Source organism: Balaenoptera physalus (genome assembly GCF_965194825.1).
Source record: "Balaenoptera physalus genome assembly, chromosome: 16".
Classification (NCBI taxonomy): Eukaryota; Metazoa; Chordata; class Mammalia; order Artiodactyla; family Balaenopteridae; genus Balaenoptera; species Balaenoptera physalus.
The window spans coordinates 15,061,906-15,203,443 of NC_138898.1; the positions used below are offsets into that span (position 1 = coordinate 15,061,906).

At 46.3% G+C, this 141,538-nt stretch overlaps 6 protein-coding genes and 2 pseudogenes across 13 annotated transcripts; 4 read left to right on the plus strand and 4 right to left on the minus strand.

Annotated features, from left to right (window-relative positions):
* The first annotated feature begins 10,847 nt into the window (after positions 1 to 10,847).
* WFDC8 (WAP four-disulfide core domain 8) lies at positions 10,848 to 33,858 on the plus strand. 4 transcript variants are annotated; one of them, XM_082430353.1, is made up of 9 exons: positions 10,848 to 12,297; positions 12,673 to 12,818; positions 20,064 to 20,155; positions 24,030 to 24,139; positions 28,306 to 28,446; positions 30,058 to 30,225; positions 32,320 to 32,460; positions 33,420 to 33,566; positions 33,805 to 33,858. In XM_082430353.1, exons 2-8 carry the CDS (start codon positions 12,753 to 12,755, stop codon positions 33,557 to 33,559), a joined length of 858 nt encoding a protein of 285 aa, XP_082286479.1. In that variant the 5' UTR covers positions 10,848 to 12,297; positions 12,673 to 12,752; the 3' UTR covers positions 33,560 to 33,566; positions 33,805 to 33,858. The 4 variants fall into 4 exon arrangements, with proteins under 4 accessions (XP_082286479.1, XP_082286480.1, XP_082286478.1 ...); XM_082430354.1 differs by having other exon boundaries at positions 33,420 to 33,562; XM_082430352.1 differs by having other exon boundaries at positions 33,420 to 33,858.
* Positions 33,859 to 33,944: 86 nt separating this feature from the next.
* Positions 33,945 to 44,506, plus strand: LOC309645363 (eppin-like). The gene is made up of 4 exons (XM_082430437.1): positions 33,945 to 35,663; positions 37,112 to 37,255; positions 41,519 to 41,687; positions 43,074 to 44,506. Exons 1-4 carry the CDS (start codon positions 35,573 to 35,575, stop codon positions 43,153 to 43,155), a joined length of 486 nt encoding a protein of 161 aa, XP_082286563.1. The 5' UTR covers positions 33,945 to 35,572; the 3' UTR covers positions 43,156 to 44,506.
* A 305-nt stretch (positions 44,507 to 44,811) lies between these two features.
* Positions 44,812 to 51,553, plus strand: LOC309645114 (WAP four-disulfide core domain protein 6A pseudogene; annotated as a pseudogene). Its single transcript has 2 exons — positions 44,812 to 45,992; positions 47,955 to 51,553. The product of its transcript is annotated as a WAP four-disulfide core domain protein 6A pseudogene (transcript).
* Positions 51,554 to 56,019: 4,466 nt separating this feature from the next.
* Positions 56,020 to 58,274, minus strand: LOC309645339 (uncharacterized protein). Of its 2 annotated transcripts, XM_082430394.1 has the most exons (3): positions 57,514 to 58,274; positions 57,248 to 57,301; positions 56,020 to 56,926 (listed from the first exon to the last, which is right to left on the minus strand). In XM_082430394.1, exons 1-3 carry the CDS (start codon positions 57,870 to 57,872, stop codon positions 56,860 to 56,862), a joined length of 480 nt encoding a protein of 159 aa, XP_082286520.1. In that variant the 5' UTR covers positions 57,873 to 58,274; the 3' UTR covers positions 56,020 to 56,859. The 2 variants fall into 2 exon arrangements, with proteins under 2 accessions (XP_082286520.1, XP_082286521.1); XM_082430395.1 differs by having other exon boundaries at positions 56,900 to 57,301.
* An 8,565-nt stretch (positions 58,275 to 66,839) lies between these two features.
* Positions 66,840 to 73,225, minus strand: LOC309645348 (WAP four-disulfide core domain protein 2). The gene is made up of 4 exons (XM_082430408.1): positions 73,074 to 73,225; positions 72,353 to 72,496; positions 69,418 to 69,570; positions 66,840 to 66,991 (listed from the first exon to the last, which is right to left on the minus strand). Exons 1-3 carry the CDS (start codon positions 73,147 to 73,149, stop codon positions 69,419 to 69,421), a joined length of 372 nt encoding a protein of 123 aa, XP_082286534.1. The 5' UTR covers positions 73,150 to 73,225; the 3' UTR covers positions 66,840 to 66,991; position 69,418.
* Positions 73,226 to 87,850: 14,625 nt separating this feature from the next.
* Positions 87,851 to 95,457, minus strand: LOC309645365 (uncharacterized protein; the record flags this gene model as incomplete). Its single annotated transcript, XM_082430439.1, has 3 exons — positions 87,851 to 88,189; positions 88,654 to 88,846; positions 95,037 to 95,457. The coding sequence occupies 3 exons, from the start codon at positions 95,455 to 95,457 to the stop codon at positions 88,156 to 88,158; spliced, it is 648 nt and encodes a 215-aa protein (XP_082286565.1). The 3' UTR covers positions 87,851 to 88,155.
* Positions 95,458 to 98,353: 2,896 nt separating this feature from the next.
* On the minus strand, positions 98,354 to 116,313 carry LOC309646102 (WAP four-disulfide core domain protein 2-like; annotated as a pseudogene). The gene is made up of 5 exons: positions 116,214 to 116,313; positions 102,408 to 102,481; positions 100,818 to 101,266; positions 99,517 to 99,526; positions 98,354 to 98,433 (listed from the first exon to the last, which is right to left on the minus strand). The product of its transcript is annotated as a WAP four-disulfide core domain protein 2-like (transcript).
* Positions 116,314 to 129,681: 13,368 nt separating this feature from the next.
* On the plus strand, positions 129,682 to 140,899 carry SPINT3 (serine peptidase inhibitor, Kunitz type 3). Of its 2 annotated transcripts, none has more exons than XM_082430413.1 (3): positions 129,682 to 133,131; positions 136,475 to 136,670; positions 137,132 to 140,899. In XM_082430413.1, exons 1-3 carry the CDS (start codon positions 133,038 to 133,040, stop codon positions 137,163 to 137,165), a joined length of 324 nt encoding a protein of 107 aa, XP_082286539.1. In that variant the 5' UTR covers positions 129,682 to 133,037; the 3' UTR covers positions 137,166 to 140,899. The 2 variants fall into 2 exon arrangements, with proteins under 2 accessions (XP_082286539.1, XP_082286540.1); XM_082430414.1 differs by having other exon boundaries at positions 136,478 to 136,670.
* The last annotated feature ends 639 nt before the right edge of the window (positions 140,900 to 141,538 follow it).

A 141,538-nucleotide genomic window follows, 5' to 3' on the forward strand; every position in this document is an offset into this window, starting at 1 on the left:
CCCTGGGCCTGCAGCAGCAGAACACAGAGAAGCAGGATAGGCAGCAGAGCCTGGGTTCGCATGACTCTGCCCAGAGTGGGGAGCTCTCTATCTGGCCCAGACTCCCCTGTAGAGCTGAGTGTGGAGAGTGAAGGAAAGAAAGAAGAGGTGATCCTGGGCTCCTCCCTGCCTCTGCTAGCCAAGCCAGGGCAGAGCAAGGAGTCCTTGTTTCCTCCCCTTGCCTGCCCCTCACCATGGCCCATTCATGTGAGACCTGGGCTTCTGCAGCGACGACTCCTCCTCTCACATAGCTAACCCTCTCCTTTTTTATTTTTTTTAAAGGTGTAGGCTTATTTATTTATTTATTTTTGGTTGTGTTGGGTCTTCGTTTCTGTGCGAGGGCTTTCTCTAGTTGTGGCAAGTGGGGGCCACTCTTCTTCGCAGTGCATGGGCCTCTCACTGTCGCGGCCTCTCTTGTTGCAGGGCACAGGCTCCAGACGTGCAGGCTCAGTAGTTGTGGCTCACGGGCCTAGTTGCTCCGCGGCATGTGGGATCTTCCCAGACCAGGGCTCGAGCCCGTGTCCCCTGCATTGGCAGGCAGATTCTCAACCACTGCGCCACCAGGGAAGCCCCCTAACCCTCTCCTTTTGCAAACAGAATTTTTGTTTGCTGAAAGATGTAATCTATTTCTATTTTCTAGTTACAAAATAATTTATAGAAAAGGGAAAAATGAAAAAGAATATTAAAAAAGGTGGTCATCTCACTGCCTAAAATTAACATGAGCCCTGTTGTACTAGCTTTCTAGTTTCTTTGCATATTTACTATACGCGATTTTTTGTTTTCTCACGTTTTGAATCACCCACCTTTTGTGACCCATCTTGTCCACACTCCATGAATCGTATAAATATTTCACAAAATGTGGTTTCTCATAATTGCACTGTCCTCACTTAAAATAAATGCCTGTTCAGTATCAAAATCTATACACACTGTATCTATGAGGAAGGGAAGCAAATTCTGCACACTATTTATAACCAGTATGGTAAATCCTTCAAAAAATTCAAGAGAATTTAAAATATTAATGCTGAATTGTTGTTCATAACTGAAAATAATATATAATTGTTAGTAATCAAAAGTCCTCAAAGATTGTTTTACTTTGTTAAGATTTTAAAAGCATAGTTCTTAATAAAAAATGTATCTTGTTTCTTTAGTGTTAAAAAATGCCTATTGTCAAACATCTGTATTATACTAGTTACTGATTATCTAGACAATATCCTGTTGAACATTTTATTCATGAAACCTTGAGTTTTTTAGAGTAAAGTAATTTGTGGTGGAATCTGTGGGTGAAAAAGTAAGTAGGTAATTTAAGTGTATATTGTGTGTATATATATATATATATATACACACACACACACACACACATACACACACACACACATGCACACACACAGCTATCCCCAGAAACCAAGGGGATATCCCCAGAAATACATATACATATATTTGTATGTATACACACATACACACACACACATAGAGAGACAGCTCAACAGAGCTGTTTTTCTAAATTCTGCACAGCTTTCTGCAAACCCATGTGCATGATCCAGAACCAAGAGTGGCAGGAATCCTGGGCAGAACCTCCCTGGCACTCGTCAGAGACTGTACTCCTTAAACAGGCCATTAAGGATTCCCAATATCCGGGCTAGATACAGAGCATGAGGCTGTGATTCTCCTGCATGAAACATCATTTTCCTGCCATAGAAACCAATGTCTTGGGAACCTGTAACCCAAGCATTTTAGGTTTGGCACCATTTGCAGTCCCCATCGAAGTTCCCTTCAGTTGGCTCCCACACCTTTGTATCCAGGTGCCCAAATTCTGCCTTTTGTCTCTGTACTGGTTCACCCTCAGCAAAATCCCCAGAATCTTGGCATGTATTTACACCACTCAATGCACCCAACAGATCCTGGGAAAAGTCACTCATATATGGACATCTCCTATCACTGTACAGAATATTCCAGTAGACAGGGTTTGGGAGGAGGAGGTCTATTCTTTGGGGGTCCCTGGCCCTTGCCCACTTGACTCTTTTTTCTAATGAACTCCAAATCATATGTACATGTGCTCAATATAATGCACTTCTCTGATATTTGTGAACAAATCTCCCCACTCCTCAACTCACAAACCTGGACCAAGATCTCAGTGCTAGATTTGATCACTTCAAATCTATCTTTTCTAAAGTGGTCATCTATCATTTCTAAAGTGTTTCTTATTCAGTCTCTATTTATCCAATAAAAGCCATAGGCCATTCGGTGGGAGATGATGTTGTGCCTTAATCAGCAAAGGACAATCAATACACAGAAGGATTAAACAGCACCCACAAGTCAAAGGAAAACAGACATACAGACTGTCCTCCACTCACTACCTGTGGATGAACCCAGATGCATCAGATAAAGACTCTAGACTTGAGTCTGTTGGGGGTGGCCAGAGCTGCAATCCAGGTACACAGTGTTCCTCCTGGCTTAGTAGGAGATATTGCTCACATCAAAGAAAATCCAGGACTTCTGGTTGGGTGAGTATCAAAGAGTCTGCGATATGACCACTATGTTCCTGAGTGGGAATGAAAGATTGGCCGCAAAAAAATCACCTTTAAGTTCTCAGCCTTTGAACTTGCTTTTTCTCCTCTCCTGCCCCCTGTTCCAGGCCACAACACCCCCCCCCCCCGCCACAGGCCCCTACCTCCCCCAGTAGGAAGAGGCCAGATAAAAAGGTGTCAGCCTGTTACTACAGACACTCAACTCAGACACTTTCAGAGGTAGGTGGGAGTAAGGGTCTTGAGGCATGAGCTTTTACTTGTGGCTTGCTTGGATGAGTTCCCTGCCCGGGTGGCATCAACACTATTCCTGCGAGGTGAGGATTATTCCCTGTTATTCAAATAAGAAAATTGAGAGAGAGGTGACGGGAACTGTCTGAAGTGCCATAGGAATAAGGGGCAGAGATTAAACAAGATACCAGCATTCCTGACTCAAAATCCACTACTCTCTCCTTTAACATCTGGAAAGCCCAGCATCCTGAATTTGGGGGAGGGGGGCAATAGGTCTGTGTCCTTGTGATGCCTAGCGACCTTTTCATCATCATACACCCTATGTCAGGATGGCCAAAGAATTCACCCAGACCTCTGTATGTGAGTGGTACTCAGCCTGGGCAGGATGATGTTTTTCTACCCTGGGATCATTTAGTGTACCTGAGGTGTGCAAAGAAGGGTATTGGGCATCTCCAGGATCCTGAACACCCTTTAGGGGTAAGTGAGAAACTCAGAAAACCAGACTAAGAGTGATGCCTTTTAAATGAACAGATCTCAAAGCTCTGGAAAACTTGGGTCTCTAATGGGGTTTCTGAATACAAATAAACAGCTTCATAGGACACAGGGCTTTGGATTTATTGTGTGTCTGTCACTGGGTGCCAGACTTCCTCCTTCTGTGTGCAAAAGGCAGGTGTCAGGAATCCAGAGGCCCATCCCAATCCGTGCGCATCTTCACCCAGTTACCTCATACCTCATACCCCTGCCAGTAAGTGGATAACAGAGCATCTGCCTTACACATCTGTCTTGCTATGTGCTGGTGCCTTCAGAGGATCAGAATAACACTCTGAGCCAGGCTCAAGGACTGGGAATTCTACTACTGCTAGCTGGCTTTCCGGTGCAAAAAATGTGAGTGATTTACAGGATTTCTGGAAGCCCAATGTGTTCAAAGATATTTCTCCTTTGGCCTAGAGCTTCATCAATTAAGTTGTATCCTTCGGTATAAACATTGCCCAATGGTCAATGAGTCAGTAGGTGAACTTAGCAATTCTCCTTCACCAAGCCATGCTGAAGCAAGCTGGCAAGAATGTGGGTTCTAAAAGGAGAAGGTTGGAGCGCAGATATAAGCAGCTGAGTGGAAGCCCCCAAACATCTGATCTTTTACCTTTTAAGGGCTGTTCTCCTTTTCTTACTCTTATCTCCTTCTCTTACTCTTGTCTCTCCTTGAATCTCCTAAATCCAATTTGCCTCAAAGACAGGAGGTAGAGACACATACATTTGATGTCTTGTTGGTGGAAATACAACCCAACCCTTAGTGAGAAAACGGGGCAGCAATTATTCAAAGCCTGAAACGGACAACATCTTTTGCCCAGCAATCGTTTTCTATTGATCCACACTAAAAAAAATAATAATCTATGTGACAAAGCTTTAGCTGGAAGGAGGTTCATCAGGACATTTATATAACAAAAATAAATTGGAAATATTTGGGTCTTCATGATATGGGGAATGATCATAATATTTATCATTGGATTGTTGGCATGACTTGTGTAATGTGATCATATTTTTTTTGGTCTCCCTTGTTCTGTTAGACATTATTCAGGATAGCTAGTTATTTCCTTGCTTCTTCAGGAAAACTTAGGTAGGTCCCCACAACTTCTGTGACTTCAGTCACAAAACATCTTCTCAACCTAATAATTAAAATGTGCAGGCCCATGAAATTAGCCACAACTTCATAAATTGTTTAGAACTGTGGACCCTCCTTTTTCTCAGAGGCTCCAGTTATGGAAGAGAATGTGGCCAACATTTTTCTCTTGAGCTCTTTGTGATTCTGTTCCTTCACCTCCAACTGGCTTAAAAAATTTCTGGCTCCTGGGTGGTAGAGGGAGGAAGCACCAATAAGAGAGAGTGGGAGTTCTTACACAATAGATGTGATCACAGGCTGGCGTTTCTTTCCCCCTTCCTCCCTTCCTCTCTTTCTTTCTTCCTCCCTTCCTCTCTTTCTTTCTTTCTTTCTTTCTCTTTCCTCCCTCCCTCCCTCCTTCCCTTCTTTCTTCCTTTAAGAAATGTTTTCCCCATTTTTCTTTTCTTCTTCTTCTTCTTCTAATATTTTATTTTATTTTATTTTATTTGGCCACACCGTGCGGCATGTGGGATCTTAGTTCCCCAACAAGGGATCGAACCCAGGCCCTCTGCAGTGGAAAAGTGGAGTCTTAACCACTGGACCGCCAGGGAAGTCCCCTGGTCCTCTTTCATGGGAGATTTCAAGGGTTCATTGGAGACACAAAATGGCATCAGGCCATTTACAATTCAGTTACTTCCCAAACTGTAGCCCTCTTCTCTGCTACTACAGGTCACGTTAGCCAAATTCCCCACCCTTCAGAGTCTTTAGTCAGGACTCGAACACAAGTCTATGGTGTCCCTGCAAACTTTTGGGGACACACCGTAAGCTCTGAGTAGTATCCACAGAGCATATTCTCCCAACTTGGAATTAGAAGGCAATATCTCTACTTTCCTTGGCAAAGCTTTTGACTAATAACATCTCCTTCAAAATCCTCTCTTATAACTCCTTCAACTTGGGATCATCTATGTAGAGGAAAGTTTATTAAAAATTTTTTTTTAATTTTTACTTTTTAAAAAATTTTATTAAATTTTGTTGGAGTATAGTTGCTTCACAATGTTGTGTGAAAGTTTTGTTTTTAAGTTTAAGTTTGGTTAGCTATTTTTCTCAAGTCCTGCTGAGTAATCTATCTCATCCACTCTGTCTTAAGGTCTCAACTAAAACTTCCATTATATCATCCTGTTACCTATGTTCTTAATTAGCAAATCAGGACACTTCATGTGTTCTACTCTTCCAATTTCATAAAAATAATGACTACAACATGAAAGTATACACGTATACGGTTATCTCTGGGTGGTGGAATTATTAATGCTTATTCATTTCCTCTTTGTATTTAAAAAATGATACAACCTGAAGATTTATTGCTTTTTGATCAGAAAAAAAACCAATGTGTTTTTAAAAGAAATAGCTTTGTAAAGGAAGGGGTACATAATGTGAGATGGGGAAGAAGCCCGGGGAAGCCAATGGCTAGCTTGCTATATAGGTAGGTGCCAGTGGGTGGAAAGGGAAAGTAGGAGAAAGAATAACACAGTATTCACTAGCACTTTCTCTTTCTTTCCTACCCTATTCCCCTTAATTCCTTCTCTACTTTTAGCAGCATCGAGAAAAGACCTGTCTTCTGCCAAAACTTAACCCAAACACACGCAGAAACTACCATGAAGCTCTGGGCTCTCCTCCTCATCATGCTCACCTGTGAGGTTGTGATGCTTCTGCCCGCGCTGGGAGGCCTCAAGCACAAACCTTTCTGTAGGTGATGGGGCAAGGGAGGAAGGTGCTCTGCCCAGGCCTGGGATGTCTGCCACAACCGATTCAGGGCCTACCTTTCTAGGATCACCCTTTAAAGGACCAGAAACTTCTTTTAAGTGGAGACATCCAAGAAAGATTAGGTTGAATGTTCCCAATCTGGCATCGTTTCAAGCTTCCTCTCCCAGTTCTGAAAGCAATAGTGGGTACATCGAGAGGGAATGTAGCTTTTGCCCACATTCCATAAGCTAGCAGGAAACAATATTTGCCAATGTCAGACCACCTTGGGTAGAGGAAACACCAACACAGAACTTCCCTCTGAGCCCATATTTTCAGAATCTCTGTGCCTGATCTGAGTGAGCCTTTGATGAATACCAAAAAGATAATATTTAGCACAGTCGTTTAGTTTGAGGGGAAGAATCTTTTAGAATATAAAAAAATGGAAAAGACAAATAAGGGGTCCTTATGAGTGAAAGTTTGGGGGTCATACGATAAGAAAATGGGATAATGAAGTGACCTCAAGGGAGGATTATGGGCCAGTGAAAGATGTGGCATTTGGGGAGAGGCTGAGTGCTTAGGTGGTATCATCAGGGAAGTGAATAGAAAGAGGAAAAAGTAGGTTCCTATTCTCCCCTGGCTCAGTTTTCCAATCTGAAAATTGGGTATGGCAATTGGAACTAGAAAATATTGCAGACCCTGAAATCTAAAGTTATATGGGAACGGACTTGGTGAGGCGGTGTCATCTGTGATGGGGTTGTCCTAGGTCCCATCTTTAGGGAACTTAGAGAGAACCCAAAGACCTGCAATGCTGTGGGAACATGTGGAAAGAGGGAAGTCATGTCATGTCAGGATGGTCTTCCGTAAAAAAGACACTGGCTAGAATTCACAGAAGGGATTCTCCTCAAAAGCAGAAAAATACTTTGTTGCTTAGAGCTCAGGGCTTTTTAAGCTTGAGAAGGGTCTCTTCTCTAAGTTGTGGGTGGATAGACACTGCCAAATTCTACCGTCTCAATTCCAGCTGAACTAAGAGATATTGACCAGTGCTGGGTACAGCCTTCATCATTAACGTATTGTTTAAAAAGGTGCACTAAAGCAAAGGGATGTTCCTTTCCAAATCATACATGCTGCTGGACCTACTGTGGCGACATCTGCTTGGACAATGAGTGAGTTGTTTGGGGTGGGAAGGTTGGGCCTGGGGATGCTTCCTCACTGCTCCCCACCCTCGTTCAGAAGTTATGGCCTGGAACAGAAGACATAGTCACCTCAATCCTGGTCACAGAAATAGGCAGCATAAGGCAACACCCTCCTGCCTCCACACCTAAGCTGCCACTCACTGTAAATTAAACCAAGATACCAGCATGGGAACCTCCACATTTCTTTTCACTCTCATTCAATTCCCCCCCAAACATCACCCATCAGTTTGTTCATCCCTTCTTTGTCCAAGGTCCCAATTATTGCCTCCTTAGTCTGGCCTCTCCACTGGCCCCTTATCTCAGCCAAGCCCAAGAAGACCCAGTCTCTACCTGTCTGCTCAATTGGCAAATCTCTTGAGAGAAATTGATTAAAAGTGGGTAACTCCTGGGAATTCCCTGGTGGTCTAGTGGTTAGGACTCTGTGCTCTCACTGCTGAGGGCCTGGGTTCAATCCCTGGTCGGGGAACAAAGATTCCACAAGCTGCATTGTGTGGCAAACAAACAAACAAACAAACAAACAAAAAAACAAGTGGGTAACTCCTGATCTTACAGGAAGAATTCCTGTTCCCATTAACTGTGGCTAAGGGTGCTATTAAGTTTGGGAGTGGATGTCCCCCAGGGTTCCCTGACTTTTAACCACTTAACTTTTCTCTTCCAGAGAACCCTTTAAATTCATGCTAAAACCCTAGATTCTAGCTGACCCCCGACTAGTGTGGGCTGGAGGTTGACTGTGTGGTCAAGAAGAGGGCTGCCTTGTTCTCTGTCGGGAAACCCACTCGCTCCAGCTCAGGACCTCTTTGTTCTCTCCTTGACCTCTCTATCCTGAGAAGGCTCAAGTCTTTGCCAAATAAACTGATCCACCAACCTGAGGGCTCTGTATTTTTTGGTACTTCCTCCCTGTAACTTCATTTCTTTCATTATAATCCCCAACAGCCTCCAAAGTGTTTCCCATCCCATCACGGGCACAGGCATCCAACTCTGCCTTCCAGTTAGAACAATGTATTAGTCAGGTACGCTCATGGCTGTAGCAAAAATACAGAGATTTATAAAAATCTCATGGGGTTAACACAGTAAAAGTTTATCCTTATTCACAATACATTTCCCTGAGGGTGATCAGTGAACAGCCACCCATGTCATGATTCAAGGACCCTGGCTCCTCCCATCTATAGCTCCACTGTCTCCTAGGACCTCTTCTGCATCCAGCCAGTAGCTGGGAGAGGAAAGGTAGCACAGAGGCTCAAACAGAAGGGCCAGGCATAGAAGTGGGGTTTACTATTTCTCTCCACATCCTATTTGCCATAATGTAGTCATATGGTCCCACCTATTTGCAAAGAAGACTAAGAAATCTAGTCTAGTTTTATGTCCAATAAGAACAGGAAAGGGGATTTGGTGAACACACGGCAGTCTCTGACCTGCCTATTTATGCAAAGCCAGACTCCTTAAGTAAGACCCAGGACCCTGGCCTCCACATCACTCTGTCCCATGGAACAAGCACGCGCTGGTAAGAAGCTAGCATCTACTGTCATTATGGAAAGAGTTCCTGACCTCAAGGCGGGTACTCAGAGCTTCCAGAATGATTCCTCCTTCTGCCAAACCTAGTATCCTCTTATTTCTGCCGGGTCAGTTTTGTCTGCCTGTCAGTTTTACCTGGGTAATATTACTCATATCCTGAGATTTCAGGTAATACAAGGCAGGCTTTCCTGCCCATATTGTTTCCCCGAATTATATCTGAATTTCTACCATTTGTCATCAGTATCTTGAAGATCATTTAAAAAATACAACTTCTCCTGGATGAGGGGTACCTACTATATATCCAGGCTTGTGCCTCTTCCTGGTCCAGATGACAAGATATTCTCACTTAGATGGATGAGTCAGTCTAAGTTGATAGCTGAGTCATGCCTATCAATTTACAGCCTGAAGAAAGGCTCAGGAATGTGATATAGCAAAGCCCAAGGCCAGGCAAGAGACTAAGTCCTAGTAGAACACTGGTTAGTGCCTTAGAGCTCAGAATAATGAAAAGGGACAATGGCTCAGGGGCTCAGGTAAACATCCTTCAGGAGTGGGGCTCCAGGCTCCCCACTATGGAGTGCCACTGGGGATTTCCCTTCACCATTATAGTAGTATTTTACTTTCTCCTGGATTAAAGATCCTGTTTCCAAACCCCACCTCTCTCTCTTTCTTAACAACCTCATTTTGGTAATATATACCCTACAGGGGCTTCCTGAGAGAGGGTACTTGAGAACTAACTAAATAAAGTAAATTTTAAAAATTTGACATTTTATGCCTTCATTCTACCCTTATCTTAATGTATAGTTCGGCTGGTATATCAGTTTGGATTAGTTTCAACTACATGTAACAGCGACAACAAAGAAAATGGTGGCTTAAATAAGAGAGGTTAATTGCTTTTCATGCACGAGATTCAGGATTAGGTATCCAGAACAAGTTTGATAGCACCACAAAGCCATAGCATATCCAGGCTCTTTCTGTCCTTGACGTGAGGCTTCCATTTTCAAGGTCACCTCATGACCCACAAGGACTGAGCAAGATATCAGATATTCCCCTCAACTAAGTATAAAATTCAGGCAGATTAAAAAGTTAAATCAGAGTAGGAAAACTCAAAGCATAGTAAAACTAGAGGAAAATGGAATAGACTATGCCTTAAAATTTGAGAAAGAAAGACTCCAAGGCCTTAATAATAAAAATGGCATTTGGTGTCACATTTTTGAAATATTAGTCATTATTTCAGTTGTTTCAATCATTATTTCTGCAATTCCTTTTTTTTTCATCAAGCCCTCTCACCATGAAACTAGAACGTGGTTTTTGTCAGTAAAATATTTATATAATAAATAGGTACAAGTTTTTTTTTGTAATTAATGAACTAAATTTTTAAAAATTGAAGTATAGTTGTTTTACAGTGTTGTGTTAATTACTGCTGTACAGCAAGGCGATTCAGTTATACATATATATATACATTCTTTTTTTAAATATTCTTTTCCATTATGGTTTATCTTTGGATTACAATTTTAAAATTTGGGAGTTTACAGCTCTCTTTTATGAAAGATAAATGACCCTCGTATCTATCTATATCTAGTTAATGGATAACTGATAACACTTCATTACTTTTCTTCGTACTTTTCTGTGTTTTTCAAATGCTAAAATGAAAAATGATAAAGTTACAAAGAATTCATTTCTGCAATGAGAGGAGTATAAAGTATAAGAGAAGGAAAGTACTTCATGAGACGTCAATGCCCAGCCCGGGAGTGGCGGACAAAAAAGGAGAAGAGGTAGAAACAGATGGGGCAGTGAGACCCCAGTCACATGATCTCCCAACTCCCCACTCTGGAACTCTTCTCTACTCCCTGCAGAACCTGGCCAAAATTCTGGGTCTCCTGCCAGACTCACCTTCAGATGTCCAAGATCAACATTATGAAGTGGTTGGGTCTCCAGTTGCTGACGCTCTCCTACATGGCAATACTGCCAGTTTCAGGAAGCTGGAAAGAAAGAGTGGATTCTTCCCTTGAATTTCCATCTTACGGTAGGTATTCTGGCTGGCCTTCAAAATGAAGAGTGAGTAGGGAACAAAAGGACCTTTCTAAGTCCAATTGCAGAGAAGAACCAGGGGCTGGTGTGGATAAAAGCATTGGCTCTTTTTTAAAGCCAAAATACCTGAGGGAAACTGAGTGTTTAGTTCTCAAGCTTGAGGGTCTTCTGTTGCTACAAATAACGCATTTTTTTTTTTTAATGTGTGTAGATGGTGTTTTTGTCGGGAGGACACTTAGCAGTGAAAACCTCCATAAAGTCCAGAGCTTAGCTTGAGCTACCAGGAGTTTATATTCTCAGGAGTTCCGAGGATGAGTGGCACACTGGAAAAGGACTATTAATTATTTCTTGAAATATGCCCTGTTTACAGACCTGAATATTTCAGAACATTGGGTATGGAGAGGAGAAATAAAACACATGCTCGATGAAGAGAAATTTGGAACCGCTAGTGTAAAAAAATTGAAATAGTAAAATTGAGGGGAGAATAGTAGGTAATTAACTAGTGATAAAGGTTTCTAGGGAAGGGGGACTTCCCTGGCAGTTCAGTGATTAGGACTCTGTGCTTCCACTGTAGGGGGTGTAGGTTCCATCCCTGGTCAGATCCCGCATAGCTGTGCAAGACGGCCAAAAAAAAAAAAAAAAAAAAGAAAAAGTGTTTCTGGGAAAGAACTAGGTCTAGGTTTGTGGGCCATTTCCGCCAGAGGTGGAACAGTGGAGCTCCAAGGCAGGTTCCTTCCCTGCTCTGGGTCTCTGCTCCTCCCACTCTGCGAAATGAGAGTGGGGCACTAGAAGATCTCTTGCGACTCTTTGTTCTGAGACTTGGGTTTCAGGACCCAGGCTCTGTGAGTTTATTTTATTTATTTATTTATTTGGTTGCGCCATGTATTAAGTGCGGCAGGCAGGCTTCTTAGTTGCGGCACGTGGGCTCCTTAGTTGTGGCATGCAAACTCTTAGTTGTGACATGCATGTGGGATCTAGTTCCCTGACCAGGGATCGAACCCAGGCCCCCTGCATTGGGAGCGCAGGGTCTTAACCACTGCGCCACCAGGGAAGTCCCTAGGCTCTGTGAGTTTAAATTCCATGGGGGTGACTTCACAGTGGCTGGGTTTGTTGGGGGCGGGGGTGGGAGCAGGATCTTCACACCAGGCACCAAAAAGCCCACCTAGATCCTTGGGCAGGGAGAGGAAGAAGAGAACTCAATGGAGTGGGTCCTGGGTTCTTGGAGGGGCTGCTAAGAGTGAGACAAACTCTTTTTCTGGGAGTCAGTGCTCATGTACTCCTTCTAAGTTGAACCAAAGCTGAAACTGAAGCCCTGCAACAAGATTCCCACTAATGAGCAGTGTGCCACCAACTGTAAGTTTCACACAGTGTCAGACTGGTCGTCACTGCTGCAGGGCCTTCTGTGGAGATGTCTGCATGCTTCTCAAGGAAAACGGTAGGATCTAAGAGGCACCTTTTCCTTGCCATTTGGTTCTCAAAGACTGTGGGCTCCCAAATGGTGGGGGATGGACAGCAGGAGACTCGGCATTCCCAGTTCCAATGTGCAATGCAACCTGGGCACCCCTGCCTCTTCATCCATCTGAGTCCCCACTGTCCACCTATGCGTCTACCTGATTTCAGGAGGTCCGACATTTATGTCTCCTTGCTCATGGTTGACTTAAAATATCCCAGGAGAAGCCTTGTGTGAGCCTTCCCTACACCATAGAACACATCTCTGCCCCTAGGGTTTGGGAGGATCTGTTAACGTTTAATAGAAACATGTTTCTCTGGATTGTGTGACTACTGAGTACCTACCCCTTCTCTCTTCCAGTGAGCAGCAGTCCGGATCACAAAATCAGCAACATCCTGTCCACTGTTGAGCCCACAAAGCACCAGTGAGAGTCGGAGGATATGTGGGAGGCTTTGCAAGAACGTGCCATGACCTCCGGTAGGGTCATCCTCTTGCCTCAGCTCTGGGTAGGAGAGTGGGTCCAGGGCAATGTCTCTGCCAGCGCTCTTCCCTAAGCTATTATGTTATCGGCTTTAATTCCTTGACAAAAAAGCTGTGACAGTAAACCAGACCTCTGTTTCTTCTTCCATAGTCCCCGTTTCGTTCACTGACCACCCCTGCCCCACTTTACCCAAGCCCCCAACTCCTGCCTCCCAGTTTGGATCTCCCTGCCTTCTCACCCCTTAGGGGCTTGATGTCCTTAGCCAAGAATTCTGGATTCTACTCTTCTTTGTCCATTGACTGACATCCCTGGATGTTCTTAAGGCTACAGAAAACACTGTTCCTCTGAGATCCCCATAACTTGGGGCAACCTTTCTCCCATTATCTCAGACCTGTGATTTAACTAATCCAGGGAATTATAAAGATGATAGGACCAATGGTCTAGAATGGAAAGGAAATGCCACTGGCCTCCTTAGTTCTCTTCCCGGACAATATCTAATGTGTTACTATTATTTATTCAATCATTTGGGATCTACAGGGATATTTTCAAATGTAAATACTCCTAGAAAGAATAAGTAACCTTCAGAGGGTTATAGCCTACTATGTGCCCAAGACGGTGGCAAGGGCCAGTCTACATAAATGGGGGTGTCACTAACTCTATCTGTTGGCATATAACACCAAGAAGGGGTTAAGTCTTATGATCCAAACAGGTAGAAACCAGGATGGGACATAACAAGAAGGAGCCAATGGGCAGGCAGTCAGTGCATGAAAGTATAGAAGGCAGAGGAGTTGGTATGTGTTGTGGCATCAGGTTTCCTGGAAGAAGAGATGCTTGTTCCTACCTTGAAGGATAGGGAGGAACTGGAATACCTCAAACGGTAGTTAATTTTCTTTTTTCTTTTTAACATCTTCATTGGAGTATAATTGCTTTACGATGGTGTGTTAGTTTCTGCTGTATCACAAAGTGAATCAGCTATACGTACACATATATCTCCATATCCCCTCCCTCTTGCGTCTCCCTCCCACCCTCCCTATCCCACCCCTCTAGGTGGTCGCAAAGCACCAAGCTGGTCTCCCTGTGCTGTGCGGCTGCTTCCCACTAGCTATCTATTTTACATTTGGTAGTGTATATGTGTCCATGCCACTCTCTCACTTCGTCCCAGCTTACCCTTCCCCCTCCCTGTGTCCTCTGATAGTTATTTTTCCTTCTCGACCAGATTAAATATAGACTTGGGGGGAGAGGAAAGGGAACTTGAAGACATGAAAGCTTTGCTACCCTATCCTCCCTCCGCCTCCAATAGCAACAGATGAATGTGCAGAAAATGTTGGATCATGACTTTGGTATTAAGCTCTATGACCCTAGTATTTCTAATTTGCCAACTTTTCCTTTTTGGTCTGTGTTGTTATACCCATAAAACCTGCAGAGAATAAGTATTGTTTGCCAAAATTAGCAAAGGAGAATGAACAGGCACGGACAGGTGACTGAACCTATTCAAATTCACTCAGCAAGTTGATGATGAATGAATATACAGACCCCATTCTCCAAACACCTCCGTACTTGAGTTTCCTGAAATACATCTATGTCAGGGGCCCAAGATGTGCTTCAAGGAAGGGGTCTGGTGGGCAATAAGGTTGGGGAGAGGCACTGTGCAGAAAGAACATTAAGTGAGATACGTGACGGAGGACAGGTCCTTAGTGTTCTCCTGGGCCAGCAGGGGATGATTGCCTTAGGACAAAAACAATGAACTGTTCCCGGCTGAACAATTAAAAGAAGAAGAGGTTGAGAAAAATCTCTGGAATCACTTGGCAGATAGAATACTCTCATTCACCCCCAGGTGTGCTAGGAACACACTGAACCTTTGTACTTGGTTGTCTAGCTTCAAAGCCTGGAGTTAACCCACTCTGGAAGTAGGTGGTGATTGGTATTCAAAGGTGTGGACTGCGAGTCCCCCAGGGGATCTCATTTTGTCTTTGCTGGAAGGATTGGTCCCTAGTAAACTGGCCTGCCATGGCCAGAAGAGTGAGTGACCAGCTGACAATTTTAACATACTTCTCTCCGTAACTGATAAAATAGGAAGACCCACCTGCTCCCTTACCCCCCAAAATCAGCAAGGATATAGAAGATTTGAACAACATAAATAAAAAAGTGACTAATCAACATATCAAAAAGAATTGAGCATTGCCGTGGAATATACTTTCTTTCCCAGAGCACTTGAACATTAAAAATGTCTCAACGAATGTCAATAAATTGAAATCAAACTGACTACAGTGGAAATTCAAACTGACCACGGTGGAAATAAGCTAGAAATAAATAAACTGAAATAACTGGAAGATTATCCGTATGATTAAAAATTAAGCAAGGCAATTCTAAGGAACCATGGGTCAAAATGAAATCATGATAGGAAATAGAAAATATTTTGAACTGAAGAATGAAAATATGACATATCAAAACATATGGATACAGAATGATGTCAATAAAATGGTGACATAGGACCCCAGTTCCCCCACAAAGAACAATCATTAGACAGCTTTCCATGAACAAAAACAGCTCTGGGAGAGATCTGGAGTCCACTTAAGAAAACTGAGCAATGCAGAAAACCTGAGAAGGACCGCCTGAGAAGAGAAGGGAACCATAGGTTTGTTCTCTATGTCTGTGAGTCTGTTTCTGTTTTGTAAATAAGTTCATTTTGTAGCATATTTTAGATTCCACATATAAGTGATATCTTACATATAAATATAAATATAACTGAATCACTTTGCTGTACACTAGAAACTAACACAACATTGTAAATCAACTATACTTCAATAAAAAAATTAAAAAAATTTTAAAAAAAGGAGAAAGGAGGACGGCCTACATCATCCCATCCCCCAAGCTGGTATTGCTCAGGACCCAGTACTGAGAGGAACTCTCCCAGCTAGAAAGAGTTCCCCTCCCCAGAAAAGGAAGAGCAGGGTGAGTGACCAACTTCCCTAGCCTTCTGGGACACCTCGTAAAAGTCCAGCTTCGGTTTGACCCCGCCCAGACTGGCAAAGCTGAGACACAGAGAAACAGCTAGAAACAAAGAAGAAAGCAGGGGCCGCCAGTAGCAGCGCCACACTAGGAGTGATCTTGGTGAATGGTGACCTGCTCTGCAGACAAACCTAGCAGACTTCACCCACAAAGAAACCAAAGGCCAGCATATCTGCCACAGACCCCTGCAGGTTTCACTAGCTTTTGCCACACAGGTATTGCATACACTGACACCAGCCACTTGAGTCCCTCCCCACTCCTTATCCCCTTTGTCCCCAGTGGAGGCCAGAAACTGCACTAGTATCTAGCCCAGGCCTCTGTAGCTTCACAACTGCAAGATGCCAACCTCGACCCCCGTGGTTGACCCCTCACTGCAGTGCGCATGCTCCGGGCTGGCCCCTCCAGCTGTGCACTTGCATGCCGCTGGTCGGATGCCCATCAAGGGCCTCCACTGCAGTGTGCACAACCCAGGGGACGCAGTGAAGCCATGGGGGAACACACCTGACAGCCAGGGCCCCTGCAGCTGCTAGTGGTCCTAGATCAAGCTCTATCTTCAGTCACTGACCTGCACCACTGCACCCATCTGCAGATGGCCCCTCCAGCTGTGCAACTGCACATCCCCCAGCCCGACCGTTATTACAGGCTCCCACTGCCATGTGCCCATGGCAATACCCAGCAGCTGTGGTAGTGCATGCCAACAGCCACGATCCCTGTAGCTGCCAGTGAGCCCATAGTTGATCCCAGACCTTGCTGCATGCTCTGGCTCCCACCACTATGTGTGTGTCTGCCACCAGCCACTGCCTCTATACAAGCACCTGCACCTGGCCCCTGAAGCCAAGTGTATGCACATCACTGGCTCTGGCCATCACCACTGCTTGCCCTGGTCCCTATCTGCTGGACCTGGAGGTGCTGCTGAGGACTCCAATAGCCTTTGCAGCCACTGCAGCCCCCTGCTGTGCTTGCCAAGGCCCACACTGCAGCCCCCTGCTGTGCTTGCCAAGGCCCACACTGCAGCCCCCTGCTGTGCTTGACAAGGACCACACTGCAACCCCCTGCTGTGCTTGCCAAGGACCACACAGCTGTTGATGTTGTGAACCTTATCAGCTTGAGCCAAAGAAATATCATACCCTCTCTGGACCTGGTGCCATTACATGCCCTTGCATATGGTACCCTGCACCACTAGACCTAGGGTCACAGCACCTTCAGTCATGACCCTACTTGTGGGTGAAAGTCTTCCTTTACTGAAGTCAGTCAATAAAGTCTGGAATTATTGACTGCTTCTTCAAATGCTCAGATACCTAAGCAAGGCTACAGAGAACATGAAGAAACAGGAAACTGTGACTCCACCAAAGGAAGAGAGTGTAACTCCTGTAAATGGCCTCAAAGAAATGGAAATCCAGGAATTGCCCAACAAAGAATTAAAAATTTTGTTCTGAAGATGCTTGGAGAGCTACAAGAGAACATGGATAAAAAATTTAACAAAATCAGGAAAGCAATATAAGAATAAAAGGAGAAGTTCAACAAAGAGATAGAAAAGAAGAAGAAGAAAAAAAAAGGACCGAACAAATTTTGGAGCTGAAGAATACAATGACAGAATTGGAGAAATGAACCGAGAGCTTCAAAAGCAGAGGGGGCCAAGTGGAAGTTAGCTAGAACACAGATCAACTGAAATTATCCAATCAGAGGAACAAAAAGAAAAAAGAATGAAAAAGAATGAAGAACATTTATAGTATTTATGGGACATAATTAAAAGAAAACATCTATGTATTGTTGGAATCCCAGAAGGAAAAGAGAGGGAGAAAGGGTTAGAAAACTTATGTAAAGAAATGTTGGCTGAGAACTTTGGAAACCTGAGGAGAGATTTGGACAGCTAAGTTCATGAAGCTAAGAAGTCATGCAAATTTCCAATCCAAAATGATCTTCTCGATCACATAATTATAAACCGTTAAAGTTAAGGTTCCATTAAATATAAGATCTCACACACACAAAAAAAATTGCACACAGTTTAAGAAAACAAGAAAAATGGGGAGAAAGGTCAAGAGAAACAGCAGAGCACACATAAAACAATGACAACATTTGCTCACACCACACACAAAACTAAACTCAAAATAGATTAAAGACCTAAATGCAAGACTTGAAACCATAAAACTCCTAGAAGAGAACATTGGCAGAACACTCTTTGACATAACTCATAACAATGTTTTTTTGGATCTGTGTCCTATGGCAAAAGAAATAGAAACAAAAATAAACAAATGGGACCTAATTAAATATAAAAGCTTTTGCAGAGCAAAGGAAACTAGAGACAAAACAAAAAGACAACCTATGGACTGGGAGAAAATATTTGCAAGTGGTATGGCCAACAAGACGTTAATATCAAAAATAAACAAACAGCTCATACAACTCAGTATCAAACAAACAAACAAACAACCCAATCAAAAATTAGGTAGAAGGCCTGAATAGACATTTTTCCAGAGAAGACATTCAGATGGCTAAGAGGCACACAAAAAGATGCTCAGCATTGCTAATTGTTAGAGAAGTGCAGATCAAAACAACAATGAGGTATCAGCTCACACCTGTCAGAATGACTATCATCAAAAAGTCTACAAACCACAAATGTTGGTGAGGATGTGGAGAAAAGGGAAACCTGTGCACTGTTGGTGAGAATGTAAATTGGCGCAGCCACTGTGGAAAATGGTATGGAGGTTTCTCAAAAAAACTAAAAATAGAATTACCATATGATCCAGCAATTCCACTCCTGGGTATATATCTGGAAAAAAATGAAAACACTAATTTGAAAAGATACATGCACTTCAAAGTTCATTGCAGTATTATTTACAATTGCCAAGATATGGAAACAACCCATATGTCCATTAACAGATGAATGTATAAAGAAGATGTGGTACATATATACAATGGAATATTACTCAGCCATAAAAAATGAATGAAATTCTGCCATTTGCAGCAATGTGGTTGGACCTAGAGAATATTATACTCAGTGAAATAAGTCAGACAGAGAAAGACAAATACGGTATGATATCACTTATATGTGGAATCTAAAAAAAAAAATCAAACTAGTGAATATAACAAAAAAGAAAAAGACTTACTTGGGGAATTCCCTGGCGATCCAGGGTTTAGGACTTGGCACTTTCACTGTCATGGGCCCGGGCCCAATCCCTGGTCAGGGAACTAAGATCCCGTAAGCTGTTTGGTGCAGCCAAAAAAAAGGATTCACAGATATAAACAACAAACTAGTGGTAACTAATGGGGAGAGGGAAGGGAGGAGGGGCAAGATAGGGGTAGGGGACTAAGAGATACAAACTACTACGTATAAAATAAATAAGCTACAAGAATATATTGTGCAGCACAGGGAATATAGCCAATAACTATAAATGGAGCATAATCTATAAAAATTTGAATCACTATGTTGTACACGTGAAACTAATATAATATTGTAAATCAACTATACCTCAATTAAAAAAAAGACACATAAGTGCCTGGAAAGGTTGAAAGCAAAAAGATAGAAAAAAGTCTAGGTAATTGCAAACAAAAAAAAAATGGTATAGTTTGATTAATATCAGGTAATAGAAAACTCTAAGATGAATATTTATTTTAGGGATAGAGAGGAGGTCACCATATAATGATAAAAGATTCAGTTCACCAGGAATGCATTTGTATTTACCTAAATCAATAGAATCAGGATATATTAAACAATCATTGATGAAATTGCAGGCATAAATTGAGAAATCTATGGCTGTATTGAGAGCCCTCAACACACCTTTTTCAATTATTGATAGGTTAAAGAGACAAAAGAATTAGAAAGATTTAAGATATTTAAACCACACTACGGAGATATACAGTGCTCTGCGCTCCACCCTTAGAGACTGCCCTTCCTCAGTATCAGAACGTAGATCACTGAGTAGGAGTTATTTAAAAGGTTAGGTCTTTGGAAGAGACATCTATTTACTCTGCCTGAACTTAGGGCAAGGTGTACTGAAGAGACCCACAGAGCTAATTGTCCTCCTCACGGTCTTCTGCTCAGGGATCGAGGCTCAAGGAACGTTCCTGGTTGAGTAGCCATGCAGGAGGCACACCACACCATTGGGATGAGGAATATGTGAACAAGGAGCTCTCAGCCATGGAAACAGGGCTGGGTTTGCTCCCAGTAGGGAAGCAATAGCATAGTGGGACGTAGTGGAGTCTTAGTGGGGCCTTTACCTGTAGTTCCAAAGATCGTAACCTGGAAATTCACATGTTCCCCCAGCTCCTGGACATCTGTAGACCTTTTGATTGCAAAATGCTCCTCAGTTTACTGACAAGAGCAATCTCTGCCATGAGGGGAAGCTGGGCAAAGAGGTAGGTTCAATGATGGGGTTCTGGGGAAACTCCTGACCAACCAGGCTCGGGAACCAAGGATTGCACTGGGTTTGAAACTGTCCTAAGGAAAGTTGGGAAATAGCAGAAATCTCCCTGCCATCATTCTGGGTGACTTAGATTCTTAGTGTCTCAGAAATTTAAGCTAATTACTTTAATCTCTTAAAATGTCTTGCAGTCTTACCACTATGCATCTTTAGAATGATTAAAATAAAAACATTTGCATTAACATATATATACTACTATATATAAAATAGATAACAAACAAGGACCTACTATATAGCACAGGGAAGTATACTCAATATTTTGTCTTAACCGATATATATATAACATATATATATATGTATAACTGAATCACTGTGCTGTACACCTGAAACTAACGTGACATTGTAAATCAACTATACTTCAATAAAAAAAAAATTTTACAATACTAAGTGCTAGCAAGTATGTGGAACAAGTGGAACTCTCATCCACTACTAGTGGAAATGCAAAACAGTACAGCCACTTTGGAAAACAGCTTGGCAGTTTCTTAAAAACATATACTTGTCATATAACCCAGCAATCCCACTCACTGGTATTTACCCAAGAGAAACGATAGCTGATGTGCATGCAAAAACCTGTATGCAAATGTTTGTAGGGGGTTTATTCATAATCACCCACACTGGAAAAAACCCAAATGTCCATTAACCAGTGAATGGATAAACAACCTGTGGGACATCCATATAAAGGACTATGACTCAGCAATAAAATGGTACAAACAACACACCACAACACGAGTGACTCTCAAATGCATTACGCAAACATGCTGTAAATATTAATATTTTTAAAAATCTGCTACGTAACTTTAACAAATGAACCAAAACACCATACTTATTTGATACCCACCATCATTCATTTAAAAAATATGTGAAAAGCACTTGAACAGTTGGAAAATTTAAAACACTTTTTCTTCTCCTTGAACTCCTATTTCCATTCCTCTTACCCCACAGGCTTTTAACCTGATGAAATACAATCTTATGCTCAAAAGCCTTTCATTCATGACCTTTTCACACTGCTATGCAATAAGAACATGAGTATAAATTAAAATTTAATTTTTTCATTTACTGTGACCGTAAGACCTTAGGAATAAAATGTTTTCTTCTGGATTGATTTTTCATTCCATTCGTTATTTAAATAACATAATAATAATGAATATATAAATAAATACATTGAAACTACAGATAAATAAAAAAATTTATTGATAAACAAAATTCCTTAGGTAATGCATCCCTTAATGAAACATAAGTACAGGGAAACAAAAGGAGTTTTGTTATAAGTATGTCGCTTGGTGCTTTGAACCTCTAGCAAGTAGCCAAAAATCACATAATACTGCATAATCAAAAATTATTTAATGATCTAATTGAATATTAAGAAACAGTTTGATTAACCCCTCTTTCAATTTTTATTAAGGCATAGAATTTGAAACCTTACACTTGAAAATAATTTGTTTCCTGATAATTAGAATACTGATCACAAACCACAAGTGATTTTCTTAATTTCTGGAAAGTTTACCAGAAAGGCTTTACCAGCATTTACCAAATGATCAAGAATGTTATTGCTTACACCCATTACTCTTTTACTTAGACACCTTATATAATCTTATACATTCTGTAAATGTTGGAAAATTTGAATACTATTAACTTGGTAGACTTTGGTAACATATATTTCATAAAATGCATTGATCTTATTGCATTCTCTAAATATATTTTAAAAAATCTTTGATGTTACAGATTTAACTCACTATATGTATGGAAAAATGTTAACCAAATCATCTAATTGGAAAATCAGTCCTCAATCAGCCAAATCAGATGACTTTCTCCCATAAAAAGACTGAATTCATTTTTCAGTTGGGATAAATGTTCCAATACACATCCCTGTGGCAATCATCACACTTCTGAATTCTAATTCTCTTGCCCAAGCAAATCCCCCTCCAATGGAAATGGATTTATTCTGTTTTAAAGTTGCCAGATTTAACGAATACAAATACATAATGACCAATTAAATTTGAATGTTAGATAAGCAATGAATGATTTTTAGTATAACCACAGTCCTTACACTGCATGGGATATATATGCTAAAAATTATAACTGGACATCTTGTATTATATTTGGCAATCTTATTAATCTACATCCCTCCCTTTACCCCATCCCAGGAGCTCTGCTTCCTACTAAATGACTACAGGCTAATCTGATCAACTGACTTTCAAGAGTGGTTAATAGGTGTTACTAGGTTAAGTGGTAAAATTTCAAACCAAAAGGGTGACTTGATCATAAGAATTTAAGGCATCATAGGGCTTTTTGCCTAATCTTTTAGGGGAACTGAAGTAATGATATACAGTCTTTTTTTTTTTTTAGCTTTTCTTTTTTTTTTTTTGGTATACAGTCTTTGACTAGCAGACTCAAAAGCTAAAAAGGTAATAGGTACCATTTTTTGCATTCACTGTGTTATTTGTTTACTGACTAAAATATATTAAGCACTAATTATATGCCAGTCATCATGCTTTACACAATCGTTCAATTAATTCTCAGGTCTGTGAAGTGGGTGTTATTATTATTTCCTTTAAGAAAAACTGAGGCTCAGTGAGGTTAGGTGACAGAGCCAATGGGACTACATAGCTGGTATGTGAGAGATCCTGGAAGTGAACTCAGGTCCAACTCCAAACATGAAATTTTTGACCATTCCATACCACTTCATAAATAATCTTCACGCCATCTTGTCTAACACTCACAATGAGACAAAGCTTCTAGGTAGACTGTATTATTCCCATTTTCTAGATGAGGAAACTGAAGATCCAAGACATAGCTATAGCTACTAGTGACGAAAATCAAGATCCCTGTGTTTGGGGCCATAATTCCCATTACTGAACAGTCCAGGTAGTATTGTTAAATTTGGGGAGGATACAGGGTTAGAATTCTGAAAAAAAAAGGAGGTGATAAATTACCACAGGTCTTTACTTTTAGGCAGCCATATAGTGTGGATTCAGGAGCTCTGGAAAAAGTTACCTCTTTCTCAGTGTCTGAAGTTCTCCCAATAATACAGATGCATACTGTGGCATAAAGACTCTTTCTCTCTTCTCACCCCCCTTCCTTTATGTCTTCCTCCCTTTCTTCCTTCCTTCCTCTCTTGCTATTTTTGAAATGCATTTACTCCAAGAGAGGTAATGCAGTAAGACATTATCAGTTCTTCACATTACTAAAAAAATATACGTAAAGGCCAGGAAGAGGCATATAGAAAATGGAGGCTTGAGTGAGTGGGGGGAAGATGTCTGTTTATGTGGTTGTCTGAAAGTATCATAAGCTCCTAGGCTTGGATAACACCAGAAGGAATAAGAGGCAGCCCTTTGTTAACCCAAGGTCATCTGGGATCTTTCTGGCACTTGGGGCACTAAAACCTAATGGGATATGCCCAGGTCCTCCTGAAAATCCCATACCATCAGTTTCTTGTTCAGTGGAGCAAAGAAAAATTCTCACTTAGTGCCTGGGGTTGCCTCAGGAGTGACTGTGGGCAAATCAGCCCTGCAACTCTTCCAGAAAAATCCCTGTGATCCTTCATGTGTGGCCTCTCACCCATGAGCAAGATGATGGGCAAGCGTCTGGGTAGATAGCGTACAGCACCCCGGCAGAGTGTGGGGCTACTGGGAGGGTCCTGGGACTGAAGATCCTGCCCTACTTGCCACGTGACCTCACGTGATGCATCTTGGTTTTCTCATCTATGAACTGAGGAAATTGGTGGATCATCCCTAAGCTTCCTCTGCAGATGCTCGTGTCTCTCTCTGGCTTGTGCCTAATCCCTGCCCTCTTCTCACCCCCCTCCACAGGCACCTTCCTCCCCAGAGCTCCACCTTCTCCTGGAGGAATGTCGCTCTCCTGCTGCTTCTCTCCCTCTCTTTGGAGCAGACATCTGCATCGCCAGGCCGCAGAGTCAAACGTGGGTTCATAAAAGCTTCAACTGTTCTTTAGGAGGTGTTCTTGGGGACTGAGGATTAGACATGAAGCAAGGACTCGTGTCAGATGAGGCCACTTCTACTGTGGTTTCAGAGAACTAGCCCTACTCACCCACTCTGAGCCCTTCAAGTCTTCCCTGACCTGCTCCCCCCCCCACCAAATTATTCCCCGAAATTTTCCTGATATGTGTCTTTTCCAGGTTTAATTTTTGAAAATTCATCAGTCACTAGGCAGGAGACTGAGGACAGAGGACCAGTGAGGAGACTGGTACAGTAGTTAAGGAGAGAGATTGGAGGAGGTCAGGAGCTGACCTGAAGAAGTGGTAGCAAAGAGGGAGAGGAGATGGGATTTGGAGAGAGATTTAGGAGGTAGAATTGACCCAAGTCCATGACTGATAGGATGCTGGGGTGATGGCGAGCGAGGGGAATTGAATCTCAGGGTTCTGATAACAGATTAGAACTGGGGATGCCAAATATCAAGATGGGAACAGAGAGAAGGTGCTGCTTGGGCATGGGGAGATGCCAGCTTCGTTTTATTTTATTATTTTTTTAAATTGAAATATAGTCGATTTACAACGTTGTGCCAGTCTCTGATGTACAGCAAAGTGACTCAGTTATACACAGATGTACATTCTTTTTTAATATTCTTTCCCATTATCGTTTATCACGGGATATTGAATATAGTTCCCTCTGCTATACAGTAGGACCTTGTTGTTTATCCATTCTAAATGTAATAGTTTGCATCTACCAACCCCAAACTCCAAGTCCATCCCTCTCCCTCCCCTTCATCCCCTTGGCAACCACAAGTCTGTTCTCTGTGTCTATGAGTCTGTTTCTGTTTTGTAGATAGGTTCATTTGTGCCATATTTTAGATTCCACATATGTGATTAGTTCCATTTTAAACATGTTGGAACAGAGGTGTTTATTAGATGCCCAAATGGTGTTTTCACCAGGCGGTTGGATATAAGGGTCTTTAGCTTGGAAGAGAGGATAGGTCTGGAGGGAGCTATGGGAATCACAGTTGGGATCGTGGGAATGGATATGATCTCCCGGAAAGTATGAGTCGAGGAATGACAGGAGAGTGCTGACACCATCTCCTCTTCTTAGCTTCAGGCCATCTTTGGAGTGTGCATTAAGGGTAGCAAAATATAGTTGGAAAGCACTAAAATTCTTAGTGGCCAGTCCTCACCAAAGAAGTGGAGCTTCTGGAGTGAGCCATGGATTGGAAGTCCCAGACCTGCCCCCAATTCACTATATTATCCTATTTGACCTCTTTTTTTGTTGTTGTTAACCTATGCAAATAGGAAGTTGATACCAATGATAAATATGGTCTTTTTAAGTCTAAACTTCTGTAATTCCAAGGTTCAATAGTATCCAAAAGAATTATGTGTCTCTGGTCAGATTCCACCAGAAAGATGCTAAGTTTAGAGACATGGAGCCACATTAAGCATTGTATCAGCTGTCTGCTGCTGCGTAACAAATTACCTGTAGGTCAGAAGTCTGGCAAGATGTGTTGAGGTTCTCTGCTCAGGTTCTCACCAGGCTGAAATTAAGGTGTCCATCAAAGCTGCCATTCTCATATGGGACTCAGGGTTCTCCTCCCAGCTCACTGGTTGTTAGCAGAATCACTCCTGGCAGCTGTAGGACTGAGGTTTCCTTACTGGCTGTCAACTTTTAGAGGTCACCCTCATTCCTGGGCAATTTGCCTCCTCCATCTTCAAAGCTATGAATAGCAGGTTGGATTCCTCTTATACTTTGAATCTCTCTGACCTCTTCTTCTCTACCAATCAGAAAAAAATCTTCTTTTTAAAGGACTCAACAGACTGGATCAGGACCTCTCAGATAATCTCTGTGTTTTAAGGTCAACAGACTTAGGGCTTTAACTTTATCACAAAATCCCTTCACAGCAGTATCTAAATTAGTGTCTTATTCCATAACCAGAGAATGGGAATCTTGGGGGTACAACTTTAGAATTCTGTCTGCTACCAACACTGAAATCGGGAAGCCATGTCCAGACCTAAAAAGGAAGACAGCAAACCCATATCTGCCAAGCTCTTACCAGGTACTGGGCACTGTGGCAAGTGCATTATGGGTATCATCTTATTTCTTTTATTTTCCTTCTAGTTTTATTGAGATATAATTGACATACAACACTGGATAAGCATAATGATATGACTTACATACATCATGGCTGAGGCCGGGGGTTCCTGGGGTTAGTGCTGGATCACTGGTGGGTGGAGCTGGTCCCCAGGTTCTCTGGCTGCAGAGCCCTGGGTTCTTGGAGTTGTTTTGGCTTGCTGATGGGTGGGGAAGGGACCCAGGTGGTTTTGGAGCTGGTGCCTGCCTACTAGTGGGTGGAACTTCATCCCTGGGTCTCTGGCTGCAGGGTGCTTGGGGTCCCAGGGCTAGTGCTAATTCACTACTGTAGGGGGGGCTGGGCCCAGGGCCGTCTGGTGGACAGGGCCACGTCCTGAGTTGGCTGAGGGCTCTGGGGGTCTTAAGGCATCTGGCCTGCTGGTGGATGAGGCTGTATCCTTGCCTGGCTAGCCACTTGGCCTATGGGGTCCCAGTGCTGGTGCCAAAGGGCTGGTGGGCAGAGCTGGGTCCTTGTGCTAATAAACTAGAGGGAGGATTCCAAAATAGTGCTCTCCAGGACCAGTGTGCTCGTGGTAGAACAAGCTCCTAAAAATGGCTGCCCCCAGTGTCTATGTCCCCAGGGTGAGCTCCAGTTGCCTCCTGCCTCTCTGGGAGGCTTTCCAAGATCAGCAGGTGGTTCTGACCTAGGCTCCTTTCAAACTGCTGCTTCTGCCCTGAGTCCCAGAGCATGTGAGATTTTGTATGAGCCCTTTAACAGTGGAATCTCTATGTCTCACAGCCCTCTGGCTCTCCTGAAAGTTAGCCCCACTGGCCTTCAAAGCCAAACATTCTGGGGCTTTCTTCCTGGTACAGGACTTCTGTGCTGGGGACCCCAATGTGGGGCCCAGACCCCACACTCCTTGGTGATAATCTCTGCAATTACAATTATCCTCCTGTTTGTGGGTTGCCCACCCGGGGGTGTATGTCTTGAGTATATATCTCCACCCCTCCTACCCATCTTATTGTGGTTCCTTCTTTATATCTTTAGTTGTAGAAGATCTTTTCTGCTAGTCTTCTGGTCTTTCCCATCCATAGTTGCTGTGTAAAGAGTTGTAATTTTGGTGTGCCAGTGGGAGGAGGTGAGCTCAGGGCCTTCTTACTCCACCATTTTAATTCTTATAAACGGCCTGTAAGGTAGAGATTATAATTCTCATTTCACAGATGGGAAATTTATAACTCAGACAAAGGAAGAGATTTTCCCCAAGATTTTTTACCTGTTGTGGAGGAGTCAGGCTCCGAAGCCAGAGCTGTCTTATTTATAGTGCTCTTTCCACTCCACCATTTCTTCCCCTTGAGCGATAACTGCAAAGTCATACGGTAGAACTCAGCTTGGTCTTGAGTTCACAAGGAGTCAAGAACAAAAATCAGGCCTCCTGACTCCTATTTCCACCACTCCTCACTATTTAATTTCCCTTATCAACTAAGATACAGGAGGCAGAGGAATTAGGCATTAAAATAATTAGTTTTAAGAGGAGAAAGGAGCTCCTGAATTTAAGGCAAGGGTCTTGGTCCCTATATAACCCCCTGCCCTGGAATCTGAATGGATAAAGAAGATGTGGTGCATATATACAACGGAATATTACTCAGCCATAAAAAGAATGAAATAATGCCGTTTGCGGCAACATGGATGGACCTAGAGATTATCATACTAAGTGAAGTAAGTCAGACAAAGACAAGTATCATATGATATCACTCGTATGTGGAATCTAATTTTTAAAAAGATATTAATGAACTTATTTACAAAACAGAAACACACTGATAGATTTCAAAAACAAACTTATGGTGACCAAGATGCTTCCCCTTTGGTTCTACCTGGGCACAGATTCCTGATTCAGATCTACCTAAATGTGCTAAGAGTGGTGAGGCAGACCTAGTGCCTAAATACAAGCAGAGTGAGAACTGAGAATTGAAGGTAGAGGATAGGGCTGAAAGAATTCCACTATTCACTTTTTTCATGGGAGGAGAAGAGCTGAAACCCTCAAAAGATGTGAATTTGGACATTTCTTTCTTACAGAGAAGCCAGGAGTGTGCCCCCAAGAAAGGCTCACCTGTAGTACTAAAGCCCCAGACTTGTGCAAAACAGATTTCAACTGCGATGAACACCTGAAGTGCTGCTCTTTTGCCTGTGGGAAGAAGTGCATGGATCCGTATGAAGGTAGTGGGATCCAGGCTGAGAGCAGGGGTGCCTTGTGAGGTGTCCTACTTCCTGCTCTGTCCAGAATTGGTGGAACGATTCTCTTGAATGGTAGGACAAAGAGGCCAGGGTTCAAGCTTTTCTCCTTCTCTAATGGGACTCCTAACCCTCAAACACAAACAATGAGTCTAGGCATGGTGGACATCAACTGATACTATTGATGTTAGTCTTCTTTGGTCCAGCGTTCAATCATTCACAGTGATTAATACTTGCTGCACGGTCACTATGTGTCAAGCGAGTATAATTGGCACTGTGGCAAGTATAAACCTCAGTCAGCTCCGAGGCTGGGGGTGCTTTCTGATTCTTTGGCCTTCAAGGAGGTTTTGTGGTAACTCAAAGTATCTAATAATAGGGAACTGTGCATTTTATATAGATTCATTCATTCAACGAATAACTATTATCAATGCCCTTTGGCCAAAGACCACCAGGAACAGACCTGTCGTTGAACAAGTTGATTTTATTACTTGTTGCCATGAGGGAGAATGTTCACCAAAGACAATGTGAGGCATCTCAGGAAGAAGCTGTTAGGAGGAATCTACTACAGGATTGAGGTTTTTTTTTTGTTTTTTTTTTAAATTAATTAATTAATTAATTAATTTTTGGCTGTGTTGGGTCTTCGCCTCTGTGCGAGGGCTTTCTCCAGTTGCGGCGAGCGGGGGCCACTCTTCATCGCGGTGCACGGGCCTCTCACCGTCGCGGCCTCTCCTGTTGCGGAGCACAGGCTCCAGACGCGCAGGCTCAGTAGTTGTGGCGCACGGGCCTAGTCGCTCCGCGGCACGTGGGATCTTCCCAGACCAGGGCTCGAACCCGTGTCCCCCACATTGGCAGGTGGACTCCCAACCACTGCACCACCAGGGAAGCCCCAGGATTGAGGTTTTGATTGGGTAATTTGGGGGAGGATCTAAGGAAGTGGGGGTTTGCCCTAGATTGGGTGCTGTCAGAAAGTGGGGACAATTCTGTGATTGAGAATCCTGGTGAATCTCATCTATAGAGCGGGCAGGCTAGAATGAGGATAAAGCTGTAATTGGTAGAGAAGCACAAATCACTCATAGGTGTTTGGTATTTTGTGGGTTTTACAGTGATCTATTTTGGTCCCACTATATCATCTCAAAGTGACTTTGTGTGATGTAGATGTCCTGTGAGATTGTTTATGTCCAACAGGAGAACAACATGGCTTAGCTGTGAGCATCAGATCAATTTCCAGACATGAGGGACTGCTCTTTTTCTTTCTCAGTATCTCGTTCTTTCCATGTGCCAGGCACTTTGTTAGGCACTTTGGATATAGTTCTTGAACAAGTCTTGTTCTTTCAAAGCTCAGAGCGGTGGAGAAGAAAGATCAGCTCCAAATCATTCTTATATGTTCTTTGTTATGTCCTTTGCAAGGTAGAAATGATGTTCAGAGATGTTATGCAACATACAGTAATCATATGGAGCTAGGGCCAGAACTTTTACTGACCATGGCTCTTTCTATGACTTGGATGATAACACCGTGAACCATACAGAAGCTGGGGACCTGACGCCTTCCTTTTTGGCTACCATTTATGTTCTTCCCTCTCTGCTTCCTGCTCTTAGAACCCTGCATGCTACCCTTGGACCGAGGAAAATGTAAGAATACAGTCAAGCACTGGTATTTTCACACCAAAAGGCGTGTATGCAAAGCCTTTAATTATGGAGGCTGCCTTGGGAATGCCAACAACTTTTCCAACAGGGAAGACTGCATGACGGCTTGCTCATCAATTGGTAAGACTCATACCCTTGGCAATCTGCGGGCCTTGTCTAACGAGAAATAGTATACCAGCCCAGTTGTAGACTCAGGCTTTGAGGTTAAACTGCCTTCATTCAAGTCTCTGCTGTGTCATTCACTGGCTGGGTAGTCTTAGATCATTTGCCTACATTTATGAGTTTCTGTTTTCTTGTCATAAAATGGGGATAATAATAATATTTACCTAATGGAGTTGTCCCAAAAAGTGAGATAGTGCACATCAACTGTTGATAAACCTTGGCCCATGAGACCTGAGAGTCAGGTCTACCCTTTGGAAACAGGTATTTCCTCATTGCATTGGCCTGCTGAGTATTACCTGAGGACTTACCCAAGAATGAAGCATAGACAGGCCAGCTCTGGAATCCCATGGAATAGGGGTAGAGCATGGAGTAGAGTGGGGTAAAGGTAAAGGCTGTGGATTAATTCCTTAGAATATACAATGGCCATCATCACCACTAATGTTGGGTGACAGTGTGCTACAGAGCTTAGGAGCCAAATGACCTGGATAGAAATCCTACTGTTCCCCCTTACTACAAATTTCTTCACCTCTTTGAGTTTCAGTTCCCTTCCCTGTAATATTGGAATAATAGCAAATATCTCACTGAGTTGTTGATAGGATTATATATGGCCAAGGACACAAAGATTTGACATGGTGCTGTATAGTTGTGGGGGCTTACTAAATGGTAACAACTGAGATGGTGACCATTGATCTTCAAAATGCAGCATTGTGCAATTTACAAGGCAGCATTAAAATTTTGACCTCAGATTCTGTGAGGCAGGCTGAAAAGTGTAAAAGGAGAGAGGTAAAGTTAGTTGCCCAAGGATTCACAGTGGGTCAGGAGTAGAGCTGGAATTTTAATTCCATGGGCCCAGTGAGCCTGAATGGCCAAGGAAATCCTGTGGTCTGCAATGAGGACTACAAGCTTCCCTTTGTGGAAGGTGGTAAAGAATCATGACGCTGTGGACAAGACCTTGGCCTTCTCTCAGGAGCCAGAAGGAAAAAGAGGTCAGAGAAAAGAGCCTGGGCTGGTTTGCAGGAAATTTAGGTTTGAAGCAAGAATAAGGAAGAGGAGGGGAAGGAGAGGGTGAGGATGAGGGTGAAGGGAGGAGGAGGAGGCGGGGAAGGAAGAGGAGCAGAAGAAGGAAAAAGAGAAAAGAAACACTTGCCGCTGTCATAGAATTTGCAATCAGATGAGGATAAAAGGAGACAGGTACAGAATCCTGAAGAACTGATTTAAATACCATATATATCCTAGTGACCCACAAAGTTGTATCTCCAGCCCAAATCTGACTCCCACACTCCAGTTGCCTACTCTACACCTCCATCTGGATCTCACGAATACCTCACACTTAGCTTGTCTAAAACTGAACCCCTTGTCTTTGCTCTCCCACCTCTATCCACTCTTCTCCCCATCTTGGTTAGAAAAAACCTGCTCTATCCATTGTTCTCCCCATCTTGGTTAGAAAAAACTTCTGAATTATGCCTCTCTTGCTCAATCAACATCCTTTATTAAGAAGTCATTTTAGATCTACCTGGCAAAGAGATCCAGAATCTGACCAGTTCTTACCACCTCCACAGCTGTCACCCTAACCTGAGGTGCTATCTTCTTACCTGGATTACTGCAACGGCCTCCTAACAGATCTCCTTGCTTCTGTCCTTCCCTTCTTACAGTCTGTTATGAACACAGTGGCCACAATGATTCTTTCAAAATGTGTCAGGTCATGTCATTCATTCAAAGTAAAGCACATGCCCTAAAATAACTTACATTGATTTGTGTGGATTTCACATAATTAATCTTATCTTATAGAGAAGGAAACTGAAATCACTTGTTAAGTGGCAGGATGGGGACTTTACTTTGGGGCTTCAAACGCCAAGCTTAACTCTCTTTCTACTGCATCTCATGATACGGTGAGGCATTTCATTCCTCCACAGCCTACTAGAGATGGCTGTGGACGGGGTGGAATGACCCATGTCACAGAAAGAGGTACTAGTTTTGAAGAGAAGGAAAACCTATTTGAAGGGTGATGGGAGGGGGTGGGGTTTGAAGGAGCTCACATCGTTCTCGTTTCAGTCAAGGATGGGCAGTGCCCACTCTTCCCTTTCAAGAACCGTATGGAGTGTTCAGCTTCGTGTAAGAGTGACTTCGATTGCCCCCCAAATGAAAAATGTTGTGAATCCATGTGTGGCTTTGATTGTGCCATGGCCTGGACAGGTGAGGACTAGGGTTATACCTCGCAAAGTCTACTGGGCATATGTTAGGAATGCCATGCTGTCCCATGGAGTGGGGGATGCCCCTTAGGTTACCCAGAGGTCTCTTGGGAAACTTTCCCCATTTAAAGCCCAACCACTGCGCTCATGTTGCCCTCTTGACTTTGGGAGACTGTTGTGCTATTCTTCCAAGCCAGTCATGCATGGTATCCTCTTCATTTTTCTCAATGAAAACTTATTTATTCCAAGCCTCATTCTTCAACGACCTACAAGGTGACAATATCCACTTATTCATGCAAAAAAATTCATAACCATTAGGTATAATCCTAATAAGTCCTTATGTCTGCATGGAACTTCATGTAAGGTGTGCTGGGGAAAAGATGGGTAGCAAAATGCTGTTGGGGTAGAAGTGAACTCTCCAGCCTCTAGGGATGCTGTTCATTCCCCCATGCAGTGCTAAGATACTATGGTCTTGTCCCAGGAATTGTCGGTGTTTTGAGGAACAGCATGGTATGGTGGAAGGAGTCAAAGGCTTTTCAACTCACTTCAACTTTCCTACTGGTTTTCTGTGTGACCTTAGGCAACTCACTTCCCCCTATATGGTCCTCAATTTCTACAGTTTATAAAACAAGGAAATTCTTAGTGCTCTCTAATACTCTTGCTTCTGGTACTCTGGGATTAGATAACCCAAATCTATCAATTTTATAGGGGCAGTCAGGGATCCTATCAGATTTTATAAATCAGGGATGGCAAGACTTTTTGATGTTCCTCAAATAATTATTAAAATTATTTATCAAATAGAAAGTTGATACTCTGCCTACTCTCCTCTATTGTTACTCTAAGGGGAAGGATAAGAGGCTTAATCAGAAGAAAACCTTGTTTAGGGTTCCCAAGATTCCCCCAATTTGTCTCAAACTGTGGTCAAGTATTTCAAGGTCAAGTGTCTTGTTTTACCCCATAAAGTCAAAGCAGGTTTCTGCCCACGCAAGCCGCCGACATGTTCCAGGATTGAGAAACCCAGGTGCCTGCAGGATGATGATTGCCCATTGACAACGAAGTGCTGTTCACTCTGTGGACTGAAGTGCCTGGAATCCCTAAAATGAATAGTTAGTAAGTTTAAAATGTTATCATTAAAGTAATTAATTATGAGTAGTATAGTAAAAAGCTATCAATTTTGTCTTGCATCCAACTACTTTGCCAAATAGTCTTATTAAGTATAAAAATATTTAATGGGGTTACTTTGATTTTATATATAATCATATCATCTGAAAATGATGATAAATTTGACTCTTCTCCAACCTCATGACTTACTTAAAAAAAATTTTTGTCTTTTTTTTATATTATGTAGAACCTCTGAAATAATGTTGAAAATAAAGGCAATGGCATCTGTCCCTGTCCAGTTCTTTACTTTAAGTCAATGTCTCCTGCTGTATAAAATGACATTTGTTGTTGGGTTTGGGGTAAGTAGGTTTTATCGCCCTTGGTTTGTTTCCTCTTTATCCATTTATAGCTGCCCTGGTGGTGGTGGAAGGAATGTCTGTGGGGTTCTGCATGAGTAAACATGGGCTGTGTGAGTGCCTCAGGCATTCCTAGCTAAGGATATTACTGTCAATAGGATGACACCCACATGATAGATTCCATAGGGACTCTATCTGTGATCCTAAATTTTGTGACCATAGAGTCAGTCACTGATGATAAGGCTGGTTTTTGTCTGGCTTCTCCATCAGGTAAGACAGTTGGAGAATAAAGCTTTGCCCCAAAGTGCAGCATCTATTTAGGGAAGGAAATAGGGACCCTACAGATGACATTTACTCTTTGAAGAATGTCTCTACCTCAACCAGGACTGATTGGCTTGTGTCGTGGGTTCTGTGGCTGAAGGAAAGCTGCAAGTCCTCCAGCACTCTCTCACTCTCTCTTTCCCACAGCCCCTCGTCTAGTCCAGTTAGAAACCAGAATGTCTGCTGTGTTATTGACCTTTATTGAGTTGTAGTCTCTCAGGCAGGTCTCCTCCCTTCAGAGTTCCTCCTCAGACAACAGGGAGTTTGCACCAGATGGTAGACGCCCCCTACAAACTCTGACATTCTCTCCTGCTCTCAGAACAACACAACCTTGACAAACACTATCTGCAAGCTCTGCTATCAGCCTGCTTCCTCCACCCCACCTCACTCTGTGGCAGTATCTTTACTCTTGTGTCTTCGTTAAAGAATATGAGCGACCCAAAGAGAAAAGAGAGGGTGGGAGGCAAGTGTGGGAGAGGGAAAGAGACATAGGGACCATGGGAGACCCACAGAAACAAAGAGATACTAAGATATCAATAGGGGCTTCCCTGGTGACGCACAGTGATTAAGAATCCACCTGCCAGTGGAGGGGACACAGGTTCGATCCCTGGTCCAGGAAGATCTTACATGCCGCGGAGCAACTAAACCCATGCACCACAACTACTGAGCCTGTGCTCTAGAGCCCGTGAGCCACAACTACTGAGCCCATGTGCTACAACTACTGAAGCCCGCGCACCTAGAGCCCGCGCTGCGCAAAAAGAGAAGTCACCACAAGAAGCCCGCGCACCGCAACAAAGAGTAGCTCCTGCTCGCCTCAACTAGAGAAAGCCCTCACGCAGCAACGAAGACCCAACACAACCATAAATAAATAAATAAATAAATTTATTAAAAAAATAAAAGATCAATAGACACACATTGATCAAACAAACAAGAGTGGGTGTACCAGTTAAAATGGAAAATGGAGAATGAGGATACTCTACAACTCTCAAAGTTATCAAGATAAAGACCTCTGATGGTGACATTCACTCCTAAGGTAGCCTGGAAAGTGAGATAAGCTTTGCCCACTTTCCTTGGTTGACCAGAAAGCCCACCCCAGCTGAGGGGGCTAAGGATGAAGAGTCATCCAGTAAGAGACCCTAGCCCAGGGCTGTGGGCTGTAGACGCCAGCTAGTCACATTGATGATCTCAAGAACTCGGTGTTCCCATCAGGAAAGGAGGTGGCTGGCTTGACTCCAGCCCTCATATCCAAGATACTGACTGCTGAAGGACTAGGCTGGACAAAGGCAGCCAGACATTTTTACATTCTGGAACCACCGGACAAGACAGCTTTCCTGCAGAATGGAGTCTTCTGGACTTTTGAGCATCCTGGTGCTATCCATCCTTCTAGTAAACGGCCGGGGACGTGGTCTGACTGACTGGTTCTTTCACAGTAAGTACTGGGGCCTCAGCCCTTGCCCTGGAGCGAAGGAATATTGCTGGGAGGAAGAAACAAGCACCTCAGGCTCGAGTTGCTTTCCACCACCTTAGCCCTGGTCCTGGGTTGGGAGTGGAGGGAGATATTTGGGATATTTCTTCCTATTTCCCTCTCTGTGGAAGATCCCTTCCATGAATGCAAGACTCCAGACCTGGGGCAACCCCTACCTTTAGCACCATTGAAATGCAAGGTCTTTCTTGGTGGAGAGGGGGAAGAATCACAGGATCTAGCATTTTTGGGAGGGGCTATAGGAATCTGGGAAGCCTAAGGGACCTTCCCTTCACCCCACAACAAAAATAGAATCAACTCCTGATTCTTTCAAATGTAGTCCTATAAAGTGTCCCTGCCTCCCCAGGGGTTCCTTGACTTTGGGCTAAAGGACAATATCCAGAAGTTCCTTTGAACTTAAGACAGCAATACTCCATGACTATATAAAAATAATGATAATTGCTACCATTTACTGAACATTCAGAAAGAGGGATTTAAAGAGAGGGATCTGGAGTCATACTTGGTGGGTCCAAATTCCGGTTCCACCACTTAGTAGTCAAGTTACTTAAGTTGCATGTGCTTCAGTTTCCTCATCTGCAAAATGGGGATATTAATAGAATTTACCTCGTTGAACAATTATGGGGATTAAATGAGATAATCCATTTAAAACTTTTAGAAGAGTGCTCGGCTTATGGTAGACACTTAACTATATATATATCTATAATGTTAGTTAATATTACTGCGCATCCGTGACAAAGATTATAGCTTTACACACTTTGTCTTATTTCTTCCTCACCACTCTGTAAGGCTAAAATGATTTTACAAATGAAGAAAACAAAGTTCAGAGAGGGTAAGTGGTAAATCAAGAGTTAGAATTTTAAAACCCAACGGTCTGACTGCTAGGGTGCACAATATTAATCACTGCACAATAGCGCCCCCCAGAGGAACTCCAAAACACTGTCTCCTCAACCAGCCCAAAATGACCCCACTGGCTTAGACCAGTGACTTTCAATGGGCGATTTTGCCTTCCAGGGAGACACTTACAGCGTCTGGAGACCTTTTTGGTTGTTACAAGTGGGGAGTGCTACTGGCATCTAGTGGGTAGAGGCCAGGGAAGCTGCTAAATGTCCTACAATTCACAGGACAGCCTCCACCACCCATCAAATAATTATCCGGCCCAAATGCCTCTAGTGCCTAGGTTGAGAAATCCTGCCTTAGGGGGTGGGACTAGGTAGAGAGTGAGAGGTAATTAGAAGGGAGGATGGTGCAGGCAGTGCTAGGAAATAAATGAAAGTCCCTGAGGAAAAGGACTCCTGGGGATGAGCAAAGTGAAAGCAAACTTCCCTGACTCCCCGGAATCGCCTTGGGTCTGGAGAAGGGTGGGCACTGTGACTTGTAAGACTCATGGTTATAAGTCCCTTCCCTAGAGAGATGCCCCAGAATCCAAGATAACTGTGAATTCAAAGAAAGGGATGAATGTTCGAAGGACAAAAAATGTCCAAGACATGAGAAGTGTTGCTTCTTCAGCTGCGGAAGAAAATGCTTAAACCTCCAACAAGGTAAGGTTGAGAGACTCAGAGTAACCAACCCCTCTCCCCATACCCTCAACTTCTGCCCCTCTGCGCTGGCATTGTCCCTGGTTCACTAAGGGCTGGTCTCTGAGCAAGATTGCTGGACTTGGGAAACTTGAAATTCAGATTGATCGCCGCCCCTAAATATGATGTATGACATTAGGGAGTATCTTCATCTTGTTTGGGCCTCAGTTTCCTTGAACAAAAGATAGGTGTAGGGCTGGGATTGAACCAGATAGCCTCTTGGCTCCTTTTCACTCTTATTATTATTATTTTTTTCTTTTTTTCTTTTTTTTCACTCCTATGATTTTCTTAGTCCCCAGGGGGCCATTGCTGGCCCACCATATATCAACATTGTTGCTGCAAGTGATAATTAAGATATTTGTATTTCTAACAAATGCAAAAAATAGCTTTTTGCTCCAGATTGACTGCCTCTCTGCCTATACAAATCCAACTTAGCACTAGGAAAGCTTCCCTGACCACTCCAGACCAGAGGGTTCGTCCTTTGCTGATGCAATCTTAACTCCATGCCCATCTCCCTGGGCTCCAAAAAGACTATCAAAGATTCTTTTTTTTTTTTTTTAAATTGTAGTTATTTACAATGTTTCAGGTGTATGACAAATTGATATATATATATATATATATATATATATACACACATATATAATCTTCTTCAGTTTCTTTTCTATTATAGGTCATTACAAGATATTGAATATAGTTATATATGTGCTATGCAGTAAGTCCTTGTTGTTTATCTATTTTATATACAGTAGGGTGTATCTGTGAATCCCAAACTCCTAACTTATCCTTCCCCCTCCTTTCCCTTTTGGTGACCATAAGTTTGTATTCAATGTCTGTGAATCTATTAAGACTATCAAAGATTTTTTATTCATTCAGTTAAATATTTGTCGATTGTCTCTGAGACCCATAATAGGATTTGACGAGTGTGGTCAGGGTGGTTGAGGAAATCTTCCTTGAGAAAGCAGACCTGGAGTTGAGTTCAGAAGGATGTAGCAAATTTAGGGAAAAAATGGGTGGAAGGGCTTTCCAGGCACAGGGAACGTACACGTACAAAGGCTCAACGGTAGGGCCTAGGGACGCCAGAGAGCAAGAGCAAGTATGAGCATGGTGCGAGGAAAAATGGTTCTTGGTAGGTAGGGCCTGATGGGCGAGGGTCTCACCTTGACCTTAAGATCAATGGACATTCATTGAGGCAGGTGGGGACATGGTGTGGCTTTTACTATGCCTACAGAGCAGGAATGGAGTGGCTTAAAGGACTTCAGGATGAAAGAAAATGGTAGCTTGGACTAGACAGGTAGCTGAGGGGATGGAGAAGAGTAGGATATGTTTGAGAAGCATTTAGGAGGTGAAGTAAACAGGACTTGACAATGGAGCAGAGTAGACAGGCAGGAGGATAGTAAGTTGTTCATTTGCCTATCATTGAGGAATTCTGAATCCAGACTTCCTGAGTTCAAATCTTAGCTCCAGCTTGTACCAGCCTATTTATCTTGGGCAAATTAACAACTTTCCCTTGCGGTGCCTCATATAACAAAAAGAATAATGTCAAAGGTTATTTGAAAGATCAAATATGTTGATGCACGTGAAGTGCTCAGAGAAATGCCTGGCATGTAACAGCCACGTGATACATATTAGCTCACATTATTCATCGTCCATGACTGGGAACTCCTATATAACAGAGGCCGTGCCTTTTCTTTGTCTCTTTAAGCATCTAGCACATAGTAGGTGCTCAATGAATAACTTATTCAGTTCAGTCAGGATGTATTTTGTTTTATCCTCAACATTTGCAAAATCCTATACTGTGTCCGACCACCTGCTGGGAATGGGGTTCCAAGATGAAATCAAACACAATCCCTGCTCACTAGAAGCTCACAACATCACAGATGAGACCAAAGATGTAAACAAATGACAAACATGCACACAAGACTCAGAAGCACTGTAGAAAAATGCAGGATCGATTTAGGCACTTGTGAGGGTGTGGTGTGTAGAATGGAGTCCGAGACACCACAGTGGAGTTGATGTCTCGGAAAGGTTTTGAAGGGAGAATAAGAGTGTCACTAATGAACAACAGAGGGGTGGCAGAGGGAATGTGGAGCCAATGGTGTGGAGGTGTGGGGTGGCATGGTGGGTTGAAGACTGTGGGAGCTTGTAGCTCAAAAGGGCACTGTGGTAGGGGAGGAGGCCAGAGCCCCAAATAGGAGCCCGATCATGAAGGGTCTGTGGGTTATGGAAGACTTGGTCATGAAGTCAAGGTCTTAGCTGTGTAATAACATGATCAGCTTTGTCTCAGATCTACCAGGTCCTTCTCTCTGGTGGGCGATATGAAGGATTGATTGGAGCAGCCAAGGATTGAGGCAGGAAGATCAGTTTGAAGCTAACTCAACAGCCCAGGCATGAGCCACTGAGACTTAAGTTAAAGAGACGGGCAGACAGGTGAGCTATGAGAAGGTAAAAATCAGCAGGACTTAACTATTTAGCTGCGGGGATTGACCCTTGTGGAACTTATAGTTTAGTTAGCACCTGTATTAGTTTGCTAGTGCTGCTGTAACAAAGCACCACAAACTGGGTGGCTTAAACAACAGAAATATATTGTCTCACAGTTCTGCAGGCTAGAAGTCCAAGGTCAAGTGTTGGTAAGGTTGGTTCTTTGTCGGGTGGTGAGGGAGAATTTTTTCCATGCCTCTCCCCTAACTTCTGGTAGTTTACTGGCAATCTTGGGCGTTCCCTGCCTTGGAGATCTCTCTCTCTCTTTTTTTTTTAAAATTTATTTTATTTTTGGCTTGCGTTGGGTCTTCGTTGCTGCGCGCGGGCTTTCTCTAGGTTCGGCGAGCTGGGGCCACTCTTCTTTCCCGTGCATGGGCTTCTCATTGCGGTGGCTTCTCTTGTTGCAGAGCACGGACTCTAGGCTCGCGGGCTTCAGTAGTTGTGGCTCACGGGCTCTAGAGCTCAGGCTCAGTAGTTGTGATGCACGGGCTTAGCTGCTCTGCGGCATGTGGGATCTTCCAGAAACAGGGCTCAAACCCGTGTCGCCTGCATTGGCAGGCGGATTCTTAATCACTGCACCACCAGGCAAGCCCTGGAGATCTCTTATCTTCACGTTCACATGGTGTCCTCCCTGGGTTTGGGTGTCTGTGTCTGAATTTACCCTTTTTATTTTTTTATTATGTTTTAAAATTTTTACTGGAGTGTAGTTGATTTACAATGTTGTGTTAATTTCTGGTGTACAGTAAAGTGAAACAGTTTTACATATACATATACCCACTATTTTTTAGCTTCTTTTTCCATATAGGTCATTACAGTATAGTGAGTAGACTTCCCTGTGCTATACAGTAGGTCCTTATTAGTTATCTATTTGACTTTACCATTTTTAAAGGACACCAGTCATGTTGGATTAGGGGCCCACCCCATTCCAGTATGACCTCATCTTAACTAATTACATCTGCCACAATTCTATTTCCAAATAGGGTCCCATTCTGAGGCACTGAGGGTTAGGACTTCAACATATGAACTTGAGGGGGAGGGGGACTCAACCCATAACAGAACAGAAGCTAACTGCAGGAAAAAAAGGGGCTTGACCATCTGAAAAACTACCCGCTGCCTTCCCTGCATGGACTTGCCTTTGACTCTGATCCCATATTCTCTTTCCTTGGCATGGTTTGGAGGGCAGAGTAAGTGGCTTATAATTTGGCATTTTCAAGGCACTCCGTATCTTTTATCCATTCAGGATGTATTTATTGAGCAGCTACTCTCCGCCAGGCACTGTGCAAGGAGCTGCACATTCAGATACAATCAAGGAACTCACAACTTAGAGGGCCACAAGGGTGGTCTTACTTGCACCTCAGGACAGCCCTGTGCAACAAGTAGGGTGGGATTTTGCATTCCCATTTTACAGAAGGGAAAGTCAAGGACAAGACAGGTAACGTGGGAGGTTGATGTGCACACACCAAATTAGGAACAGAGCCATGAAACCAGAGGTTCCTCAATCTCAGGGGAGACACTGAGTCCAGTGACCAGAAGGGAAGGGGGAGACTGATGTTCCCTGGGGATGCAGACACCCAAACAGCTCCACTTCGGGGTTTCCCTGCAAATGTGCAAATACATCAGTGGAGCTAGGCTCCCGAGACGTGAAAAGGTGAAAGGAGCTTGTTCAGTTTCATCTGGACAATAAAGGTTGATTTTTTTTTTTTTTTGGCATGGGCACTCTAAATTCTCAACTCTGGGGTCTCCCTGCAGACATATGCAGTATGCCCAAAGAACCTGGCCCCTGCTTGGCTTTTATCCGTCGTTGGTGGTATGATAAGACAAATAATACCTGCTCCAGCTTCATCTATGGCGGCTGCAAAGGAAACAATAACAACTTCCAATCCCAAGCTATATGCCAGAGCACCTGCCCCCCAAAAAGGTGAGTCCCAGGGGCTCCAGTCTCCCATCCTCGCCAGGGCCACACTGAGGGGTCTGGGTGTTGCTTGGTCCATTCTGGGATGGTTATATCCTTGACAGACGAGGTACTGACAGGACCAGCTCTGATCAGGAGGTAAGAATGCACCTTGCAGAGGGTTGGACAGTGGCTTTCCAGGAACCGAGGTTGGGAAGGGACATGGTTGTGAATAAATGCTGGCAAGTATGAGGGGTGGGGGAGGATGCAGACGTGGTGAAATCCCAGAGGCCAGCTTCAGAGAGGTCACAGGACATCCAGCCTAGTGCCAGACAGGCTGACCAAGCACCCCTTCCAGGCCATCAGTTTCCTCTCACAATACTCTTCGCCAGCAGCTCACTCCCATCCACATCCCATTTTTCCTTTAAGGAGATTTAGAGCTTCCCAGAGCAAACCCACTTCCTCTTAATCTCCTGTGAAAAGATGTACAAACATAACTTCAAGATCAGTTCTGAAGATGAGCTGAGCCCAAAATGCTCAGCTGGTCCTGTCCTTCATTCTCAACAGGCTCTAATTTCTGAATGCGTAAGGATACCTTGGAGCCACCACCAGAATTTGGCTCAGGACCCAAGGCTCTCTCTGTGTGCCTGATAAACGCTCCAGGCTGGCTTCCACTCCTCCACTCCCAGTGTTCCAGGGCCTTAGCTCGTCCCCAGACTGAACCCTGGGATCTCGCTCCCCTTTCTCCATCTCAGCCTCTTTTTAGACATGATATCCTTCTGTTTTGATCCCATCTCTATGCTTCCTTCCTTTATGTCCAACTTCTAGAACCCCTTGTTTATACCTGTGTAGCTCCCATTCTCCCCAATAAAGCACTCTGTTTAGTCCTGTGCCTCTGAGACTGAATAATTCACATCTGTTGGCACATCACACTTCGCAGAGAGTAGCGGGTCATTGAGATTTCTGGTGACACCATTAAAGGGAGTGAAGACAATCAGAACCTCGAGAGTTGAGAATTCCATGGATGTTGTTATCTTCCTCTGTTTCTTCAAAACATCGTAAGCCCCTTTTAAGACAAGGGCCCATGGGTGTGGCTTTAGTTTGGATCCCCTAGAAAACAATCCTAGGAGAAGGGCATGGGTGGAAGTATAATAGTTTATTTGGGAGATTTCTTAAGAAACACAAGTTGAGGAGTGGGATAAGTGATACAAGGAGGAGAGGAGTTGATGATGAGTTGGTTACCACGGTGGGAAACTGCAGCTTAATCCCACTGGGGACCTTCTAAAGAACCATGTAAAACATGTCTCCACATTTTCTTCATCCATCTCCAGTGATGGGGAAGCTGAGGTGTTTAGCCATTGATTCCCATCCCTTACTGGATACGTGGGGTTGTTAAATCCCTTGCTCTTCCAGACTGTTCTGCACTCAAGCTGAGCAAGCTTCCCAGGGAGCCAGAGAAAACTCAGAGCAGAGAAGTAGAGACTCCAACACTTGAAGTGGGAAGCTATCAGTGTACACTGGATATTATTCAGCCATAAAAAGGAATGAAGCACTAATACATGCTACACTGTGGATGAACCTAAAAAACATTCCACTAAGTGAAAGAAGCCACACACGAAAGGTCATATGCTATAAGATTCCATTTACATGAAATATCCAGAACAGGTAAATCCATAAAGATAAAAAGTAGAATAGTGGTTGCCAGGGGCTGGAATAGGCTAGGGGGGTGTGTACAGTGACTGCTAATGGTATGGGCTTTTCTTCTGGGGTGATGAAAACATTTTGCAATTAATAAAGTTGGAAGTTGCACAATATTATGAAGGTACTAAAAAGCCACTGAACTGTTCCTTTAAAGTGGTTAATTTTATTTGATGTGAATTCCACCTCGATTTTAAAAAGTGGATTAGGAAAAGAAAATAATGCACTAGAACTGTCTCCTACAGCTGCAGGTAAAATCAGAGATGATCAAAGAGTATGTCCTACTGTTGCTGAAAGCCTTAAATTGGAAAGTTCAGCAGAACAATCCTCAGGCCCCACTGCTGCAGCTAGCTCTGAGGTCATAACTGACATTTACTTTTTCCCTCCTGCATCACCTATTCCAAATTTCACCCGATGATAGAAGCTCTCCATTAGCTGTAACATTCTCTCCTGCTTTCAAATCACTACGATCTTGACAGGTACTCTCTGAAGATTTGGTTCAACCTCGAATCAACCTGTCTCCTCCCCCACTCATGGCAATACCTTTACTCTCTGACCGTGATTAAAGAAAATGGGTGGCCCAAAAAGAAGGAAGAGAAAGACAGAAGGGAGATGAAGGGCAGGGAGAAAGAGACCCAGACAGAGGGAGATGCAAAGAAAAAGAGAGAAAGACAGGCAGAGTAAAAGAAAGGCACTGAGAGAAGAAACAAAAACAAAAACAAAAACAGTGTGAGAAAAATAAGCAGACAGAAAAATAGATAGGTCAGGAAAAGAGTAAGATTGGAATGAGAGAAGAGAACTAGGATCCTTTTGATCTCCAAACTCCCCCTGGAAAACAGAAGACCCTGGAATTGAACGTGCCCTTCTGCTAAGGGGGTCTAGAATCCCCGGACAAGCTTTGCCCTTCTCCCTGGTTGACCAGAAAGCCAGAGAGCCTCAGTGAGCTGAGGATGGGGAGCCCGTCCCCGCAAGGGTGCTGTGGGTGTCAGCTAGTCCCAGTGATGGCCTCTGGGGCTTGGTGTTCCCCAGAAGAGGGAGTGTGGCTGGCTTTTCGTAAGTGATGTGTGGTTCCTGGAGTGGAACCACCAGGACAGCCAAAATTCAGAAGCAGGAGCTGCCGCGCAGGAGTTCCTGGTTTTGGTGCCACCAGCCAGGCCAGTCCCTCCTAATATGGGGTTCTCTGGAGTTCTGCCAATCCTGGTACCGTTCATCCTCCTGGGGTGTGTCCAGGAACGTGGGTTGGTGGAGGCGTTCTTTCACAGTAAGTACTGGGGACTCGGTCTTCCCAGTGGAGAAATGGAATTTGGCTGGGAGGAAGGAACAAAGAATGTTAAAGATGAGGGATGCTTTCCCCACCTCAGTCTGGGATCCTGGGTGGGAAAGAGGGGAGCTATCTGGAGTCCTTCTTTTAGCCCCTTTCCTCCTGATAAGATGCCCTTGGTGAATGCAGGAACCTGAGTCTGTGGCAACTGACTCCCCACCATCATTATGAGAGGAATTCTTCCTGGAAGGGTTTAGACCTGGAGCTCATGAAACAGACTAAGGGAACAGGGAAACTTAAGGGCTTTCCCATAAGAAAGGCCACGCCCCTTAGCACTACCTTCATCAGCTTTCAATTCTTCCCATTGTAGCCCACCAAAGTCTCCCCACACCCACACCCGCACCTACAGGGGATCCTTGTCTTTAGGGTAAAGAATGGTCTTTGAAACTCCCCTGAAATGCTGATATTTGAAGACCCCCATAATTAGCAGCTATGATAAACTGAGCCCTCAGACAGCAGGGAAGCCACACATTGCAAGGCCAAATCTTGCTCCACTCCCTAGCAGCCATGTGAACTTGGCAAGTTCACATAACCTCTCTGTGCTTCAGATGCTGCTGTTCAGAAAATGTGAATGTAGATAGGACCTACCCATAGAGTTGTAATGAGGATTGAGGAGAAAAGAGCAGGTACACCGTAAGCACTTCATCAATATTAGTTATAATGATGATGACGATGATGTCCCAGGCAGCTGGACAATGGCTTTACAAGGTTTGTCATATATATGAATCCTCCAAACAATCCTACAGGCAAATGAAGGAATCGAGGTTCAGAGATGGTTCCTGCCAGACCAAGGGTTGCACAGAATTCGAAAGCCCAGCCGTCTGACTCCAGAAATGGAAATCTCAATCACTGGGAGCTATAGCATCTCTGCCCCCACCCAGGCAACATCCAAATACTGGAAGGCCAAGGGACCAGAATAGTCCTAGGGGAGAGCATCTTTCTCCCTGGAAGCTTATGGGTGGTGGGTTTAGGGATCAGATGCTGAGTTGTTATGGGGCTGGTGGTGGGGACATTATTGTGAAAATCCTGAGCCCCCTGAAGGTCACTACCTTCTGGGGACAATGAAATGAAAACAAGCCTCCGTATTTCTGTGGTGGTGCCCTGGGCCTGAGAAGGGAGGGTTCCAGCCCCTTCAAGGCCCCAGAGGAGTATATCTTTCCATCCCTCGGGGATGTGTCCCCGAGTCAGAGTAAGATGCGAAATAGAAGAAAGAAACCTATGTACGAAGAGCAGACAATGTCCAGAGAAGATGAAGTGTTGCAGGTTTAGCTGTGGCAAAAAATGTGTAAACGTCAGACAAGGTAACTCACAAATCCCCTGAATTATTCCACACGCTCATGCCTCCCCCCACTTCCTGCCACCTGCTCTGGCATTGTTAGGCTCCTCCGCTGGTTTGCTGATGGCTGGTCTCTGACCAAGAGATTGGGTGCATCTTCAACTTGGCACAAATCCTAGCAGTGCTGGGCTGGGGAGGGTGTTCAGAGACATGGGTTTTGTTTCATTTCTGCCTCTGTTTAGGTATGTGATGTAACATAATTTTTCCTTTAAGGGCCTTGGTCTCCCCATCTGCAAGAAAGATGTGAGTATTAGACCATATGGTCTCCCTCTTTTTTTAAAAAAATTAATTAATTAATTTTTTGGCTGCGTCAGGTCTCAGTTGTGGCATGCGGGATCTTCGTTGAGGCATGCGGGATCTTTTTTTTTTTTTTTTTTTTTAAATGCTACAAATGGTTTCTTTTTTTTTTTTTTTAAATTGTTTGTTTTTATTTATTTATTTATGGCTGTGCTGGGTCTTTGTTTCTGTGCGAGGGCTTTCTCTAGTTGCGGCAAGTGGGGACCACTCTTCATCGCGGTGCGCGGGCCTCTCACTATCACGGCCTCTCTTGTGGCGGAGCACAGGCTCCAGACGCGCAGGCTCAGTAATTGTGGCTCACGGGCCTAGTTGCTCTGCGGCACGTGGGATCTTCCCAGACTAGGGCTTGAACCCGTGTCCCCTGCATTGGCAGGCAGACTCTCAACCACTGCGCCACCAGGGAAGCCCCATGCGGGATCTTTTGCTGAGGCATGTGGGCTCTTCGTTGTGGGGCGTGGGCTCTCTCTAGTTGTGGTGTGTGGGTTTTCTCTCTATAGTTGTGGTGCGCAGGCTCCAGGGTGCATGGGCTCTGTAGTTTGAGGCACGCGAGCTCAGTAGTTGTGGCATGGGCTTAGTTGCCCCGCGACATGTGGGATCTTAGTTCCCCGACCAGGGATCGAACCCACGTCCCCTGCATTGGAAGGCGGATTCTCTACCACTGGACCACCAAGGAAGTCCCAACCATATGGTCTCTTGACTACTCTTCCGTGATCCTCTGAAATGCCAAGTAGCCACTGAAGTCTCATCAAATGCCAACATGGTGGCAGGTGGCATGATAGCTATAAAAGACAGGTATATGATTTGTATTTCCTGGCTTTTTTTCAGGCCTCTCTGTCTATAGACATCCGTGACGCCTTCCCTAGCCATCTTTGATCTCCTATGCTCTTTCCTCTCTGCCCATATCATTGAGCTCTAAAGAAGACCATCAAGGGCCATTCATTCATTCATTCAACAAACATTTACTGGTGCCCCTGACACCCATGATGGGCTCCACTTGCTCAGTGTAGCCGGGGAGGACGGGAAAGGCATTCCTGGGAAAGGGATCTATGATTTAAGAACTGAAAGATGGGTAGTAGGTAGGCAAAAATTGGAAGGAAGTGCCTTCCAGGCACAGGTAATAGCATGTGCAAAGGCCCTGTGAGGAGACACCATAATCAGGCTAGAAAGGCCAGAGAACAGAGATGGGCATGAACATAGTGAAAGATGAGAATGATGAAGCTGGAGTAGGTAGAGAAGGTTCTGACAAGGCAGGTCCTTGCCAGTCAGAGTAAAGGGTCTGGTCTTGATCTTAAGAGCAACAGACTATCTACATTCAAGTCCCTTACTATCTATATGTGACCTTAGGGAAGTTACTTAGCCTCTCTGAGCGTCAGTTTACTCATTTGAAAAATGAGGACAATAAGAGAACCTATGTGTTAATATATGAAAAGTACTAAGAACAGTGCCTGACCCTTTAATAATTGTGTCCTTGTTGCGCTTTAGACTATGAGGTTCTAAAGAACTCTATGTGTATCTCATAGCACTATGAACAAAACAGTTGTTCAGTAAAGGCTTCTTTAAGTTCAGGATACATTTGATTTTTTATTGTAAACATTCCTGAAGCATCCACTCAATTAGGAAAAGTTCTGCATCATGCTCTAAGATTCTCATGCCCTTACACACTCTCCTGTGCCTTTGCACATGCCTGGAATGTTCTTTAGGGGAGCGGGCATCCAAACAGCCCTGCCCCTCAATCTCCCTGCAGACATATGCACTTTGCCAAAGGAGTCTGGCCCCTGCATGGCCTACCTTCCACGCTGGTGGTATGATCAGGAAAATGAGGCCTGCTCCAAATTCATCTATGGCGGTTGCCAAGGGAACAATAACAACTTCCAATCTGAAGCTGTCTGCAGGGCTATCTGCCCCAAAAGGAGTAAGTCCCAGGGGCCCCAACCTCCATGCTCATCCAGGCCACTCTGGGAGGCCTGGGTGTTGGCTGGTCCACTCCAGAAACTTGGCAGGCTTGGGGCTGACAGAACCGGTCCAATCAGGAGGTAAGAATGCAGCGCACAGAGGGGTAAGTAGAGGATGTTTTGGGAAAGAGAGGGTGGCGAGGGGAGCAGTGGTCAAAGGGATGTGGGAGAATACGAAGTGAATGTGGGGTACAGAGAGAGTAAGCAGAAGTGGTGGCGTATCTGAGACCAAGGCAGAAGAAGGCCCAGTGGACCAGCCCAGCGCTGGGCACCCTGTACCAGCCAGTCGCTCCAGGCCTTAACTTCTCATCAAACCTCATCACCGATTCTTTTTCTTTTTCAAGATGATTATATTCAGGACAACCACATGTTTTATTTACCAAACCAAGGCACTTTTAAGAGTGAAAGGAGATGCCGTTCATTATTACACTGGGAACAACAGGCATAAACTGGGACTGTACTGGAAAAACCAGAACACATGATCACTCTGAGTCCCTGAAGTCACTCCACTTCTGTTTTCTCTCCTTGTGAAAAGATATAAAAATGATCCCATCTCCTTTTTTCCATTAATTGCAAGGTACGGTCCCTAAGGCGAGCAGAGCCCCAGCAACTCACCAGGACATCATTTTTTTGTCCTGTTGTCTTGCAGAGTCAACTAGCTGGCTGGGATAAAGAAAGCTGGAACAACCTCCAGGATTTGGCTAGTAATCCAGGGATCTTTCCTAGGTGTGGCTGAAAGATGTTCCATATTGGCTTCCACTGGCCAAATCTCAGCTGCCAAGACCTTGGCTGTTCCCCTGAGGACCCCCCATGATTTGCTGACTCCCTTTTCTCCAGCTCAGCTTCTCTTCAAACATAATGCCCTTCGCCCTTTGACCCCTTCTCAGCGTGTGACCCTATCTCTTCAACTTTCAGGGCCCCCATTTACCCTTTGGAAACCTTCAGTTTCCCCTAATAAAATGCTCTGTGAGGTCTGAGATCTCTGAGGCTGAATAATTCACATCTGTTCCCTCTGTGCAGAGAACAAAAAGTCATTGGCTCTCCCAGTGACACCAAGATGGGGCGAGATGAGTATGAAAATCCTGCAAACAGAATGCTGGAGATACCGTTGTCCTGGTAAAATTGTCGTTAAGATGCTTAAGAATGGAACTCGAGCAGATCCAGGTTTTGTATGGGCTAAAGCTTATAAAGTCTGGGGGTTCCTTTAAAAATGAATACAAATTAAATTTAAAAGTGAACATTATTTCAAATGAGAAAGGAAACTGCACCAATTGCAAAATTTAAGAAGCTAACGAATACTACAGATTGCACAAAATCCATTTAGATTCATTATTAATTAATTTTTAAAATTTAGGCCATCAATTCTGTAAAACTCAATTTCTTTTTTTAATGAATTTATTTATTTATATTTTATTTTTGGCTGCGCTGGGTCTTTGTTGCTGCACGCGGGCTTTCTCTAGTTGCGGCGAGCAGGGGCTACTCTTCATTGTGGTGCACGGGCTACTCAGTGCGGTGGCTTCTCTTGTTACAGAGCATGGGCTCTAGGCATGCGGGCTTCAGTAGTTGTGGCACGCTGGCTCAGTAGTTGTGGCTCACAGGCTCTAGAGCGCAGACTAAGTAGTTGTGGCACACTGGCTTAGTTGCTCTGCGGCATGTGGGATCTTCCCAGACCAGGGCTTGAACCCGTGTCCCCTGCATTGGCAGGCGGATTCTTAACCACTGTGCCACCAGGGAAGTCCAAAACTCAATTTTTATAGAAAGATAATTCAGTCTTTTGTTTAACATGGCTGATCAAAAAATGATTACAGTTTGATTTGATTATGGTTGGAGTGCATAAATGCACAGCCATACTTGATATTTGTAGTTCTCCTACAGGGGTGTGCCCTAAAAACTCAGGGATTTAATAAATTCTCTTTTGTATACTTCCATCAAAAAAGAAAAAAATGCATGGTGTGTTTAAAATTGTACATGTTGCATTATCAGGTATATTCTTCCTAGAGAAGAATATCTGTTCTGAACAGACTTCCATAAGAACTGATTTTTTTTCTATTTATAAATTTATATATCTGATATTTGGAAGAACTTGCTGCAGAGTGATTTTTCTGGCTCCATACATTTTAAACCTTGTTTTTCCTCTACTACCCCCATTCTTCTAGGGCTAGGTACATTCTATTACAACACAACCTCTAGCTCCATGTCTTAGTGTCATGATGCCAGAGAGCTGGTCCAGTGGGTGGTAGGAATATTGCTTAGAGCCATTCTTACACCAGGACAGATGGCAGCAACTTATGATACATAGAAATAACTGAGAACTGCCTAAATATACCCCACTAACTCCAAACTCAATGGATTCCCAACTCAACTTCCTTTTAGCTGGAGGCCAAAAATGCTAGCAGCCATTCCAATACCACCTGACCCAGGAGAAGAATGAGAGAGGGAAAGATGGAGTGGAAAGAGGAAGCAGGCTGATTGATTATGGTTAGAAGATCTTGCTTTCACAGATGATACAAATCATTTGACCATGTGAACATATTACCTGGGCCACTCCCAGTGTCTCAAAAGGGGTCTGTTCAAGTGAGGGGTCCTGATGCTTGAGCTCTGTCAATTTTATGGTAGATCCATCTCTGAAAGGGCTCTTGCAGCTGCCACGTGGGAGGACAAACTACTCTGAGACAATCATGCTAAAAAGGCCTGTGTAGATGCTCTAGTCCGCAGCCCCAGAGAAGCTCTGCCTGAGAACCAGCATCAGTTTCCAGCCATGTGAATGAGCTCCCAATCCATCAGAGCCTCCAGAGGACTGTGGCCCCAGCAGACATCTGACTGCAACCCTATGAAGACCCCAAGAGAGGACCACCAAGCTGATTCCTTCCCATTTCCTCACCCACAAAATGGTGAGAAAAATAAAATGGTTGTTTTAAACTGCTAAGTTTGGGGAAATTTTATTTGCAGCAGTAGGTAGGTAATTGGAACAGCTGAGAAGGAAGTGGATAGAAGAGAAGAGGGAAGGAAGGGAGGGGAGGGGGAGAGGAAAGACATGGAGAAGTCTGGGGGAAGGAAAAAAGGAGTCCCCAAAAGACTGGGCAAGATAAGAGGGCACCAGGCTTGAGAAGGGAGCCCTGCAGCAGGAGAAGCCCCATAGCACACCAAAACCTGGACACTGCTTTTGAATAAACTCATTGTTTGCTCTGACTTCAATCAAAAGGTTCTAAAGAGAGTCTGGGATCCACTTACTGGTTGAGTAAGACCTTTCCTCTCCCCATCTCTCAGTTTCTCCCTCGTTAAAAAGGGCTGGTTAAACTGATAACTATTTCTGAAAATGCTGTTAGCAAACACCTACATTAGGGTCACTTAGGGTCACTTAGAGTGGAGAGGGGCTTGTCTAAAATGTGGGTCCTCCAGGTCTAGGATATTGCCATCTCTAGGAGTAAAGCCCAGGAATCTTCAAGTACTGCCAAGTGATTTTATCAGAACCTGAGGATTGAATGATATTTAAGAACCAATCCATCAGTGGGAAAAAAAACATTAGAGGCTTAACAAGTTTATTGGTGCCTGCTCCTGGTATAGAAGGACATCAGGAGAAAATGTTAGAATCATTGAAAGTTGGGGAGGATCAGGGCAGGGTTGGGCTGAAGACCCCCAAAACACTGCTAATTTGGCAGTTTTGCAGAGTGACCATCTAGCCAAGTGGTCCTCGTGTGTGGTGTCTCCCACATTCACATCGCTCTTGCCTCCACACCTCTGTCCTCCTGGGAAGCCTGTCCCAGTCCTGTGCATCCTTGTGATGCAGGCCAAGTTAACAATAAGTCATCAATGGTTTGCATCCTGCGGGGAGAGCACTTCTCTGGGAATAAAGAGATTGAAGTACGAGTCTCAACTTTGCCCCTGGTTGAGTGTATGACCTGATTGGGACAGGGTAGGGTGAAGGGATGCTCCTCTCAGGAGCTCAGTTTCCCATCCATATGAAGGTGGTGGACTAATAATGTCAAAGAGTACTTCTAAATTTGAGAAAATATGGTAGCTCAGGAACACTGCCGAATCTGATAAGCAACTGGTTTGAGAGACACAGAGAGCCAACTATGGGACTTGAGCATCTGTGGATTTTTGTACCTGTGGGCCCCATGAATATCAAGGGATGACTGTATTTGAAAACAACTAGAGAAAAATGACTCATCACATACAGGAGACTAATAATACAATTAATGGCTGACCTCTCATCAGAAACAACAGAGGCCAGCAGGCATTGGAATAACATATTCAAAGCTCTGAAAGAAAAAAACCACAACTATCAAACAAGAATTCTATATTCAGAGAAACTGTCCTCCAAAAATAAAGGCAACCAACCATATATACAACACAAACTAGTATCTCTAATGTATAAAGAACTCTCAAAACCCAGCAGTTTATACAAACAATTCAATCAGAAAATGGGCAAAAGACGTGAACAAATATTTCACCTAAAATTATACACAGGTGAAAAATAAACATAAGAAGAGATGTTCAACATCATTGGCCACCAGGGAAATTAGAACTACAGTGAGACATCACTACACAGCTATTAAAATCGCTAAAATAATAAAAAGTGACAATAGCAAATGTTAACAAGGATGCAGAGAAACTGGGTCACTCATACAGTACTGTTGGGAATGTGAAATGGTACAGCTGCTATGGAAAACAGTTTGTCAGTTTCTCGTAAAACTAAACATGCAATTACCATAAAACCTAGAAATTGTACTCTTGGGCATTTAACCCAGAGAAATGAAAACTTATATTCACACAAGAACCTGTACATAAATGTTCATAGTAGTTTCATTCATAACAGCCAAACATAGCCCAGGTGTCCTTCAGCAGATGAATGGTTAAACAAACTGTGGTCCATCCATGGAGAAATACTCAGCAACACAAAGAAATGAACTAATGGTGCATGTAACAACTTGCATGAATCTCCAGGGATTTATGGTGAGTTTAACAAGAGCCAATTCTAAAGGATTAAATATGTGTGATTTATATCCACTTATAACACATTTTGAAATGACAAAATTTTAGAAATGGAGAACAGATTAGTAGTTGCCAGGGGCAATGGATTGGGCGGCAGGAAGAGTTAGGAAGAAGAGAAGTGTGATATAAAAGGGCAACATTAGGGATCCTTATACTAATAGAACTGTGCGGTATTTTGACTGTAGTGGTGGATACACAAATCTACACGCGTGATAAAATCACATAGAACTAAGTACATGCGTGAGCACGCACACGCACAAATGGGTACAAGTAAAACGAAAATCTGAATGAGATCAGTGGGTTGTTTCAAGTCAGTATCCCAGTTGTGATATTGTACTATAGTTTTTCAAAATATTACTATTGAGGGGAACTGGGTAAAGGGTAATATTTACAACTGCATGTGAATCTACAATTATCTCAATAAAAATTTCAGTTAAAGAAAATAAAGGCAGAGATTTCCCTGGTGGCGCAGTGGTTAAGAATCCGCCTGCCAATGCAGGGGACACGGGTTCAAGCCCTGGTCTGGGAAGATCCCACATGCCACGGAGCAACTAAGCCCGTGCACCGCAACTACTGAGCCTGAGCTCTAGAGCCCGTGAGCCACAACTACTGAAGCCCGCCCACATAGAGCCCAGACTCCGCAACAAAAGAAGCCACCGCGATGAGAAGCCCGTGCACCACAACTAGAGAAAGCCCACGAGCATCAGTGAAGACCCAACGCAGACAAATAAGTAAAATAAATAAATAAATAAATAAATAAATAAATTTATTAAAAAACAGAAAGAAAATAAAGGTAAAATGATGACTTTCCCTTATAAATGGGAGAACTGAGAGAATTTGATGCTACCAGACCTGATCCTTAAGGCTGAAAGGAGGTGACACTACATGGGAACTTGGATCTGCAGAAAAGAATGAAGAATATCAGAATTGATAAATATGCAGGTAAATATAAAAGTGTGGGGGGCTTCCCTGGTGGTGCAGTGGTTGAGAATCTGCCTGCCAATGCAGGGGACTCGGGTTCGAGCCCTGGTCCGGGAAGATCCCACATGCCGCAGAGCAACTAAGCCCATGCGCCACAACTACTGAGCCTGTGCTCTAGAGCCCGTGAGCCACAACTACTGAGTCTGCGTGCCGCAACTACTGAAGCCTGCGCGCCTAGAGCCCGTGCTCCACAACGAGAGAAGCCACCGCAATGAGAAGCCCGCGCACTGCAACGAAGAGTAGCCCCCGCTCACCGCAACTAGAGAAAGCCCAAGCGCAGTAACGAAGACCCAACACAGCCAAAAGTAAATTAAAAAAAAAAAAAAGTGTGTATGTGCTCTTCTCTTAATTTCTTTAAAAAGGATAAGATTGTTTAAAGCGATAGTTATAACACTGTATTGTTAGATTTAAAACATACATAAATGTAAGATATATTGCAAAAGCACAAAAGATGGGAGCAGGAAATGGAGCTATACTGGTACAAAATTGTTATATTTTACCGGAATTAGGTCAATAGATACACATCCAATTCTATCTCTCACCCTAAGCCCAGGATCTCTAAGATCTCTCTGCCACCCCAAACACAACTCTATATTATGAGTTCCTTTCTTCCTCTACCAGACTCCATTTCCAGAAAGAATAAAGCCCAGAAGTGAACAGGCATTGAGTTCATGGAGAATTGATGGTCTCTCTGGGGTATGAAAAGTGATGGAGGGGAGTGTCCTCTCTGAGGGGCAGAGATCCTTGGCAGGGTAGTGGTAGAATGATACAGTATAATGGTTTAACAAAGGCTTGGGTCAGAGAAACGTAAGTTAAATCCCAGTCTGGCCAATTATGAACTGAATAAACTTGGGCATGTCTCATAACCTCCCTGGGTCATGGTTTCCTCATCTGTGAAAAAGGCAAAACAATAAAATCTGAGCCATAGAGTTTTTGTGAAGATCATACAAGATGATTTATGTAATGTGCATAGCATACTGCCTGGTATGTAAGAGACGCTTCATAAACAGAAAACATTAGTATTAGAACAAACAGTGCAAAATGCAGGCCTTGCTTCATGATGTCAACTACTCAGATGCAAACCTTATAGGGTTACAGCTCCCAGCAAAAGCGTCAACCTGGAGCTGTGGCAACTTCTTATGTCTCATGGAGAATTTCGGGCTCCTGAGTTCTAGAGATATTTTCTCCCCTTCTCTGAAGACCCTATTTATATTCAAGCTCTTTGGCAAAAAATACTAAAAATTATCCTCTGCTAAAAATTCCACTTGTCTTTCTGAAGACATAAATTGACTCTGCTCTTAAAAGTGATCAAGCTCGTCTTCCCCCTCTGATCATTTATTTTGAACATAAATAAGGTGAAAATAGAAATAAACTCTCCTGGTATATGTGTGTTTATGGTAAACGTATTTGTTATATGTACAAGCGAGTCTTCTAAGTCCCCGTTTCTCTGTTTTGTTTATTATGTTGGGACGATAACAATATCTATCCCAAGGACTTTTCGTAAGAATGTAATGAGTCAAGGCAGAAAATTCCCTGACATGTAGCTGGTACTCAAGTGATGTTAGTCTCCTTCCACCTTCTAGAAAAGAGAAACATAATATGGAGGTTATAATCTGAATGGGGAGACTTTACTTTTTCAAAATTCCACCCTTATTTACTTCCCCTATCCCTACACTACCCAAAATCATCAGGTCTCAGTCAAAAGTAATTTAATTAATTATTTACACACACACATACACACACACACATACACACAGTTGGCATAGGGTTCGTAAGACTCCTTTTTTATATTAGAGACAGATACTACCAAATATTTATTCAAAATAGTTGTAGAGATCAATGAAATGATAGGAAGTTAATATAAGATTTACTATGTCATCAGAAGTAATCAATTAATTTTTTTATTTTTTATTTTTATTGAAGTTGATTAGTAAGACTCCTTTGATGAGTATAAGTACTAGGTAGCTAGCAAGAGCTTCCTGCTAGCTTCTCTAATGTGCTTTTAATAAATCTTACACTAGCCCTCCATCTTCTGGAATTACGGTAAGCATGACGCCCAAATCACCTGAGGAAGGGCCAGGTTACTGAGTCACAGGCAGAGATCTCCCAGGGCAACCTGGTACAGAGTGCCTGCTTGGGAAAGGCCAGTGCCTCGCACTTGTTCAGCCAAGTAAGTGCAGGCACACCTCATTAAGCACCGCTCTCACTTTGTGGAGTTCATATCATGCTGCCAATATTGGAAATATTTTTATAATTAAAAAGTGTTTATATTCATAACTCCTTTTTTTTGGGGGGGGCAGAAAAACAACATGGGTTTATTTTAAGGCAAGTACAACAATTAAGACCACACAGGTCTTAATTAAGACAAACACAGGTCAAGTTAAATTTTTTATGTTTTTTTTTTCTTTTAGGAATGCTGGGGGAGGAACCTACTATACAACACCATCACACTTTGTAAATAAAAAGTATCAGATACTTGACTTCTTCATCCGCCAACTTCAACAAAAAATTAATTATTTTCTTGTTTTGTAAAAGACCTACAACTGGGAAAAGAATTATATCTCGTAATTGTACAGGGGGGAAACCCCACATAGGTTTCTTGAATTTTCACTTTGGCAGCTAGAAATGGTCGGGCAAGATGAGAAATGATCCAGTGAACTCAACTTTAAATATTATATTAATGGCTCTGAAAAACAACAAAAAAATAGCCTGATTACAAATCCACACATTTGTACAGCACGGTTAGAGAAATTTAAAATGACGCACAGCACATACATAATCTATAGAGACTCCCATAGGTCTATGGGGGTCTCTACAGAGAGTCATTACTGGGTCGCTACGGGGATTTGGTCCATAAGTTATAATTTTTGAAACCCCGAGTGGAGCAGTGAGCACAGCCATCCTGGAAGGGGAGGGGGATTTTAAAATCATTATTCATTTCGTTGGGCCGCGTCCCTGTACTGGGGTCTCTTGGGATCTCAGAAACGGGGAGGCGAATTAAAGTCACCTGCAGCTTCGCAGAGGGCTGAGGCTGGCGCGCGCGCTCTCTGAGCTCCCGGGTCTGCGGAAAAAGCGGTGGGCAAGTTTGGGTTCTTTTTGCGTCTCTGCAGCCTGAACTGTTTGAGAGGGTCGCGTCTGCTAGGCGAAGCCGGAGCGGGCCAGGGCAGAGGAGGGCCGGGGCAGCTGACTATTTCGTGCAGTTATAGGAATACGGAGCTGCGTGGCGGTAGAGAGAAGGCGTAGATCTGCAGGGCGGCTCGCGTTGCTGCTCACCTGGGGGGTTCCCCGAGCGTCGAGTTCTCAATCCCCAGCCGGTGGGAGTTGAACATCTCCCTGACTTTAGCGAAAGTCTGCTGCTGGGCTGCGAACGTGTGGCCGGAGAGATGGTTCAGGTCCCCGCTGTGGTTCAGATACCAGGACGCCAACTGGGCCGCGGCGCCGGCTGGGGCTGGGGAGCCGGCGGGGGCGGCGGCGCCTGCGGGTGGTGGTGGCCGTGATGCGGGTGGTGATGGCCGGCGGCGGCGAGCGCGCCCTCCTGGCCGGCGGCGAGGTTGAGGGCGCTCAGGGGCGATGTGGGGCCGCTCGGGTGGTCCGAGAGGGCCTCGTCCAGCGCGGGGCGGGGGGACGCCCATGTGCGCCGGCCGCTCGGCCCCGGTGTACAGGCTCCTGGCGCGCACGCCGCACTGGTAGCCCCCGGCGCCCGCAGCCTCCAGGCCCTGCGCGCACTGCCGGCCGTAGGCAGCGGGCGGCGCGGCGCGGCGGCGTAGGGCAGACAGAGCCAGCGGCGGCACCACCAGGCCCGCGCGCCCGGCCTATATTCATAACTCTTATGCAGGGTTTCCTAACCTTGGCACTATTGACATTTGAGGGCAGATAATTCTTTCTGGTGAGGATGTCCCGTGCATTGCAGAATGTTTAACCGCATCCCTGGCCTCTACCAGTAGGTGTCCCCACTCTCCTAAGTTGTGTCACTCAAAAATGTCTCTAGACACTGTCCCTAGGGGGCCAGAATTGCTCCCACCCAGATGAAAACTGCTTTTGTGATTTTCTTTTTTTTGGCCGGGCGGTGCTGCGTGTGTTTCTGACCAGGGATCGAACCCGGGTTCGTGGTAGTGAAAGCACAGAGTCCTAACCACTGGACCACCAGGGAACTCCCGAAACTTGCTTTTCTGAATTATGTATTAAAAGGCCAATTCTCACTCTAGAAGAGGGAGCACTGTAGTAAAGCTCTCAGCCAAGGGCACCCATAGGCAATCCTGCCTTTCTTCTGCCTGAATGGCAAATGTCAGTCTGTACTTCCTGGGAGCCTCCTTCTGCTATTATTTTGGTTTCTGATGAACTGATTTGACCTCCTAAGAGAGCTAAGGAAAGAATACCAGGAATAATGCTGGTAGACCCACCAAAGTGCAAAAGGAGATGTAACCACAGAGATGTGGAAATGCAGGCTTTGGAGGAGCCTTCAAGGAAATAAAGTGAAAATCTGCAGGCGATGAGAGGGTTGACCAACCATTGTGTGAACTATAGTTGGGAGAAGCAGTGGCCAAGGAGTGAGGATCGTGGCTGCAGGGGATTTAAAAAGAAGGAAGAGTTACCACTAATGTGCAAAGCTGGGTAACACATTTGTGTAGAGACCAAGTGTGGTGCTGATCCAGTTAACACTCCTGTTTCCAAAAAGGCATCATGCCACACACACACACACACACACACACACGCGCACCTGCAAGTGGCATATGCCTGTTGCACATTTCCAATGTATGAAGCATTTGTTTATTCATTGAACACTTGCACCAGTTCTGGGAAATATGCTAAGCCAGCATAATTCATCTCAATTTATAGCTGAGAAAACTGAGGCTCAGAGAGGTTAAATGACTTGCCCACATCAGGAACACCTGGACTCAAAAGCACAACCTCAGACTTTGAATCTGAGGCTCACTAAAATCCCACCAAAGCATACTGGCTTTGTCTTCCAAAAGATCACATCTCTGGAGGATCTGAGAAAGCAGGTAGGTGGGGAATGTGCTGGGCCCTGGTGATTGGGGTGATTCTCTAGACAGAATGGTTCTCTAAACCAAAAAAAGTTGGGTCCTCCTTCTACACAGTAATGTGTGTGTTGTTCCCACAATTCTTTGGGAGCCCCCAGATGCCGGGGAGGCAGCATCTAAGACTATGCCTGGCATGCTGTGGGAACTCAGTAAGTGTTTGTTGAATGAATGAGTGATACAAGGTTATTGGAGCTGAACAGACAAGGGTCCCAGTCCTGGTTCTGAAATTCACTATTCATGTGATACTGGTCAAGGTAGCTTAAACTCTCCTCACTTAAAAAATGGGGGTTCTGAGCCTTGCAGGGATCCTGTGTGGATTCAAGGGAGGTAATGAATGAAGAGTATTTTAAATGGTGCTTGGAAAGGTAGAGGCACTCAACAAATGGTAGCTGCCATTTTATTATTGTTTAAGGGGCTCACACCATGAAGTGTAGTACAGTGGCCTTTGATAAATTCAGATCAGATAAGGCCAAAGGAGAAAGACAGAGCTGTGCTTTGGATAGACACTCTGTTCCAAGGGTGGACCAGCCTCACGAACAGCAGAAGTTAGGGATGAAAGAGCTGGATGTGGGATCAGTCTCCTCCTCCTCGGTCCCCTTTCTCCCTAAAATGCCAACCCCAGGCCGGGCCACTTGCTGGGTGGCGCCATGCAGCTCTGGGTCTCTCTCTCGCTTCTCCTGCTTTTCACCTTCTGCCAAGGGCTTCGATCAGAATTAAGACAAGGTTGGTATGGAACATGGGAGCTCCAAGAATAGCCTGGGAATAGGGCCAGGGACCCAGCAGCACAAAGAAAGTCTTGGCCCAACACCTTCTAGCGTGATATTAGGAAAGGCATTTCACCTCTCTGACCTTAGTTTCTTCATGTAAAGTTGGAAGTCCTAATATCTACTTTGAAGAGTAATTGCAAGGATAAAGCTATTCACATCACAGGAACATAAAAGGAGAGTTCAAGAAACTTGTAATCCTGCCTCAGAGGATCTCATGGCATTTTTTTCCCCATTAACAAATATTTACTGAGAACTCAGAGCCAAGCCTGTGTTAGGTATGTAGACTGCAGAAAAGAGTATGATGAGATCCCCGTTCTCAGAATCTTCTTGGTGAAGGAAGGGAAAGAATGATTGAGAGCAGCTCCTGTTTATGGATGCTTTTCTATTTATCAAGCTTTTCATTGGTTACCTCTCACCCTTCGGTAAGCCTAAAATGTGTATATTACATGCCCATTTACAGTGAAGGAAATTGAGTGCCAAAGATACAGGTGATTTGTCCAGGCTCACACAGCTAGAAAATGATGGCGTCAAGTTTCAACCCTGCTCTCAGATTCAAGTAATTCTAAAAGGGGTAGAGCTTTCTGGGTATCGCTGGATCATAATTTATTTAAGCAAGTCTTCTCTGATTAAATGTTGAGATTGTTTATGGTTTCTCAATATAATAAGTAATGTTGCAAGTAAATCAGTGTGAGCATTTCTGACTGTTTAGTTAGGATAGATTATAAGAAGTGGAACCTCTAGGTCAAAGAGGACATGCATTTTAAAAGCTTTCAATACATAATACCTTCTATTAAAATTCCCATAATTGCCACTTATGAAACACTTCTGATATGCCAGGAACCAAGTTAAGTGCTTTACATACATGATCTCATTTAATATTTCCACCAGTCTAAAGAGGAAGATTCTATTAATATCTGTATCTTGTAAATGAGGAAGTTGAAAGTCAGGAAGTTAAATTACCGGTCCCAAATAGCAAACTGGCAAGGAGTGAAGCTGGTGTTTGAATCAAAGTGTGACTCTAGGACCCATATTCTTTTTTTTTTTTTTTTAATTAATTAATTAATTTATTTATTTTTGGCTGTGTTGGGTCTTCGCTTCTGTGCGAGGGCTTTCTCTAGTTGTGGCAAGCGGGGGCCACTCTTCATCGCGGTGCGCGGGCCTCTCACTATCGCGGCCTCTCTTGTTGCAGAGCACAGGCTCCAGACGTGCAGGCTCAGTAGTTGTGGCTCACGGGCCCCGTCGCTCCGCGGCATGTGGGATCCTCCCAGACCAGGGCTCGAACCCGCGTTCCCTGCATCGGTAGGCGGATTCTCAACCACTGCGCCACCAGGGAAGCCCCTAGGACCCATGTTCTTAATCAGTTTGCAATCATTAAAGTTCAGCTCTGCTGAGCAGCCCAGCCTTAGCTTACCTCTCCATCCCATAAAATCCCCTAACATCTCCGTATGGGCTACACAGAGGTGTTCTGGGCCTGCCTGCTTCTACCTTTTCATGGTCATATTTTGTGGGCTCTTGAAAGTTGGGATCTTGCCTTACACATTTCTACATCGAGCCAAGAAAAGTGATGTGTACAAAGTAAATACTCCACAAGTACCTGCTGAGTAGTTTCATAGAAATTACACCATGGAGGAAAGGAGGGACCCAGGATTTATTTGGTTGGCCAAAAAGTTCGTTCGAGTTAGTGTGCCCGATTTCAGAAAACCTGAACGCACTTTTTGGCCAACCACTATTTTTCAGGTTTTTTTGTTTTTTGTTTTAATTATCTATCTATCTATCTATCTATTTATTTATTTATTTATTCTTGGCTGCGTTGGGTCTTCATTGCTGTGCGTGGGCTTTCTCTAGTTGTGGTGAGCAGGGGCTACTCTTCGTTGCGGAGTATGGGCTCTAGGCGAGCGGGCTTCAGTAGTTGTGGCACTCGGGCTCAGTAGTTGTGCCTCGCGGTCTCTAGAGCGCAGGCTCAGTAATTGTGGCACATGGGTTTAGCTGCTCCGAGGCATGTGGGATCTTCCCGAACCAGGGCTCGAACCCGTGTCCCCTGCATTGGCAGGCAGATTCTTAACCACTGCGCCACCAGGGAAGACCTGTGCTACTGTTTCTTGGCTGCTCCTCCTTTGTCTCTGCATCCCCTCCCTTCCCTGATTAGCAACTGTTTGAACCTGCCCTTTGGGTCTCAGGGAAGGTCATGGAGGCTGGAGTCTGTCCCCTACAAACAAGGAACGGGGGACACAGAGAGGCTTCCATGCCCAGGAGCCCCTACAGGGTCCTGCTGAGTTTCATTACGTGTGCACTCCCTATGGCATTTCAGGGAAGGCCATGGCAGCCACATGGCACCCACATTTTCATTTAGCCCTGTGCCCCATAAATTTGGTAGCCGGTCCTGTCTGTAGATTAGATAATAGCACAGTGTCAATGTTAATTTACTGAATTTGATTATTGTACTGTGGTTATTTAAGAGAATGCCTTTATTTCAGGAACTTCACTGAAGTACCTAGGATGTCTGCAACACACTTTCACATGCTTTAGAAAAACATAATATATGGTGTGTGTGTGTGGAGAGAGAGAGAGAAAGAAAGATGAAAGTAAATGTGGTAAAATGTAAGCATTTGATGAATGTGGGTAAAGAGTATGCAGGAAACCTTGGCACTATTCTTGCAACTTTTCTTTAAGTCTGAAGTCATGTCAAAATTAAAAGTTGAAAGAATAAATCAAGCATAAAAAAGGAAAAAGTCAAGGAGAAATCACTGCAACCACGTCAGAGCTACTAGGAGAGTGGGATATGGTGTCCCATGAAATCATAGGCAAATGGAAAAGAAATAACAGGGAAACCTTACAAGTGTACCACAGCTGAACCAGCTGAGACCGATGGAGAACTGTCCTTGTGATAAGCATGAACATGTCTAGCTTGTACATTAATATGTTGAGAGGTTAATGCTATTTCAAACCAGAGTCTCTGGCCCTACAACAGAGATCATGAGTGAGCCAATCTAGAAAATTCTACGCTCCAAATCACTCAGCCCGCCCAGGCATCTGCCCCAGAGTCTGTGTATACTGCTACCTGGAGGTTGGTTATAGGGGGTCCTGTGGGCACCATCCAGGCCACTTGGAGCTCTGCCTGTGAAGTGAGGTACCAACCTTCCATCAGTGTGGGGTTGTTGTTTTCAGATTGATCACAAAGGGCGGCTGCCTTCCATTGTCTATTCCCCTGGTAGTGCCAAGAGTCTAACCATAATCCTAAGCCTAACCCTAGCCCATAATAAACCACAGACTTTGGATCGTTCATCTGGTGAAAAATCCCCAGAGGGCTGTCCAAGACGTGAGGGCTGCAAATAATGGGGTTTCAGTAGCTCTAGAGGGTCCCATCTTTTTATGTAATGAACTCACCCCAATAAACCTGGTTTGGCTGGGCCCTGGGCTTCTTTGGGGTTGATATCCCAGCCGTGGGGGGTATGCAGAGACTTCTGGGTCTAGGACCTCTATGCTCTGCGGGCAGGGCCTACTAATGCTATGCTGTTCTGTGGCTCAGGGGGGCGCTGCAGCTCTCACCAAGTACCATCTTTAAGGGCTAAACAAACCAGACCCTCACCAACAGATTACAGCACTGAATGGAGAGCTAACGAGTTGTCAGCCATCACTCTGTTTTCCTCACCCTCACAATTTTGCCATGAACTTGTAGTAGAATGATCAACTGGGTAAACGTGATCATGGGGGAAGAAGGGGAGTATTTGTTGTGTTTGCAGTATGATTATTTCACGAGTTAGTTTTTGGAAGCTGCATCAATGGACAGGACAAATGGAACCACACAGCAGTCACAGGAGCCATCATAGCTGGTGCAGCCCTAGCTCCCGGGGCATTAGGGCTGGCAGTTTGGGGGTCTATTACTAGATGAAGAGGCAAAAAAAAGTCATTTCTCCTATGTCCTGTTGGGTAGCGTAACTCCTCTCCCTGCTCCACGTTGCTCCCAGAGTCTATTCTTAATATAACCGCCAGAAGGATCTTTTCCAAACATAAGTCAGATGACATCATCGCTCTGCTCAAACCCCTCCTATGGCTCCTAAATTCCTCAGAATAAAAGGCAAAGTCCTTGTAGTGACCACAGGGCCCTCCATGATCTGTGCCCGCACTACTTCTCTGACTGCATCTCCCTTCATGCTCCTGACCCCTCAGCACTCCAGCCATGATCCTCAAGCACTCCGACCTCAGGTCCTTAGCCCTAGAAGTTTCCTTGGTCTGGACAGTTCTTCCCATGGATTCCGTGTGGCTCATGTCCTTCTTCACTCAGCTCATGACTTGAATGACACGTTAGGAAAGACCTTCCCTGAATAACCTCTGCAAAGCAACAACCCTCTACCTCTTATCCCATCCCCTGGACACGCTAGTCCTCTTACCCAACTTTATGGTTTGCCATAATCTTTCTACCACCTGACACATTAAACCTGTGTTGGTTCATTCATTTAGTGGCTATTTCCCCCACCCTACACATGCACGCGTACTCACATACACACACACCTCCCTCCTTGATGTCAAATCCCCACCACCTAGAACAGAACACATAGTAAGTGCTCAAAAAAGGTTTCCTGAATGAGGAACGCCTCTGCTTACACTGTTCCTCGGGCAGGGCTGTCCTCTACTGGTCTGGCTTTAGAACTTCATTTTTCAAGCTCTGGCTGCCTCATGTGTAACTTCCTATTATGCCTCCAATCACCAACCTGCACTTTGCTGAAGAACAGATGTTTGTTTCTACGGGGTTTTACCGTACACAGCCCTCTGGACTGGAGATGGGGTTTAGAGGCAACAGCGAAGCAGCGTGTTGCTGGAGATGGGAGAAAGTAAGCGCAGGAAGAGACCCTGCCCTGAGCTCTGGAGAGGCAGCAGTTTACCAAGTTTCTGGCCCTGGGAGCCGTCCTTCTAGCCCAAACTAGCATGGCTGTGGTCTGGCTACAGAACACATAGCCCATCAAGATGCTGTCCGCACATAGGCTCCTGGAAAGGAGGAGAGCGTTTTGCGGCATGGTGCTGATGGAAGAAATAGTGGCACGCATACAAAGGCATACCTGTGCCATCCCTGAGTTAGGCAAGGCCCTGCCCAGGGCTCTCTTTCAGAAGGCAGAGCTGGGGAAAGCAAGGAGAAAGTGGAAGGGGTGGTACCCACACATTTAGTCCCTAACGACTCTACCCAGCCTATCACTTTGTTTTTGCTTAGAAGGGTTGGGGAGACTGGAGCCTGGACAGGGAGAGATTGGAAAAGGGAAAGCTAGGAGAAAAGCGATCCTGCCACCCACCTACCTCCAAAGGCAGCCTTGTGCAGCAAGCACCCCCATTCTCATGCGGGAGACTCGTTCCCACGTACCCCCAGGGGGATGGGTGGACAGCCAGGTTCTTTGCTGGCTCATGGCCTGGGGCAGAGACCACCAGGAGGATGAGAAAGATAAGGCTGGCCAAACACCAAGCCACCCAGCTTTCTGTCTCCACACAATCCCACTCAAGCTGCCTTGACCTCTCACGTTCCACGGCGGGTGGAGGAGCAGGAAAGGGCATAAACCGTGTCCTGGGGGGCAGAGTCTCTGCCATTACTTCTTTGCTTTACCTCCTCCTCACCCCAAAGGCTAGGAATCCCCTCCCCACCCCACCTCAGGGATTAACGTGAAAAATCACTGCAGTAGAACCAGCATGGGACTCTGGTGTCATCAGATGACTCAGTTTCAAATCTAAGCCTGTAAAAGGTTGAAAGCAACCTAAATAGTCACCAGTGTAAGTGTGGTTAAATAAACTTCGTACATCCAAACAATGGAATACTATACAGCCAGAGAAATGAATGAAGAAACTTTTATGCTGTGAGTGATCTTCAAGATATATGAAGTGAAAAAAGCCAAGTACAACACAATGTGTATAGTGTACTACAATTCTGTAAAAAGGTGGGATAGATAAGAATCTTATGTCTACATGTCCCTGGAGATATGGAGATAGATAAGAGAAGAGGAATAGAGAGGAAGAGGGGCAGTGAGAAGGAGAGGGACAGAAAAAATAGGCATAGAAAGAAGGGAGAGAAGGGGGGAATAAAGAGAGGGGATATAGAGAGAAGAAAGGATAGAGGGAGTGAGCTGGAGCTCTATCTTGGGAAGAAGACACAAGAAACTGATGGCATTTGTTTCCTCTGTAGAAAACAACTGAGTGGCTGCAGGTGCAGGAAGAGGGTCAAGGGTGAGAGATGTTTCACTGCGTATTCTTTTTTTACCTTTTGAATATTGATCCATGTGAATATTATTTATATAAAATAACGGTTTGATTTTTAAAAAGCAGCTACAACGAAGGACCCTGGCTTTGCCACCTTCTTTCTGTGTGGCCCCAAGCAAGTAACTTGGTGGAGTCCCAGTCTGTAACACAGGACTGTCATCAACTAATTTGAGGGTTGTTTTGGGGATCCAGAAGATCTCACAAGCGAATCTCCCAGCCCTGTGTCTGGCACACAGTATGTGCTGCTGCTGTTGTCAGAACCCCCAGCAACGAATCCCAGTGACTTTGGAAGGATTCCAGCATCTCTCTGAGCCCCAGTTCTCTCCTCCAAAACCCTGGGAGAATAACCAACAACCGCATAGGGCTGCTGGGCGGATTCACCCAGGGAAGTGCCAGCACACACAGATGAGCCCTGAGTTTATGTTCATTGTGTCAGAGCTGATCTCAGACTTTGTGCCTGGATGATCTAGTTGCACCCCGCAGCCCCATGCCCCCACCTCCACCCAGAGTCGCGGGAGGAATGAGCCAGAATAATAACAGAGGCCACAGCCCCATCGGTGCTGGAAGTGGTCACTTTATTGGTTGGAAAAGAAGCAGCTGTGGCCGCTCAGGAGGGAGCACAGAGGCCAGGAAGGGAGGAGGGCAGCTGGGCTGGAGCCAGACAGGGCCAGGCAGACACTTCCACTCCCCCACTCCTCAGGCTGGTGGCTAGAGGTGGAGGAAGAAAATCACAATAATACCGTCAACAACAGTATCCATGATACTGGACAAGAGTGCCTGCAGCTTAAATTCTGGGCCAAAGCTCCCCCTACCCCATCACATCCCCCCTTAGCTCCCTACCCCCGCCCCCCAGGAAAGCCTCACCGTCTTGAGGCCCTGGGGCTCTGCCTGCACTTTTTGGAAGGTCCTAGACTCATCTCTTCTGCTTCTGACCATCCCCGGACACACCTGGGTATACCATGGTCCCCACTGACCATTGTGACCTTCCTGAGGGGCCACTGTCATTTATGTCCCTAAGAATCCTTCCACCACTAGGAAGTTCCACCATGCCCCTATTCCTTTGGTTAAGCTGGGTTAGCCGATCAAAAAGATCTTATTTATCCCATTTTATAAGCAAAATATTTGCAGTTCAGGGAGGTGAAAAAGGCTAGTCAAGTGTCAGAGCTGAAATCTGAACCCAGGTCTTCCTGACTGCAAAGCCAGCCCATGCAGCTGACACTGATGGAGGCAAGAGGCGGAGAGTTCTGGTCCCTGGGGAGACCGTGGTTTTCTCTCTCTCTCTCTCTCAGGCACTGAATTAACAACCTTGGGGCCTTGGGCACATCCTCCCCTCTCTCTGGGTCTCAGTCTTCACATCTGGGCAACAGGTTTCATCACTGACCTGCCAGTCCCTTGGCTGAGAGCTTATCAAAAGTATTGCACGATCAACAATGAGATTTCAACCAAAGGGCCCTTCCAGGTTCTTGCTTGTCCGGTTCCCTCTGTCTGAAACAGCCTCCCCACTGCTGTACTTCACCAGACTACCGACCTTTCATTCATCCTTCAGGATTGGCTCAGGGTCCCTTCTGGGAAGCCTGGTCCCTCCTTTCCCCACCCTGACCTGGGTGAGGCTTTCCTCTTCTATGTCCCCGTCACACCCAGCCCTTCCCTCCATTGCAACAACGACTACAGGCACTGGGGGCGTCTGTCCATCTGTCTGCCTCAGCCACTGGGCTGCAAGCTCGGTGAGGAAGGGCGGTGGTCACCTTCCGTCCCAGAACCTGGCACAGAGCTGGCGGTACAGTGCTGGATCCTGCAATGGCCTGACGATGCACGTTCTTTGGTTTTGCTTCTCTTTATTTTCTTACACTTGCTTTATGACTTAATATTGTTTTATTTTTAATTATATGTGGGGAAAGAGAGGCTCCACAATCTTTTCCTTCCAGCGTCAGAGCCCCTCGAGGTGGCTGAATGTAGCCCTGCCTGCCACAGAGTAAGTGCTCAACACACTTGAAAGGGGCATTTGAGAAACTGAACTGAAATTAACTGATCTCTACCAGCTCTGTCCTGAAAAGCCAAGCTTTTTGGCGAGAGTACAGATCAATTCTTCTGCCTCGCATTGGCCTATGTGAAGAGCTTCCTACTTCCCCAACCCATCCAGCCACCGCCCGCCCCCCCAGGACACAGCTGCTCCTCCAGCCGCTGCTGACTTATTTACGTGGGTGTTAAGGGGAAAAGGAGTAAATCTTCTCACAGCCCAATTCATCAGCAAATACTGTCCCATCCACCTTCACATAGGTCCCAAACGCAGCCACTTATGTCACCTGGTCCATCATCTCCCACCTGGTCCATCATCTCCCACCTGGTCCATCATCTCCCACCTGGCCTCTTGCAGGATCCTCCTCGCTGGTCTCCCTGCTTCTGCCACTGCCCCCTAGGGCCTCCACACAGCACCCTCAGCAATCTTTGCAAATCTAAGTCAGAGCGTGTCCATCCCCAAGGGCCCGACATCTCTGGGTCAAGACCATGGGTCAAGACCAAAGTCCTTACATGGTCTATCAGGTCCCTCCGCTTACCGCCTACCTCTCGGACCCTCTCCTCTATTGCCCTCTCCTTGATCACCAGGCTCCAGCCTTCTGGCTTTTCCTGAAACTCACCAGGGAGGCTACTGCGTTACACCTGCTGCCCCCTCGGCCTGTAACATTCTCCCTGATATGCTCGCGGCCCCCTCCATCATTTCCATCAAGTCTGTTCATATGCTGCCTTCTGGGAGGTCCCATGAAAAAACTGCAGTACTGCTCCCTGCCGCCCCCCATCCCCACTCCTTATCCCCACTCTGTTTTCTTTTTCTCCAGGCCACTTATTTCCTGCTAACATTTCACAGAGTATACTTGCATATTTATTTTGTTTATCATTCACTAGCATATAAAACCATCAGAGAGAAATTTGTGTCCTATTTGTTCACACGTGGAGCATCCCCAGCACCTAGAGCAGTGCTTGGCACGTGATGGATGCTCAGTGAATCTGTTGAGTGGATGAAAGTAAACCAAAGGACAGAGAAGGGAACAGCAGTGTGTTAGCTCAGGTTCTCCTTTTCAGCCTGCAGGTGTCATCACATCTGGGCATCAATGCACCCCTCCCCCCAGGCCACCTACCTCAGAAGACAGGTGTGACACAGGACACTTTCCCGCAACCATTGTGGCAGCATTTCAACAGACCAGGACACTGGCTGTCCACCTGGCACTGGTCCAGGCAGAGGCCGAGCTGGGGGAAGGCGATGTCCACCTGAGGGCAGGAACCCTTCTTTTCTGGGTGGAAAAAGGGGTGGGGGGGTGGGCAGAGGGGAAGCAGGGAGCTGAACACGTCTCCACAGCACGACCACCTACCTGGATTCACAAACAAGAGAGCTGCCTGCCTAAGTGGATCTTGGGGGCTGGAGTGGATCTCAGGGGACCTTGGGAGATCACCTGCAACCTCCCTTCCTTCTGCTGTCTTCCTGAGTGGTTTGGGATCATAGGGCCCTAGTTTGAGTCCCAGATCTGCCTTTTCCTAACTATGTGACCTGGGGCCAGAAATCTCCCAGAGCCCTGTGTCTTCAGGTGTCACATGAGATCCGTGCTGCCCACATCGTGGGGCTGCTGTGGAAGCAGTGGAGGCAACAGACATCTATTCCTTCTCCCTGCACAGTCAAAGTCCTTGTAATAAGAATAATAATGAGTAAGGACAGCAGTTAACACTTAGCTGCTTCTATGTGCCAGGCATTATCCTAAGCATTTGACGTATATTAACTCATCTAATCCTCATGATAATCCTAAAACAGGGTGCGAGGAACTGTTACTATTTCCTCATGTTGCAGATGAGGAAACTGAGGTACCAAGAAGTTAAGTAATTTGCCTAAGGTCATACAGGGTAGAGACAGGATTTGAACCCAGGAATCTGGCTTCAGGTCTGTGTAACATGCACTCTGCTGCTTTGTAAGCTGTAAAGTGCAGTGCACGTGTGAGGGGTTACACACCCACAATCTCTTCACTCACTCCCATCTATTCACTCCCAGTTACCACCAACTAGCACCAAGGCTCCCATACAACCTCACTCATCCACACCCAGACAAGCATTCTTCCACTAACACACACACAAACAGATAACACCACAGAGATGTGCTGATTACAAAGCCCTTAGTGTAAATTCATTTTCTCCTTTAAACCTCCACATCAACTCTCTCTTCTGTAGGGGTTATTTCTACCCTGCTCCTACTACAGAGGAGGAAAATTAGACCCAGAAATGTGAAGGCATCACCCAACAGCACACTGCTGACCATAAGTAAAACCAAGACCTGAGCCCAACCTTCCAATGTCCACACACACACACACACACACACCCTGTGCTCCACTTCCAGGGTCAAGGAGAAGGGAGCTGGCTCAGTGCCCAGAAGCCCCAGGAGCAAGCCCAGCCAAATGTCAAAGGGGCACAGAGCTGGGTGATGAGCTGCAGGGGACAGGAGGGGCTGCCTTCCTGGCACAAAGACACCCTTTCCCTTGAGAAGGGCAGGAGCTCTCAGTACCGAGCTGCCCCTGGACAGAAGGGCATCGGGAGCGGGGTACTCACAAAACGAGCCGCTGTGTGTGGAGGGTCTACTCTCTCCTGAGACATTTCACATGTATGATTTCATTTAGCTTCATGTCGACCCTACAACATATGGGATTCTCATCCCATTTAGCCAGCGAGAAAGCAGAGGCTCAGAGAGGTGAAGCGACTTGCTCAGGACCCACAACCAGCAGATGGCACAACTGGGATTCTAGCTCAGGAGGCCCTCTGGTCCTGCCCCTCTTCCTGCCTCAGTCTGTCCATCTGAGACCAGGGAATAGCAGAGACCCCCCCCTAAAGGCAGAGACTCCACTTTTTTCCATCCCCCTCTCTCAGCTGCCTGTCTGCCATCCTCCTTTCTCTCCCAGTGTCCTCCTCTCCTTCCGGTCCTCCTCCCTCTGGTCCAGATTAGAGGCCCCTAGACCCAGAAGCCCCCTGATGGGCCTGTCCTCCCTCCACCTCCCACCTCCCTGCTCACGAGTGACTGAATCTCCAATTACAAACCTTCCCGGCCCCTGTGGGCAACTTCAGAGAAATCACAAGGTGGGAGCATCACAGAGGTTTTTTTTCTGGATAAAGACAAGTGATCCCAGCACCTTGGGATCCAAGTCATATCCCTTCTTCTAGTCCTCAGTCTTTCCCTCTGAAAAATGAGAAGCTTGGATTCCACAGCGTCCTGCTCTGATAGGAGCCCCCATGGCCTGCTGGACAGTCTTGAGCTCCAGCAAGTACTTTTTATGACAGGCCAGCTTCACACACTTTCTCTCTCTCACTCGATCCTTAGAGTGGAAGAGAGGGTTTTAAAGATGAAGAAGTGGGAGGAGTGCTCTGGGAGGGGTCCTGACATTCTTCAAAGCACTCAGGCAGAAAGGAAGTCCCTGTGTTATGACTCCTGCCCAGCCAGAGACGGCAATGTGACCTTGGACAAGAACCCTTCTCTCTTTCGTAGCTCACATCCACATCTTTAAGATGGGCTGGGTGCTCTCCTAAACCTGGAAAGTCTCCATCTGGACAGAGGAATTCGGGGAGTCCTGCCAGCAGGCGTCCCAAGTCCTTCCTCCTGGGTTGGGGGGGCCCCAGGGTAGGGACTCTGATAGGGAGAAGCGCCCCAGACCTTGGGGCCCGGCCCATCGGGCAGCCCTAGGCTGCCCCGCGGCTAAACCCAGCCAGGAGGAAAATCCGAACGAGCTCCCCTGATCTCAGAGAACAATGTTCCGGAACAACGGCCCCCGCGGTGCGTCCCGGAAGTCCGTCATGCCCCAGAGCATTGAATCCGGCTAGGAGTGGGGGACCTCCCTTCCCCCTGGCTGCACTTCAGCGACGCCTAGGTCTCACCCGAGCCACGGGAAGGAGAGCACGGGCTGATCTGGTTCCATCCGCCTCGACCTGGTCGGGGACCCCTGGGTGGGTCGCGCCCCAGATCCCGGAACAGAACTGGTCATCCCTCCTCCTCCCAACCCCCGCTGCCCCGCCCCGCCCCGCCCCGCGTGGGTCCCCCGGGGTTACCATTGGGCATCTGGCAGACGGTGGCGCAGCCGGCCCGGCAGCACTTGAGATTGTCCGCGCATTCCCCATCCGAGAGGCACTCCTGCGTGCAATTCAGGTCCACCTCCAGCGAGGGGCACACGCCTGATTTCTCTGCTCCTGTGCCTGGGAGGCGGACGGGCAGTGGGGGACTCAGTCCCGCTCTCAGAGGATGCCCGCCTCCCGTCTGACGGCCCCAAATCTCAGTCTCCCGGGAAGTCTGAGTCTCAGTCCCTGCTCCCCACACCCCACTACAGCCTCGAGAGAGCTTCACCTCCAGGGCCGGGGTCCCCGATACCTGGGACGACAGGAGTGACCAAACTCTTGGCCTCTGAGCCCTCAATTCTTAGGGGACCCCCGCACAACTAAGCGTCTAGGAGCTTTCCATGTCCAGGCAGAGGGTCCCCGCCTCTGGCCACTGAGTCTCCACTGTCAGCAAAGAGTCTTCCCATCTCCCCCCGCGCATATGTCAGCCTTCAGTGTCTGCCCATCTCCAGCACATTGGACCCCACATTTAAAGCTCCAAGGGTCACCACTTTTAGGCACCAGGGATCCCCGCATTTTAGTCTCCATGGGACTCCCCACTTCCACCCCGGGAATCCTCACTTCTCTGTCCCCAGAGAGGCTAGGCTTCTGCCGGGCTCCTTCCCGGCGCTCCTGGTTCGGCCCCTTTGGGCGCCAGGCCTCTCCCCGCCCCACTCACCTGTGACCGGGGGGAGGCCCAGCAGCAGGCCAAGGAGGAGGGCGGCGACGAGCAGACCGAAGCGGCAGCTAGGCATGGTGCTCGCCGGGGCGGGAGTGAGGCGCCGCCCGGAAGGGGGGATTTAACCGCTCGCCCGGGGGGCGTGGGGTAGGGGCGGGGCCGAAGCCGTGCGGGTAGAGGGCTCAGCGGACAAGGCAGGCGGGCCGGCTGCAGCCTCTTGCCATTTCACAATGCCCCAGGATCAGGTGTCACCCTGGCCCCAGTGGGAACCAGGAACCTAAGCTGCTTCCAGGCCGGTGCAGCTCGACCAGCTGCAGCTGGACCCTTGTCCACTCCTCCTTCCCCACCTCCCTCCTGGGGCCCGTGGGCAGGGCAGCAGGAGGCCGAAGGCCAGATCCAGGACTCCGGGGTTCCCATTCCCGGTAATGCCCGCTGCCGGTAAAGGAGGGGGAAAGGGCGGGACCCACAGGGAGGAGGCTGCGGATGAAGTGGTTGGATTCGGGGTCAGCAGGTCAGAGTGCAGATTGCTCTTTAGAGATTCATGGTGGAGCTGCTGTGTAGGGATACAGAGCACATAGTAGGAGCTGCAGGAAAAATTATTCATGAATGAACCGACTGGACACAAGAAACTGAGGCCAAAGAAGGTGAAACACCTATTAACATCTAGAGCCATTTCACGTGTGTTTCTCCCTCCCTCTCTTTTCCACACCAGCACTGTCTCAGGGCTCGCCGTGTGCAGCTCTGTGTTCAGCGTCTCACGGAGCCATGGGTCTTCCCAGACACCTGTGAACAGACGGATATTGTTGTCATCAGCTGTGCCTGACAGGTGGACTGGATGTGCAGAGGGCGTACCCTGCCACCCAAGGTCCCATGAGAAGCTGTAGAGACAAGGTTGGATCCCAAGTCTCCATCCCTCCAAGCCCTTATTTTTTCCATTCCGTCATAAATGTACGTTCTTCGTGACACATCTAGGGCACACAGTTGGTGTAGAGAAAGTAATTAAAGGAGACTTCGGCCCTGGCCTTGGGATGACAGGGTCTGGGTTTGACTCCCACCCACTTCCACCATCTGCCAGCTGAGGGACCTTGAATGAATCACTTCCCTGTTCTGAGCTGCCACATTGTCATCCCCAAAGATGTGTGAGTGGTCCAAAGATGGTGTCTCCTGTTAGAAAGGAGACTGCTGAGTATACACCAAGCTTTAACGTGCAGGCTGGTAAAGGCCAAAACACAGTTACCCAGCAAGAAGTACCTTCAAACATCCTTCCTGATCCAAAATCTGAGGTCAGTAAGCTCCAGGAGGTCTTTGCTGATGGAGGGTACAAGGGGTTGGGGGCAACGACCATTGGGATGACAGGTGAGTAGGAGCTGGTGACAGACGTACATCCAGCCACTGTCCCCACAGATGGGTCCCGGGGGAAAGAGGCTGAGAATGCCTCCCCAATTCCCATGTTCAGCCTGGGGGCTGGAGACAGGTCCTGGTTGGGAGGGGCCAGGGCTGTTTACTCTGGGCACAGGGAACAGTCAACAGCCAAGACGCAGGAGCCGGGTAGGGGCGCAGCCCAGGGCGGCTCCTGGAACTCAGTCTAGGGCAGCAGAGGACACTTTGATGAGCAAATGGTCTTAGCCTGTGGACCCAGCTGCCTACTGGAACTTCAGCCTCAGGCACTGCTCTCCACAGCCTTCTTCTGGTACCTAGCCAGCTCCCCAAGCCAGGAAACTACCCGACCTCACCCCTCCCCAGCCCTCTTGGGCTCTCCTGGAGATTGACTCTCTGTGACAGAAATGGGGATTAGTCTGAGGCCAAGAGGATGGGGCGGGGCACACGGATGGAGGATAAAGTTTCATAGGCCAATGATGTTTAGAAAGTTTCATAGGCCAATGATGTTTAGCTTTTGTGATGCTAGCCTGTGCGCTAGGTATATTCATATAGTTTGCTTCTACATAAAATGTAAAAAGGGCAGAGGCTTTAAAACCAAATACATTCAGATCCAAATCAGGGGTTGGCTACTTCCTGGCTATGTGACCTATAACAGCACCTCACATTTTGGACCTACATCTTCTTCTTCCTTAAAAGGGGTATCATGAGGGAATTCCCTGGCAGTCCAGTTGTTAGGACTCCGTGCTTTCACTGCTGAGGGCCCAGGTTCAATCCCTGGTCGGGGAACTAAGATCCTACAAGCTGCGCAGCGAGGCCAGAAAAAGGGGGGAGGAGGAGTATCATGAGAAGTGTTTTGTAGGGTAATTTTAAGGTTTAAAAGGAAAAGCATAAACCGGAGGTTGCAAACCTGGCTAGAATATTGTATTGTTAGCCCACACAGTACATTTTAAAAGTTTGAATTAGTTGCTAAATTTAAGAGTGGGGGATTTCACATGAAAGTAAAACTCTAGCATCTTTCAGAGAAAGGAAACGATCTGGGAACACAGTCTTGCAACATTCCATGGCAACCGTCTACTAGAACAGTGGGCCTCAAACCTGAGCAAGCATCAGAATCACTTAGACGACTTGTTCAAACACAGCTTTGAGAGCTCTACCTCCAGAGTTTTGATTCAGTAGGAGCGTGAGAATCAGCAACTAACAGGTTTCCGGGGCTGCTGTTGCTGCTGCTTAAGGGACCACACTTTGAAAACCATGAATAAGCTAAGCAGAGCTGCTCTCTTGTTATGAGAGGAGCGATCTCTCCAGTTTCCATAATGCCCACCATCCTCACCATTGTCTCCCCTGTCCCCACTCCCACTCCAAATACTTCCATCCACATCACTCGCCTGGCCTGGAAGGGATTTAAAACTGTGACCTCTCGGGTGGGCTCACAGGAGGTGTTCAGTAAAAGGTAACTTGTTTTTATTTAACAATCTGATAGCAATCTTAATAATTAGGTATTATTCTCATTTTACAGATGAGGAAACTGAAGTGCAGCTAAGGGAAAGTGACTTGCTGAAGGAAACAGCAGTAAATGAGAAGGAAGACGCTTGCAAAGCCTTTTAGTTGTGTGGCTGCAGTTATTTCAGTGTTACACACACACACACACACATACACACAGAACTCTATCTGAGGTTAGCACAGATGATGCATCAAAAAATTTGAACGTGACTTCATGAGTGTAAAATCATATTTATCAAGGAAGAAAGGAAAGAAGAAAAGGTTGAAACAGGAGGTGATATGAGTCAGCTGCAGACATGCCTGCTCTTAGATGACTGTAAACAAGTGAACATTGAAGATCTGAGAAATTCCCAGGAACGAACAGGGTGTCTTTAACCATACAATGGGGCTTTGTCCTCTTGGACTGTTGGACCCATTCAAACTTCCTTCACTCCAAGGAAACCTCTCTGTCTGAGTGTATTGGCTGTTTTGTTGTTTTGTCAGCTAGCATTCTTTTGTCCTTTTTCTGATAACAGGGGCCTGATTTTGATTTGGGAAATGACTCTTCCTCCACCCATGACAGGTGGGGTTGGAGGGGACTGCCATCAGAGTTCCTGCCCTACCCCCAGACCGAGAGTGGCCAATCAGATGCTCTCGCTGGAATTTTAATCTTGACCAATGAGTGACAAAAGTTCTGAAAATGTATGGCACTCATTCAAAAGTGGCCTGAGAAGACCTTGGTTCTGTCTTGTTTACCATCCTTTCCAAGCATGGTTCTTTTAGCATTACCTTCAGTTTCGTGAGCTAAACTAAATCAACGCTATAGGTTTCCAACAGAAGATTCCAATGGGATGTAACTTAAGGGTACAGTTAGGAAGGGAGAATGCTTTCCTACACACCTTTTCTGGAAATGGCAGTTCATTTCCAGTCTCAGTATGAAGAGATTCTTCTCCTTCTTTGGAAATATTTTTCCAGTGTGATTTATATTCAGGATTTGTTATCCCTTCCTGTCCTTTCAGCATGTGAGGTTATATGAGTGAATATATTTTCTAAACTGAAAAGCACTAGACAAATGGAAGGACCCTTTATTTTATTTTATTTTTAATATTTATTATTTTATTTTAATTTTTTTTTGGCTGTGTCAGGACTTAGTTGCAGCATGCGGGCTCCTTGTTGAGGCACACGGGCTTCTCTCTAGTTGTGGCGTGCAGGCACAGTAGTTGCAGCGTGCGGGCACCAGAGCACATGGGCTCCGTAGTTGTGGCGCATGGGTTCTCTAGTTGTGGCCCACGTGCTTGGTAGTTGCGGCACATGGGCTTAGTTGCCCCACAGCATGTGGGATCTTAGTTCCCCAACCAGGGATTAAACCCACATCCCCTGCATTGGAAGGTGGATTCTTAGCCACTGGACCACCAGGGAAGTCCCAGAAGGACACTTTATGATCACTTGCTGAGACAGACACTCTTCTTTCTGCATCCCTCATCCAAGCAAGAATTTTAAGGAGAACTTAATTAACACATCACTTTAATGAAGATTTATAGCTTCCCTTGCTGCTACCAATGAAAGAAGATGCCTTCAACAACTAGTATTAGGTTTATATAACTAAAGCATTTGTATAGCATATTGATCTAATTTTAAGTCTGGTTCAAAATTGGCATATGTGCTCCTCTCATTAAATAAGATAAACCTTAAAGCTCTTGCATATCTCTTTGTTTTTTCATTCCCAACTTTAGCCCATCTTTCCCCCGTGGTTTTTCAGAATCGTTTCCATTCTATGGAAATCTCCAGAACCACACTTGGCTTCTACCTTAACCAATGACCTGATCTCCTTCAGTCCCTTCCATGGAAATTTCTTCCAAATTCCATCCTTGTCAGTGAGTATATTTCTGAGGGAACCTTGTGAAGAGGAGAATCCCTTCTTTTCCAAGGTTGACTCTTCCACCAGGGGTTCCATTCCTTCCCATACTCCCTGTCTTCTCATTCCCCTTCATCGTCATGTGTTCCCTCCCCACGGGATGGAAGTCTCTGTTATCTGTAAGGAAGAAATAAAAATAAACCAGAAACAAACAAACAAACAAACAAAAAAAAAAGGAAGGGAGAATGGGTGACCACTACATCCCCACACTGTTCTCACAAATTCCTTCTCTGCCTCCAATAGCCAGACTCAGTTTCTGCTGCTCACAACCAGCGACAACTGATGCCTTTACCAGGGTCACCTTCAAATTCCTCATTTCCAAATCCAATGGCCTTTTCTCAGCTCTCATCCTCCTCTAACTCACAGGTAAGGTCCTCATGGCATAAATGCAAATCAAATTCTTTATACAAAAATTTTTTTTCTGCATCATCTAACTATAAAAACTATGAACAGCAGAGCTTTCCTATTTGAGTACTTTGAGTCCCACCTCTTGAATCACCAGGGCCTTAGAGGACACAGCTTTCAAACCTCTTTTAGAGGACAGTCTTTGAAGTCAGAGAGTCTTGGGTTCAAATCCCACTCCTGCCAGTATTGGTTATGTGACCTTGAAGAAGAGGTTAATCCCAGATCTATTATTTCCCATCTCTGTGACCTTGGCAAAGTCATTTAACCCTTCCAAGCTTCAGTTTCTTCTTTTGTAACATGAAATAGTACTTCTAGCCTCATAAGTTCAACATGAACTAAGATAATTTTTTTTAAAAAGCAACCAAGATAGCACCAACACATGATCAATAGCTGTTTTCAAAATGCCCCGTAGATGCTCGGAGCTCTGTCTACCTGGCCCTGCTTCATCCCGGTGGCTCCAAGGATGTCATCTCCCTTCATGCTCTGACAGCTCAGGTTCTGGACCAAAGACACTTTGTGCCTGCACTCCCAGCAGTTCAGGGTACCTGAAAGTATTTTGTCTTTGCCTGGGAAAGTCAGGCGTTATGGTTTCTCTGCCTGATCTCCACGGGGAGAGAAACTGTAACAGACTCTCCCAGGTATCTACCCAACGGCCTTTCCTCTTTCTTCCTTCCTAAGAAAGAAAGCTCGATGTTGTGTGTGGCAACAAATTCTCTCCTAAAAATAGCCATTAGATATATACGTGAGAAATCTGTCAGTATAAAGCTATCTATGTGCTCTTAGGATGGAGATCAATAATAAGTATTTAGCACTTGAAGAGTAAACAAAGTAAGAATCAGACATGAAATTCTAGGAAACTGACAAATGATTCCAATGAAATCTGATAATGAGTAACAAAGAGCATATGCCAAAACAGAGAGTTAAAAGAAACATATAATCCATGATGTAAAGTAGTTGAAAGAAAGAAAAAAAAGAGAAATGAAGGAAAGAAAGAACCTCCCTCTTTCTCCCTTCAACATCCCTTCCCAGGATTTATCTAATCTCATCCTCCATATAGTCATGAGAGGTGGGCAGGGTAGATTTCATCATGCCCACTTTATAGAGGAGAAAACGGAGGCTGAATTGGCATCCCGAGTCCAGGGAGCACAGCACAGGACAGGCAGGGGCAAAGTGCACACACAGCCAGTATGTACTCCAAGAATTAGTGTGGAATGCTTCGTAGAGTTGTGTAAGGAAAGAGCATCCATGTAAACCAGATTTTTACAGTGGTTGTTATTCATCTGCATTATTACACAGCACCAGGCACCAGCCTCCCTTGCAAATGGACCCACCTCCAGGGTCGACCCACCTCCAGGGTCACATGGGGAGGCAAGAGCAGCGCTGTATTCTCCCTATTATTGTTATTCTGCACACTCCCTGGTTACATCATCCACTCTTCTTATACCATTTTCCATTAGGTGAATAATCTCAGATCTCCATCGCCAACATGGACCTCTCTCCATTCTTAGTGTGTTACATTCTCTCCTGTTGGCCAGTGGCCTTTTAAAAATTAAATCAGATCATGATATTCCCCTGCTCCAAGTCCTCTAGAGGATTCCCATTGCACCTGGAATCACAATCTAGATGCCCTAAAATGGCCTGTGAGCAAATCCCTGCCTACTTCCCTCACACTTTCTCCTACTGCACAGGCCTTTCTGTTCCCCGCCTCATTGAGCTTGTTCCTACCCTGGTGCCTTTGCACTCACTCTTCTTTCTGCATCCCCTGGCCACTCACATGGCTCCTTCCCTCCCTCCATTCACAACCACCTGCCTTAAGTAGCCCTGCTTTGCTTTGCCCTGGACTCTGCATGATTTTCTGCCTAGCAGTGATTTCTATGTGAAACTTATCTTGTTTATCACCATTGAGTGTGTATCCACCATCTACAATGTCAGTTCCCACAGAGCGGGGAGCTGTGTGTTCACTGCTGTGACCCAAAGCCTAAGACAGTGCCTGGCACACACGGCAGGCACTCAAATAGGACATGGTTATTCAGTCCTTCCTGGGTGCAGGCGCTATTCTAAAGTCTTTACATGGAGTCACCCCCTTGGTCCTTACTACTGACCAAAGAGGTAGGTGCCGTTATTACGACTCTCATTGTGCAGAGGACTCAGACGATGACAGAAGTGAGGTGACTTGGCCACATGGCTAGGAAGTTGGCAGAGCCAGAGTCTGAAGCCATGGGGTCTGGTCTGAGCTTTCGATCACCACATATTCTATCCCTAATCAGCGTTTCCTTAACGTGTGCCTGGATAAGTCAATGTCTACTCAACATCTTCCCATAAATGTTCTACAGGCACCATGGACTCAGTGATGACCAAACTGAACTCTTCATCCTTCCCACAAGGATTTGCTTCGCCTCCCTTCTCCCAGGAAGCTGCCTGCTGTCCGTGCTTCTTCCCTTTCCTCGCCCCCAGGAACAATCTCATAGCAAAGCCTGTTGGTTGTTCCTCCTCACTGTCTCCTCTGCAGCCTCTGCTCTCTGCTGAGTTCAGGCCACTCCTGTCTCCCCTCTGGACACTTGTCACTGAAACAGGAGGAAAGGGGGCAGTGTACAACCTTTAAAAGAATGACATAGTCATAGGACATGACAAAAACTGGTTAGACCCAACTAGGTCCAAGATGGCAGAAGATTCGACTTCCAGTAGACCCTGAGTCTCATTATACGCTCATTGTAATACATTAGCATATGCCAAATGACACACCCACCAGCTCCATGACAGTTCCAAGGCCGACCATCAAAGATCAAAAAGTGGGTGGTGGCCCAATTCCTGGAAATCTCTGCCCCTTCCCCCAAATAGTTGGAATAATCCTCCCACTTAGAAATTACCCAGCCCATAAAAACTAACCACCCCATATTTCGGGGACTTTTGCCTCCTGAGATGACCCACACTCTGTCTGTAGAGTGTGTTTCTCCCAAGGCGGTTCTTGCGTTTTGAGATAGACCGCATTCTGTCTATGGAATATGTATCTCTCTAAATAAATCCACTTCTTGTCTATCACTTTGTCTCTCACTGAATTCTTTCTGTGATGAGACTTAAAGAAACTGAGCTTCATTAAGTCCTGAGACCAGGTGTGTGATTTCAATTAAAAGACCATGGGTTCAAGTCCCAATCTGGGCCACACGGTTTCATCACGACCCCACTGCCTTGGCCCCGCCCCTCCTCTCCATCCTCCACCAGGGTCTCCTAAGATGTCCAGGTCTGTCCTGTGGCCTCGGGTAAAGTCCAAAACTCTTAGCTCATCTCACAGGGCTCCTCAGGTCTGGTCCTTCAAGTCTACACCCAGTGCCATCTCGTCCCATCCTCCCACACATTCTCACACACCTTCTCCTCCTCCTCATTCATCTCTTGCTTTTCCATGTGCTGAGAACACTTTCCCCACCTTCTTTTCAGGACTCTTGCTCATCCCTCAGGTCTCAGCTGAAAGTTCACTTCCTCAGGGCGTCCCTCCATCCAACTCCCACCACCTCCACGCTTGTCCAGTCGTCTGCTAACCCTCCCTTCACACCCTGTGCATCGCATTCCTTAGTAATCACTTGTTCAATATCTCACATAATTTCCTGCTAGAAAATAGACTATAAGAGAGCAGAGACTGTGTCTGTCCTTGTACTTTAGTAGCTCAGTAAATATTTTCTAGTAATTATTCATATTAACTGATGATTTATAAACCCACTTTGTGTATACACACACACACACACACACACGCACACACACAGAGTCTTTTAAAAACCAGGTACCGGGACGTCCCTGGGGGTCCAGTGGTTAACATCCATGCTTCCAGTGCAGGGGATGTGTATTCAATCCCTGGTCGGGGAACTAAGATTCCACATGCCGTCCTGCATGGCCTAAATAAACCAATAAATAAATAAATTTTTAAAAACCAGGTACCAAAAGAGCGGGGAGGGTTTGTTGGGATTCAGGAAGAGGCCACTGGGGCAGATGGTGCCTTCCTTAAAGAGTGGTTCCTAATGGCTGGTTCCTTGGGGCTTTAATCCCAAGGAGAACCAGCAGAAGCCCCCGAGTTCCCCCTACATTTCGGAGAGACCAGGGGCTCATATAAAGGGCTGGGTGGGGTGGGCATGAGCCTGGATCTGGGTGAGGCCTATCACTGAAGCAAGAGGGATTTAGATTAAGTGGGAGGAAGAATGGGACAAATTTGGAAAAGGTCTTTGATGTTCCTTGGACAATGGGGGATATTCCTGAGGACGGACTTCTAGAGAATGACACTACCCAAAAAAATGTTTTTTGTTCCTTTCTTTAATGCAGCTGACAGCACATTTATAAAGCAGTCAGGAGCCAAGAAAACTAAAACTCTATGTATTTCTATACAATTCGCTTTGGTCTGTGGTATTCAAAGCACTTCAGCACCATAATCAATGTAGCTCTTAAAAATACCCAAAGGAGTGAATTTCTTTTTTTTTTTTTTTTTTGGTTTTTGTTTTTTAAATTTTTTAATTTATTATTTATTTACTATTTTTATTTTTGGCTGTGTTGGGTCTTCGTTTCTGTGCGAGGGGTTTCTCCAGTTGCGGCGAGTGGGGGGCCACTCTTCATCGCGGTGTGCGGGCCTCTCACTGTCGCGGCCTCTCTTGTTGCGGAGCACAGGCTCCAGACGCGCAGGCTCAGTAGTTGTGGCTCACGGGCCCAGTTGCTCTGCGGCATGTGGGATCTTCCCAGACCAGGGCTCGAACCCGTGTCCCCTGCATTGGCAGGCAGATTCTCAACCACTGTGCCACCAGGGAAGCCCAGGAGTGAATTTCTTGAGGCAGACACCATCACCCTATTTTGCAAAGAAAGAAACTATGGTTCAGAGAGGTGAAGGGACTTGCCCAAGGTCACACAGCGACATTCAGAGCGACTGAAGCCAATCACTTCTATTTAGAACCAAGTACTTTTCCATTACACTGCAATTAATTAATATTTATTAATTATAATTAAACAACTTATTTTTTAATAGTATTTCTATTACCCTTATCAGAGCTGCCATTCATTGAAGGGTTACTCTGCCAGGCACTTACACAAGCATTCTACTAATATTATATCCTTAATTCTCACCATAATTCTATGAGAAGTTTTGAGAAAGAGAAAAGCAGCCCCTGAAATCTGGAAGCCGACTTGGCACTCACAGTTGGCCTTATGTTCCCTTGCTGAACATAAGTATTTCACAGAATATAAACATCAGGCAAGGCCATTCTGTGTCAGTGATGGAGCAAGACAAAGATAGGATACTCTGTAATCATGTTTGAATACAGAAAAAAATGAACTAAATTATACAAGTCACCAAATGACCAAGCATCCCCTATCCTGCCTAATAGAAGTGACTGCTGCTTCTTTACCCAATACAGCTCTAACCTCTATCTAGTTCTCCCTTCTTAGATTAAGATACCAATTCATAGAACTGCCCCACTTCCTGACAGCGTCCATTCAGAGCAAAGCCATCTTCCTGAAACACCGCCCCCAAATCACCTAACACAAGCCCACATCCCGTAAGTCCTTTCTAACAACCTCGTAATGAGAGCCATATGGTTCCCCAAGGTGGGGGAGTTCTCCCTTGCTGCAGTGAGTAATAAACCCAACTTGTTCAGCTAGGAACGGAAGTGTTTCTAGTGGTCTGTGGTTGGAAACATTAACAACTATAAGCATTATCCTTATTTTATATTGAAAGAAAGTAAAACTCAGAGATGTTGAGAAATTGTCCCAAGACCATCAGGTAGTAAGTAACAGAATCAGTTCTGCCTTCTTATTTAACTACCTCTGCTGTTTAGGGTCTCTATGCCTCAATTTCCTCATCTGAGGCAGTGAGGCAGTTAGGCTCTGCTCTTCAAAGGCCCAACCATCCCACATCTTCCTAGAGGCAGGGGCATGAAAACACTGTCAAAGTGGCTCTACCTGGGACAGCTGGGACCTCCTTTTGACTGGGGACCCAGTGGATTCTGAACAAGCCATTCCCACAATGCCTTGCAGCTGAGAAGGTCTAATAATGAACTTGAAATGTGGTGCATCCTGGGAAATACCTCCATAAGCCTTGGATTCGTGCCCCACCTACATCCTACTCCCTCCTCTCAGCCACCCTCATTCACTTGTTCATATTTTCATATTATCTGATTATCACTGCTCTTGACTTACTGGGGAAAGCAAGAGAGGAGGGTGACTTAACCCTACTGACCATCCTCTTATTCTTACACCAACTTCTCTCCTCCAGTCCAGTGAAGGGGCACCTCCTGAGGGTGGCTAACATCCTATCAGCCTCTGCATCAATTGTAGGGAGCTGAACCAAAAGGATTTCCACAACTTTGAGGCCTGAGGATCTGAAAGCTGCTGGAGGGGACTTAGCAAATGTTGCAAAAGAAGCTAAAAGACACTTTGTGGGAGAGGGGGTGGGGGGGTACTTTCCTGACAGCCATCTCCCAATATCTGTAGGACTGTCTCAGGACAAAGACAGCAGAATAGGTCAGTAGGTTTCTTCGGAGCAGAGTCAGGACCAATGTGAATGTCAGGGCCAGATGGGAGGGGGACTCATTTGTTCAATGGGACAAAAGAGTTTCTACTGATGAATGCTGCCAGCTGGCACGTGCTGCCCAAGGAAGTGAGCTCTCCGTAGGAGGAGGTATAAAAGCTGAGGCTGGTTGAGTATTTACCAGCTAAATGTTCTAGCATTTAATTATTCAGAAGCCTTCCCCAATTTTGCTTCCACCACCAATCCCTCCTTCGTTCCAACATCCACTCACCTATGTCACTCACCTCTGATGGGTCTCTTTCTTAAGGATGATAAAGGCGGCTGCCTCACTCCCCTCAGCAGCTGGGACTCGCAGAAGGGACCAGGAGACTCGAGCTTTAGGACAAGGGCTCTCATGCAAATGAGGTGCTTCCCTCATGTCTCCTGGGTATCTCCTCTTCCTCTGCTCTCTAGCGAGGGGACTCCCAGGTCCGTCTATGTTCAGTGTTGAGTGAACTTTGACGAACACTTTGGGGTCTCCTCATGATGCTTAACAGCAACTTGGAAACCAGTACAGACTCCAGTCTGGGAAATGGATGAAAGGAGAATCTTTTTTCTCATCTCTGCCTCTTTGTCTTACCCCAGAGTTCATGTTTCTCCTCTTCTCTCTACCTGATAGAATCCAGTTCACCCTTCCAAACTCAGCTCAAATGTTGCCTCTTCTGGGAGGCTGATCTTGACCTCTCAGGTGACAGCCAGGGCCTCCACCTTGGCTTCCACAGCATGTATGTTTCTGAAACTCTATGTCTGCCTTCTAGGCTGGGCAGGGAGCTCTTTGCAGGTCAAGACTGTCCTGGTCCAGAGATGCTCTAAGTGGGGTGCAGTGGGGGACAGAAGAAAACATCTACAAATTTCTGCTTATTTCTCTCTAGCTTACCATTTATTAAAATTTATATTATTGGGACTTCCCTGATGTCCAGTGGTTAGGACTCAGCACTTCCACTTCCGGGGGCATGGGTTCAATCCCTGGTTGGGGAACTAAGATTCCGCATGCCGTGTGGTGTGGCCAAAAAAAAAAAAAAAATCTATATTGTTGATTACTTGAAGTGTACATACTAGTGCAACAGGGTGCATATAATTATAATATAGAGATGGGATTTGCATACTCAGAATATTTACGGATGTGGGTGTGAGTAATCACACAGATTTGGAAGCTACTCACAGAGATTTGGTCATTACTGTTTCCCTGGTTCCAATCACAAAACAGACACTAAATATCAGTACATGTTAGAGTGATGAATGAACGAAGGAATGAGTGATGTTGCCTGGGTTTAGTCTCTTATAATGTCTCATAGTTGTTAGCTGGGGGACACTGGGCAAGATACTTCCCTTTCTTAGGCCCTAAATTCCTCACATATGAAGTAAGGACTTCGGATCAGTTTCTGTGCCACATGCCTTCCAGCATTAATTCTTCTAGGTGAGGTTGGAGTCACTCCTCCAGTGGAGGACAGCATAGTTTAGTCAGTAATTATCCTAGCAAGTGTTTAAATTGCACTAATTACATGCCAGGCTCTCTGGTCTAAGGGCTCAGCATGTCCTAATTCATTTATCCTCACAACAACCCCAGGTAGGAAGAAGACAGGTGCAGAGAGGTTAAGTAACTTGTTCAAAGCCACATAGTGTGGCAGATGTGTGCCCACCCGACCACCGACCACTGCCACCCTCAGTGTTGTTGCCTGACTTCCAACTGCCAGTATCTGCAGCTCTTTGCCTGAGGGATTTCTTGGAGCCACACAAGAAGCCTGTGCACGGAGGAAGCCAGAAGTCCCCAGCCAATGAATGACAGGGAGTTGGTATGTCAATGCTCTTTTACCTCTTGGGGGAGGCAACCACAAGCAAGGTGTTGACCCCATCTGGCCCATCCCCCATGGGAACTCATCACTAACAGTGCCAATGGGCTTGCTCACTCTATGTTCGTTGGCTGCCTTTCCTGCCCTTTCTTACCCGCTCCCATCTTACCCAACAAACTACTTTCCCTCTGCTTCTTAGGAACTGCACATTAAGGCAGATCCAGGCTCTGGATCTTTACAGACTGGCTGGGGAGTTGGGCTCTTAACTATCTTCTTCCCTGCAAAGGACAAAAGCTTTGGGGCAGTCTGCTAGGCTGTCATGGTTAGGGTCCTGCCATTTATTCACTGTGATGGGTTCAGCCATGTCCCCCACCAAAAAAGAGATGTTGCAGTCCTAACCCCAGGAACTCAGGATGCGAGCTTATTTGGAAATAGGATCTTTAGTGTGGTGATTAAGTTAAGAGTTCATTAGGGTGGGCCCCCATCCAATATGACCGGTGTCCTGATAAAAAGGGCAAAGTAGGTCACAGACAGGGAGAATGCCCTGTGAAGCCTGGACTTCGGCTGCCACAAGTCAGGCCTTCCAGGAGCTGGGAGAATGGCCTGGAATAGATCATTCTCCAGAGCCTTCAGAGGGAGCATTTCCCTGCTGACACCCTGATCTCAGACTTCTAGCCTCCAGAAGTGGGAGAGAATAAAAATAAATAAATAAACCACTCAGTTCATGGTGCTTTGTTACAGTAACTCCGGGAAACCAACTCACATACCTCCATTTCATCTTCAAAGGAGTCTCAGAAGATTAAATGAAATAATGTCAGAAAGATGCTGAGCACAGAGCCTGACACATGGCAAGCACTCACTAAATGGGGAGATGCTTTTCTTTAACTGAAGTGGCAATCCCCACCCTACCACAGGACCTCAGGGAAGGAGGTTCCTTGGGCAAGTGGACAGTTGAGTCTCATGCTCCTTCCTTTCTCCTTCTGAGAGTCTGGGAGAACAACCTGCACCCAAATTTGACCTGGTCCAAGAAGCGAAGAACGAAAGCTTTCATGTTGAGGTGTCTCTCACCCGGGTTTTTGTGTAACTTGGGTTGGCCATTCAGAGGTAAATGGTGCTGTAATGAGTTTGCTTCCTATACCTGGTAGGGCCCAGTCTGAGGACAGGAAAAGGGGTGGTGGCGGCTGCTCTGCAGAATAATGAGAAGGACCAGCATCTCCGTGGACCCTAGTGGTGAAGGTTCTTACTTGCAAACAACAGAATCCACTCCAGTTAGTCTAATTAGGAAAAGAATTTATTAAATATAAGATTTAAGCCACAGACAGATAAACATTCAACATCACTGTGGGGAAAAGGGGTTTCTCTATTGAAAAATCCTCTCCCACCACTGACGCTCAGAACTGGATGCCAGAACTTCCATCGCTGCCCCCTCCAAGGAGTGCAGTGATGGTGGAGAGTGGGATGAAGGTGAGGAAAGAGGCAGGGTTCTGCTGAGGAGGGTAGGTCTGAGAAAGAAGCAGAGGAAGAGGCTCAACTCTTTCAGAAGCCAGAGCCCAGCCCTGTGTGGGGCCTCCTAGGACGTCACCATCTCAGGGGAGCCCAGCTGCCCGGCGCTCTGCAAGAAGAAAGGAACTTGTTGATTGCCATCACTGAAGCCCCTGACCTTGATAGTCTGCACCCTGACAGAGCCTTGACCGTCGCAGAAATGAGCAAGCACAGTACTGCTGACACTAGGATGAGCAACAAGAAAAAAAAACCAGTTTGCCAAGCCTAGCTGGGGCACTCAGGGGCACTGCAGACCCACTGTGCAGGGTGGTTGCCTCCGTGTTCCCATCTGAAAAAGGAGAGGAGATGAGTGGCTTAGGTTATCTAGAGGGCGATTCCAGTTGTGACCTTCTGCCAAGCTGGCCCGTGGAGGATGTGCTCAGCCTGTGGTTTCCCAGGACACTGCAGCCACTTCTCCTGGGCAGCAGTGAGGGGGGAAAAGACACTGTGCAGGTGTGAATGGTGCGTGGCCCCCTGAGCTCCACCTCTTTCCCCAGACCTTCCCCTCCCACCCTGCCCTGCCCCCTTTCTTACCCTAGGGCCCTGTTGCGGCCACCACAGGTGCTGATGCAGTCCTCCTTATCCAGGAAGTTGTTCTGCTTCCTTCTGCACCCACCGTAAACGAAGGTCTCGCAGAGCCCAGACTTGGCGTTGTAGAAGTATCTGATGAACAGGGCCCTGCAGGGACCCGTGTAGGGAGGCTCCAGGCACAAGGCAGGGCGCAGGGCTGCCGGGACTGGGAGGGGCTCTGGGTCAGTTATGAGAATGGTGATCACAGCTCGGTCTACGGAGTCTGAACTGAAACCACCAGTGTCTTGAAATAGAGAATGATGGGGCTGGGGGTGGGGCATTAGCAGAGCTTGAAATGTGAAACCTCCATTGAATGGTGTGCATTCTGAGGCATTATTGTTACTGTTGTTAGGTGTGAGGATGACATGGGGATGATGTAAAAAACCATACACCCTTCATGAAGTATTTGTGGAATGATTGGCATGATGCCTTAGATTAGCTTTAAAAAACTCTGGGGGAAAAAAGGACATACATAAACAATATTCTCCATATGTTGATAATTGCTGAAAGTGAACCATGTGTACATCGGGTTTATTATATAATTTTCTGTACTTTTGAGTATGGTTGAAATTTTCCACTATTAAAAAAAGTATGAAAGAATCATGCTGTAATGGAGAAAGGCATGGAAAAAGATACAGTGTATTTACTTTGGCTATCTCATGGGGGCGGGAATACTAGAATTTTGAGGGGTGTGATATGGTGATTTATAATAAGAAATATATATTTGGTCTTCGTTCCATCCTGGCACAGAGCTTCTAAAACACTTGGAATTTCCTAAGTGAGGAGAGCAATAAAGGCGTCTTCAATTATTTGAAGAGGGTGACTTTTGGAAAGCCCCTAGGTAACCCAAGGACGGGGGCTGGTTGCCAGGGGAAACAAGTGCCTGATCAGATGGTTGAACTTTCACCCCGACACCCCAAAGCGCCTAGCTCCAGGGAGAAGAGAGTGGGTGGAAGTTTATCAATCACCAACGGTTAATGATTTAATCAATCATGACTATGTAATGAAGCCTCCCACAGAACGCAAAAGCATTGAATTTGGAGAGTTTCCTGGTTGGCAAATGGGAGCAGATTTGGGGGGTGTGTACTGATGAGAGAGAGCGTGGAAGCTCCGTGCCCTTTCCCCTTCCCTTGTCTTATGCAGCCCTTCCATATGGCTGTCCTGAGCTATATCCTTTTATGATAAACTGTTAATCTTGTAAGTAAAACGGTTCCCTGAGTCTGTGTCGCTCTAGCAAATTAATTTAACTCCATGGTGGTCGTGGGAACCTCTGATATGTAGTTGTTGGTCAGAAGCATGAGTGACAAGCTGGACTTGTAATTGGCCTCTGAAGATGGAAGGAGACCTGTGGGAGTCCTTAACCTGAGGAATCTGACACTATTTCCAGGTTCCTAGCCTTAGAACTGGTATGATGGTAGGAAAGCCAGTCAGTGTTCCCTGAGAATTCGAGAATTGCTTGGTGGTTTGGAAAAACAAACACATAGCAAGGAGAGGAGTCTTAAAACTTTCCTTACACATCTTTATATCCTCTCAAGTTATTATGAGCATATATTCCTTTTGCAATTATGAAAGAAGAAATATTTAAAATAAAATATACTGCAATTTTTATAATGAGTAAATTTATATTGTAGAAGAATATGTATTGACATCAGAAAATGGTTGCAGCATATTGTGGAGTAAAAGAAGCACTCCATCCAGTGACATATTAGTTTTGTAAAGCTTAAAACTCCTGCCGTGAAGATATGAGTGTCAATCCCTTTTTTAGCAACAGATCCCTTCTTTCAAAGGAAAACTTATTAAAAGAAACCTGGGTGTTGGGTTGGAACCCCATCCTCAGCCCTCTCACTACCTCCCCCCAGCCATTCTCTCACCCCTTCCTACCCGAGTACCCCCAGGTCTCAAGGAACATCTAGTGCAAATCCCTGGACTATATTCTTTAAGGTCTTAGAGGACCCACTCTTTGGCTGTGTGACCTTAGGGAAGACAAGTAACCACTCTGAGCCACAGCATCCTAATCATAGAAATGAGCATAATAATCCCAACCTTAGAGATTTGTTGAGAGGATTACAGATGATATCCGTCAAGTAACTGGCAATCGATCAATACTCAATAAATATTAGTTATTAGAGTAATTGTTAGATGCACTCATTTAAGTTTAATTTAATATTCCAGGGCAGTGTCCAAGCTAAAAATCACCTGTGGACACAACTGCCCATTAAAGCCCTTCAACCCACCCACACCAATGCAGAACAGACGAGTCCCCAGGGACCACCCTGGACATCAACACAGTCAGGTTTTCCATCATTGGGACATATGATGTTTCTTTTCTGGAGCCTCAGATTAGGAAAATGGCTTCCTTTTAGAACTGTAGTATATCAAGAACACATTTATTCTATGTAATGTTTTAAAATGTGTATTGGTCAGAAATTGGAAAAATAATTATATATTTTAGACATAAGTTGTCAAAATGTAAAATATCTTGATGAACATTTAAGATAGGAACTCAAATTCTCTGAATTATTCAATGTGTCTATTCAGCCACAGACTTCTCAATCCCTTCAATTACCCAAAAAGAAAATCCTGTGAAACACAGGCTAATCACATAAATGTCCAGAGAACAGAGGGAAAGCTCTCATTTATGAGAAAACCTTGGCATCGATTGGAAAGTTGCTTTCTTAAACATAAGGAATGGCAATTCTCTATTTAAAAGAAGAGTTTCCTCTTTGAAGCAGAAAATTACATCTGATAGAAGATAATATTTTCACTTGAACTTGCAATCAGGAATGAGGCATATTCAGATCTCAATGTAAAGCTCTTGGTCTCAGCCGAGCAGGGCCAGGATTCGAGTGAAGCAAACAGGCAGGTCAAGCAAGTGCAGGGTCACATCCTGTCTTTATTTAAAACATTCACATTGAGTGCATGGTGGATTTTTGCATTAATTTTTGATTTTTTACACTATTGCAATCAATTATGATTTATCTGCATTATAAGTTTTTTTAGCTTCCCTTTAAATTCTGGGCTTGAGGTGAGTGCCTCTCACCTCACCCTAGTCCCAGCCCTGCCACGGAGGTGGAGCATGTTCTCTCTGGAGGCTGGGGAGGTGAGGAAAGGGCAGGCTGTGCTTCCAGAGGACACGGGGTTGCACTGTTCCCTCCTCATCTCTGGATGAGCAAGTCAATTAGTTCCTGTACATGAGGACCTCAGAGTAGAAGGATGTATCCGTAATCTTTGGGTTGCAGGATTTGGAAATCTTGATTTACTTTTTTATGTTTTTCTTTATTGTCTAAGTTTTAGATAATGAACACATACTACTGCATTTATGTATCAGGAAACAGCAAAGGAAATATAATTAATTGTTTAATTAAGGAACAGAATTATCCTCTACAGAGCAACTCAGTCATGTTATTCAAGAGAACTGGGATGGACCCAGGGAACAACATAGGTACATGCTCCATCATGGCTCACCTGGACCACAGCAGCAGCCTGCCCAGGGGCCTCTGTCTCTGCCCTTCGCCCCCTAGAGGCCACTCTCCGCACTGCAACCACAGAGACCCTGATACAACCCTGAGTCCTATCCCATTGCTCCCGTGACCAATCCCTCAGTGACTCCCCATCTCTCTCAGAGTCAAATTCTGATTCTTATAAAGTCTTACAAAGCTGGTCAGGACCTGCCCCCATGGCCTCTCTGCCTCATCTCCTTCCACTCCCTCCCCTTCACCCACTCAGCTCCAGCCACCCTGGTCCTGGCTGCTGCTCAAACACACCAGGCACGTTTTTCTGCAGCCTCTGCTCAACGCCTCCTTATCACAGAGGGTTTCACTGACCAGTCTACAGAAGGAGCACAGCCTCCTTTACCCCCGTCACTCTCTACCTTCAAGACACTTGCCATGACCTGGTATACTATTTCCACCTACTCAATTGTCTGTCTTCCTCCTAGAGGGCACTGGTTCTTGTGCTATATTTTATTCACAGCTGCGCCCCCATACCAAGAACAGTGGCTTGTAGGAGCTTGATAAATATTTGTCAAATGAATGAATCTCCCATTTCATGCTCATGCCAAGTGCACAGTCATTGAGTAGAATGAATATAATTAAATTCTTGTTAGTTAAATGTCTATTTGATGAGGGGGCACTGAAACTGAGCAGGACCCTGTGGGATTCTGGGCACAAAAGCCTTTCTGTGTTGCCCTCCACCTCCATTTCTTATTTGCAGGAAAAAGGCTTCAGCCTCCTAGACCTTCCGGAACACCAAACGGCAGATTCAAACAGTTGTTAATCAGGGATGTGAGGGAATGCAGAAACAAAGGAGAAGCAGTCAAGAAACAATAGTGTCCAGGTTCCTCCAGAAGGAATATACTTATCAACATCTTTGAGTTCTTCTGCAGGAACTAAGTCCCCCGCCCAGGTGGAGGATGGTAACTTCTGGCTGAGCACAAGATTCTTGGAACGCTGCCCTGTTACCTCACCACCAACCAATCAGAAGAAAGTCACACACCCTGCAGCTCTCATCCCAAATTTTGCCTATTAAAACTTCTCCCTCCCTGAAAACCATGTGGGAGTTTGGGGTTTGTAAGGCATGAGCCAGCCTAGTCTCCTTGCATGGCCCTGCAATAAACCTTCCTCTGCTTCAAACTCACACGTTTCGGTTTCTTTGGCCTCACTGTGCGTCAGGCACACAAATGTGCATTCGGTAACAGCACGCCTGGATAATTATTAATCTAGCTCTAATATTCTGTATCCTGAGAGGATAATAAAATAATAGTCAGACATGGGGGTAGGGGAAGGGCCTTGAGTTTTTACTAATATTCTAACAGCCTGGGAGAAGCACAGCCTTGACCCCAAGAGCAAAGTCACAGAAGTGTTGCATTTCTTGCAGTAATAATGGAGAAATAATGTCATTATTGACCCCTAAATATTTTTTCTTGAAGGAAGGAGGTAGGTAGACAAATTTTTTCAGACTAAGACATCTTGGTGGAAAAAGGACATTATTGGGCATGAAATGTGAAAAAACTCTATATTCATGATGGATAATCCCTTGTAAGAACTTGTTTGGTAGTTATCTCTTGCACAGGTGAGGAAATTGCAGAAAAGCGACTGACCTCAGGTCACAGAGCAGGTGAGTAGTAAGGTCAGGTCAGTATATGATCCTGTTACAACCCATTTGATGAAACACCTGACATCTGCAGGGAACTCTTAAAATATAGATAACTGGTAAGAATTTCTGGGAGCACTGCCCCCCACTTTTACTCCCCTGTACCTGAGCCTCATCCCAGCCACCAAAGCCCAGGGATGTATGAACCTGGATTTCTTCCCTGACGTCAAATATGTGGTGTCTCTACCAACACCCACCAATCCTCCAACGCCAACTGGGCGGCCCCCAAGTCAACTCACTTCAGACACTAAATCCGCGGAGTTAACGCCGACCCCAGCGGTTGAAGGCTCAATGCCATCAGGTAGCCCCCACTTCAAATGACAGCTACATGTCCCTGGGTCACACATACTTCTGACCAACTGGCTATAAATCTGGGGGCTCTGGGACCCCACTTTCAACTTTCAATAACGTACTAGAACGACTCACAGAACTCAGGAAATTCCTTTACTGACAGTTCTGGGTTATTATTGATAGAAAGGATAAAACTCAGGGACAGTTGAATGGAGGAGACGCATAGGGCAAAGGGGGGTTGAGGGGTGCAGAGCCTCCAGGCCCCCTCAGGACAGTCCCCCCTCACATCACCTCGAATGTTCACCACCCTGGAAGCTCTCCGATTCCCAAAGTTTAGGGGTTTTTTTTATTGAGGTTTCAATAGGTAAGCAATTTGATTGAATCATTGGCCACTGGTGACTGAACTCTCCCTCAGTACCCTCCCCTTTCCCCAGAGTTGCTGGGGGTTGAGGGTTCTAACTCTCTAATCACCAAATGGGATTTTCTGGAGTCCAGCCCCATCCTGAAGCTATCTGAGGTCACTTTCATTACCATACAAAAGACGATAAATTCCAAGGGTTTCAGGAGGCCTGGGCTTGGAACCAGGGCAAAGATCAAATATTGACCTTTTTATTACACTACAGTGAGGTTCAGGGATGCAGCAGAGACCAGGAATAGAGAGTTTCAGAGATGGGGTCCCCGGTCTTGTAGAGTTAGGCAGGATAATTTGTTTTAAAGCTGAAAGCGTAATGATTTCTTTTTTAGAGTCATGAAATGTCCCTGGAGTTTAAGCTGCCCAACTTCCCAGGAGAAATCCAGAGAGGGCTGTCAGCACCCACCCCATCCCTGCTCCCCAGCCCCTTCCACGGACTCCCCTCACTCCCCCCTCCCCCCAGCCTGTAGAGGAGAGGTGGGTCAGGACTTACCTTGGGCCTGGTTGCTGGTTTCACCCCCCAGGGTGCCGGCCACCAGGGTGCCCAGGAGGACGAGAAGGGATGCAGAGAGGCAGGGGCAGCTCATGTTCATGGCCTCGCAGGAGGGCTTCTGAGGAAAGCTGGGGGCTGACAGAGCTTTTCCCACCCCAGCTGAGGGGTGGGACAGGCAATGAGGAGGGGAGTGAGGAAGGGGAGGAGCTGGGCTCAGTCCTGTACATTGCGTAATCTCCCCACCTCCCCTGGTCCTGCTTCTGCCTGCTGGGGCCAAATGCTCAGTAACAGCGCTTCTCAGACTTGACTCTGCCTGTGGGTCCGTGGAAGTAAATACACAGTCTGATCCCCCAGGTCTGGGTGAGGCCTGAGAAGCTGCATTCCTAACAGGCTCACCGTTACACGTGTGTCCCCAACACATTTCCTCTTCTGTAAAATGGTCCTCAGAACCACGCTTTGAAAGCAAGCCTGGAGGGGACTCACCGGGGTGGAGGAGAAGGGTAGCAGGCACAGGGAAAAGCTGCCTTTCCCATGTACCTTGGGAAAGCGGCAGAGGAGCCAAGATCGGGAAGAGCTGAATCTCAGAAAGCCCCACATTCTCTCCCACTGATCTTCGTCTCTTCCTAATTCTCTGTCTTTACCTTAATTCTTTGGAATGATCACACACTGGTAGCCTATGAGAAGTACAAGTCACTGGACTCCTTTTGCAGAAACAAACGTGAGTCTCTCCCCATCCCCTGAAGATGAAGCGATAGATTAGACTTCCACGTGCTGGCACCACACCACGCTGTGTGCACAAGTTTGTAGGCTCGGAACGACCATGTTGCCCCCGCCCAGTTACCACTGAGACCCTCGAGTCTGGACGTGAGTGAAGTGCCAGGACCCTCAAACCAGTGGCAAACACCCTTGGGAGAGGAAAACCTCGATTCCTATCTTATGCTGGAGAAGACTTACCTGGGATGTCGGACCCCATGACATTATAACTGCATGTTTCACCATGAGCGGGAACAGATTACGTGCTCCCCCTCAAAATATACCACATGGCGTGTTGGTTATTTTGAGCTGAAGACATTCAAGGCCCAAAGGACTCAGGAAGAGACGATTACTATTCGCTTAACTGCCTAAAGGATTTAGATAGAGGGCCTGTATCAGGAAGAGAGCTAATCCCAGATAACTTTTAGTATCAGTAACACTTATCTACCTGCCCAGCATGGCAAATATTTGTTAATCAGATATCTGCTTTTCTCATCTTCCTGGAATTTATCTTCCTCCCCTTGGAGCCCCAATCCTCACTTCCTTCTCCTTCACTCAGGATGGCATATAAGCCTCAACTGCCTGACCATCTTTGGGTCCCAGGTCTTTGGGGATGCTGTACATATGAAATTTGTTTTTCTCCTGTTCATCTGTCTTATGTCGTTTGTCTTACCAAACCAGCCAAGGAACCTAGAAGGGAAGCAAGGAAAGGTTTCCTCCCCAACAACAGTAGGAGGACCTGGGTTTGGCAAATTACTTAGTGTTCCTGGGCCTTGGTGCCCTCATCTGTAAAATGGGATTGTTTATAAAATCAACTCCATTTCTTTGGGATGCTGTGAACGCATTTGAGACTAGTGAATCGAGAATGCTCAGCTCTGTGCCCCTGGGTGCTAAATACTCAAAGATTCAGGGCTCCTCTTGTGATCATCAATATGACACCCAACTCCCAGTAGGAATGTCTGGATCTGACCTCAGGCCTGTGTTGAAATAAATATCTAGATTCAAGATGAGCCACTCCGGCCTGGGGTGCCATGTCAGCAAACCAAAACCTAACTCTGGGTCCTTGTAAATGCTCTGTAGTTCTCTGGACCCATGGGGATGGAGACTTCCCACTTCATGAAGTGCTAAATAGACAGTATCACCTAAATTGTCTTCTTTAATCATTTTAAACAAGGGAAATGCCTGCTTTCCTTCTGGGGTCTGGGGCTTCCCTAACTGAGGTCAGCCGTGCTGGCAGTATACGCCCATGTGACTGACCACAGTAAAAACCTGACTCCCAGGCAGGAGCGAGCTTCCCTGGTTGGCAACTGCTCGGTCGCATTGGGCTGAGGAAAGCAAGCAGATTCTTTGTGACTGGACAGGGAGGAGACATTTGGAAGCTTGTGCCTGGGTCCTTCCAGCTTCACCCCGTGCATTCTTCCCCTTTGTTGATTTGACTCGGTATCAATTTCCTGTATACCTAAGTATTACACCTTAGTGTCCTGTGAGTCTTTTTATGAATTAAACCTGAGTGTGGTCTTCGGGATTCCAAACACAGGTAGTTTCCATTGTTATCTCCAAATAGAAACTATATCCACAGAAGTTAAATAACTTGTCTGAGATCACACAGATAGCAAAAGGCAAAGCTGGAAATTAAATTTCTCCTGTAGACATGCCTTTAACAACTACTGGATGACAAGTGAAGATAATCTAACATAATTGATGTCTCAAATAGAAAACTCAACGACTGGAACAGAAAATTTATTTCAAGACGTAATATAAGAAAACTTCCCTAAAAAAATCTGTAGACTGAAAAAACATTCCATGTTCCAGTAAAAAAAAGAAAAAATGATGCAGAATGATATCAGAATATCCTTGTTCAGTTACTGAAACTCAAGGATAAGCAAAGAGGCTTTTAGGCATTCTGGTACAAAGAAGTAACCTCTAAAGGAGAAAAATATTTAGGCCATTTCATAGCAACACTCCATGGCAGAATTCAGTGGACACATCCACAATTATTCTGGGAAAAGAAAGCCAGCCTTCTGGCTTTTCCTGAAACTTACCAGAGATGCTCCCATTTTGCACCTGCTGCCCCCTTTGGCTGTAACACTCTCCCCTGGTGGCCTCATGTCTCCCTCTGGCATTTGCATGACTCTCTGTTCATAAGCTGCCTTCTTGGTGGTGCCCTCACTCGTGGTCCCAGGTAGAAACTGCAACACCGTTCCCTGCCCCCTTCCTCCACCTTAGTACTCCTTATGCCCTTTCTGTTTTCTTTTTTCTCCAGGACCCTGATCTCCCTCTAACATCCACAGAATATACTTGCTTATTTATTTTGTTTATTGTCCAGTAGTGCATAAACCCCCTAGAGAGAATTTTTTGTCTCATTTGTTCACTCAGAGCATCTTAACACCTAGAGCAGTGCATGGCAAGTGATAGAGACTCAGTGAATAGTCGTTGAGCGGATGAAAGTAAATCAATGGATAGATACATAAACAGCAGTGTGTTAGTTCAGGTTCTCCTTTTCAACCTCCTGCAGGTGTCATCACATCTGGGTATCAGTGTGCTTCCCCCCACCCCCAGCAACCTCAGAAGACAGGCGTGACACAGGACACCTTCCCACAAACATTGTGGCAGCATCTCAACTGGCCAGACACGTGCTGTTTACCTGGCAGTGGTTCAGTCAGAGGCTGAGCTGGGGGCAGGCGATGTCCAGCTTGGAGCAAGAAACCTGCTTTTCTGGGTAGAAAAAGGAGTAAGGGGTGTGGGCAGAGGGGAAGCAGGGAGATGAATGCTTCAGGGGATGACCTCCCACCACCCTTCACCTGGTTTCACAAACAGAAGAGCTGCCTACTTGAGTGGATTTCAGGGGAGCAAGAAGATTGCCTGCAAATCTCTCCCCTCTGCTCTCTCCACCAGCAGTTTTGAGATTATTGGACCCCAGTTTGAGTCCCAGCTCTTTTCCTAACGCTGTGACCTGGGGCCAGAAATGTCCCAGAGCCCCGTGTCTTCAGGTGCCACATGAGATCCGTGCTGCCCACGTCCTGGGGTTGCTGTGGAAGCAGTGGAGGCAACAGACATCTATTCCTTCTCCCTGTACAGTCAAAGTCCTTTGTTGTAATAATTACAACAGTTAACACTTACTCAGCTTCTTCTATGTGCCAGGCATATAGCCAGGCATATAGCATCTGATGTATATTAACTCACCTAATTCTCACAGTAATCCTAAAAGAAAAGGAGAGGAATTTTTAATATTTCCTTATGTAACAGATGAGGAAACCAAGGCATTAAGAGAGTAAGTAATTTGCCTAAAGACACACAAGGTAGAGACAGGATTTGAACCCAGGAATCCGGCTTCAGCATCTGTGCACCACGCACTCTGCTGCTTTGTAAGTGGTAAAGTGCAGTGCTGGTGTGAGGGCTTACACACCCACAGTCCCTTCACTCACTCCCATATATTCACTCCCAGTTACAACCGTGTAGCACCAAGCCCCCCTCCCAATCACTCATCCACACGCAGACAAGCATTCTTCCACTAACACACACACACACACACACACACACACACCCTGTGCTCCACTTCCAGGGTCAAGGAGAAGGGAGCTGGCTCAATGCCCAGAAGCCCCAGGAGCAAGCCCAGCCAAATGTCAAAGGGGCACAGAGCTGGGTGATGAGCTGCAGGGGACAGGAGGGGCTGCCTTCCTGGTACAAAGACACCCTTTCCCTTGAGAAGGGCAGGAGCTCTCAATACCGAGCTGCCCCTGGACAGAAGGGCATCGGGAACGGGGTACTCACAAAACAAGCCACTGTGTATGGAGGGTCTACTCTCTCCTGAGACATTTCACATGTATGATTTCATTTAGCCTCATGTCGACCCTACAACATCTGGGATTCTCATCCCATTTTGCCAGCGAGAAAGCAGAGGCTCAGAGAGGTGAAGCGACTTGCTCAGGACCCACAACCAGCAGATGGCACAACTGGGATTCTAACTCAGGAGGCCCTCTGGTCCTGCCCCTCTTCCTGCCTCAGTCTGTCCATCTGAGACCAGGGAGCAGCAGAGAGCCCCCCTAACGGCAGAGACTCCTCTTTCCTCCCCCCTCCCCTCTCATCTGTCTGTCTTTCTCTCCCAATGTCCTCCTCCCCTGGTCCTCCTCCCTCTGGTCCAGGTTAGAGGCCCCCAGACCCAGGAGCCCCCGAGGGGCCTGTCCTCCCTCCACCTCCCACCTCCCTGCTCATGAGTGACTGAGGTCTCTGATTACAAACATTCCCAGCCCCTGCGGGGATCTTCAGAGAAATCACAAGGCGGGAACATAACAGGGGCTGAATTTGGATAAAGAACAGTAATCATAATACCTTGGGACCCCCAGTCATATGCCAGCTCCTAGTCCTCAGTTTTTCCCTCTGAAAAATAGAAGCTTGAATTCCACGCTGTCTAAGGCCCCTTCCTGCTCCAATGGGAGCTCCCATGGCCTGCTGGACAGTCTTGAGCTGTAGCAGGTACTTTTCATGACACCCAAGCTTCACATACTTTCTCTCACTCAATCCTTAGAGTGGAAGAGAGTGCTTTAAAGATGAAGAAGTGGAAGGGGTGCTCGGGGAGGGGTCCTGATTTCTTCAAACCACTCAGGCAAAAGCTGAACCTCCTTGCTTGGATTCCTATGCAGCCAGGGATGGCGGCGTGACTTTGGGCAACAACGTTTCTCTCTCAGATGTTCACTCCACATCTTTAAGATGCTCTCTTAAATCTGTAAAGTCTATTTTCATCTGGACAGAGGACTCCAGGGAGTCTTGCCAGGCTAGGCGCCCCAAGTCTTACCCCCAGGGCTGGGGGAGACCCCAGGGGAAGAATGCTGTTAAGGATGCGCTCCCCAGGCTTTGGGATCCAGCTCTCTCACCAGGACGGCCCTGCAGCTCCAGCTGGCTGGGGAGGTCTCCTGACCTCTGAGAACAATGTCCCCGCAGTGTGTCCTGGAAGTGGGTCCTCCTCTAGAGCACTGAATCCAGCCTGGAGTGGGGATGTCTCTCTTTACCCCTGCTGAGCTTCAGCGATGCCTTTGTCTCTTGGCTGTGGGAGGGAGAGCCCCGGGCAGATCTGGTTCCATCCGCCTTGACCTGGCCAGGGACTCCTGGGTCGGGAGCGCCCCTGCTCCTGAACCGGGAGCTGCAGTCATACGCCAGCCCCCGCCCCGCGTGGGTCCCCCGGGGTTACCATTGGGCATCTGGCAGACGGTGGCGCAGCCGGCCCGGCAGCACTTGAGATTGTCCGCGCATTCCCCATCCGAGAGGCACTCCTGCGTGCAATTCAGGTCCACCTCCAGCGAGGGGCACACGCCTGATTTCTCTGCTCCTGTGCCTGGGAGGCGGACGCGCAGTGGGGGACTCAGTCCCGCTCTCAGAGGATGCCCGCCTCCCGTCTGACGGCCCCAAATCTCAGTCTCCCGGGAGGAATTGAGAAATCTCAATTTCCCCCCGGAAATCTCAGTCTCTGGCCCTGGCGCCCCCTACGGCCTTAAGAGAGCCCCACCTCTAGGCAGGGGTCCCCAACACTTGGGAGGGCTGGAGTGACCTAACCCTTGGCTTCAGAGCCCTCAGTCCCTAGGGGACCCCCGCACGGATACCCGCACCGCACAGCTGAGCTTTGGAGCTTGGGCAGAGTTCCCCTCCTACCACTGTGTCTCCAGCCTCAGCACAGAGTCTCTCCCCAGATTTCAGCTTTCAGTGGTCTCCCCACCTCCAGCACATTGGACCTCACACTTGAAAATCCAAGGGTCACCACCTTTAGGCACCAGGGATCCCTACATCTTAGTCTTCATTGGTCCCCCCCATTTCCACGCCAGGAATCTTCACTTCTCTGTCCCCAGAGAGGCTAAGCCTCTGCTGGCTCCCTCCTGGCGCTCCCGGTTCCGCCCCTTCTTGGCAACAGGCCTCTCCCCGCCCCACTCACCTGGGCCAGAGGAGGGGGAGGGGCGGCAGCAGGCCAGGGAGGAGGGTGGCAATGAGTTGACTGAGGTAGCGGCAGGCAGGCATGGTGCAGGAGTGAGGCACCTCCGGATGGGGAGATTTAACCGTGTGCCTGGAGGCGTGAGGTGTTGGCGGGGCCCAGCTGGCTTGGGTAGAGGACTCAACAGGCACCTGGGGCCGGCTGCCACCTCCTGTCATTTCACAATGCCCCAGGATCAGGTGTCACTCTGGCCCCAGTGGGAACCAGGAACCTAAGCTGCTTCCAGGCCGGTGCAGCTCGACCAGCTGCAGCTGGACCCTTGTCCACTCCTCCTTCCCCACCTCCCTCCTGGGGCCCGTGGGCAGGGCAGCAGGAGGCCGAAGGCTAGATCCCGGACTCCACGGTTTCCATTCCCGGTAATGCCCGCTGCCGGTAAAGGAGGGGGAAAGGGCAGGACCCACAGGGAGGAGGCTGCGGATGAAGTGGTTGGATTTGGGGTCAGCAGGTCAGAGTGCAGATTGCTCTTTAGAGATTCATGGTGGAGCTGCTGTGTAGGGATACAGAGCACATAGTAGGAGCTGCAGGAAAAATTATTCATGAATGAACCGACTGGACACAAGAAACTGAGGCCAAAGAAGGTGAAACACCTAGTAACATCTAGAGCCATTTCACGTGTTTCTCCCTCCCTCTCTTTTCCACACCAGCACTGTCTCAGGGCTCGCCGTGTGCAGCTCTGTGTTCAGCGTCTCACGGAGCCATGGGTCTTCCCAGACACCTGTGAACAGACGGATATTGTTGTCATCAGCTGTGCCTGACAGGTGGACTGGATGTGCAGAGGGGGTACCCTGCCACCCAAGGTCCCATGAGAAGCTGTAGAGACAAGGTTTGATCCCAAGTCTCCATCCCTCCAAGCCCTCATTTTTTCCATTCCATCATAAATGTATGTTCTTCGTGACACATCTAGGGCACACAGTTGGTGTAGAGAAAGTCATTAAAGGAGACTTCGGCACTGGCTTTGGGTGACAGGGTCTGGGTTTGACTCCCACCCACCTCCACCATCTGCCAGCTGAGGGACCTTGAATGAATCACTTCCCTGTTCTGAGCTGCCATGTTGTCATCTCCAAAGATGATGATAATATAAAAATCCCATGAGAACACAAATGGCGTGTTACTGAATGGAACAGCTGTGCCCTCCTTCAGGGCTAGATACACACTGACTGACACAGGAACCCCAGCTCTGGCGCATAACGGGTCGTAGCTCAATGGCTGTGAGTACTTGAAAACTGGTGTCTCCTGTTAGTAAGGAGACGGCTGAGTATACACCAAGCTTTAAAATGCAAGCTGGTAAAGGCCAAAACACAGTTACCCAGCAAGAAGAACCTTCAAACATCCTTCCTGATCCAAAATCTGAGGTCCTTAAGCGCCAGGAGGTCTTTGCTGCTGGAGGGTACAAGGGGTCGGGGTCAGTGACCCTTGGGATGACAGGTGAGTCGGACTTGGTGACAGAAGTACATCCAGCCACTGTCCTCACAGATGGGTCCCAGGGGAAAGAGGCTGAGAATGCCTCCCCAATTCCCATGTTCAGCCTGGGGACTGGAGACAGGTCCTGGTTGGGAGGGGCCAGGGCTGTTTACTCTGGGCACAGGGAACAGTCAACAGCCAAGACGCAGGAGCCAGGTAGGGGCGCAGCCCAGGGCAGCTCCTGGAACTCAGTCTAGGGCAGCAGAGGACACTTTGATGAGCAAATGGTCTTAGCCTGTGGACCCAGCTGCCTACTGGACCTTCAGCCTCAGGCACTGCTCTCCACAGCCTTCTTCTGGCACCTAGCCAGCTCCCCAAGCCAGGAAACTGCTTGGCCTTACCCCTCCCCATCCCTCTTGGGCCCCCCTGCAGACTGACTGTATCTCACAGGAATGTGGATTAGTCTGAGTCAGAAGGATAGGGTAGGGCTGAAGGTTGGAGAAGAAAGTTTATTAGGTCAGTGGCCAGAGGCAAGCAAAAGCCTGTTAGCTTTGTGTGATGCTAGGCTCTGTGCTAGGTACATTCATATATTTTTGCTTCTGCATAAAAAATAAAGAAGACAGAGCCTTTAAAACCAAATACATTCAGATCCGGATCAGGGGTTGGCTGCTTCCTGTCTATGTGACCTGGAGCAACACCTCGCTTTTCAGACCTACATCTTCTTCCTTAAAAGTGGTACCCTGATAACAGTTTTGTAAGCTTATTTTAAGGATTAAAGGGAAGAGCATAAACCAGAGGTTGGAAATCAGGCTAAAATATTGTAATGTTAGCCCACATAGTACGTTTAAAAATTTTGAAATACTTGCCAAGATTTAAGATTGGGGGATTTCACATAAAAGTAAATTTCTAGCGTCTGTTGGAAAAAGTAAACAATTTGGTAACACAGTCGTGCAAACTCCCATGGCAAAGTTCAGCTAGAGAAGTGGGTCTCAAATCTCAGCCAGCATCAAATCACTTAGAGGGCTTGCTAAAACACAGATTTCGAGAATCCCACCCCCAGAGCTTTTATTCAGTAGGACTGGGGCGAAACGTGAGAATCTGCATTTACAGGTTTCCAGGGATGTGTGGCATCACACTTTGAAAACCATGAACTATGCTAAGTAGAGCTGCTCTCTTGTTATAAAGAGGAGCGATCTCTCCAGTTTCCATAATCCCCACCATAACCTATTGTCTCTCCTGCCCCCACTCCCGCTCCAAATACTTCCATCCTCATTGCTCATCTGACTTGGAAGGTGTTTAAAATTGTGACCTCTGGCGTGGGCTCACAGTAAGTGTTCAATAAAAGGTAATTGTTATTATTTAACAATCTTATGCATTAGGTATTATTTTTCCCATTTTTACAGATGAAGAAACTGAAGTTCAGCTAGGCAAAGTGACTCACCGGAGGAAACAAGGCAGAAAAGCAGAGTGAAGACCTGGCCAAAGCAAGTCATGTGGTCCCAGTTATTTAAATGTTATACACACACACATCTATCTGAGATTAACATAGATGATGCATCAAAAATTTTGAACATGATTTCCTAAGTGTAAAATCATGTTTATCATGAAGAAAAGGAGGAGAGGAAATAGAAAGGAAAGAAGGAAAGTTTTGTAATGGGAGGTGACATGAGTCAGCTGCAGACATGCCCACTATAAGGTGACCGTAATCAACGGAACATTGAAGATTTGAGAAAGTCTCAGGAACAAACACAGTGTCTTTTACCATACAATAGGGCTTTGTTCACTTGGAATTTGGACCCATTCAAACTCCCTTCTCTCCATGGAAACCTCTCTCTCTCTGAGTGTAAGGGCTATCCTGCTGTTTTGTCACCTAGCATCCATTTGTCCTTTTACTGATAATTGTAGCCTGATTTTTGATTTGGGGGTTGACTCTTCCTCCACCCAGAACAAGATGCCTTGAGGGGCTCATCAATCAGAGTTCCTGACTTACTCCCAGACCAGGGGTGGCCAATCAGATGCTCTCCTTGGAATTTTAATCTTGAGCAGTGAATGACGAAACCTGAAAATGCATGGAGCTCATTCAGAGGTGGCCTGAGAAGACCTTGGTTCTGCCTTGTTTACCATTCTCTCCAAGCTGGGTTCTTTTTAGCACTCCCTTCAGTTCCGAGAGGTAAACTAAATCAGCGCTATTGGTTACAAGCAAAAGACTCCAACAGGATCTCATTTAAGGGTACAATCAGGAAGAGTGAATAGATGCCCGCTGCATCCCCCCACACCATTCTAACCAATTCCTTCTCTGCTTCCAATGGCCAGACTCAGTTTCTGTTGCTCACAACCAGGGAGATTTGATGCCTTTACCAGGGTCACCATCAAGTTCCTCATTTCCAAATCCAGTGACCTTTTCCCAGCCCTCATCCTCCTCTAACTCACAGGTAAGGTCTTATGGCATAAATGCAAAGTCTTCACAGAAAAAAAGTTTTCTACATCCTCTCAGTGCAAAAAACTATGAAAAGGAGAGCATCATATGTGATGTAACTTGAGTCCCCTCTTGTAAATCTACAGAGTCTGTGATGACATTGCTCTCAAACCTCTTTTAGAGGTCAGTCTTTAAAGTCAGAGAGTCTTGAGTTCGAATCCCAACTCCTGCCATTATTGGTTATGTGACCTTGGAAAAGAAGTTAATCCCAGCTCTATCATTTCCTAGCTCAGTGACCTTGGCAAAGTTATTTTACCCTTCTAAGCTTTAGTTTCTTCATCAATAACATGAAATAATACTTCTACCCTCTCTGGTGGCTCAGTGGTTAAGAATCCGCCCGCCAATGCAGGGAACACGGGTTCGAGCCGTGGTCCGGGAAGATCCCACATGCTGTGGAGCAACTAAGCCCGTGTGCCACAACTACTGAGCCTGCGCTCTAGAGCCTGTGAGCCACAACTACTGAAGCTCGCGTGCCTAGAGCCCGTGATCCGCAACAAGAGAAGCCACTGCAATGAGAAGCCCACGCACTGCAATGACGAGTAGCCCCCACTGGCTGCAACTAGAGAAACCCGGCGCGCAGCAATGAAGACCCAACGTAGCCATAAATAAAAATGTAAATAAATAAAAAAAATTACTTCTACCCTCATAAAGTCCACATGGATTAGGAGACAATTTTTTTTTCAAAGCATCAAGACGGCGCCAACTCGTGATCAACAGCTGTTGTCAAAATGCCCTGTAGATACTCTGAGCTCTGTCTACCTGGCCCTGCTTCATCCCGGTGGCTCCAAGGATGTCATCTACCTTCATGCTCTGACAGCTCAGGTTCTGGACCAAAGACACTTTGTGCCTGCACTCCCAGCAGTTCAGGGTACCTGAAAGTATTTTGTCTTTGCCTGGGAAAGTCAGGCGTTATGGTTTCTCTGCCTGATCTCCACGGGGAGAGAAACTGTAACAGACTCTCCCAGGTATCTACCCAACGGCCTTTCCTCTTTCTTCCTTCCTAAGAAAGAAAGCTCGGTGTTATGTGTGGCAACAAATTCTCTCCTAAAAATAGCCATTAAATATATACGTGAGAAATCTGTCAGTATAAGGCTATCTATGTGCTCTTAGGATGGAGATCAATAATAAATATTTAGCACTTGAAGAGTAAACTAAGTAAGAATCAAACATGAAATTCTAGGAAACTGACAAATGATTCCAATGAAATCTGATAATGAGTAACAAAGAGCATATGCCAAAACACAGAGTTAAAAGAAACATATAATCCATGATGTAAAGTAGTTGAAAGAAAGAAAAAGAAGAAAAGAGAAGTGAAGGAAAGAAAGAACCTCCCTCTTTCTCCCTTCAACATCCCTTCCCAGGGTTTATCTAATCTCATCCTCCATATAGTCATGAGAGGTGGGCAGGGTAGATTTCATCATGCCCACTTTATAGAGGAGAAAACGGAGGCTGAATTGGCATCCCGAGTCCAGGGAGCACAGCACAGGACAGGCAGGGGCAAAGTGCACGCACAGCCAGTACTCCAAGAATTAATGTGGAATGCTTCACAAAATCATCTTAGATAGGAGCATCCTTGTAAACCAGATTTTTACCGTGGTTGTTATTCATCTGCATTATTACATAGTACCAGGCACCAGCCTCCCTTGTAAATGGACCCACCTCCAGGGTCACATGGGGAGGCAAGAGCAGAGCTGCATTCTCCCTATTATTGTTATTCTGCACACTCCCTGATTACATCATCCACTCCTCTTATACCATTTTCCATTAGGTGAATAATCTCAGATCTCCATCTCCGACTGACCTCCTCCATTCTTGGTGTGTTACACTTTCTCCTGTTGGACGGCGGCCTTTTAAAAAGTAAATCAGATCTCGATATTCCTCTGCTCCAAGTCCTCCGGAGGATTCCTCCCATCCCAACTCCCACCACCTCCACACTTAGCCAAGTCCCCTGCTAACTCTCCCATCACACCCCAGTGCTTTCTTCTCACTAAGGGACATTGCGTTTCTCATTAATCACTTGTTAAATATCTCACACGATTTCTAGTAAACTGAACTCATGAGAGCAGAGATTGGGTCTGTCCTGTGTATTACAGATGCTTCATAAAGATTTTATATTAATTGTTTATATTAACTAGGGGACACACACACTTATTTTTTATTTATTCATTGGTTACGCTGCAGCTTGCAGGAATCTTAGTTCCCCGACCAGGGATTGAACCCACGTCTCCTGCATTGGAAGTGCAGAATCCTAACCACTGGACCGCCAGGGAATTCCCCACAGGCACACTTTTAAAAACCAAAACCTAGGAGTTCAATTTTGCCACATCACAGTAGAGGTGGTATGTGCAACTTCCAGCGAAGGTCGCACTTCCTCATGCTGCCACCAGGGGGCAGGCAGCTCCTTCCTTAAAGAATTGTTCCTAACGTCTGAGGAACAGGTTGCTTGATCCCAAAGAGAATCAACAGAAGCCCCCGCTTCCCGCCTACAGTTTTGAGAGACCAGAAGGTCAAATAAAGGGCGTGGAGTGGGCAAGGGACTGGACCTGGCTGAGATCTACCTCTGCAGCAAGAGGGCTTTAGGTTACCTTGGAAGAAGAAAGGGACCTTTTTAGGAAGCAGACTCTGATACTCCTTGGGCACTGAGGGACTTCCTGAGGGGGGTTTATGAAAGGTGACACTACAAACACAATGCTATATACTCCTTGCTTTAATGCAGTGGACGGCACATTTAAAAAGCAGTCAGAAGGCAAGGAAACTAAAATCCTACGTGCTTTTAGGCAAGTGCTTTGGTCTGTGGTGTGTTCAAAGCACTTCAGCACCACAATCAATGTAGTCCTCACAAAGAAACAAGCTGTGAATTTCTTAAGGGAGAAGAATTTTTCTTTCTTATTTTGCAAAGAAAGAACCTTTGGCTCAGAGAGATGAAGGGACTTTTCCAAGATCACACAGCATCATCCAGAGCGGCTGAAGCCAATGTCTTCTAATTAGTACCAAGTTCTTTCCCATTAAACTGTTATAAATTAATAATTATTAATAATAATTAAATAACTTATCATTAATAGTATTACTAGTACTGTTTTCAGAACTGTCATTCATTGAGGGGTTACTCTGCCAGGCACTTGTGCAAAGCATTTTCCGAATATCATATCCTTTTATTTATTTTTATTTATTTATTTATTGAAAAATTGTATTTATTTTTTGGCTGCACCGCGCAGCTTGCGGCATCTTACTTCCCCAACCAGGGATCGAGCCTGTGTCCCCTGCAGTGGAAGCGTGGAGTCCTAACCACTGGGCCGCCAGGGAAGTCCCTCATATCCTTTTAATTCTCACCATAATGCTATGAGGTTGATAAAGAAAGAGAAAGCAACCTCTGGCTTCCAAGAGCTGACCTGGCACCACAGTCGGTCTTATGTTCCCTTGCTGAACATAAATATTTCGCAGGACATTAACAGCAGACAAAGTCATCCTGTGTCCATGATGGATTAAGACAAAAAGTGGACACCCTGTAATCATGTTCGAACACAGACAAAATGAGCTATATTATACAGGCCACCAAAATGACCAAGCATCCCCCTATCCTGCCTAATATGAATGACTGCTGCTTCTTCACCAAACATAGCTCTAACCTTTATCTAGTTGTCCCTTCTTACAGTTAAGATAGTCATAGAACTTCCCCACTTCCTGACAGCATCCAACCAGAGCAAAGCCAGCTTGCTGAAACCCTCCCTAAAATCACCTAACACAAGCCCACATCCTGTAAGTCCTTTCTAACATTCTCTTAATGAGACACCATGTGGTTCCCAAGGGTGACTGTTGTTTCTTGCTGTGGTGAGTAATAAGCCCAACGCATTCAACTAGGAACAGGAGTGTTTCTAGTGCTCTGTGGCTGTAAACATTGACAGGTACAAGCATTATCCTTATTTTATAATGAAAGAAAGTAAAACTCAGAGACACTGAGAAACTTGCCCAAGAGGACGAGGTAGTGAGTAACAGAACGAGCACCACCTATGCCCTCATTTATTTAACTGCTATGATTTTTGAGGTCCCTGTGCCTTAATTTCCTTGTATGTAATAAGACAGTCAGACTCTGTTCTCCAAAGATCCCCCATTCCACATCTTCCCAGAGGCAGGACCATGAAACACTGTCAAAGTGGCTCCACTTGAGAGAGCTGGCACCTCCCTTTGAGGACTCACTAGATTCTGAAGAAGTCATTTAGCACAATGCCTTGCAGCTGGGAAGGTCTGGTATGAAACTGAAATACGGTGCATCCTGGGAAATACCTGCATTAGTCTTGGACCCCTGCCCACCATCTACATCCTGCCCTGCCTCTCAACCATCCTCTTTTGCTTGTTCATATTTCCACATATCCAATTGCCGCAGCTCTTGCCCAACCGGGGGAGGAAGTTGGGAAGGTGACTTGGGTGCTCTGACCCTACGGACCACCCTCCTATACTTACACCAACCTCCCTCCTTCATCCCAGTGAGCAAACACCTCATGAAGGTAGCTACCCTCCTATTAGCCTCTGTATAAATTGTAGGGAGTGAAAAAGACGGATTCCCTCAAATTGAGTCCTGAGAATCTGAAAGCTTGTGGAGGGGACTTAACAAAATTTTGCACAAGGAATTGAAAGACACTTTGTGTGCGGGGGTTACTTTTTGATTGCCATCTCCCAATGTCTGTATGCTCTCTTAGGACAAAGACAGTAGAACTGGTCAGAAGGTTTCTTGGGAGCCGACTGAGCACCAATGTGGAAAGCCAAGGCCTAGGGGCCTTTCCATTTAACTCTTATGGTTAAATGGGGAGAGTGTACTATTGATGAATTCTGTGAGCTGGCCCCTGATGCCCAAGAGAAAATGAGGTCCCCATGGGGGGGTGGTGTATAAAAACTGAGGCTGGGTGACTAACTGTCTCCTATGAAATTTTAGCACTTATTCAGTAGCCTTCTCCAATTTATTTTCCAACACAAAATCTCTCCTCTGTCCAAACATCCACTCACCTATGTCGCTCAGGTCTGATGGGTCTGTTCCTGAGAGATGATAAAGGTGACCACCTCACTCCCCTCAGGAGCTGGAATTAGCAGAAGAAAGCAGGAATCTCAAGCTTTGTGGCCAGGGCTCCCATGTAAATAAGGTGGTTCCCCCTACCCTGCCAGGTAACTCCTCTCCCTTACTCTGTACAGGGGAACTCCCAGGTCCATCTGTATTCAGGGTTGCATGGACTTCGAGGAACAAGTTGGGGTCTCCTCATGATGCTCAAAGGCTACATGGAAATTGATACAGACTACAACCTGGGAAATGGATGGAAGTAGAATCTCTGTTCTCATCTCCACCTCTTTGTCTTGCCTCAAAGCTCATTTCACCCTCACGGTACCTGGTAGAATCCAACTCACCCTTCCAAACTGAGCTCAGACATCACCTCTTTAGGGAGGCTGGCCTTAACCTCTTCAGGGAGGCTGGCCTTGACCTCTTCAGGTGACAGCCAGGGCCTCTACCTTGGTTCCCACAGTAGCCCCAGGAAACTAATCCTCTAGCTAAGTGACATCTCCGTGCTCCCATTTCCTCCCTCCCAGGATTCTTAGGATGATTAAATGAAATCATGCAGGCAAAATGCAACCACAGAGCCTGGCGCATGGCCAGCGCTTACTAAAAGGTAGTTGCCCTACTTTAACTGAAGTAAGAAGCCCCTCCCCACACGTGACCTCAGGGAAGGAGGTTCCTCAGGAAAGTGGACAATTGAGCCTCACACTCCTTCCTTTCTCCTTCAGAGAGTCCAGGAGAGCAACCTGCCCCCAATTTGACCTGGTCCAAGACATAAAGAAAGGAAGTTTTCATGTTGAGGTGTCTCTCACCCGGGTTTTGGTGTCACTGGGGGTGGCCATTCAGAGGTAGATGGTGCTGTAAAGGGTTTACTTCCTATACCTGGCAGGGCCCAGTCTGAGGACAGGAAAAGGGGAGGTGCCCACTGCTCTGCAGAATAGTGAGAAGGACCAGCATCTCCGTGGACCCTAGTGGTGAAGGTTCTTAGGGGCAAACCACAGAATCCAGTTAGTGTAATTTGAATATGAATTTATTGAAATATAAGCCAGACTGTTTGAGGCCACAGACAGGAAAATTGCAACATCAGGGAATTCCCTGGCCGTCTAGTGGTTAGGACTCCATGCTTTCACTGCCGAGGGCCCTAGTTCAATCCCTGGTCAGGGAACTAAGATCCGACAAGCCTCACAGCATGGCTTTAAAAAAAAAAAAAAAAAATTGAGGGAACTGGATGCCAGAAATTCCACCTTGGCCACCCACAGGAGAGCAGTGATGGTGGGGTGGGGGATGAAGGTGAGGATGCAGTGAGGATGTGGGTTAAGACAACAATCCTGGCTTCAAACCGTAGGTTCTGTAGTTACTCAGGTTGTGAGGAATGTGCATCCGCATTCATTCCTTCCTTCCTCAAATATTTATGGACGGTCTCCTTTGTGCCAGGAACCGTGCTAAGTGCTAGGGATAAAGGGAACACTTGTTCTCCTGGTGCTTAGAACCGACTGGATGAGACAGAGCTAAGGCAAGTAGACCCATGGGGGGAAGGAAAGAGGCAGGGTTCTGCTGAGGAGGGTGGGGTAGAGAAGGACTCAGAGGAGATCAAACTGTTTCAGAAGCAGCCGCAGCCCAGCCCTGCGTGGCTCCTCCTCGGACTTCAGAATCTCAGGGGAGCACAGTTCATATGTTCTCTGCAAAAAGAAGGAGTTTGCTGATTAACATCATTGAAGTCCAAGGCCTGAACACTGTATGTCCTGACAGGTCCTAGACCATCCCAGAAATGAGCAACCACAGTCCTCCCAGGACCAGGATGATTAACAAGAAGGAAGTGAGTTTCCAAGCCTGGGTGGGGAGTTCAGGAGCAGTGCAGACCTGCTCTGTAGGGTGGCTGACTCAGTGTTCCCATCTGAAAAAGGGGAGCATGTGAGGAAGCTCAGATTCTCATGACGGGGCTTCTAGGGGTGACCTTCTGCCAAGCTGGCCCGTGGAGGATGTGCTCAGTGTGTGGTTTCACAAGACACTGCAGCCACTTCTCCTGGGAGGCAGAGAGGAGGAAAGACACGGTGGCGTGAGATGTGTGGCCCCCTGAGCTCCACCTCTTCCCTCAGTCCTTCCCCTCCCACCCTGTCCTGCCCCCTCTGTTACCAGAGAAGGGGATAATAGCAACGCAGGTTCTCGTGCAGTCCTCCTCCTTCTCGAAGTTGTTCTTCTTCCGTTTGTAGCCGCCAAATATAAAGGGCTCGCAGAGCCCAGAATAGGCACTGAAGAACTACCTCGTTATCATGGCCCTGCAGGGACCCCGGTAGGGAGGCTCCAGGCAGAAGTCAGGTCACAGGGCTTCAGGGATGGAGGGGCTCTGGGTCAGCTGTGAGGCTGGTCATCACAGCTCAGTCTACAAGGTCAACAACTGAACCCACCAGTTTGTTTGCAGTAGAGAATGGTGGGGTGTCGGGGTGTGAAATGTGAAAATTCGGGGGGGACAGGGCATGGATTTTGAGTCAATCACCATGGCTAATGATTTAATATTCATGATTGGAAGATGAAGCAGCCATAAAAACCTTTATGCTTCTTTTTTCTCCAGTCCGCGGCTTGTTTTTTCATCTTCTTTAAGAATATCTTTAAAAAAAAAATTTATTGAAGTAGAGTTGATTTACAATGTTGTATTAATTTCTTCTGGACAGCAAAGTGACTCAGTTATACATATATACTCCTTTTCTTATTCTTTTCCATTATGTTTTGTCAAAACCTCTACGGAGCAAGTCATTCATGTTATTCAAAAGAACTGACATAGACCCAGGGAAAAACAGAGGTTCAACAACGCTCCATCGTGGCTCACCTGGACCACTGCAGCAGACTGCTCACTGGGCCTCTGTCTCTGCCCTCGCCCCCTAGAGGCCACTCTCTTCACTGCAGCCGCAGGGACCCTGTTACAACCTTTGAGTCCTATCCCATTGCTCCCGTGACCAATCCCTCAGTGACTCTCCAGCTCTCCGAGTCAAATACTGATTCTTATAAAGTCCTACAAGGCTCCTCACGACCTGCCCCATGGTCACTCTGGCCTCATCCCCTTCCACTCCCCTCCTCCCTACCCACTCAGCTCCAGCCACCCTGGTCCTTGCTGCTGCTCAAACACACCAGGAACTTTTTTTTTTTTTTTTTTTTGCAGCCTCTTCTCAACGCCTCCTTATCACAGAGGGTTTTGCTGACCAGTCTACAGAAGGAGCACAGCCTCTTTTATCCCCATCACTCTCTTTCTTCAAAACACTTGTCATGACCTATACCATGGCGTAGTATTTACCCCTTTATCTATTTTCTGTTTCCCCCCTAGAAAGCAAGTTATTTTGCTCTATTTTTTCTACAGCTATTTTCCCACACCAAGAACAATGTTTTGTAGGGCCTTGAGAAATATTTGTCAAGGGATTGAACGTCTCATTTCACGCTCATGGGAATTGCACAGTCATTGTTTAGAGTGGGTATTATAAAATTTCTCTTAGTGAAATGCCTTTTAATGATGGGGAACATCTACATAATTAGCAATCTAGCTCTAGATTTTATATCTTGGTAGGATCATAAAATAAAAGTTAAGCAGAAGGACAAGAGAAAGGACCTTGAGTTTTTACTAATATTGTACCAGCCTTGGCCCCATGAGCAACTCACAGAAGTGTCGTGTTTCTCACCCTCCCTGCAGCTGCCTCGGGCAGAGCAGAAGCTCAGCTCAGTGGTCCCATGTCCTTCTGATTATTATTATTTTTTTTTTGGCCTTACCGCGCAGCTTGTGGGATCGTAGTTCCCTGACCAGGGATCAAACCCATGCCCCCTACAGAGGAAGTGCAGATTCTTAACCACTGGACCGCCAGGGAAGTCCCTCTGATTAATTTTAATAAGAGAGAAATCATCATTATTTGACACCTAAATATTTTTTCTTGTCCAAAGGAAGTAGGTAGACATATTTTTTCAGATTAAGACGTCTTGGTGGAAAATGGACATCATTGTCCCAGAAATGTGATTAAACTCTTTATACCTGAGATTGGTAATCCTTACAGAGAACTAGTCAATGTAACATGGTTTCCCTGGTCAGGTGGAGAAACTGCAGATGACTTGTCCCAGGTCACACAGCATGTGTGTGGTAGGGTCAGGACTACCATGTCGCAATCATGTGATAAAGCAGGGGTCCCCAGCCCCTGGGACGCAGACTGGTACCGGTTCTTGGCCTGTTAGGAACTGGGCCGCACAGCAGGGGGTGAGCGGAGGGCGAGCGAGGGAAGCTTCACCTGCCGCTGCCCATCACTCGCAGTACTGCCTCAACCATCCCCCAGCCCCCTCCTTCCATGGAAAAATTGTCTTCCACGAAACCCATCCCTGGTGTCAAAAAAGGTTAGGGACCACTGTGATAAAGTACCCGATTGTGCCAATGTCCTTAAAATGCAGATAACTGGTAAGAGTTTCTGGATGCAGTGTCACACGTTCATTACTCCCCTGTCCCCATGACTCACCACAGCCACCAAATCACAGGGAAGAGTGGGTGTGGGTTTTTTCTATGAACGAAATAGGTCCAGTCTTTACCAGCACCAGCCAATTCTCCAAAGCACTCGAGCATCCCACAAGTCAATTCACTTCTGACACTAAGGTCCCACTATTTGAGGACACGGTCTCCCAAGACTGCCCCACTTCTAACGTCAACCCCAGGGTCACCCATACGTGTGACCAACTGGCTGTAAATTCAGAGGTTCCATGACCCCACCTCCCATATTCAGTAATCATTAGAACAACTCACAGAACTCAGGAAAGCCCTTTACTTACTGTCCCCAGTTATTGTAAAGGATAAAGCTCCCGGAGAGCCCTATGGAGAAGATGCGTAGGGCAAAGGGGGCCCTGGGGGTGCCAAGCCTCCATGCCCTCTCAGAACACCCCCCCCCTCACAATCCCTTGATGTGTTCACCTCCCTGAAGCCCTCTGAACCCAGTGTTTATGGGTTTTAATTGAGGGTTTGAGGTAGGCAATTTGATTGAATCATTGGCCATTGGTGACTGAACTCTACCTCAGTACCCTCTCCTCTCCCCAGAGGGGCTGGGGGTGAAGGCTCTAACCCTCTAATCACCAGGTGAGATCTTCTGGCGTCCAGTCCCATCCAGAAGCTATCTAGGGCCCCATCCTTGACTCCTCTCATGACCTACGAAGACAGTAAATTCCAAGAGTTTCAGGAGGCCTGGGCCATGAACTAGGACAAGGATCAAATGTGGATCTTTTCTTTACATTAAAGTGAGGCTCAGGGACAAGGCGGTGACCAGGAACAGAGGGTCGCAGAGATGGGGTCCCTGGTCTGGTAGGGTTCAGTGGGACACTTTTTTTAAAAGCTGAAACATAATGATTCCTTTTGAGAGTCATGAAATGTCCCTGGATTTACAACTGCCCAACTTCCCAGGAGAAATCCAGAGAGGGCTGTCAGCACCCACCCCACCCCTGCTCCCCAGCCCCTCCCATGGACTCACCTCATTCCCCCCAACCCTGCCCCAGCCTGTAGAGGAGAGGTGAGCCGGGACTTACCCTGGGCCTGTTTGCTGGTTTCACCTTCCAGGGTGCCGACCGACAGGGTGCCCAGGAGGACGAGAAGGGCTGCAGAGAGGCTGAGCTGGTTCATCTTCATGGCCTGGCAGGAGGGCTTCTGAGGAAAGCTGGGGGCTGACACAGTTTTCCATATCCCAGCTGAGCGGTGGGAACAGGGGATAAGGAGGGGAGTGAGGAAGGGGAGGCTCTGGGGTCAGTGCTGTTCCTGGAAATCTCCCTACATGACCAGGCTTCCTGCTTCTGCCTGCTGAGGCCAAATGCCCAGTAACAGCGCTTCTCAGACTTGACTCTGCCTGTGGGTCTTGTGGAAACACAGACTGTGATTCCACAGGTGGAATATTTGTCCGATTTGTTCCTCATGGAGCGTCCCAGCACCTAGAGCAGGGCCTGGCACGTGATGGCCGGTCAGTGGGTGGATGAGAGCAAATCAAAGGACAGATAAGTGTGCAGCAGTGTGTTAGCTCAGGTCCTCATTTTCAGCCTCCTGCAGGTGTCATCACATCTGGGCACCAATGCCCCACCCCCACCTAACTCAGAAGACAATTGTGACACAGGACACCTTCCTGCAACCATGTGGCAGCATCTCAACTCCCTGGAGGCATGCTGTTTACCTGGCACTGGTCCAGGCAGAGGCTGAGCTGGAGGAAGGCCTTCTGTATCTGGGGCAGAGATCCTGCTTTTCTGTGTAGAAAAAGGAGTAAGGGGCGTGGGCAGAGGGGAAGGAGGGAGCTGAACACGTCTCCACCGCATGACCTCCCACCACCCCTCACCTAGCTTCGCCAACAGGAGAGCTGCCTGCCTGAGTGGATCTCAGGGGCGGAGTGGATCTCAGGGGAACTTGGAAGATCGCCTGCAAATCACTCCCGACTCTGGGCTCTCCACCAGTGGTTTTGGGATCAGAGGACCTCAGTTTGCATCCCACCTCTTCCTTTTCCTAACTTTGTGACCTGGGGCCAGAAATCTCCCGGAGCCCCGTGTCATCAGGTGCCACATGAGATCCGTGCTGCCCACGTCGTGAGGTTGCTGTGGAAGCAGTGGAGGCAACAGACATATTCCTTCTCCCTGCACAGTCAGTCCTTGTACTAAGAACAATAGTGAGCTGTATGACAGTTAACACTTAGCTCCTTTGACCAGGGGGTAAAATAAAGGCCAGGTGGGGTGGGAAAAGGGCAGAACCGGGGTAAGGTCAATCACTGAAGCAAGAGGGTTTTCGGTTACCTCTGACGAAGAAGGAGACCTATTTGGAAGAGAGACTGTGACTCTCCTCTGGCACTGGGGGAACTTCCTGAGGGCAGACTTCTAGAAGGGGACACTGCAACAATCAATGCTGTTTGTTCCTTTCTTTACTACAGTCGACAGCACATTTAAAAAGCAGTCAGGAACCAAGGAAACTAAAACTCTATGTGCTTCTAGACAATTTGCTATGGTAAGTGGTGTGCAAAGAACTTTAGCAGCCTAATCAACATGGTCCTCAAAAGGGCCCAAACCCGGAGATTTCTTAAGGCAGATACCATCACCCTCTTTTACAAAGAAAGAATCTGTGGCTCAGAGAGGTGAAGTGACTTGCGCAAGATCACACAACAACACAGTGAGTTATTGAAGCCAAACTCTTTTCATGAATACCAACTCATTTTCCCACTACACTGTTATCAATTAATAATAATTAAATAACTTAAATATTTATAGTGTCACTCTTACCATCATCTGATCACACATTCACTAAAAGTTTACTCTGCCAGTACTTGTACAAAGCATTTAACAAATATATGTTTTTAATTCTCATCACAACATTATGAGATTGATAGAGAAAGAGTATAGCAACCTCTGAGTTCTAAGACCTGACCTGACATTACAGTGGGCCTTATGTTCTCCTACTCAACAGAAACATTTCAGAAACCTTCAACATCAGACAAGGCCGTTCTGTGTCCATGAAAGATCAAGACAAAAATAGGACATTCGGTAATGATGTTTGAACACAGACAAAACGAGCTACATCATACAAACCACCAAAATATCCAAGCATCCCCCTATATTGAGTGACTGCTACTTCTTTACCAAGTACAGCTCTAACCTCTATCTAGTCTTCCCTTCTTAGAGTTAAGATAAAGGTACCCATTCAGAGAACTGCCCCACTTCCTGACAGCATCCATCCAGAGCAGAGCCAGCTTCCTGAAACACCGCCCCCAAATCACCTAACACAAGCCCACATCCTATAAATCCTTCCTAAAATCCTCTTAAGGAGAAGCCCTATAGTTCTCCAGGGTGTGTAATAAACACGATTCATTCAGCTAGGAACAGGAGTGTTTCAGGTGGTTTGTGGCTGGAGATATTGACAGGTGTAAGCATTATCCTTCTTTATTATGTAAGGAAAGTGAAACTCAGAGACGTTGAGAAATTTGCCCAAGACTTCAAAGTAGTGAGGACAGAGCAGCTCTGTGAGTGTTCTCTTATTTAATAAGCCCTGCTATCTGAAGGCTCTAGGCCTCAATTATCTCATCTGTAGTGAGGTATTTAGGTTCTGCTCTACAAGGGTCCCTCCAGCTCACATGTCCCAGAGGCAGTGGTGTGAAAATATTGTCAAACTGGCTCCACTTGGGAGAGCAGGGACCTCCCTTCAGTGGGGACCCACTGGAATCTGAACAAGTTATCCCATAATCCCTTGCACCTGAAAGGTCTTATAATAAACTAGAAGAGAGGTGCATCCTGGGAAATACCTCCCTGAGCCATGGACCCCTGCCCACCATCTACTCCTACCCTCTCCTCTCAGTCATCTTCATTCACTGGTTCATATTTCCACAGTATCTGATTTCCTTGTTCTTGCCCAAATGGGGGAAGCTAGCCGGAGGATGACTTGGGAGCTCTGACCTTACTGACCAGCCTCTTCTTCTTACACTAACCTCTCTCCTCCAACCCAGTGATGGGGCACCTCCTGAGGGTGGGTACCATCCTATCAACATCTGCATAAATTGTCGGAAGTGAAAAAGAGGGATTCCCCGAACTGTGAGGCCTAGGAATCTGAAGCTGATGGCGGGGACTCAGCAAACATTGCATAAAAATCTGAAAGACACTTTTTTTATTTTTGCCGCACACACGGCATGTGGGATCTTAGTTCCCCAACCAGAGATTGAAACTGTGCGCCCTGCAGTGGAAGCGTGGAGTCTTAAGCACTGGATCCCTAAAAGACACTTTGTGGGAAACAGGGGAACCGCCTTGATTGCCATCTCCAAGTCTCTGTAGAACTGTCTTAGGACAAAAACCTAGAATGGGTCAATTGTATTATTGAAAGTAGAGTCAAGACCGAAGTGACAAAGTAGGGTCAGAAGGAAGTGGGGGAGCTCTTATTGGTTCAATGGGACAAAGGGGTGTTCTAATGATGAATGCTGCCAGCTGGCACCTGCTGCCCAAGTGATAGTAGACTGCCCATAAGATGAGGTATCGAAACCGAGGCTGCCTGATAGGTACCTTCTGTGAAATTCTGGCTTTTAGTTATTCAGAAGCCCTCCCCAGTTCTTTTTCCAGCACCAAGTCCCTCCTTTATACAAACGTCTGCACACCTATGTCATTCAGCTCTGATGGGTCTGTTTCCTAGCGATGGCAAAGGCGGCTGCCTCGCTCCGCTCAGGAGCTGGGACTTGCAGAAGGGAGCAGGAAACAAACTATTGGGCCAGGGCTCTTGCGTAAATGAGGTGGTTCCCCCATGCCCTGTGATGTTCCCGCCTTGTAATTTCTCTGAAGACGCCCGCAGGGGCCGGGAAGGTTTGTAATTAGAGGCCTCATCAGGGGCAGCTTCTGGGTCAGAGGCCTCTAACCTGGACCAGGTTAGAGAAAGCCAGGGGACACTGGGAGAGAAAGCCAGAGACAGACGGACAGATGAGAGGGGAGGGGGGAGAAAAGAGGAGTCTCTGCCGTTAGGGGGGGTCTCTGCTGCTCCCTGGTCTCAGATGGACAGACTGAGGCAGGAAGAGGGGCAGGACCAGAGGGCCTCCTGAGCTAGAATCCCAGTTGTGCCATCAGCTGATTGTGGGTCCTGAGCAAGTCGCTTTACCTCTCTGAGCCTCTGCTTTCTCACTGGCAAAATGGGATGAGAATCCCAGATGTTGTAGGGTCGACATGAGGCTAAATGAAATCATATATGTGAAATGTCTCAGGAGAGAGTAGACCCTCCACACACAGTGGCTTGATTTGTGAGTACCCCGCTCCCAATGCCCTTCTGTCCGGGGGCAGCTCGGTATTGAGAACTCCTGCCCTTCTCAAGGGAAAGGGTGTCTTTGTGCCAGGAAGGCAGCCCCTCCCGTCCTCTGCAGCTCATCACGCAGCTCTGTGCCCCTTTGACATGTGGCTGGGCTTGCTCCTGGGGCTTCTGGGCACTGAGCCAGCTCCCTTCTCCTTGACCCTGGAAGTGGAGCACAGGGTATGTGTGTGTGTGTGTGTGTTAGTGGAAGAATGCGTGTCTGTGTGTGGATGAGTGAGGGGGGGCGTTGGTGCTACATGGTGGTAACTGGGAGTGAACAGATGGGAGTGAGTGAAGAGATTGTGGGTGTGTAACCCCTCACACGTGCACTGCACTTTACAGCTTACAAAGCAGCAGAGTGCATGGTGCACAGACTTGAAGCCAGATTCCTGTGTTCAAATCCTGTCTCTACCTTGTGTGACCTTAGGCAAATTACTTAACTTCTTGTTACCTCAGTTTCCTCATCTGTAACGTGAGGAAATAGTAACAGTTCCTCGTCCCCTGTTTTAGGATTATCATGAGGATTAGATGAGTTAATATAAGTCAAGAAGGAACTAACTGTTGTCATTACTTATTATTCTTATTACAAGGACTGACTGTGCAGGGAGAAGGAATAGATGTCTGTTGCCTCCACTGCTTCCACAGCAGCCCCACGACGTGGGCAGCACAGGTCTCATGTGGCACCTGATGACACTGGGGCTCTGGGAGATCTCTGGCCCCAGGCCACAAAGTTAGGAAAAGGCAGGGCTAGGATGCAAACTGAGCTCCTCTGAACCCAAAACCAGTGGGGCAGAGCAGGAGAAGGGGGGTTGCAGGTGGTCTTCCTAGCTCCCCACAGATCCACTCCAGCCCCTGAGGTCCACTCAGGCAGGCAGCTCTCCTGTTGGGGAAACCAGGTGAGGGGTGGTGGGAGGTCATGCGGTGGAGACGTGTTCAGCTCCCTCCTTCCCCTCTGCCCACACCCCTTACTCCTTTTTCTACCCAGAAAACCAGGATTTGTGCCCTGGATGGAGATAGTCTTCCCCCAGCTCACCATCCTCTGGAGCAGTGGCAGGTAAAGAGCTTTTATCCATCCAGTTGAGATGCTGCCACCATGGTTGCCGGAAGCAGCCCTGTGTCACAGCTGTCTTCCGAGGTAGGTGGGGTTAAGGTGAGGGGTGAAGGGCATTTTTAAAAAAATTTATTTATTTATTTCTGGCTGCGTTGGGTCTTCGTTGCTGCGCACAAGCTTTCTCTAGTTGTGGCGAGCAGGGGCTACTCTTCGTTGGGGTGCACGGGCTTCTCATTGCGGTGGCTTCTCCTGTTGTGGAGCACGGGCTCTAGGCACACGAGCTTCAGTAGTTGTGGCGCAGGGGCTTAGTTGCTTCACGGTATGTGGAATCTTCCCGGATCAGGGATCGAACCTGTGTCCCCTGCATTGGCAGGCGGATTCTTAACCATTGCACCATCAGGGAAGTCTGGATGAAAGGCATTGTTGCCCAGATGTGATGACACCTGCAGGAGGCTGCAGAGGAGGACCTGAGCTAACACACTGCTGCTCACTTATCTGTCCTTTGATTTGCTCTCATCAACCCACTGACCGGCCATCACGTGCCAGGCACTGCTCTAGGTGCTGCGATGCTCCGTGAGGAACAAATCAGACAAATATTCCACCTGTGGAATCACAGTCTGTGTTTCCACAAGACCCACAGGTAGAGTCAAGTTTGAGAAGTGCTGTTACTGGGCACTTGGCCCCAGCAGGCAGAAACAGGAAACCTGGTTATGTGGGGAGATTTCCAGAAACAACACTGACCCCAGATCCTCCCCTTCTTCACTCCCCTCCTTATTCCCTGTTCCCACCACTCAGCTGTGGTGGGAAAAGCTCTGTCAGCCCCCAGCTTTCCTCAGAAGCCCTCCTCCAAGGCCACGAAGCTGAGTCAGCTCGGCCTCTCTGCAGCCCTTCTCGTCTTTCTGGGCACCCTGGTGCCCGGCACCCTGGAACGTGAAACCAGCAAACAGGCCCAGGGTAAGTCCCGGCTCACCTCACCTCTACAGGCTGGGGCAGGGGGGGAGGGAATGAGGCGAGTCCATGGAAGGGCTGGGGAGCAGGGGTGGGGTGGGTGCTGACAGCCCTCTCTGGATTTCTCCTGGGAAGTTGGGCAGTTGTAAATCCAGGGACATTTCATGACTCTCAAAAGGAATCATTATGTTTCAGCTTTTAATAAAAGGAACCCACTGAACGCTACCAGACCAGGGACCCCATCTCTGAGACCCTCTGTTCCTGGTCACCGCCTTGTCCCTGAACCTCACTTTAATGTAAAGAAAACATCCATATTTGATCCTTGTCCTAGTTCATGGCCCAGACCTCCTGAAACTCCTGGAATTTACTGTCTTCGTAGGTCATGAGATGAGTCAAGGATGGGACCCTAGATAGCTTCTGGATGGGACTGGACTCCGGAAGATCCCACCTGGTGATTAGAGGGTTAGAACCTTCACCCCCAGCCCCTCTGGGGAGAGGAGAGGGTACTGAGGTAGAGTTCAGTCACCAATGGCCAATGATTCAATCAAATTGCCTACCTGGAACCGTCAATTAAAACCCATAAACACTGGGTTCAGAGGGCTTCAGGGGAGGTGAACACATGAAGGGATTGTGGGGGGGGGTGTTCTGAGGGGGCATGGAGGCTTGGCACCCCCAGGGCCCCCTTTGCCCTGCGCATCTCCTCCATAAGGCTGTCCCTGAATTTTATGCTTTATAATAACTAGGGAAAGTAAGTAAAGGGCTTTCCTGAGTTCTGTGAGTGGTTCTAATGATTACTGAATATGGGAGGTGGGGTCCTGGAACCTCTGAATTTATAGCCTGTTGGTCACGTGTATGGGTGACCCCAGGACTTGTGATCGGCACTTGAAGTGGGGGCCGTCCTCAGGGACTGAGCCCTCAACCTGTGGGGTGTCGGCTCCCTTTGCAGATTTAATGTCAGAAGTGAATTGACTTGTGGGCCGCCCAGTGGGTGTTGGTAGGGACACCACGTATTTGCTGTCAGGGACAAAACCCGGACTCACTCTTCTCTATAATTTGTGGCTGGGGTGAGGTTTGGGGACAGGGGACTATTGTATGTGGGACAGTGCACTCAGAAGTCCTTACTGGTTATCTGCATTTTCAGTATTCCTGGCGGAATCAGGTACTTTATTAAATGGGTTGTGACATGATAGTATCTTGTCTTGATCCTACCACACACATGCCATGTGTCCTGGGTAAGTCATCTGTAGTTTCCTCACCTGAACAGGGTGACCATGTTACATGACTTCTTTGAAAGGATTACCAATCATGAGTGTAAAGAATTTACCCATTTCATGGTCAATCATGGCCATGTTCCACCAAAATTTCTTAGTCTGAAAGACTTGTCTACCTACGTTTCCTCACCAAGGCCCCCAAAAGAAATTTATGTGTCAAATAATGATCATTTCTCTATTATTAAATTAATCAGAAAGTTCAGTGACGGCTGAACTTCTTCCCTTCCTGAGGTAACTGCAGGGAGAGCAAGAAGCGCAGTACTTCTGTGAGTTTGCTCGTGGGGAGAAGACTGGTTTCTCCAGGCTGGTACCATATTAGTCAAAACTCTAGGCCCTTCCCCTTGCCCCCCGTCAGACTACTATTTTATTTTCCTATCAGGATATAGAATGTTAGAGGTAGACTCATAATTATATAGACATGCCCCGTCATCAAATAGACTAACAGGAATTTTACTATATGCAGTCTCTTCAATGACTGTGCACTTGGCATGAGTATGAAATGGGAGATTCATTCCCTTGACAAATATTTATGCTTTTTATCCCTAAAAAGCACAGGTCATGTTGTAGGGAAGCAGCTGTAAACAAAATATAGTAAAATAATCTGCTTTCTAAGAGAGAGACAGACAATAAAGAAAGGGGAAAATATTATGGCAGGTCGTGCTAAGCGTTTTGAAGAAAGAGAGTGATGGGGATACAGGAGGCTGTGCTCTTTCTGTAGAGGGTCAGTGAAACCCTCTGTGATAAGGAAGCGTTGAGCAGAGGCTGCAAAAAAAACCTGCCTGGTGTGTTTGAGCCACAGTCAGGACCAGGGTGGCTGGAGCTGAGTGGGAGGAGGGGAGGGGAGTGGAAAGGGATGAGGCAGAGAAGCCATGGGGGTAGGTCCTGACCAGCTTTGTAGGACTTTATAAGAATCAGAATTTGACTCTGAGAGAGATGGGGCGTCACTGAGGGATTGGTTATGTGACCAATGGGATAGGACTCAAGTTATAAGAGAATCCCTGTGGCTGCAGTGCGGAGAGTGACCTCTAGGGGGCGAAGGGCAGAGACAGAGGCCCCTGGGCAGGCTGCTGCAGTGGTCCAGGTGAGCCATGATGGAGCATGTACCTATGTTGTTCCCTGGGTGGATCCCAGTTCTCTTGAATAACATGTATGACTTGCTCTGTTGAGGTATCTATGGAGGCTTCATCACAAATCATGAGTCATTAAATCTTTAGCCATTTGTGATTGATTCAACCTCGAACCCCTCTCCCCTCCCTGAGGTGTGGGGGCAGGGAAAGGGGGAAAGTGGGAATGAAAATTCCCACCCCCTAATGAGGCACTTGGTTCCCCTGGCAGCCAATCCCCATTCTTGGCTTAGGTTGGGGCTTTATAAAAGTCACCTCCCTCACATGATAAAAACGTCCCTTTTTGCTCTCATCTCTTAGAAAATTCCAACAGTTTTAGGAGCTCTGTGCCAGAAATAGGATGAAGATGAAATTAATATTTTTATGTAAGTCACAATATCAATATTCAGTCAATAGTCCATTTTTCCAGTCCCCATGAGTTAGTCAATGTAAACACACTGGTGTGTTTTCTTCCACGCCTTTCTCCATGACAGCATGATTCCTTCACATTTTCTTTTTTAATGGTGGAAACTTGCAACAACACCCCAAGTACCGAGAATAGTATTATAAAACCTATGGACCCATTGTGAAGGAATTATGCAGGGGCAGAACTCGTCATTACTGCAGTGACTGTAGAGCCTGGGATTTGAAGCCAGGATTCTTGCCGAATCTTCTTCCTCACTGCATCCTCACCTTCATTCTCCACCCCCCCCCCCATCACTGCTCTCCTTGTGCTGGCAAATGTAGAATTTGTGGCATCCAGTTCCCAGCATCGGTGGTGGGAGTGGTCTTTTCACTAAAGAAGCCCCTTTCCCCACAGTGATGTTGAACGTCTGTGTCTTCAAACAGTCTGGCCTTATGTTTAAATCAATTCATATTATAATTAAACCAACTACAGTGGATTCTGTTATTTGCAACTAAAACCTTAACCAGTAGGTTTCATGGAAATGGTGGTCCTTCTCACTATTCTGCAGAGCAGCGGGCACCTCCCCATTTCCTGCCCTCAGACTGGGCCCTACCAGGTATAGGAAGCCAACCCCTTATGGTGGCATCTACCTCTTAATGGCCACCCCAGTACACACAAAAAACTGGGTGACAGACACCTCAACATGAACGCTTTTGTCCTTTACTTCTTGGGCCAGGTCAAACTTTGGGGCAGGTTATTTTCTTGGATTCTCAGAAGGAGAAAGGAAGGCTCATGAGGCTCAAGGAACCCCCTTCCCTGTTGTCATGTGCGGGGAGGGGCTTCCTACTCCAGCTCAAGAAGATCAAGCTCACGTTTAGTGGGCACTGGCCGTCTGTCAGGCTCTGTGCTTGTCATATTCCCCAAATTATATTCTTCCCCCTCCTTTCCACTTTTGTAACCATAAGTTTGTTTTCTATGTTGGTGAGTCCATTTCTTTTTTGGTCTTTTGTTGGTTTGTTTTGTTTCTCTGTTTGGCCACACCGTGCGGCATGTGGGATCTTAGTTCCCTGACCAGGGATCGAACATAAGTCCCCTGCCGTGGAAGCAGAGAGTCTTAAAAACTGGATGGCTACGGAAATCCTGTGAGTTCATTTCTATTTTCACACCACATTTCTTAAGCCAGTCCTCTGTTGATGGGCACTTGCATTGTTTACATGTCTTGGCTATTGTAAACAGGGCTTCTGTGAACATTGAGGTGCATGTATATTTTCAAATTAAAGTTTTCATTTTTCCAGATATATACGCAGGAGAGGAATTGCTGGATCATATAGTAGTTCTTTTTTTAGTTTTTTTTTTTCCCTAGCATTATTTCTTTTATTTATTTATTTATTTTTAATTTATTTATTTTATCTATTCATTTTTGGCTGCGTTGGGTCTTCGTTGCTGTGCAAGGGCTTTCTCTAGTTGCGGTGAGCGGGGATTACTCTTCGTTGCGGTGCGTGGGCTTCTCATGGCAGTGGCTTCTCTTGCTGTGGAGCACAGGCTCTAGGCGTGTGGGCTTCAGTAGTTGTGGCACGTGGGCTCAATAGTTGTGACTCACGGCCTCTAGAGCGCAGGCTCAGTAGTTGTGGCGCACAGGCTTAGTTGCTTTGCAGCATGTGGGATCTTCACAGAACAGGGCTCGAACCCGTATCCCCTGCATTGACAGGCAGATTCCTAACCACTGCGCCACCAGGGAAGCCCTCTTTTTAGTTTTTCTAAGGAACCTCCATACTGTTTTCCATGGGGGCTGCACCAGTTTACATTCACACCAGAGTGTACGAAGCTTCCCTTTTTCCACACTCTCTCCTGCATTTATTATTTGTAGACTTCTCAATGATAGCCATTTTGACTGCTGTGATGTGATACGTCACTGTGGTTTTGATTTCCATTACTCCAATAATTAACAATGTTGACATCTTTTCATGTGCCTGAGGCCATCTGCATGTCTTCTTTGTAGAAATGTCTGTTTAGGTCTTCTGACCATTTTTTGATTGGATTTTTTGTTTTTTCAGTATTGAGTTGCATGAGTTGTTTGTATACTTTGGATATTGACCTCCTGTGCGTCGCATTTTTTGCAAATATTTTCTCCCATTATGTAGGTTGCATTTTTGTTTTGTCGATGGCTTCCTTTGCTGTGCAAGAGCTTTTAAGTTTGATGAGGTTCCATTTATTTATTTTTGTTTTTATTTCTTTTGGCATGGGAGACTGAGCCATAAAAATATTGCTGCGATTTATGTCCAAGAATGTTTTGCCTATGTTCTCTTCTAGTTTTATGGTGCCATGTCTTATATTTAGGTCTTTAATCCATTTTGAGTTTATTTTTGTATACAGTGTGAGGATGTGTTCTAATTTAATCGATTTACTTGTAGCTGTCAGCTTTCCCAACATCATTTGCTTAAGAGACTGCCTTTTCTCCATTGTGTATTCTTGGACTGAACGAATTGGGTTTATTACTCACTGCAGCAATGGACAATGAATTATATGGCATCTCATTAAGAGGATGTTTGAGGGACTTACAGGATGTGGGTTTCCATGAGGTTATTTGCAGGAGAGTTTCAGGAAGCTGGCTTTGCTCAGGATGGTTGCTGTCAGGAAGTGGGGCAGTTCTATGATCAGGTGTCTTCATATTATTCCGAAGTGAACTTTCAGCTGAGAACTGAGGAGGTACAACCAACAGACTTTGCTATGAGATTTCTCACAGGGGGTTGAGAAAAAGGTAGAATGAAGGACAACACTCAGCCTTCTGGGGGAAGGTAGGGGAAGCAAGTCTTTAGAAGGAAGGACAATAAATTCAGTTAGGTCAGTGTTGAGTCCATGGTGCTTGGAGAGCACATAGGCAAAGATGTTGAGTAGACGTTGATTCATTCATTCACTTGTTCATGAAATGCTTATTAGGGGTAAAATATGTGATGACTGAAACCTTTGATCAGACTCCATGGCTTCAAACTCTGGCTCTGCCAATTTACTAGGTGTGTGGCCTAATCAATTTGCTAGTGTTTTACATCTGTGAGCGCAGATAAATTTTGAACGGTATCCACAGAGATCGAATCATCCTTCCATTTACAAAGGAGGAACCTGAGGTTCAGAGAAGGTGGGGATTGCTAGTACCTCAGAGGGTGAAAGTAACAACGTGAATTCCCTGTCCTGATGTGCTGGTAATAGTCACTGAGTCGACGAGAATGTCTAAGTAACTCTGAGAGAGGTAGAATTAATAATGTAAAACACCCATTACCACTATTGACAACCTATTATGTACCAAGCCCTGCACATACATCTTCATCTCTAAACATCACAACAACCTTAATAGGTTTTTCTTCCATTTTAAAGTCATTCAAGCTGAAACTCAGAGGTTTCATCCCTTCTCCAAGGTCACATAACCAATATTGGCAGGTGCTGGGATTCAAACTCAACACCCTCTGTCTCCTATGATTTTCCTTGAAAGAGGTTTAAAAGCTGTGCCTTCAAAAGCCCCGACGATTCACCAGAGGAGACTCAAAGTTCTTGAAATAGGAAATTCTGCTTTTCATCATTTTTTTTTGCTGAGACCAAGTGGAAACAAATTTTGGTAATGAATTTTGTTCGCATTTATGCCTTGAGAGCCTTACCTGTGAGTTAGAGGAGGATGATGGCTGAGAAAAGGCCACTGGAGAGAAAAATGCAGAACTTGGTGGTGACCCTGGTAAAGGCAGCAGATCTCGCTGGTTATGAGCAACAGAAACTGACTCTGGCTATTGGAAGCAGAGAAGGAATTTGTGACAACAGTGTGGGGATGTAGTGGGCATCCATCCTCCCTTCCTGATTGTACCCTTAAGTGAGATCCTTTTGGACTCTTCTGTTGGCACCCATAGCACTAATTGATTTAGTTCAGCTCACGGACTGAGGGGAGTGCTAAAATATCTCAGCTTGGAAAGGATGGTAAGCAAGGAAGAACTAAGGTCTTCCCAGGTCGCCTCTGAATGACCTCCATTTTTAGGTCTTTTGGGATTCATTGATCAAGATTAAATTCCAGGGAGAGCATCTGATTGGCCACTCTTGGTCTGGAGGTAGGGCAGGCACTTTGATTGACAGGCGGCCCAATCCCACCAGTCCTGGGTGGAGGAAGAGTCGTTCCTCAAGCAGAATCAGGCCACTGTATCAGCAAAAGGACAAAGAGAAGCTAGGAGACAAAGCAACAAAAGAGCCCATATACTCAGAGAGAGAAGTTTCCTTGGAGAGAAGGGAGTTTGAATGGGTTCAACAGTCCAAGAGGAGAAAGCTCCATTGTATGGTGAAAGGCATCCTGTTTGTTCCTGGGAATTTCTCAGATCTTCAATGTCACTTGTTTACAGTTACCTTAGAGTAGGCATGTCTGCAGCTCACTCATGTAACCTTCCATTTTAACTTTCTCTTCTTCCCTTTCTTGATAAACATGATTTTATTCTCATGAAGTCACATCCACAATCTTTGATGCATCACGTATGTTAATATCAGATAGATTTGCCTGTGTGTTGTTTATGTGTTTGTCTATTTATACCATTGAAATTAGCGGGGCCACATGACTAACATTTTTTGGCAAGTTCTTCCTTGTGATTTTCAGCTGTTTTTCATCCAGCAAGTCACTTTCCCTTAGAGGAACTTCAGTTTCTTCATCTGTAAAATAGGAATAATAATACTTACTTCATAAGATTGTTAAATAAGAACAAGCTACCTTTTACTTACTGTGAGCCCACCCCACAGGTCACAATTTTAAATTCCTTCCAGATCAGTTGAGTGTTGAGGATGGAGGTATTTGGAGTGGGGCTGGGGGCACAATAAGGCGTGGTGGGGATTATGGAAACTGGGGGGACCGCCCCCCTCATGGGAAGAGAGCAGCTCGACTTAGCTTAGCTCATGGCTTTCAAAGTGTGGTCCCTTGAGCAGCCCCGTCAGCAGCCCCGGAAGCTGGTTAGATGCAGATACTTAGGTCCCACCCCTGTCCTAGTGATCAAGACTCTGGGAGTGGGATCTCAAGCGTGTGTTTGAACGACTGGCTAAGTGATTCTGATGCTCACTCAATTTTGAGACTCACTGCTCTTGTTAAATTGCAGGACTGTGCAGCCAGATCGTTTACTTTTCCCAACAATACTAGAAATTTACTTTTTTAAGCAATCCCCCACTGTTCAATCTTGGCAAATGTTTCAAATTGTAAATTGCACTGTATGGGCTGACATTACTTATATTCTAGCCAGATTTGGACCTGTGGTTTATGCTTTTCCTTTTAATCCTTAAAATAATCCTTAAAAAAACAGTATTCATGAGACCACTTTTAAGGAGGAAGATTATGTGGTTCCAAAAAGTGAGGTGCTGTGATATCACGTAGCCAGAAAGTGGCCACTCATGACGTGGATATGAATGTACCTCTCACAGGGCACAGCGTCACAAAAAGATAAACATCTTCTGCCTGCCCCGGGTGCATTCCATCCATTTCAAGAAGAGGCCTTAGATAGCATGGAATCCAAGATTCTCATTTTTTCAGAGGGAAAAACCGAGGATTAGAAACAGAGATATGACCTGTGTTCCCACAGTGTTGGGGTCATTGGTCTTTATCCAGAATACAACCCTTGTGATGTTCCCGCCTTGTGATTTCTCTGAAGATGCCCCCAGGGGCCGGGAAGGTTTGAAACTAGAGACTCAGTCACTCATGTGCAGGGAGGTGAAAGGTGGAGGGAGGACAGGCCCATCAGGGGGCTTCTGGGTCTAGGGGCCTCTAATCTGGACCAGAGGGAGGAGGACACTGGGAGAGAAAGACAGACAGACGAGAGGGGAGGGGGAGAAAAGAGGAGTCTCTGCCGTTAGGGGGGGTCTCTGCTGCTCCCTGGTCTCAGATGGACAGACTGAGGCAGGAAGAGGGCAGGACCAGAGGGCCTCCTGAGCTAGAATCCCAGTTGTGCCATCTGCTGGTTGTGGGTCCTGAGCAAGTTGCTTTACCTCTCTGAGCCTCTGCTTTCTCGCTGGCTAAATGGGATGAGAATCCCAGATGTTGTAGGGTCGACATGAAGCTAAATGAAATCATACATGTGAAATGTCTCAGGAGAGAGTAGACCCTCCACACACAGTGGCTTGTTTTGTGAGTACCCCGCTCCCAATGCCCTTCTGTCCGGGGGCAGCTCGGTATTGAGAGCTCCTGCCCTTCTCAAGGGAAAGGGTGACTTTGTGCCAGGAAGGCAGCCCCTCCCGTCCCCTGCAGCTCATCACCCAGCTCTGTGCCCGTTTGACATGTGGCTGGGCTTGCTCCTGGGGCTTCTGGGCATTGAGCCAACTCCCTTCTCCTTGACCCTGGAAGTGGAGCACAGGGTGTGTGTGTGTGTGTGTGTGTGTGTGTGTGTGTGTGTGTGTTAATGGAAGATTGCTTGAATATGTGTGGATGAGTGAGGGGGGGTGGGGTTTGGTGCTGCATGTTCGTAACTGGGAGTGAATATGTGGGAGGGAGTGAAGAGACTGGGGGTGTGTAACCCCTCACACATGCACTATAGTTTACAGCTTACAACGCAGCAGAGTGCATGGTGCACAGACTCTGAAGCCAGATCCCTGGGTTCAGATACTCTCTCTACACTCTATGTCTTTCGGCAAATTATTTCCTGTTACCTCAGGTTCCTCCTCTGTAACATGAGGAAATGTCAAAAATTCCTCACCACCTCTTTTAAGATTTTTGAGGATTAGATGAGTTAATATATGTCAAGTAGTTAGGATAATGTCTGACACATAGAAGAAGCTAAGTTTTATCTGCTGTAATAACATTATTATTATTATTATTATTACAAAGGACTTTGACTTCTCAGGGAGAAGAATATATGTCTATTGCCTCCACTTCTTCCACAGAAACGCATGATGTTGGCAGCGTTGACCTCATGTGACACTTGAAAACACAGGGCTCTGGGAGATTTAAGTCTTCCGGGCACAAAGTTAGGAAAAGGCAGAACTGGTACCCAAACTGAGGTCCTATGGTTCCAAAACCACTGAGGGAGAGAGCAGGAGGAGGGAGGCTCTTGCAGGCAATCTTCCAAGGTCCCCTGAGGTCCACTCAGGCAGGCAGCTTTCCTGTTTCTGAAACCAGGTGAGGGGAAATGGGAGGTCATGCTGTGAAGATGTGTTCAGCTCCCTGCTTCCCCTCTTCCCACACCCCTTACTCCTTTTTCTACTGAGAAAACAGGGTTGTTGCCCCAAGAGGGCTTCTGCCTGGGCCAGTGCCAGGTAAACAGCAAGTGTCCATCCAGTTGAGAAGCTGTGGCAGTGGTTGCAGGAAGGTGTCCTGTGTCACACCTGTCTTCTGAGTTAGGTAGTGGTAGGGGTGGGGGTGAAGCGCATAATTCCCAGCTGTAATGAAACCTGCAGGAGTTGAAAAGGAGGACCTGAGCTAACACACTGTTGTTCACTTATCCATCCTTTGATTTGCTCTCATTCACTCATCATGTGCCGTGCACTGCTCTAGGTGCTGGGATGATCCCTGAGTCAACATATTGGACAAAATTCCACCTGTGGAATCACAATCTTTGTTTCCATGAGACCCACAGGCATAGTTAAATCTGAGAAGTGCTGTTACTGGGCATTTGGCCCCAGCAGACAGAAGCAGGAAGCCTGGTTAAGTGGGGAGATTACGCAATAAACAGGACTGACCCCAGCTCCTCCCCTTCCTCACTCCCCTCCTCATTGCCTGATCCCACCCCTCAGCTGGGTTATGAAAAGCTCTGTCAGCCCCCAGGTTTCCTCAGAAACCCTCCTGCAAGGCCACGAACATGAGACGGCTCTGCCTCTCCGTCGCCCTTCTCGTCCTCCTGGGCACCCTGGTGGCCTGCACCCCGGGGGGTAAACACAAGAGCCATGCCAGAGGTAAGTCCCGGCTCACCTCACCTCTGCAGGCTGGGGGGGATGAGGCGAGTCCACGGAGGGGGCTGGGGAGCAGGGGTGGGGTGGGTGCTGACAGCCCTCTCTGGATTTCTCCTGGGAAGTTGGGCAGTTTTAACTCCAGGGATATTTCATGGCTCTCAATAGGAAAAAAAATTAAAATTCAAATTAAAAAATATATATCCCGCCTACCTCTACCAGATCAGGGATCCCATCTCTGAGACTCTCTATTCCTGGTCAGTGCTGTGTCCCTGAACTTCACTGTAGTGAGATCAATATTTGATCCTTGTCCTGGTTCCTGGAACAGACCTCCTGAAACTCCTGGAATTCACTGTTTTTTTTTAATGGTAATGAGGTGAGTAAAGGAAGGCCACGGAGAGACCTGCAGGATGGGGCTGGTCTCCAAAAAAACCCAATCATGTGTTTAGAGGTTACAACTTTCAACAGCCCGCATCCCAGCCTCTGGGGAGACGGGAGGGTATTGAGATGGAGATCAATCACCAATGGCCGATGATTCAATCAATATACCTATATATTGAAACCTCAATAAAAATCCATAAATCTTAGGGTTCAGAGAGCTTTCGGGGTGGTGAACAGATGGAGGTGCTGTGAGGGTGGCGTGCTCCCCTAGGGCACGGGGCCTCCGCACACCTCTCCTCCCCCTTTGCCCTGCGCATCTCCTCCATTTCGCTGTCCCTGAGCTTTATCCTTTATAATAACCTGGGAACAGTAAGTAAAGGGTTTTCCTGAGTTCTGTCTCCACTTCTATTGGTTAGTGAACATGGAGGTGGGGTCATGGAACCTCCGATTTTTAGCCAGTCGGTCACAAGCATGAGTGACTCCGGATCACGTGGCTGGCATTTGTAGTGAGGACAGTCTTGAGCTCTCAACCTGTGGGATCTGCACTAATTCCATGGATTTAGTGTCAGAAGTAAATTGCCTTCTGGGATGCCCAGTGGGAGTTTAGGGAATTGTTTGGTGTCGGTAGAGACACCACATATTTGGTGTCAGGGAAAAACCAGACTCCGTCTTCCCTGTGATTTGGGGGCTCCAGTGAGGCTTGGGGACAGGGCAATAATGAAAGTTGGGCACTGCAGCCAGAAACTCTTACCAGTTACCTGTAATTTCAGAATTCCTGGCAGAATCAGGTAGTTTATCTAATGGGTTGTGACATGATATATCTTGTCCTGACCCTGTCACCCACATGCCGTGTGTCCTGGGGCAAGTCATCTGCAGTTTCCTCACTTGAAAATGGGAACCATGTTACATGGGGTTTTGAACAGCTTACCAGTTATGAATTTAAAGAGTTTAAACACATTTCATGGCCAATTTTGTCCATTTTCCACCAAGATGTGTTAAATTGAAAAAATTTCTCTACCTACCTCTTTCAGGAAAGAAAAAATATTTAGGTGTCAAATAATTATTCCTCTAGGATTAAAATTAATCAGAAAGACATGGGACCACTGAGCAGAGCAACTGCAGGGAAAGCAAGAAACACAACGCTTGTGTGAGTTGGCTCCTAGGACCAAGGCTGATACAATCTTAGTAAAGTCTCAAGGCCCTTTCCCTTGTCCTCTTTTGACTATTATTTTATTACCCTCTCAGGATATAGAATGTTAGAGGTAGATTGATAATTATGTAGACCTGCCCCATCATCAAGTAGACTTTGCACTAACAGGAATTCCATTATATCCACTCTATTCAGTGACTGTGTGCTTGGCATGAGCATGAAATGGAAGATTCGTTCCCTGGCCATATATGTATTAAATCCCTACAGGCTCGGTTTTTGGTGTGGGGAAAGAGCTGTAGACAGAATACGGAAAAATACCTTGCCTTCAAGGAGCGAGACCGACAATAGCAAAAGGGGGAATACTCTGCTAGGTTATGAGTTTTTGAAGGTAGAGAGTGATGGGGATAAAGGAGGCTGTGGTCTTTCTGTAGACTGATCAGCGAACCCCTCTGTGATAAGGGGGCGTTGGAGCAGAGGCTGCAGAAAGAACACGCCTGGTGTGAATGAGCAGCAGCAATTACCAGGGTGGCTGGAGCTGAGTGGGTGGGAGGGGAGGAGAGGGGAAGGGATGAGGCCAAAGAGGCCATGGGGACAGGTCCTGACCAGCCTTGTAGGATGAGAATCGGAATTTGACTGTGAGAGAGATGGGGAGTCACTGAGGGACTGGTCATGGGAGCAATGGGATAGGATGCCTGTGGCTGCAGTGCGGAGAGTGGCCTCTAGGGGGCGAAGGGCAGAGACAGAGGCCCAGGGAGCAGGCTGCTGCAGTGGTCCAGGTGAGCAATGATGGAACGTGTACCTATGTTGTTCCCTGGGTCGATGCCAGTCCTTTTGAATAACATGAATCTCTTCCTCTGTTGAAGTTTCTATGGAGGCTTCCTTATCTAGTCATGATGCATTAAGTCATTAGCCATTGGTGATTGCTCAACCTCCAGCTCCTCTCCAATCCCTGAGGTTGGGGGGCGGGCTGATCTGTGGATGGAAGGGCATGAGGGAGGGTAGGAATGGAAGTTGCAACCTTCCTGTCAGGCAGTGGTTTCCCCTGGCAACCAGAACCCATTCTGGGGTTACTAGGGTCTTCCCAAAAGTTACCTACTTCACATAACAAAAGACACTTTTATTGCTCTCAGCACTTAAGAAATACCAAGGTTTGTAAGAACTCTGTGCCAGGAAAATGACAAAGAACATATATATATATAATATATATATTATATATATATAATATATATATAATATATATTATATATATATTATATATATATATATTGCTTATTATAAGTCACAGTATGAATATAGGGTCAATATTCAATTTATAGAGTCCCTGTGAGGTAACAAAAGTGAACACACTGGTATGTTTTCTTCATGCCTTTCTCCATTACAGCCTGATTCCTTCACACTTTTTTATTAATGGTGGAAACTTTTTACCATACACATAAGTGCAGAGGATAGTATTATAAAACCCAGGTACCAGCTCCAATAATTACTGACATATGACGAATATTTTTTGCCTTGTCTGCCGTTTTTTATTCTTTTTTGGTAGAGTTTTTTGAAGCTAATCAAAGGCATCATACCAATTAATCTTAAAATACTTCATGATGGAGATATAAATTTGTGCATGATTACCATACCATGTCACACCTAGGAACATTAATAATAATATTCCAGAAAGCAGGTTGTCAAATGGCCTTTTCAATTTGACCAGCCCCCAGAACCCTAACATTCTCTATCGCAGACAAACTGGTGGTTTCAGTTGTTGACCTTGTAGACCGAGCTGCGACGACGGCCCTCCTAACTCACCCATAGCCCCTCCCATCCCAGCAGGTTCTCAGCCTGCCTTCTGCCTGGAGCCTCAGTATGCGGGTCCCTGCAAGGCCCAGAAGGTCAGGTACTTCTACAACGCCAAGTCCGGGCACTGCGAGACCTTTATGTACGGCGGCTGCCGTGGGAATAAGAACAACTTCCTGACGGCAGAGGACTGCATGAAGACCTGCGGTGGTCATGTCGGGACCCTCGAGTAAGAAAGGGGACAGGACAGGGTGGGAGGGGAAGGGCTGAGAAAAAGAGGTGGAGCTCAGGGGGCCCCACACCATTCACACCTGCACAGTGCCTTTCCTCCTCGCTGCCACCCAGGAGAAGTGGCTGCAGTGTCTTGTGAAACCACACACTGAGCACATCCTCCACGGGCCAGCTTGGCAGAAGGTCACCCTAGAAGCCCCGTCATGAGAATCTGAGCCTCCTCACATGCTCCCCTTTTCTCAGATGGGAACACTGAATCAGCCGCCCTACAGAGCAGGTCTGCAGAGCTCCTGAGCTCCCCACCTAGGCTTGGAAACTCACTTCCTTCTTTTTGGTCATTCTGGTCCTGGGTGGACTGTGGTTGCATATTTCTGGGAAAGTCTAGGATCTGTCAAGGTCAGCGGTGTCCAAGTGTGGTGCTTGAGAGATGTCAATCAGCAAGTTCCTTTCTTTTTGCAGAGGACCTGCGAACTGTACCACCCCGAAACTCTGAAGTCCAAGGAGGACGCACACAGGGCTGGGCTGCGGCTGCTTCTGAAACAGCTTGATCTCCTCTGAGTCCTTCTCAACCCCACCCTCCTCAGCAGAACCCTGCCTCTCTCCTTCCCCCCATGGGTCTACATGCCTTAGTTCTGTCTCATCCAGTGGATTTTAAGCACCATGAGAGCAAGTCTTCCCTTTATCCCTAGCGCTTAGCACAGGTCCTGGCACAAAGGAGACCGTCCATAAATATTTGAGGAAGGAAGGAATGAATGCAGGAGCACATTCCTCATGTCAGGGTTCTTATCTTAACCCTCATCTTCACTGCATCCTTACCTTCATCCCCCTCCACCATCACTGCTCTCCTTGTGGGCGGCCAAGGTGGAAGTTCTGGCATCCAGTTCTCAGCACCAGTGGTGGCAGCGGTCTTTTCAATAAAGAAGCCCCTTTCCCTCGCAGTGATGTTGCACATTTTCCTTTCTATGGCTTCAAACTGTCTGGCTTATATTTCAATAAATTCATATTCAAATTAAACTAACTGGAGTGGATTCTGTGGTTTGCCCCTAAGAACCTTCACCGCTAGGGTCCACGGAGATGCTGGTCCTTCTCACTATTCTGCAGAGCAGTGGGCACCTCCCCTTTTCCTGTCCTCAGACTGGGCCCTGCCAGGTATAGGAAGCACACCCATTACAGCACCATCTACCTCTGAATGGCCACCCCAAGCTACACAAAAACCCAAATGAGAGACACCTCAACATGAAAGCCTTCTTTCTTCACTTCTTGGACCAGGTCAAATCTGGGTGCAGGTTGTTCTCCTGGACTCTCAGAAGAACAAAGAAAGGAGCATGAGACTCAGTTGTCCATTTGCAGTAGGAACCCCCTTGCCTGAGGTCACATGTGCGGAGGGGGCTTCTTACTTCAGTTAAGAAGGGCAACTACCCTTTTAGTGCGCCAGGCTCTGTGTTAGCATTTTGCCTGCATTCTTCTATTAATCATCCTAAGAATCCTTCAAGGGAGGAAATGGTGACACGGAGATGTCACTTAGCTACTGTATGAGTTTTGTAACAAAACAGGTCCCAGCTCTCCCAAGTAGAGCGACTTTGGCAATGTTTTCACGCTCCTGCCTCTGGGAAGGAGGCACCTTTGGAGAACCGAGAGTATCTGTTTCACTGCAGATGAGGAAATTTAGGCATGGGGACCACAACAAGCATAGTATTTAAATAAAGAAGAACACAGATGGTGCTGGTTCTGTTACTCACCTCCTTGTAGTCTTGGGCAAATTTCCCAACATCTCTGAGCTTTACTTTCTGTAATTATAAAATAAGGATAATGCTTGTACTTTTTAACTATTCTAGCCAGAGACGACTAAAAACACTCCCTTTCCTAGTTGAACTAGTTGGGTTTATTACTCACTGCAGCAAGGAATAGGAATCACCTTGGAAAACAATATGATGTCTCATTAAGAGAATGTTAGATAGAACTTATAGGATGTGGGCTTGTGTTAGGTGATTTGGTTGGTGGGGGGGGGGGGTGTTTCAGGAAGCTGGCTCTGCTCCGGATGGATGCTCTCAGGAAGTGGGGCAGCTCTTTGAATGGGTATCTTAACTCTAAGAAGGGAAGACTAGATAGAGGTTAGAGCTGTACTTGTTAAAGAAGTAGCAGTCACTCAATACAGGGGGATGCTTGGATATTTTGGTGGTTTGTATAATTTACCTCCTTTTTTCTGTGTTCAAACATCATTACCGAATGTCCTATTTTTGTCTTGATCCATCATGCACACAGAATGACATTATCTGATGTTGAAGGTTTCTGAAATGTTTCTGTTGAGTAGGAGAACATAAGGTGCACTGTGATGTCAGGTCAGGTCTTGCAACTCAGAGGCTGCTTTTCTCTTTTTGTATCAATCTCATAAAGTTGTGATGACAATTAAAAAGATATGATATTTGTTAAATGCTTTGTACAAGTATTGGCAGAGTAACCTTTTAGTGAATGTATGATCAGATAACAGTAAGAGTACTACTCTAAATATATGTTATTTAATAATTATTAATTTATAACAGTGAGTGGGAAAATGACTTGGTATTCATGAAAAGAGATTGGCTTCAGTAACTCACTATGTTGCTGTGTGATCTTGGGCAAGTCACTTCACCTCTCTGAGCCACAGATTCTTTCTTTGTAAAAGAGGATGATGGTATCTGCCTTAAGAAATCTCCGGGTTTGGGTACTTTGAGGACCATGTTGATTAGGCTGCTAAAGTTCTCTGCACACCACTTACCAAAGCAAATTGTCTAGAAGCACATAGAGGTTTCATTTCCTTGGTTCCTGACTGCTTTTTAAATGTGCTGTCCACTGTAGTAAAGGAACAAATGGCATTGATTGTTGAAGTGTCCCCTTCTAGAAGTCCACCCTCATGAAGTTCCCCCACTGCCAGAGGAGAGTCACAGTCTCTCTTCCAAATAGGTCTCCTTCTTCGTCAGAGGTAACCAAAAACCCTCTTGCTTCAGTGATTGACCTTACCCCGGTTCTGCCCTTTTCCCACCCCACCTGGCCTTTATTTTACCCCCTGATCAAAGGAGCTAAGTGTTAACTGTCATACAGCTCACTATTGTTCTTAGTACAAGGACTGACTGTGCAGGGAGAAGGAATATGTCTCTTGCCTCCACTGCTTCCTCAGCAACCTCACGACGTGGGCAGCACGGATCTCATGTGGCACCTGATGACACGGGGCTCTTGGAGATTTCTGGCCCCAGATCACAAAGTTAGGAAAAGGGAGATGTGAGATGCAAACTTAGGTCCTCCGATCTCAAAACCACTGGTGGAGAGACCAGAATGGGAAGAGGAATGTTGCAGGCGATCTTCCAAGTTCCCCTGAGATCCACTCCAGCCCCTGAGAGCCATTCAGGCAGGCAGCTCTCTTGTTGGTGAAACCAGGTGAGGGTCAGTGAATGGTCATGCTGTGGAGACGTGTTCAGCTCCTTGCTTCCCCTCTGCCCACGCCCCTTAAATTTTTTCTACCCAGAAAATCAGGGTTTGTCCTCCAGATGGAGATAGTCTTCACCCAGCTCACCATTCTCCTGGACCAGTGCCAGGTAAAGAGCTTGTGTCCATAGAGTTGAGATGCTGCTTCAAGGGATGCAGGAAGCGGCCCTGTGTTACACCTGTCTTCTGAGGTAGGTGGGGGCGGAAGGGAGTGAAGGGCATTGATCCGCTGATGTGATGACACCTGCAGGAGGCTGAAAATGAGGACCTGAGCTAACACACTGCTGTTCATTTCTGTCCTTTGATTTGCTCTCATCCACCCACTGACCGGCCATCACGTGCCAGGCACTGCTCTAGGTGCTGGGACGCTCCGTGAGGAACAAATCAGACAAATATTCCACCTGTGGAATCACAGTCTGTGTTTCGACAAGACCCACAGGCAAGTTTGAGAAGCGCTGTTACTGGGCATTTGGCCCCAGCAGGCAGAAGCAGGAAGCCTGGTCATGTGGGGAGATTTCTAGGAACAGCACTGACCCCACATCATCTCCTCCTCACTTCCCACCTTATTGCCTGTTCCCACGCCTCAGGTGGGGTGTCAGAAGCTGTGTTAGCCCCCAGCTTTCCTCAGAAGCCCTCCTCCAAGGCCACGCTGATGAACCAGCTCTGCCTCTCTGCAGCCCTTCTCGTCCTCCTGGGCACCCTGGTGGCTGGCACCCCAGGGGCTGAAACCAGCAAACAGGCTCAGGGTAAGTCCCGGCTCACCTCACCTCTACAGGCTGGGGCAGGGTTGGGGGGAATGAGGCGAGTCCATGGAAGGGCGGGGAGCAGGGGTGGGGTGGGTGCTGGCAGCCCTCTCTGGATTTCTCCTGGGAAGTTGGGCAGTTTTAACTACAGGGACATTTCATGACTCTCAAAAGGAATCATTATGTTTCAGCTTTTAATAAAAGTAACCCACTGAACCGTACCAGACCAGGGACCCCATCTCTGAGACCCTCTGTTCCTGGTCACCGCCTTGTCCCTGAGCCTCACTTTAATGTGAAGAAAACATCCATATTTGATCCTTGTCCTGGTTCCTAAAACAGACCTCCTGAAACTCTTGGAATTTACTGATTTCGTAGGTCACGAGAGGAGTCAAGGATGGGACCCTAGATAGCTTCTGGATGGGACTGGACTCCGGAAGATCCCACCTGCTGATTAGAGGGTTAGAACCTTCACCCCCAGCCCCTCTGGGGAGAGGAGAGGGTACTGAGGTAGAGTTCAGTCACCAATGACCAATGATTCAATCAAATTGCCTACCTCAAACCCTCAATTAAAACCCATAAACCTGGGTTCAGAGGGCTTCAGGGGAGGTGAACACATGAAGGGATTGTGAGGGGGCTGTTCTTAGAGGGCATGGAGGCTCGGCCC

Bases quoted from the DNA above. Each gene is read 5' to 3' on its own strand.
- WFDC8 (XM_082430355.1), top strand. From the start codon at position 12,753: ATGTGGGAGGCTTTGCAAGAACGTGCCATGACCTCCGGTAGGGTCATC. The intron at 28,447-30,057 runs GTAGTGGGATCC...TCCTGCTCTTAG, and splicing joins GTGCATGGATCCGTATGAAG to AACCCTGCATGCTACCCTTG. The intron at 32,461-33,419 runs GTGAGGACTAGG...TACCCCATAAAG, and splicing joins TTGTGCCATGGCCTGGACAG to TCAAAGCAGGTTTCTGCCCA.
- LOC309645363 (XM_082430437.1), top strand. From the start codon at position 35,573: ATGGAGTCTTCTGGACTTTTGAGCATCCTGGTGCTATCCATCCTTCTA. The intron at 35,664-37,111 runs GTAAGTACTGGG...CATGGTTATAAG, and splicing joins GACTGACTGGTTCTTTCACA to TCCCTTCCCTAGAGAGATGC. The intron at 37,256-41,518 runs GTAAGGTTGAGA...GTCTCCCTGCAG, and splicing joins ATGCTTAAACCTCCAACAAG to ACATATGCAGTATGCCCAAA.
- LOC309645339 (XM_082430394.1), bottom strand. From the start codon at position 57,872: ATGGGCGTCCCCCCGCCCCGCGCTGGACGAGGCCCTCTCGGACCACCC. The intron at 57,302-57,513 runs GTGAGCAGCAAC...CTTTTTCCGCAG, and splicing joins ACGCTCGGGGAACCCCCCAG to ACCCGGGAGCTCAGAGAGCG. The intron at 56,927-57,247 runs GTGACTTTAATT...GTTGTTTTTCAG, and splicing joins AGCCCTCTGCGAAGCTGCAG to AGCCATTAATATAATATTTA.
- LOC309645348 (XM_082430408.1), bottom strand. From the start codon at position 73,149: ATGCCTAGCTGCCGCTTCGGTCTGCTCGTCGCCGCCCTCCTCCTTGGC. The intron at 72,497-73,073 runs GTGAGTGGGGCG...TCCGCCTCCCAG, and splicing joins GGGCCTCCCCCCGGTCACAG to GCACAGGAGCAGAGAAATCA. The intron at 69,571-72,352 runs GTAACCCCGGGG...TTTTCCACCCAG, and splicing joins CGTCTGCCAGATGCCCAATG to AAAAGAAGGGTTCCTGCCCT.
- SPINT3 (XM_082430413.1), top strand. From the start codon at position 133,038: ATGAGACGGCTCTGCCTCTCCGTCGCCCTTCTCGTCCTCCTGGGCACC. The intron at 133,132-136,474 runs GTAAGTCCCGGC...CTCCCATCCCAG, and splicing joins ACACAAGAGCCATGCCAGAG to CAGGTTCTCAGCCTGCCTTC. The intron at 136,671-137,131 runs GTAAGAAAGGGG...TTCTTTTTGCAG, and splicing joins GGTCATGTCGGGACCCTCGA to AGGACCTGCGAACTGTACCA.